Source organism: Jatropha curcas, chromosome 7, assembly GCF_041381405.1.
Source record: "Jatropha curcas cultivar XTBG-Jc1 chromosome 7, XTBG_Jcur_1.0, whole genome shotgun sequence".
Lineage (NCBI taxonomy): Eukaryota > Viridiplantae > Streptophyta > Magnoliopsida > Malpighiales > Euphorbiaceae > Jatropha > Jatropha curcas.
In genome coordinates, this window is record NC_143157.1 from 23,797,144 (window position 1) to 23,917,437 (window position 120,294).

At 32.5% G+C, this 120,294-nt stretch overlaps 17 protein-coding genes, 1 long non-coding RNA gene, 2 other non-coding genes and 1 pseudogene across 30 annotated transcripts; 12 read left to right on the top strand and 9 right to left on the bottom strand.

The window, feature by feature from the left end:
• Positions 1-722: 722 nt before the first annotated feature.
• Positions 723-2,038, top strand: RAT5 (Histone superfamily protein). Its single transcript, XM_012215326.4, has 2 exons — positions 723-1,015; positions 1,561-2,038. Exons 1-2 carry the CDS (start codon positions 827-829, stop codon positions 1,777-1,779), a joined length of 408 nt encoding a protein of 135 aa, XP_012070716.1. The 5' UTR covers positions 723-826; the 3' UTR covers positions 1,780-2,038.
• A 2,032-nt stretch (positions 2,039-4,070) lies between these two features.
• Positions 4,071-5,155, top strand: LOC119369806 (F-box/kelch-repeat protein At3g23880-like; annotated as a pseudogene).
• A 406-nt stretch (positions 5,156-5,561) lies between these two features.
• On the bottom strand, positions 5,562-12,739 carry FH5 (formin homology5). Its single transcript, XM_037636572.2, has 7 exons — positions 12,000-12,739; positions 11,352-11,586; positions 9,241-10,018; positions 8,422-9,157; positions 8,129-8,328; positions 7,492-7,727; positions 5,562-6,704 (listed from the first exon to the last, which is right to left on the bottom strand). The coding sequence occupies exons 2-7, from the start codon at positions 11,535-11,537 to the stop codon at positions 5,862-5,864; spliced, it is 2,979 nt and encodes a 992-aa protein (XP_037492500.1). The 5' UTR covers positions 11,538-11,586; positions 12,000-12,739; the 3' UTR covers positions 5,562-5,861.
• A 4,750-nt stretch (positions 12,740-17,489) lies between these two features.
• On the top strand, positions 17,490-18,362 carry LOC105632869 (HSP20-like chaperones superfamily protein). 2 transcript variants are annotated; one of them, XM_012215328.4, is made up of 2 exons: positions 17,490-17,885; positions 17,959-18,362. In XM_012215328.4, the coding sequence occupies exons 1-2, from the start codon at positions 17,579-17,581 to the stop codon at positions 18,243-18,245; spliced, it is 594 nt and encodes a 197-aa protein (XP_012070718.1). In that variant the 5' UTR covers positions 17,490-17,578; the 3' UTR covers positions 18,246-18,362. The 2 variants fall into 2 exon arrangements, with proteins under 2 accessions (XP_012070718.1, XP_012070719.1); XM_012215329.4 differs by having other exon boundaries at positions 17,515-17,885; positions 17,962-18,362.
• A 647-nt stretch (positions 18,363-19,009) lies between these two features.
• Positions 19,010-19,082, top strand: TRNAA-AGC (transfer RNA alanine (anticodon AGC)). Its single transcript has one exon. It is a non-coding gene; the product is annotated as a tRNA-Ala (tRNA).
• Positions 19,083-26,234: 7,152 nt separating this feature from the next.
• ATK3 (kinesin 3) lies at positions 26,235-33,051 on the top strand. 2 transcript variants are annotated; one of them, XM_012215331.4, is made up of 17 exons: positions 26,235-26,392; positions 26,887-27,138; positions 27,232-27,376; positions 27,455-27,564; positions 27,665-27,784; positions 27,902-28,105; positions 29,641-29,817; positions 29,899-29,973; positions 30,057-30,203; positions 30,277-30,415; positions 30,498-30,607; positions 30,953-31,114; positions 31,200-31,414; positions 31,798-31,879; positions 31,967-32,071; positions 32,185-32,289; positions 32,622-33,051. In XM_012215331.4, exons 1-17 carry the CDS (start codon positions 26,324-26,326, stop codon positions 32,799-32,801), a joined length of 2,397 nt encoding a protein of 798 aa, XP_012070721.1. In that variant the 5' UTR covers positions 26,235-26,323; the 3' UTR covers positions 32,802-33,051. The 2 variants fall into 2 exon arrangements, with proteins under 2 accessions (XP_012070721.1, XP_012070722.1); XM_012215332.4 differs by having other exon boundaries at positions 26,259-26,392; positions 26,890-27,138.
• Positions 33,052-33,275: 224 nt separating this feature from the next.
• On the bottom strand, positions 33,276-34,458 carry PNSL3 (PsbQ-like 1). The gene is made up of 3 exons (XM_012215330.4): positions 34,093-34,458; positions 33,665-33,951; positions 33,276-33,558 (listed from the first exon to the last, which is right to left on the bottom strand). The coding sequence occupies exons 1-3, from the start codon at positions 34,373-34,375 to the stop codon at positions 33,451-33,453; spliced, it is 678 nt and encodes a 225-aa protein (XP_012070720.3). The 5' UTR covers positions 34,376-34,458; the 3' UTR covers positions 33,276-33,450.
• A 1,081-nt stretch (positions 34,459-35,539) lies between these two features.
• Positions 35,540-37,149, top strand: LOC105632873 (thioredoxin-like protein CXXS1). The gene is made up of 3 exons (XM_012215333.4): positions 35,540-35,713; positions 36,258-36,380; positions 36,841-37,149. Exons 1-3 carry the CDS (start codon positions 35,612-35,614, stop codon positions 36,976-36,978), a joined length of 363 nt encoding a protein of 120 aa, XP_012070723.1. The 5' UTR covers positions 35,540-35,611; the 3' UTR covers positions 36,979-37,149.
• A 2,731-nt stretch (positions 37,150-39,880) lies between these two features.
• On the top strand, positions 39,881-43,243 carry ILR3 (basic helix-loop-helix (bHLH) DNA-binding superfamily protein). The gene is made up of 5 exons (XM_012215334.4): positions 39,881-40,258; positions 41,410-41,472; positions 42,250-42,327; positions 42,407-42,569; positions 42,750-43,243. The coding sequence occupies exons 1-5, from the start codon at positions 40,119-40,121 to the stop codon at positions 43,014-43,016; spliced, it is 711 nt and encodes a 236-aa protein (XP_012070724.1). The 5' UTR covers positions 39,881-40,118; the 3' UTR covers positions 43,017-43,243.
• A 370-nt stretch (positions 43,244-43,613) lies between these two features.
• On the top strand, positions 43,614-44,746 carry LOC105632875 (plant/protein (DUF1995)). Its single transcript, XM_012215335.4, has one exon. The coding sequence runs from the start codon at positions 43,695-43,697 to the stop codon at positions 44,673-44,675; it is 981 nt and encodes a 326-aa protein (XP_012070725.1). The 5' UTR covers positions 43,614-43,694; the 3' UTR covers positions 44,676-44,746.
• A 173-nt stretch (positions 44,747-44,919) lies between these two features.
• GAUT12 (galacturonosyltransferase 12) lies at positions 44,920-48,918 on the bottom strand. The gene is made up of 6 exons (XM_012215337.4): positions 48,490-48,918; positions 47,012-47,064; positions 46,731-46,886; positions 45,917-46,507; positions 45,513-45,815; positions 44,920-45,428 (listed from the first exon to the last, which is right to left on the bottom strand). Exons 1-6 carry the CDS (start codon positions 48,698-48,700, stop codon positions 45,144-45,146), a joined length of 1,599 nt encoding a protein of 532 aa, XP_012070727.1. The 5' UTR covers positions 48,701-48,918; the 3' UTR covers positions 44,920-45,143.
• Positions 48,919-50,209: 1,291 nt separating this feature from the next.
• On the bottom strand, positions 50,210-57,276 carry G18F (autophagy 18 F-like protein). Its single transcript, XM_012215338.4, has 8 exons — positions 56,220-57,276; positions 53,996-54,460; positions 53,483-53,914; positions 52,828-53,064; positions 51,890-52,726; positions 51,636-51,787; positions 50,605-50,970; positions 50,210-50,496 (listed from the first exon to the last, which is right to left on the bottom strand). Exons 1-7 carry the CDS (start codon positions 56,496-56,498, stop codon positions 50,607-50,609), a joined length of 2,766 nt encoding a protein of 921 aa, XP_012070728.1. The 5' UTR covers positions 56,499-57,276; the 3' UTR covers positions 50,210-50,496; positions 50,605-50,606.
• Positions 57,277-58,239: 963 nt separating this feature from the next.
• Positions 58,240-58,311, top strand: TRNAM-CAU (transfer RNA methionine (anticodon CAU)). The gene has a single exon. It is a non-coding gene; the product is annotated as a tRNA-Met (tRNA).
• Positions 58,312-66,679: 8,368 nt separating this feature from the next.
• On the top strand, positions 66,680-77,328 carry LOC105632878 (amino-terminal region of chorein). Of its 3 annotated transcripts, none has more exons than XM_037636616.2 (21): positions 66,680-67,010; positions 67,193-67,281; positions 67,694-67,803; positions 67,886-67,940; positions 68,539-68,627; positions 69,539-69,605; positions 69,688-69,750; positions 69,927-70,097; positions 70,233-70,326; positions 70,420-70,499; positions 70,624-70,699; positions 71,040-71,083; positions 71,644-71,711; positions 72,786-72,871; positions 73,418-73,575; positions 73,659-74,994; positions 75,098-75,384; positions 75,774-75,803; positions 76,015-76,209; positions 76,290-76,446; positions 76,835-77,328. In XM_037636616.2, exons 1-21 carry the CDS (start codon positions 66,899-66,901, stop codon positions 77,125-77,127), a joined length of 3,660 nt encoding a protein of 1,219 aa, XP_037492544.1. In that variant the 5' UTR covers positions 66,680-66,898; the 3' UTR covers positions 77,128-77,328. The 3 variants fall into 3 exon arrangements, with proteins under 3 accessions (XP_037492544.1, XP_037492545.1, XP_012070729.1); XM_037636617.2 differs by having other exon boundaries at positions 66,681-66,991; XM_012215339.4 differs by lacking the exon at positions 75,774-75,803 and having other exon boundaries at positions 66,688-67,010.
• Positions 77,329-77,457: 129 nt separating this feature from the next.
• On the bottom strand, positions 77,458-81,225 carry FIE (Transducin/WD40 repeat-like superfamily protein). Its single transcript, XM_012215340.4, has 13 exons — positions 80,860-81,225; positions 80,419-80,484; positions 80,153-80,275; positions 79,776-79,856; positions 79,612-79,704; positions 79,464-79,539; positions 79,085-79,164; positions 78,928-78,999; positions 78,364-78,423; positions 78,160-78,256; positions 77,960-78,023; positions 77,802-77,861; positions 77,458-77,694 (listed from the first exon to the last, which is right to left on the bottom strand). Exons 1-13 carry the CDS (start codon positions 81,034-81,036, stop codon positions 77,625-77,627), a joined length of 1,119 nt encoding a protein of 372 aa, XP_012070730.1. The 5' UTR covers positions 81,037-81,225; the 3' UTR covers positions 77,458-77,624.
• Positions 81,226-81,642: 417 nt separating this feature from the next.
• CRR41 (potassium/sodium hyperpolarization-activated cyclic nucleotide-gated channel protein) lies at positions 81,643-82,580 on the top strand. The gene has a single exon (XM_012215341.4). It carries the CDS (start codon positions 81,754-81,756, stop codon positions 82,474-82,476), a length of 723 nt encoding a protein of 240 aa, XP_012070731.1. The 5' UTR covers positions 81,643-81,753; the 3' UTR covers positions 82,477-82,580.
• A 406-nt stretch (positions 82,581-82,986) lies between these two features.
• Positions 82,987-92,799, bottom strand: LOC105632881 (pentatricopeptide repeat-containing protein At4g04790, mitochondrial). Of its 2 annotated transcripts, XM_012215342.4 has the most exons (16): positions 92,311-92,799; positions 92,166-92,213; positions 90,700-91,377; positions 90,424-90,603; positions 89,888-89,952; positions 88,713-88,820; positions 88,419-88,532; positions 87,490-87,585; positions 87,231-87,329; positions 85,878-85,997; positions 85,584-85,691; positions 84,905-85,069; positions 84,705-84,832; positions 84,390-84,468; positions 83,811-84,028; positions 82,987-83,727 (listed from the first exon to the last, which is right to left on the bottom strand). In XM_012215342.4, the coding sequence occupies exons 1-16, from the start codon at positions 92,600-92,602 to the stop codon at positions 83,565-83,567; spliced, it is 2,661 nt and encodes an 886-aa protein (XP_012070732.1). In that variant the 5' UTR covers positions 92,603-92,799; the 3' UTR covers positions 82,987-83,564. The 2 variants fall into 2 exon arrangements, with proteins under 2 accessions (XP_012070732.1, XP_089580403.1); XM_089724277.1 differs by lacking the exons at positions 92,166-92,213; positions 92,311-92,799 and having other exon boundaries at positions 90,700-91,204; positions 91,285-91,361.
• A 3,662-nt stretch (positions 92,800-96,461) lies between these two features.
• On the top strand, positions 96,462-101,725 carry LOC105632882 (ABC transporter B family member 15). The gene is made up of 7 exons (XM_012215343.3): positions 96,462-96,798; positions 96,901-96,955; positions 97,068-97,255; positions 97,773-98,230; positions 98,318-98,858; positions 99,039-100,996; positions 101,190-101,725. The coding sequence occupies exons 1-7, from the start codon at positions 96,616-96,618 to the stop codon at positions 101,563-101,565; spliced, it is 3,759 nt and encodes a 1,252-aa protein (XP_012070733.1). The 5' UTR covers positions 96,462-96,615; the 3' UTR covers positions 101,566-101,725.
• A 1,113-nt stretch (positions 101,726-102,838) lies between these two features.
• LOC105632884 (gamma-secretase subunit) lies at positions 102,839-104,874 on the bottom strand. The gene is made up of 2 exons (XM_012215349.4): positions 104,528-104,874; positions 102,839-103,163 (listed from the first exon to the last, which is right to left on the bottom strand). The coding sequence occupies exons 1-2, from the start codon at positions 104,793-104,795 to the stop codon at positions 103,003-103,005; spliced, it is 429 nt and encodes a 142-aa protein (XP_012070739.1). The 5' UTR covers positions 104,796-104,874; the 3' UTR covers positions 102,839-103,002.
• Positions 104,875-106,257: 1,383 nt separating this feature from the next.
• On the bottom strand, positions 106,258-113,696 carry GONST1 (golgi nucleotide sugar transporter 1). Of its 6 annotated transcripts, none has more exons than XM_012215345.4 (11): positions 113,538-113,696; positions 113,113-113,223; positions 111,483-111,603; positions 110,675-110,906; positions 110,377-110,516; positions 110,112-110,241; positions 108,812-108,910; positions 108,029-108,183; positions 107,353-107,469; positions 107,175-107,272; positions 106,258-106,739 (listed from the first exon to the last, which is right to left on the bottom strand). In XM_012215345.4, the coding sequence occupies exons 3-11, from the start codon at positions 111,593-111,595 to the stop codon at positions 106,687-106,689; spliced, it is 1,137 nt and encodes a 378-aa protein (XP_012070735.1). In that variant the 5' UTR covers positions 111,596-111,603; positions 113,113-113,223; positions 113,538-113,696; the 3' UTR covers positions 106,258-106,686. The 6 variants fall into 6 exon arrangements, with proteins under 6 accessions (XP_012070735.1, XP_012070736.1, XP_020534524.1 ...); XM_012215346.4 differs by having other exon boundaries at positions 111,483-111,641; XM_020678865.3 differs by lacking the exon at positions 113,538-113,696 and adding an exon at positions 113,332-113,531.
• A 1,971-nt stretch (positions 113,697-115,667) lies between these two features.
• LOC110009343 (uncharacterized) lies at positions 115,668-118,427 on the bottom strand. The gene is made up of 2 exons (XR_002284251.3): positions 117,820-118,427; positions 115,668-116,419 (listed from the first exon to the last, which is right to left on the bottom strand). It is a non-coding gene; the product is annotated as an uncharacterized LOC110009343 (long non-coding RNA).
• Positions 118,428-120,294: the final 1,867 nt, after the last annotated feature.

Sequence of the window (120,294 nt, forward strand, 5' to 3'; positions counted from 1 at the left end):
ATAATGAGTATGAGACTCGCTTAGCTAGCTCGAGACTCACTCATTAGGCGGTGCCAAAAATTTTCATATAATCATGTAAGGAGACAATTCGATTGTTGTTGCTCATGCTCTAGATAAATATTCTATTCACATTTCAATGTATGAATGTGTTTGGATGGACTATGGAGGAGCTTCCCCTTCTATCAATCCTTTAATGAAAATAATAAGATAAATTTTGATATTATAGGCAATAATTATTATATTAAATAAAAATTAATTAATATTCTATAATTTTAATAAAACGAACAAAACGATCTTGAAATTTGATAAAAATGATGGATATGGCAAATAATTATGGGTGGTTTAGTAGAGTTCATACATGTCAAGCGATAAACTAACTCCGTTAAAATTTTAACTGTGGACCTCAATTTATGTTTGGCCTGCAGAAATTTGTTTCAGAGTTGAGTTGTTGTCGTTGTGACGTGTAGTTCGACGACTGGACCCATACTTCCTTAAAAAAACAAAAACAACCGCGTCAAATTTTAAAATTCCTAAAAACTCCGCTACCTAAAGCTTTCTCAGGCCTCCCAGTCCCAGGTAGCTTGATCCAAACTAAACCATTCGGCGAGCGTATCCTCACCGTTTATCTAACTTTAATCTAACGGCTTATACTTTCGATCCGAGTACATCGTTTCTATTGGTCTAATCGCGAATCTTCCTCCCCTATATAACCCCACTCTCTCTTATTTGTTTCATAAATTCTATTAACGGCTTCTCTGTCTCTCTATACGCCAAAGCTTTATTGCTCTTTGGATTCCGTCCCTCTCATCTTATAGTATTTGCTTAAATGGCGGGTAGAGGCAAAACCCTAGGATCTGGCGCCGCGAAGAAGGCCACATCGAGGAGTAGCAAGGCCGGTTTGCAGTTCCCGGTCGGTCGTATCGCTAGGTTCTTGAAGGCCGGCAAGTATGCCGAACGTGTTGGTGCCGGCGCCCCTGTCTATCTTGCGGCCGTTCTCGAGTATCTTGCCGCTGAGGTATTTTAATTTTTCGATCCCTGAAAATTTTTCTTTCTTTTGTTATTTGTGTCCATATATCAATTTAGGGTTGTTAATTTCTTCTCAATTTTATTTGTTTATACGGGATTTCTACCACCGTTTAAAAAGCTGTATTTTTTTGATATGTTTAATTTGGTTTCTGGCGTATGTTAGGGGATTTTTTCTTTTGGATTTGATTATTGTCAATTGTTGGATTTAAAAGTTATTTCATAATTATAATTTCAATTTCGAATCTTTGAATTAGGGTTTCGGATCTTTTTATTAATTGCCTATGGTTTTGTATTTTATGAACTTTTCTTTCATTATTGGCGATGTTAAAATTTTTGAAAATACTTATTGGTCTTTTCAATTGTACAATTTTTTTTGAATCCTTAAGTTGGAATCTTAATTATGTTTTATCAATTCATCAATTGCAAAAATTTATGCCCTTCCATTCATGCAATTGGATGTGTTATCTATCTTCCGAGTTGTAAAATCTATGTTTCTGGATCTGTTTTTTGATGTCTTTTATTTTGTCATCTCAGGTACTTGAATTAGCTGGAAATGCAGCCCGTGACAACAAGAAGACTCGAATTGTTCCACGACACATCCAATTAGCAGTGAGGAATGACGAGGAACTAAGCAAGCTTCTTGGTGATGTTACTATTGCTAATGGAGGTGTGATGCCAAATATCCACAACCTTCTTCTGCCAAAGAAGACTGGTACCTCAGGCTCGAAGGCCTCTGCTGATGATGATTCTTAAATTCAACAAGAAAGGGTTCAAAAGGAAATATTCTTAGAAAGTCTTTGCGTTAATGTGATACCACTATGTTTGTTCAGTAGATTTTTATGTTAGGAGTTTGGTTCTTTTTATGCTTGTGAAGTAGTTTCTGTTAGAGAGTTAGGTTTTTAAGTTAGGCGATTGTGAATATAATCGATTATCTTGTAGTTGCTTAAATAGGAATGATTTGTGGAAAGATTTTTTTTTCCATAATGATAATGGATGCAAGATTTGAGTATCACTTAATACTCTATTGATTGTTTTGCTTTGGCTTGTGTTTTCTTGGATTATTTTTCAGATTGCGCACTCTAAATTGGGAAGGGAACTTTTAACAGGAAAAGGGCTGTGCTATGACAAATGGTGCATGAAATATAGATTTTTTTTACTTGCTTTGCATGATTAATAAAGGCATAATAATTGTCTTGGAAGCTTATATATGATCAGAGATTTGATAAATGAATGAAAAAACGTTTATGGAGAGTGTGTTTTGAATCTTGAAAAGATGTTTGGCGAATTAAACTGATGATACCAGTTTTCTACTTATATTGATGATTGCTAGAATGTAAGATAATGTTTGTTGATGATTAGTAGGTTATTTTTTTACTCGTTGGAAATTGGGTTAATTTCATTGCAGAAAGTTATAAAAGCTTTGCAATTGGACGTTTATACATAAGGTTGATGATTACTGCAAATGTGCATGTGATTTGGAAGGGAAACCAAAAATCGTTGGCTCTTCCTTTCTTGCACTTCTCATCATGCTTTGTTGTCAATGATCTCAGTCACAGGAAGGTCTCTTTTAAATATTTGAGTTTTTTATTTTACTAAATAAATATCATATAGTACTATAATTTCAATTTTATAATAAAGACAGTTTCCAAATATATAGAATGCAGTATATGTGGATAAACAATTGAGTTTCTATTTATATTTCTTTACTTTTTTTTAAGTATTTAAAATCTATGCACGATGATAATAAATGCTACTAATATATTTTCTTTTTGCTTTATTTTTGACACGTCATTTGTAAAGGTTATTTGGAATAAGTTTTTTTTTTTTTAATTGCCAACATATTATCACAACCTATATTTTGTAGCCATAGTGGAGCATTATACAATAACATAAATAAACATTATTAATATTAATTCTAAATGTCGGTTAATTACAAACTGGTATACTCTCCATTTTGTTGATTAAAAATTGATTCTTTAACGCTATTATTAATAATATAAATTATTGGGACTCAATTCTGAAATTAAAGGTGTTTAACAAGGGTTCTAATCAAGCAGCTGATAGTTAATGGAACTCATAATATTTTTCTAACATATCTCTTAATATTTTTTTTTTTTTTGAAAAGTTATTCCTTATTATTTTGTTTGCGGATTTGTTTGCCTATTGAGAACAAAAGAAGAATAAAAAAATTCTGCTTACAGAGAACGAAGCAGATCATATAAGCTTTCTCCAATTAGAAGGTATATTTTTTTCTACGTTTCTGTTTTATTTTTGTTGGTTGTTGTTTCTATTTATTGATATGAGTTAACTCTGTTAGGTTGTCTTTTTTTGTTTTTTCCTTTCTACTTTTGTTTTTATCGATCATTAGAAGAATTTATCTATCATCCAAAGAGCTTCTTTTATTTTACGTACCTTTCAAACTTGAATTTAATGATTCATTTCTCCATCAACCACTTAACAATCTCCCTGACCTTTAACAGATATAAAATTCCTGATATCAACACATGATTCCTGATAAATTTACATATTTTAATCTTTAATATCATATATAGCACCATTGCTTACCACAAGATCAAGATGATATTCACCATTGGTTTGGAGTAGTATTTTAGAGAAATTGAAATTGAAGAAATTCATAATTTTACTCCATCTTATCAAATAATTGATATCTGAGTAAAGTTATTTTGATCACTTGCTTTCAATTCTGAAATTCTAATTTTCTAGCTTGATTTTGGGTATGTCTTTCAGTCTTTTTTTTTTTTTTTCTTTTTGCTTTCTCACTTGATTTTGTTGGTCAATTTTTTGCTTCTATTATTTCTGTTTTATTATATAGTCTTCTGGGTGTTTTGAATTTGCAGTTTAAGGGTGTTTCTTCAGTTTTCTCCTTTATAAAGCTGATTTTTTTTTTCATTCTCTTGTTTATTTCTGTTGCTAGCTGTTGTTCTCTGTTCTCTATTGTTCATTCTGTCCTGTAGATGATGATGATTTTCATTTCCATTCAACAAAATAATCTACGTGTATTTCAATTTTTTTCAGGAAGTTGAAGAAGAAGAAAAGAGAATGAAGAACATATCTGTTGTTTTTTACCTGGTGAACTGATGATTGAAATATTCCACAAAATGTCAATTAACACTCTCGTTCGTTGTACTACTGTATGCAAGTACTGGAACTCTCTCATTAAAGATCCTACCTTTATTTCCACCCACCTTAAGCTTACCACCACGGCTTCTTCCTTTGCCGTCTCCACTACAGTGACCGCCGCTACGAATGTGAGCAGGGTACTAAAGCATGCTACTATATCTATCATGACAACCAAGAGTTCACTGTCCACAAGGTTATTGATTTACCTTTCAAGGGTCACGAGAAATCCTTTCGTGTTGCTGACTCTATCAATGGCATAGTTTGCCTTATCGGCGACCACGATTATGTACCCTACTATTATCTGCTCTGGAACCCATCCATTCAAAAATCTATTACCGTTCCTAGGCCTAACCTCACTTCCATGGGCCATGCCTTTGTTGGGTTTGGCTATGATTCCCGCAATGATGACTACAAGTTAGTGAGAATGGTTCCTCCTAATGACCCAAAGGGTTTAAACTCCGGAGCTCAACTGGAGATTTTCTCACTCAAGTCTAGTTCATGGAAGACTCTGTCTGGTCCAATATGTCATAAATATATGACTATTGCTTCTAGTTCACAAGCTTTTGTTAATGGAGTTGTTCATTGGATTGCTCGTAGAGATGGGGATTCTTTGTTAAACTATGTTTTGTTAGGGTTGGATATGAGTAATGAAGTGCTTCATGAGACTATATTGCCGGAAGAATTTAGGATTCAACTATTGGTTTGTCCAGCTCAAACTTTTTCCATTTGGTTCGTCCAGTGGTATATAAAGATTCAACTATTGGTTTGTATTACAGAAATCCTTCCATTGTTAACCCTTGTCTATGGATAATGAAAGAGTATGGTGTGGGAAATTAATGGACCAAGATTTTTGTAACCGGTAACGATTTAAAGTCCCTGCACACAGCAAGGCCATTGTGGATTAGCAAGAAAGGTGAAGAGTTGATAGCAGAGAGTCTTGATGGGGATCTTATAGCAGTTGATCTCCAGAATCGGCACGTTAAATGCCGACAGGTTTTGGGAACACCGGAATATACTTTTATTGGGCCCTATGTGGAAAGTTTAGTGTTGCTTAATACCATTGATGGCTATTTCGTCAAAATACTTGAATAGAATAATTTTTTTTTTTGTTCAACCTCAGGCATAGGTATTTCTAATCACCTGTTTCATATTTATAAGATCTATTATGTTTTAGTATTTTGCTTAATAATAAAAAAAAATGTTGTTATTAGTTTCCAGGTTTCTTTTAATAATAGAATGAAATTTCGATACTATGCAAAATTCAGGATATATAGCTTATTAGACTTTTTTAATAAAATAAAAATATTCATTAACAGATTGTTTCAATCTTAGTTCTTTTTTATCTTATATGTTGTACATGTTTCTCGTCGAAAAAGAGAAGAAAATGAGAACAATGCAGACAAACTTTTAATGGCTATTTTATCATTTTAAAATATAAATAAATTATACAAAAAAATTCTTAAGGAAAAAAATATGTTAAATAGAACTTGAGAGATGACTAACTAAATTAACTGTTCCAATTTAAAACAAAGAATTTCAAAAACAATGATGAGCAGTACACTATCTAACTACTAACTAATGGAAGTGTTTCTGTCCTCTGCTGAGATATCTGCTCGGCCACTAAGACCTTCAACCAAATCCCTGGTGAGAAGTATATAATGGCTGATGAATAGTATAACCTTGACACATGAAAATTATTCACTGTCATCATCTGAACTAGAATTTACCATTTTCCGTTCTTGAATTGCTGGAAATAACTGTGTACGAAAATCAGGCGAAAGTTGTTGGCGCGAGGAGGAGCCTTTTTTTGGTGTCTTCTCCGTTATCTTTTGTGCTTCTGCTACCTGTTTGCACACCTTATCTAAAATTATCAAGAAGTCGCGCACTATGACAAACAGACGCAACCCTTCATCCTTCCCTGCCTTACCATGAAAGTAATCACCGGTGCTCTTCACTAGAGCCATAATTCTCTCCTCTTCTGACAATAATGACATGACATCAACCTCCGCGTTTTGCACAAAATTTTTCAATACTTGATAGAACTTACTCTCTCCTTCTAAATTCTTCAAGTCCTTGGTCAGTAAATCTTGGGCTCTTAACAATGAATTGCCAAGTTTAGCAACAGTTCCTGTTATGCTATCAGCATCTACAGCTGCTGCTTTCTTGACATTTTCTAGTTCGCTGCTCAAACGTGAAACTACCTGAAGACCAAGGCTGCGATAGTCATCTTCTGTATCAAGGGGAATGTCCTCAAACACATTTTCATTTGTGTCACTGATATTGGAGTTTTTATGTCCCTCTCTTGCCGTGCGAGCAGCTTTCACTCCTTCTGAACGGCTTATCTCCTGAACAACAAAGTGCAAAAGTGTGGTCTTACCGTCTACTCCCTTCACATCAGATAGTTTCAATAGTGTGTCAAGCTTGAATGCTTGTGCACCACCACGAAATGTTCCATCATTCATACGATTGCCAGTTTTAAGAACAGCTTCTAAAAGCTTGAGGAACAACCGACTGCTTTTTAATTCCTTACAAGCAACCTGTCCCATGAGGAGAGAGCATTAGCATTTTCTTTACAAATTAATAAAGCACAAAAGTCCAACAAATTGACTAGAAACTACTATCAGATTACATGGGATGCATAAATGAAAGACAATTATGTTAAATCTGAAACAAGGAACATGAGAATCTTTGTGCTTCAGCAAAAGTTCAGTTCTTCAATTTATGAATATTTTTATGTAAAACGCGCAAGGTTACATGCAGACAGAAGCATATGCATGAGCATCATTCCCAGGTTTCACCAATTTCAAAAACTTAACCTCAAGAACAAGAATCATTAGAGCTTGCAGTCCTGCACCTTTTTTTTATTATTGGTCCAAAGACCAAAGATATGGAGAATGGGGTTCACCACAACCAGATAAACATCCTTGTTCATTTGTGCATGCATTTCATAATCCAAGTAGCAAGGGAGACGAACATCACACAGTTATCGAAAACGACTATCAATTTTTTTTTTTTTTTTTTTTTTTTGGGGGGGGGGGGGGGGGGGGTTGAACATATTATATTTTGGTTCACAAAAATTCATGTATTTTTATAATTAGTGCCAAAAATCTAGGGTATCTGCTTCATCACTATAGATTGTAGGCAAAAGTTCAAGTTTCTGTTCAGTGCAGGACCATAGATGTGAGTGTTTCCAGTATGCAGTCAAATAGTCATTTGTACCTTTTAAAAGTTGTAAAATGTCAATATCAAATGCTGACACAAAATGAGCAGCAACCATAAGAAAAAAATCATATGAGCGATGCACAAAACATTCCAATCCCTTACCTCTAAAGTTTCAAAGCACTCCTTAGTAGTGTTAACATCTTCCTGTAGAGTACACATGAAAAGCAGTGCTTCTAGTCGTTTATACGCAAATGGAATATCAACTAATACTTTCAGGAACCGTTCAGCGGGTCCAAGTTGAGAAATTTCACCGTTGAACAACCTAAGCTTCAGTTCTTCACCTGCTGTAGGTGGCATCTTCAACAAAATCTCAAGGAGCTCTACCGGAAGCTCATTTCCTGATTTTTAACTAAGAGAGGTTAGACTACCTCAATGAATCAAAAGTTTAAAACCACAACAACTCCTTATTGCAAATTCTCTAACTAAGGAGATGTATTTACACCCCCAGAACTATATAACACCCATGCCTATCAAAAAATAATGACGGTCCTTAAAAGATATATGTGTGCGTGTATATATATATATATATATATATATATATATATGACATAAAATTTGTTTCCCAGATGCAGCGTCAAAAATAAAAAGTTGCCATTACAGAAACTCTTTAAAGGGAGCTGCATTCTTAGAAGCAATTTTCATAAAGCCATTTCCTTTCAGCAGACTTGTGTTTTTGTGTTGTTCAAATCAAATATCTTGCAAGAATGAAAAAACTGTAAAAGGGTGCAAAGGAAATTACCTTCATGAAGTGCATCAGAGATTTCTTCTATTGTTACATTTAAAGCTCGCAAAAGAATTGCTAAATTTTGTGCCTTTTTGGTATCAAGGATTTGAATATTCTGGGATGAAGGATCTTCAGAAGATGAATCTTTTCTTCGATCAGCTTTTCTGTCAGCAGGTGCATACCCGAACAATGTTTCTATCATCTCCTCATTGAACCTGTACAATTAATTTAAGCAGCTTAGAATTTTTAGAAATTTATAAATAACTCAACAAAAATTACCAAAAAAAAAAAAAAATTATGTGACGTACTGAAATGATCCTGTTTTAAGCTGATGCCAAACCATTGAATGATCGGGATTGGCCATGACTTTATCCCAAAAAAAGGGCTTCAATTTAGCTTTAGTAGTACTGGAATTACCCTCCATACCATCTCCTTCACCTGATGTTGAATTAGATGGAAGCTTTGAACCAAAAGGTGGATGAGGAACCTTCGAACCTCCAGGCAATGGTGGTGGTGGTCGGGGAGCCATACTAGTCTTTGGGGGTGGGGGTGGTGGAGATGGACCAAGTTTGGCATCATGAGCTACAGGTCGTGGAGGAGGTGGTCCAGGAGGAGGTGGCACAGGAGGGCGAAGATCTGCACTACCAGAAGCTTTTGCAGGAGGAGTTGGTGCACGAGGTGGGAGAGGGGGAGGGGGAGTGGAACCAGCCTTGATGGGGGGAAGAGGTCTAAGAGCAGCAGGTGGTTCAGGAGGAAGAGGGGTTGCCCTTCTGGGAGGAGGCTTCAAAGGAGGCATGATATTTGCCCTTCCAGGAGGAAGAGGTAAAAGTCCAATACTATTGCTAGATTTGTCAATCGATTCAGAAGAGACTCCAGTAGCACCAACACCTCCAAAGGATGTATTTTCTTCTGCTGGGGTACTAAGAACATCAGACTTGATACTATGCAAAGATGGATTATCATAGTTTGAGTTCATATTGAATGACTGGTGGCCCACCTTCTCTCCTTCAGCAGAATTTACTAAACCGAAGAACTTATAAGAACCTGAAAGACCGAATTTTGAAAGAATATCAAAACTGCATGAAACATAAGTTAGTTGCAATAAGAACACTAGAAGGAATATGTACCAGTAGAGTAATCACTTAAGCTCAGGTTAAGAAGACGACTTTCATCATTACGTCCAAGGCCAGAACCTTTTCTAAAAATCTTAGGACAACAAAAACAGATCAACCCTGCAATGGCAGATGTCAATATAGCAGTGACCACTACTGCAACAATAATTACTTTATGGTTACTTTTACTACTATTTGCCTCAACATTTGGACCAGAAGTAGGATCTGCAGATGCATCTTTTATAGCTGGAGGTGGTGATCCATCTCCAATAGGAAAAAAAGGTGTTTGTGGAGATGGAAGAGAATTTTTAGGAGTAGAAACTGGAGGACTTGCAGGAGCAGAAACAGGAGGACTTAAAGGAGAAGGTATTGGAGGATCTGAGGCAGTAGGTACTGGAGAAGGTGCCGAATCAGGAGATGGCGCTGGGCTCGGAAAAGGTGATCCAACAACAGGGGCTGGTGAATCTGCATTTGTCTGGAGCAAATTCCTTCTCTTAACAGCAACCTTAGGGAAAAAGGAATCAAGATACCTGGTATGTTGAATATTAGAGTCACCTTTTCCAACATGTAACAGATTATTATTCCTTTTCATGCAATCTAGAAGTGTTTGCTTTAATTTGGGATGTTGGACTTTAATTATTTTCCAAGTGTTTTTTTTCACCAGTGACCTACGCGCTGAATTACATTCACCAGCCATACCAAAAGTCTCCTCTGGAAAACAGAAGTCAAGATCTTTATCAGCTTTCTTCAAGCAAAGCAAATCTAGCCTGCAACTGATCCATAATAGCTCTGCCTGTCATCCAATAATGTCAATAAATCTCAAGTCAACTTTTAGACTTTAAATAACTATAGATTAAACAAGAATTTAGTTGGGCCTCAAAACAGAGGATAGATAAATTAACAGCAAAGAAGCATTAAGGTGTATACACACACACACGTGCACAATGGAGGGAGAGAGGGAGAGAGAGAGAGAGAAGCATAATAAACAGACAGGTAAAGATGAGAAATTCAGTTTCCACAATTGACTTAATTTATAAGCATATAAACAAGTATTCATCATGAACATATTCATCTGTGACTGTGAGCATGACAATTCCAGTTTTGATATAATGGTCCTAAAACCACATGATTCTTACAATCAAATTATTGCCTAACGACTGAACAACTAGTCAAAATAAATACCACTGTGCTTTAATGTCTGAACTAGCTTTCAACAATTTCTAAATTTCAACTCCTGGTGCTAGAAGCAACTATTTTACAGGTAAGAATAAGATCCTGGAAGCAAATCGCAACCCAGTTCTCAACCTATTGCCACCCTCCACCCAAAAAAAAAAAAAAAAAAAAGGAGGAGGAATAAATCTAAAAAGTATCTAACTCAATAAAAAAAAAAAGAATAAACAAACATAATATTAAGCAAGGTTTGCTCTAATTCTGACAAATGCAACATGCTAAGATCATAATGACAAAGCCATATATTTTGATAAATAAAAATCACATAATACCAGAAATTTGAGTTGCCAACAAGCCAAACCTCATTTCTAAGACCTCTACATGTATCGCGCATCTTTCAGAGCAAATTCTCAAAGCATTTGGAAGCTCACTGGCATTTTCCACAGCCAAGTAGAAGATACAGTTAATAACTCACATTTACATGTCCAATTTTAGGATTATTATCATTTCAGTGAATTTAATAACAGATAATGGCCTGAATAGACCAAACTTAATCATATAAATCAAAGCATGTCCAAGAGAAACGAGTTATTAACTAAATAATTCTTGATATCACAGGAATGTCCTCCAAACTAATAGGAACAAATAATTCAATGCATGAATACCATCTAGCCGGAGTATAATCCTGCTGTTTGTTAACACCTATTCTTCAGAAATTGACAAAGAAACTAAGAAGCCAGATTTCCGCAGCACATTGATATATAAAATTAAAAATTAGCAAAATTAGGATATTAAAGCAGCCATTCTATATGCCTAATATGTGCCTAGAAATAAATCAGTATGCAGTCTAACTAACATGCAAACAGGAATTTCAACCGCTAAAAATCAAATAACCTCATTTGATCTAAAAATTTAATAAGTTTAACAACAGTAAAGAGTATTGTTCAGTATCTTACCACGCCCTCATCAACCTCCCCAGTCACTAGATTGACTAGCTGGCTCAAATATACTTCCCCTGTGATCTGTCTGTCTTCCAGACTTCCCACCATAGATGAACAAAGCATAATCACCAAAAACATGAAGCAATTTGACTTTATGTGGATCATTTTATCTTTAATCGGCATAGCTAATGTCACACCCATCTCTCTTGCGAGGGATGAGCATGAACTCAGTAGAATGGTAGAAATAATCCTGTAAAAATCACATTCTTGTTAGTTCAAAACTTGTGGACATATATATTTCAACAAAATACTTGCTAATGTACAAGAAAAGGTTAGAGGTTTTTAAGTTTCACCCGCATTTGGTCTCAAAAATTATCAAGATTTTATAACAGTTCATCGCTCCATTAGAAAACTACAAACTTAGCCTATTACTTACATATTTACAGGCATAGTATATGGCTTTTCTTCTTATTACATTCCTTTTTAGATACTCTCTGTAACAATGGAAATTATAATCAATACCTTAAACTATATTCCTCCCGTTTATACATTAGAAGCTTATATGCTACACCGATGAGCTAACATGTCCAAATTTTCATACGAATAACCTAGCGTATAGAAGTTTAGCATTTTAAGTGGAATTCCGATGAAAGTTCAACTTACCCCAAAATGATTTCAGACACAAACACTGAATGTATTAGATAGGTATGCACTGTTCACTCGCCCCCACGAGCTACTATCAACTGCGGGTCTCACACTCCGGAATCGGAAGGAGCAGCTAAATGTGAAGGTAGAGATTTCCAACCTCCCTTCCTTGGCCAAATCGGCGGAGGAAACGACGCCGGAGGAGAGGCAGGAGCCACAATCCTATTTTCACTTTTTTTTACCAACAAAATCTTGCCAACTTACCTCACCTGTCCATAGCATAGCTTCACCATAGCTACCAACCAAGCTCTAAACTTTAAAAACTTCGATTTGAGTTCGATATACAACTTGTACCCAAAAAGCAAAACTTGGAATCACAACTCAATCAACCAAACAAAACCCAGAATTTATTTTCCCAAAAGAATCAAAATATCGAATCAAGTGACAAAAAGAGCAAAATCTACAAACAACTCGGTATAAATGAGCTCAAAAAAAAAAACTTAAAAAGGACCAATTCATGAACAGAGACAGAAAATCCTGAAGCGTGAGTACTCAAAGTGGTATTTGATTATGACCAGATCCAATAAAAAAGAATGAGAGCTCAAAAAGGCATCAGCTGTTTATGCAGGAAACGGTGTTGAGTCTGTTGACCAGTAAAAATTAGTGAAATTGACAGACTTTTCTTATGGAATAAGAGTTTGTCGAAAAGCTGACGCAGAATTTACAATAAGATACGTTTTCTTTTTTCTTTTGTTTTTAATTTAAAAAAATTGAATTTGAAGGACTCTTTTGAAAGACGCGGAAAGGAAACCAAAAAGTCTTGCTGTTATACGAGGAAGGGAGAAGGAAAGGGAGAATCACTTCATGTAAAGAAAATTAAAAAAGAAAAAAAAAAGATAAAGAAATGATAAATTAGGTATATTAAAATTAATGATTAATGACTGTTTATTAGAACTAAATTAATAGCAGTATGCAAATTAAATTCCTTATAATCTTAAATAAAATGTTTTTTTAAGGAAGATGTCGCTGTTTATTACTAGTATCAAATAAAAAATGTTGTTTACGGCGAAGATTTATTTGCTATTTTTTAAAAAAAAAAAGTGAAAAAAATACTTTATTTTTGGGGAGATTTTTTTTTAATGCACTTCATTTATGATTATTTCATTTGAGAAACATTGAAGGGTAAAATTCATTTGCATATCATGCAAATTGTAATTTAATGTAATACGACAACGTTCTTATAAGACATATCTCCTTTTCTATTTTATTTAAAAATTTTTATAGAATTAATAGAATTTCAATTATTTACAATTCATAGATTTAACAAATTCTTTTATTTGGTTTAAAAAAAAAGACCATAATTCCATGGTACGGAAGAGAGAAATCTCACTTTAATTCCATGATTTTTTTTAATAATTTTACTTAAACTATTTATATTTTAAAAATATATTTTAAATTTATAAATTATACTTTTCAACCAAATAATAAAATATAAAATCCGTTGATTTTATAAATCATGAATTCTACACATATCAGGGTCTCAAAATCTATAAATTACAATAATAATAATAATAATAAAGTTTGGTAGAGGATAATTAATTATGTGCTTGGGTGGATAATTATGTCTATAATATCAATAAAAGGAATATTTATTTTTCTGAAAAAAAAAGGTGTCAACTGTCAAATGATAATAAAAATAAAACCAATCCATTTGTATGTAATATTTCTTATTTTCATCATTGAAATTTGAAAGTAATTTGAATTAAATGATACATTTTTATATAAAAAAGTTTGCCCTCTAAAATTATTCAAATTTTCCCTGCATTAAAATTTCCTCTCTTCACCTACGAATTGTAACTCAATTGGCAATATAGATTAAGTACGTGGGAAGAGTTTTCGTAATTGATATCCTACTAAATACACCTGTAAAAGTGAGGAACCTTAACTGTGACTAAGCCTTGAGCTACTGGATTAGGTGTTCTCTGATAATAAAATATTTGTGGTTTAAAAAAAAAATTCCTTTCTTCTAGATGAAACTTAAAAGAAAATTTTCCAGAATTTTTGTGGCGATGGAGTCGATAATGAGGTTCGTAAACCTTGGCATGGCAGCTATTATTATTTGTCAACTCTCCAAATTTGAAATCAATTCTATTGGATCCTGATTGTTTGTTTTGACTTTCATTGTGCTTTTTATTCAAAATCTTTATCCAAACAGACATATTTAACTATTCAGATAAAATTTTAATATATTTAAATAATATTCAAATAAAACTTATCCAACGATCACGATAATGCATCCTTCTTTTGTTTGCTTTTAATTCATTTCATATTTTCCATTTTCATTTTTTATAAGAAATTCTAAGTTTTTATGATGTTTTTCATATATTTAAATGGTTCATAATACATAATATTATATTATAGTTTATTTATTTATACAGTTCTTTTAATCGTAGACTATGAGAAAAAAAATTTAAATATTCATCTAAATTTTATAAATATTTATCATCAAAATAAATTTGTAAATATTTATTTTCTTGTGTTATTCTGTAAAATCACTGGACATAAACATACTTGTTGGTAACTCTTAATTACTCCTTATGTCCTATAAAAATTGGCTCCCTTTTCTTTTAATAATTTTATTTCTTTTCTAGAAAAAGGGTAATATTTACAATTTCATATCAACAAATATAATACTATATTATTAATAGTCAAATATTGAAACAAACAAGTTATTAAAATATGAATCTTCTATATTCTTATATTATAAAAAAAGGGATAAATATGGAAAAATTAAATAAAATTAACTGTATTTATTATAATTTTTCTTTTCTTTTTTTTTTTTTTTGAAGAGATTTTTTTTTTTTTTTGACATGTTTAAACTAAAGTCAAATTAAAAATATTTTTATGTTATCAATTGTCAATTTCTAGATTCTGCTGGCCCTTGAGTTTAGGGTCATGGATGCCCAATTTCTATTTTGTCAATATTAACTTTTAAGTTTCAACTGTAGTCTTTATTGCTTGTGTTGTATATTTTATTTTAATTATTTAAATGAAATAAATCAAATGTGTTATTATTATTATTATTATTATTATTATTATTATTATTATAAAGGAGGGCTTGAAACCCAGATTACACAGTAACTGCTCTTTTTTTAAAAAAAAAAAAAAACCTCCAACTTGATCTGCATCAATCCATCTGCTAGCTTCCAATCCCCTTACAATATCCTTTCAATATTCAACTATCACATCCATAAAAGACAAATAACGGAAAGCTCGCTAACTAATTAACTAGTATTAACCTTTTAGCATCGATTAATTCAAAAGTGTCCTAAAACTCATATTATTTAACTTTATGTTCTCATGTTCTAACTTCTTGACTACTCATGCAAAGGAAAATATTTCGGACTCTCGTGTAGTGCAAGATCAAAACTCCAGGACTTGTTAATGGTTGCCGCCTTCTGGAGGCTCTCTGAAATGCAATATCGATGCTGCGGTTCTTGAAGGCAGCAATAATTCTGGGTTCGGAGCTATTATTATGAACCATCAAGGTTGTTTCATGGCGGGTTTTACAAGGCAGTTTGGTGCCAACTGCCAAGTATACTCCTAGTCCTTGGATGACTGACTGAAGTTCTAGGCTTGAGGGAGATATTTTCTTGGCTGAAAGATAATAAATTGTGTCGAGTAGAAGTTGAAATGGATGCACAAAAAGTGGTTGGAGTTATCTTAAAAACAAGATCAGTAGAAGAATTAGACCGGTGATGATTGATGATCGCAAGAAATTGCTTCTTGAAACATCCGAGTTTCTTTTTATTTTGGGTGACAAGACAAGCGAATAAAGTTACTCATTCTTTAACAATAATAATTTATTATTACGCGCTTTAAAATATAAAATATTTTTCAAAATCATATTCTTTGTATTATCACTATTGAATTTCCTACTGATTAATAAAATTATTGTTTTCCCTAAAAAAATTTAGTTATACTATTTTAACTCATTATCCAAATTACTTTTTGTTAAAGAATGTCAAATATTATATTAATGTTAAATACCAAAATATTATTACGGTAAAAATGAATTTTTTGACATAATTAACACTAACAATTCAAGAATATGTCACTATGCATATACTAATATTATGTGTGTTCAGCACAACTTATCATCTTAATAAGTGAAAAAGCTAAAAGCTATTTTTTTATAGTGTCCGGTAATATAACGTTTAAACTAGTCTTAAATATTAAGGTGATGTTTTATAAAAAGTTAACTCGTGTAGTGTTTAACTTTTAGCATTTTATAAGAAATTACTAAATACTACTAAAATAGTTAATAAATATCAAAACAATAAATTTTGCCGAATAAACGCTAAAATTACTTGTGTAAAAGGTAGTATTATAAAAAAAGTAGTTGGACATATGCCACGACAGGATGCAATCCAATCCAGTGCACAAAACTTTAACTTAAGTAGTCAAAAACTAATTGCCACTTGAAAAGCAAAGAAGGAAATAAAGATTAAAGGTATCAAAAATACATTTATAAAGAAGGAGAATGTGATGTGAACCATAGCAAATAGGCATCCATTACATTCACAAATATTCCTTTCACACAACTTTGCGTATATAAAATTATTCGAGTCATTCCCCTTCACAAAATTTAATAATTACAACATTGAGAGAAAAATCTCAAGTTTAATCGATATAATAATAGTTAGGGCTAAGTATTAATTGATTCGATTTGATTCAGATATAAAATAGTCAAAATTAAATCAACGAAAATTGTTATAAAGAAAATTGAATCCACACTTAATTAATTAAGAAATCAAATTGAACGGATTTAATTCGATTAATTTCAATTTAAAAATTATTTTTGATTGAAATAGAACCAAACCAAATTTCTAAATAAATTGAATCGAATTTTCAAATTAAGCATTAAACTCAATTTTTCAATCAAAACTAAGTAATGGTGACCTCTAATAATACTTCATAACTTAAGAATGATATAGGTGGGATTTTAGTTTTAATTTTAATTTTTAAAATATAAAAAGGAAGTATTAATTTTACCATTGAATAATGTTTGTTTTAATAATTTTGTGAGTAAATCATAATTTAACTTACTTTTTTTTTTTAGCTTAAATTCACAAAAGTCAATCACACTATTATTTGCAAGTTCCTGTTGCCAAATTAATTAGCTCTTGTATTTTTTTTTTTTTTGAAAAATAATTAATTATTTTTATTGAATCAACCCTATTTATAAAATTTGTTTTTATTCTATTTAATTATTACATCAAGAATGTAACAATTATATAAATTGGAGACAACAAATTATGTGATGAAGTGTAAAGCCTTTTGAAAATTGTATGGACAGCAAAAGGCAAAAATAGTGTTCAAGATTCTTATTTTAAAAGTGAAAATAAATTTCCTCCATTCTTGAAAATCTGCCTATCCCAATCCCTTCTTACTTTACTTTACATCCTTCCAAATATTCTCAAAGAATTTATTCTTTGCTTTTATTAATTAAAGAACATCTTTTCACACTATAAATTAAACCCTAAAAGCCTTCAACTTACCTTCAGGAAATAAAAGCCAAACCTAATAATCCTGCAATGACAAGTTGCAAAGTTCTTGAAGTTCATACAAAAGATCAAACTCCACATAAATGGAGTGTTTCATTAACTGAAGAAGTGTATAAAAGATTTTGCTCACAAGGAAATCAAATTGTGCAGAAGATATTCCGCGACGGATCACTCTTTAGTCCATTGTTGTTTGGCAAGTTTTTCGATCCTTCAGATGCATTTCCATTGTGGGAATTCGAGTCTGATGTCTTATTATCTAGTCTTCGAAGCTCCGGCAAGACTAATGTTGATTGGTTCCAAACAGATGAAGCTTATGTATTAAAAGCAGACCTACCAGGTATTGAATTAGAAATGAATTTCATAAGTTTCTTTTTCACTAGACCTACTCTAAATCTACTGATTTTATAAAGCAGGAGTTGGGATAAACACAGTGCAAGTGTATGCAGAAAATGGGAAGATTGTGGAAATTAGTGGGCAATGGAACCAACAAAGGGAGACAAAAGCAAAAGATTGGAGAAGTGGGAATTGGTGGGAGCATGGTTATGTCAGAAGGCTTGAGCTGCCAGAAGATGCAGATTGGAGAAAAATAGAGGCATATTTGAACAATGATATATTTCTAGAAATAAGAATCCCCAAGAACTCTGTGGATTGTGAAGCTAATGACAGTACTGTAGCCAAAAATTCTGATTCAGTGTAAATTTGATATTAGAATAAAAGACATGTAAAAAAAAACAAAGCATGTTAGTTCTAACATTATGAAATCTTGTACATCATTTTAATTAGTATGGACCTTGTAAGAACATATTTTAGTTCACACTTGCCCCAGAAAGGGAAATGGTCATTCATCCAAGATTTAGCCATAATTAAAGAATTATGCTTCAGTGACTGATAAGCTTCAAATACAAGAACCTATGGCTTTCAACTTTGATGGAACCATAATAACATATTCAAAATCATGACTCCCCTAGCATGTTCTATCTTAGATCACACTCTTCCCCTCCATATGCAAACCATGCTATTGGGCTATGGTGTCCCATATTGTATTGTCCATAAACTTATAACAACCTGAAATATAATTGAATAGAATCTAAAGAAACATTTTCTTTTAGAAAATATTTGTGCATGGGAATATTTATATATATATCATCTAGTAATCCATCAAACTTGATGCTTACAATTATGTCAGTATAGCATATGGTTTTTGTTTCTACTTTCTTGACAAGCTATTTCTTAGTGCCTGTCACAACATAGTCAACCTCATTTACTATGTGAAGAAAAATATTGAAGCATAATTATAAACTCTTCATTGATGATCTCTTCAATCTTAAATTGATATTCCATCCTAAATTCCTAATAATGTTGCAGCAGCAGCAGAGCTTCATAATCTATCCACAAGCCACAACAAATCTCCTTTTCTTTTTGCTACGTTATAAGTTTCTGAAAAAATTTATAAACATGAAAGGGGATGTAGCTCAGATGGTAGAGCGCTCGCTTAGCATGCGAGAGGTACGGGGATCGATACCCCGCATCTCCAGTTAAGATAACATTAATTTTTATTTTTTTTTTTCTTTTAGGAAATCATTTAATTAGGAACATAGGGTTGTATTGTAGCTGTTTTAGGCCCAGAACAAAGAAGAAAATAGACATACATTGAATCATCCTTGTCCAATTGGTAAAGTGACAAGACTTTCTTCTTTAATCAATTAGAATTTAATTCAAATAACATTCTAGAGAATTAATAATATTCTTGAATAGAAAATTCTGTTAGGATCAACCAGAAAATTGAAAAGGTGAAAAAAATATTAATGAATGTATATATTTATGCATTTTTTAGTCAAAATAAATCAATTTAAGTACATAATCATTTGAAATGAACCGGATTTGAATTTGAACCACAAGTGCAAACTTATAAAAAAAAATTAACATGATAGGTAATTCAAACACTTAAATTATTTTTAATGACTATCCATCTAAAAGAAATTCGTACTCTTTCTTCATCTGTTTCCAAATCTACCAAATTCTCTCTTTAAAGAATAAACTAAAACAAAATTCTCCTGGTTGTTACAATTGTATCTTTGACAGACATTCTTACATTTTCTGGCAGGCCAAACAATTCCTTCTACCCCAAATCTAGGGGAACTTGTCTAGAAACTTGAGGAATGGTCAATTGCATATCAATTTTATAATCAGATTCTTAATAGCAGAAGGCATTAAGAATCTGCCAATTGTTTGGCACAGGTTTTGCAGACAAAATAATGCCCATGGCAACAGACAAAGTCAGAATACCACATTTTATATACACATTAAAAGCTTACAGAGTAACCAAAGATTTGAAAGTGACCATTTTAATTTCTGCACCTAATATATGCTTTAATGTTGCCCTACGCATCCAAAAAGACGCCATTAAAAGGGTTTTTAGCTTGAAGATGAAAGCTTTTATTATTTTTACGTTGCTTGAGAATAAGGCAATATAATACCAGATGTAGAAAATGGCTGCCAAATCATTTTTAGTAACATGTAAACAATCTTACAATCTTTTGCTCATTTTAGCAAGCTTTGCATGTCACATGTTTGAAAAAAATACGTAAATGGAACTCAGAAAATAGATGGTGTTTGATTGATGTGTCACTTCTAACTAGTGATTAATGAAATTAAATCTATGTCTTAATTATCTCGATCGAGAAAAAAAGGCAAGCCATGAACATCAATAGTAGCTTTTGGAGAGAGATGCCTCGCCATTTTTTTCATTATTAGGTCAAGAAACAAGCTGGAAAGTCATGAAGAATATCAAATTTTTTTCCTTTTAAATGATTAATGATCGCAACAATTAATAAAATGGACAAAACGTTACTCAAATCAGTGCAAATAGAGGTACCATTTGGTCAAAGAGTCATTTAATTATGTAATTAATGCCCAAGATTCTAACTCAATATTTAAGATTGGGATTATTTTTGGTATTTATTCTTTCGGTTAGAATAGGAAAGTTACTATAAATATTTATATCTCATCTCAACATAGGACATTACTTCCAATAGCAATTTTTGAATCTCGATCTTTTACTTCAATCAATTAACATGGGCCAAATTTATACTAATATTAATTTATGCATGTAACATCCCTTCCCGGTCCACCCGTAAACCCGAATAAACGGAGTCGAGACGTTACAAACTGGTTGACTTTATGTCTTGTCATGCTGATATCATAATGTATATTGAATATAATAGCATGCTGATGTTGTATACAAAAATAATGTAATTTATATTTACAAGACATGATACTAGTTTACAAAATGAAATGGGCCCAACTGTGTGCCTTGTACATGCCATGAAAAGACTAGACAAAAATACACATCCAAATGAGTAGCTACCCTAAAGACTGAGTCTTCTACAGATGAACTGCAGCAGTTGTAAGCTGACTCTCTACTGTCCAATCTCAAAACCTGCGAGTTAAACAGGTAACTCGCTGAGCAAATAAAGCTCAGTGGATATCTCAACATATAAAGAAACAATTAAGCACATCCATAGATAGAAATAAGCATATAAATGCATATGGATAATTAAACATATAAGCACATATAACATGATCCTTCATTATACCTTGATTATCTTTCGTACTGTTTATAATACTGTATGATTCATGAAATGTTATGTCAAGATATCTGTATGGCTCCATAAGGTTATAGTAAAACCGAAGTGATAAAAAAAACTGTATGAAACTGGATGAATACTGTATGCTTGGCTGCTATGGTCCATATATAATCATATCCACTCAACGGCCTGTAGCCGGAGTATCAAACTGTATGAGGTGCAGATCTGCTATCCTATGTCGCGACATAGCCTTATCTACATGGTTTCTACCTAACCTCAATGGTGCATAATGTTGGTATGTCAATAATATAACACAACATCATATTCATAGTTCATAACTCATAATGTTTATTTGATTTCACATCATTTGCATGCTTGCATGTTGTTTTAATACATGATTTAATGTTGTATTTTGGTGTTAAAATGATTGGAGGCATATAAGTGAAGCAAAAGAATACAATTGCATTGAAAAAGGAGTCCAAAAGTGCATGAAAACACAAGTCGCGTGCGCGCCTTGCAAGGTCGCGAGCGCGTAAAGCACTAAATGAGAGACAGTGAGTTATCGGGCACAAGTCGCGAGCGCGTACTTGAAAGTCGCGAGCGCGTAGAGTGCAAAATGAGAGACAGTGAGTTCCCAGGCCAAATTCGCGAGCGCGCGATGAAGGTCGCCAGCGCTTACAGGCCAAGGGCCAAGTACGCGAGCGCGCACTTGAAAGTCGCGAGCGCGAGAAGTGCCAAATGAGAGACAGAGAGTTTGCGAGCACAAGTCGCGAGCGCGCACTTGAAAGTCGCGAGCGCGAGATGTGCCAAATAAGAGTCAGAGAGTTTCAGGTGAAAGTCGCGAGCGCGCATTTGAAAGTCGCGAGCGCGAGAAGGCAACGCGAGCTCGTCATGCGATTCGCGTTTTCCAGCCTGCACAATCTGTACTCTTTTGGTCATATCTCTCAATATACAACTCCGATTTGAATGATTCAAAAACCCATGTAAAGCTAACACATAGAGGAACAAATAACTCTTATGACACTTCCTAATTCCCTCATTAAATGGGGTCAAAATCAAGATGAAGTTACTGGTAAAATTTCCAGCAAAACCTGTTTCAACATAAACTCACTATTTACTTCATTTATTCAATACTTCCCCTGTTCTCCCCTGTTTCTCACCATTACCAGTCCTCCCACTCAACATGAAGCAATATTGTCTCATTAGCAACACACCACACAATTCTCATACAAAGAAAATGGTAAAGGAAAAGAGATATCAAACCTTTACTCCAAAAAGCTTGAGCTCTTCTTTAGCTTCTTTTTTCTACACTCTTTGAACTCACTTCACCTATAAATAAGAATTCTTATGAATTCTAAAATAATAGCACCAATTGATTCAATTATGAACTTCAAGAAGGTTTACTTACTTGGATAGAAGAAAAATTGAAGTTAAGGCTTAACTACCATTAAAATTGAAAGGAAGGTGGAAGAGGAAAGGAAGAAAATGAAGAAGATGAAGATAAACATGAAAATGGGAAAGTGAAATGGGTATGCACGGGTAGGCTCTAAAATATCCATGACTTTGTGTGTAAAAGTTCTAAATGGTACCTCAATTGTAAACAGGCTACAACTTAATACACAAGCTTGATCTTTTAATGCAAATAAATCCTCACCCATATGCTTTGATCTTTTTCTCTCACTCAAGTAACTCCACTTATAAACCCATTCTACCCCAACCGGGTTTGGTTCAACTCGACTCAACTCGACTACTCAACTCTATGCTAAGACTCGACTCGGTAGGATGTCACAATGCACACTATACCAATTAAATTGGTTTTGGTTCAATTAATAATAGATTCTTTAATAATTAGGTATAATCTGATTGATTTTCTTACATTCGATATTGAGGGTGAGAGGTTCCAGGTTCATATCTTCTTCGTTATAATAGATAATTTTTTTTTTTTTTTGGTAAATTACTGGTATCTGGATCTATTATCAGGAACCGTCTAATTTGGATCGGAGTTTAGTCACAGTTAAGATTTTCCGCCCCTCCCTGCAAATATATTTAATGAGGCTCGTAATTATAATTAACAATTAACTAGCTAATTTCTTTTATTTTTTTTATATGTATATATTCACTTAATTACTTCAAGTGGATGGGTTAGTGCAACACGTTTAGGATAAAATTCTAATTAAGCCTTTTGGCAATAAAGAATAGAGAGAGAGTGAAAATAGTAAGGAAAGCAACGGCTAAAGAAGAAGCCTCCAAAAAGGATTAATTTTATAGCTAAAAAGAACCACATGAATGGAACTAGGCACCAAAGAATAAATGGATAGAGCACCTGCTTCTGCTTGCCCCATGTGAGATCTCTACTTTTTCTTATTTACTTCTTACCTAATAAATCTTGGAATGAGTGATGGAAAAGTTTTTCCCGGAAAGTAAAAGTGAAATTTTCTTGCCACCCATTTGCAGAATAAAGTATTGCTACATATATTTAATCCATTTTCATCATACCAGTGAGAAATCCTACAATAGCACTGCACATGTTTGGTGTCTAGTTTGTGGTGAAGAAAGATATCCTTCTATATATATATATATATATATGGAAAAAAAATTTATTTTCATTTATTTATCATTATTTATATTGAAATTTTAATCCACAATTAAAAAAAATTTGAATTTCTGGAATTACAAAAAGAAAATAATTGAAAAATTTAGGAAAATAATCAAAAATAGCTCAACAGTGTGGAGAAGTGTAATTATTGTTCAAGTTTGTCCCGTTCATATGCTACACAAGAAGATAGATGCTCTTGGGGAAACAAATCATCTCGATTCTCATACCTCTATTGTCTGTATATATTTCGAAGATTTTAGTAATATATTTATTTTATTTTATTTATTAATCAGTACGTACCCGATATTTGTTTTTAATATTTAAATTACAGAAAAGAAAACTATATTAATTATTATTTACTTGTATCATTCAAAGTCAAAATAAAATTGCAAATTACATTATAACACCAGCCTTAAAAATTAGTTAGTTAGTTAGTTTAGTTATGTTTGTTAAATGTTTGGTATTTTGGTTGATACAGGTCATCCAAAATTCGTGCTCTCCACTTTTTTTATGTATAATATATTCACATACACTAGAAAATTTGATTCTTCTAAGTCAAATTTTACCAAGTCAATTCAATAGTCAGGGCATTTTTATTTTATATTATTTTTTAAAATAGTATTATATGCTGTCAGGGTTTTTGTTTTTCTTCCCGTTTCCATTTTAATTATATTATAAAAAAATATTAAATAAATGGTTTATTTAATTTAATATGGTTTGTGAAAATTTACTCGTAATATTATTTTATCTACTATTCAATTAAAAAATGTTAATGGAAGTAAAAAATATTTGAAAGAACGATCAAAATTTTATGTAATTATTTCAAAGGTAAATTTGAACTATAATTTTTATATTTAAATAATTATTTTTATTTTTATTGTATTTGCAGGAAAATTAAACATATTTCTGAAATGGAAAATCTTAATATATTTTTTTATTAAGATATTTTTAAATATATCATATTGGATGACCCATTAATATTTATTGATCCACTATTTAAAAGATAAATAAAACTCATGTCACATATCCCCTTATAAGATTAATTATTACAAATAGGAAATTAATTCATTTGATTATGTATAATCATTGTATGCAGTGACAGATGCAGGAATTTTTAATTAGAGATTCCAACTAAAAAATGTATAACAAAAAATAAAAAACACGTCACTTTTAAAAATAAGTCTTCCAAAATTTAAGATTAACTATTTTTTAATCATTCCACTTTTGATGGTAAAAAAAAAGATAAATTCATTAAAATAATATACACAAAACCCTTAAATTTTGTACAAAACTAATATTGAAGTCAAAGCTGATTAATCCAGATTTATATTGAGCAGACTCATAAAAGGAGGTAAAACGCTTCATCCCAAGTGTTCATACCTAAAGTTCGAACTCGAGACTTCTAGTCATCCGGTTGAAGGAGGAGAGATTCTTATATAGTAATGAAAATGAGGATATGTAATTATGCATAATACCAAATTATATATAGTCATGGCTTGTACATATTAGTGAGACAGATACATCAGACAACAACCCACGTGCTATAAGACATTCATCAAGCGCTTCTGCCAATACAATACTTCTGTTTCGTTTCGCTCTTACCACTCATATAATTATAAAAATTTTGAGATTCAAAGCCAAAGAACAAAAATATTTGTTTTTTCTGTTACAAATGATTATTAATTTAGCATTAATATATTAATTTAGCATATTTTTTTTATTGATAAGTCTATTTTTTAAAATCTGATTAAAAATAAACCCCTCATACTAGAATTAAAGAATTTGTATATGAAATGAGAATTAATTAATAACAAAGATTTTATAATAACTATTATGTTTAAAATAAGAGAATGACCAAGATTAAGAATAACCACTTAATAAGGATTATAATTTTAAATTTATAATTTTTCAATACTCGATAATTAATAATAATCGGATTATTCTAGATTAAATTATTTTGTTTATAATGCAATATATTTTTAATAAAACAATAGTTGATTTCTGTAAGATGTCGATTTTGCCCTTGAAAAGTGTATGTTTCTCTACAATAATTTTTATAAAAAAATAAACATAATAATAAAACACCAATACTTTAATCTTAAATTATATAATTATGTTTGATATGTTCTAAATTATATTACTATGCTTGCATTGCCACATGCAAAAAGAAAAAAAAAAAAAAATCCAAACATTTTGGAAAAGAAAAAGGTGAGGGCAATTTAGTCATAACGGCTGATAACTGACGCCTTCTCTGATGCCGCCCGAATCTATTTTAAAAAAGTTCGAAATCCAACGGTAAAATATTACTAAATTCGTATATTTACATTTTTGTTAATTTATTATTAACTTTAAGAATTGATTTAGGCATTAAGCGCCTCTCTCTCTATCTTCCTGCTCTTAAAAGCAACGGCGGTGATTGGCATCGGTAGCTTTAAACTCAATCCATGGCCCCACCACCAACTCTGGACCAAACTTACCGTCCTTAGCTCAGCTGAAAATAAAAAAAAAAAAAAAAAAAAAACCATTACAAGAAAAAAATAATAACAATTAAAAATACTTACCCTCTCTTTGTCTCTCTCTCACTGCTTGAAAATGGTCTCCAAGAACCAGAACAAGCCTCCACTTAACTCAGTAACGCCCATTATTACAAGCCCTTCACATGTAAGCTCTCTTTTTTTCCCTTTTTAAAATCTTGGACTTCATATTATTAAAAAATGGATCTCTAATGCTTTTGCTTATTGGGTTCAAGATTTTATCTTTGCTTCTTGGGTGCAAGATTATTCCTTTTTTTTTTTTTTTCTCTTTGTTCTTGGTTTTTAGAGGGTTGAAATGGGTTTCTTTTGTTTTTCTATTTCATGTTCAAGATTCTTTTCTATATTTTAAAGCAAGAGGATGTGGGTTTCTTTTGTTTATTAATTTGAGCTAATGGTTATCTCTTCCTTTCTTTAGGATAGTGAATCTTAGTGTTTTTTTTTTTTTTTTTTTTTTTTTAAATTTTTGCTTTTGGGTAATTATTGTGGGAAATTTAAAAGAAGGTTGAGGAGATGCTTCTAGTGTAGTGGTCTTTGCTCTAATGTTTTGTCTTCTAAGATCATTTGATCTCTGAAAAACTACTGTCTTTTTGGTTTTTTTTTTTTTTTTTCTGGGTTTCATAGAAGAAGTATGTTGGTGATGAGGTACTAGTAGATAACTGGCAACAGCTCGGAATTAACAAAATGGTAGGGACTGCAGCCAATGGCAGAGTGCGACAAGCATTCTCAATTGTAAATGGTGAACAAGAACTTGCCCCAAATAGTGCTCCCCCTAGTAATAATGGATCAGAGTATGGTGGATTTGAATTCACAAGAGAAGATGTCGATGCATTGTTAAATGAGAGAATGAAATATAAAAACAAATTCAATTATAAGGTAGCAATCTTTTTTCTTTTAATAATTTCTAGATGGTGTTATTATGATTCAAATTAGAGTTAGTTTCTGAATATGCTGTTTTGGGTTTTGTAGGAGAGATGTGATAATATGATGGATTACATAAAGAGGCTAAGGCTTTGTATCAAATGGTTTCAAGAGCTAGAAGGAAGTTACCTATATGAGCAAGAGAGGTTGCAAAATGCACTGGAATTTAATGAAAGTCAATGTGCTGAAATGGGTATGTTTATACTTTTATTGGATTTTTGGGATTCCTAGATACATGTTTCTTAGTGCAAAATTTTGTATGTGATTATAGAGTTGATGTTGAAAAATAAGGAAGAAGAATTGAATTTGATTATAGTGGAGTTGAGAAAGAGTCTTGCTTCTTTACAAGAGAAGGTTTCCAAAGAAGAATCAGAAAAGTTGGTACGTTAAATAAACTTTTAAATTCAGTGGCATGCCAAACTGATAATTTCTTTTGTTTATTGTTTTATATGAATGAAATTTGTTTGTACACACCAAACAGGCTGCAACAGATGCCCTTGCAAGAGAAAAAGAGGCTAGAATTAGTATAGAGAAGTCACAAGCCTCCCTCTCAGAGGAGCTTGGAAAGATTCAAGGAGAGCTTCAAAGTGCTAATCAAAGGGTAATATAATAAATGTAACTTGAATTCATTGAAACATCTTTCCCACTTTTTCTATCCTTCTTTTTTTACAGAAGTAACATAACTTGCGTCTTTTGTGGGTTCTTTTGAATTCTGCAGATAGCATCAGTAAATGATATGTACAAGCTATTACAGGAGTATAATTCAAGCTTACAGCTATACAATACTAAACTTCAAACAGATCTTGATACTGCTCATGAAACTGTTAAGCGTGGAGAGAAAGAAAAAGCTGCTGTTGTGGAGAATCTCAGCAACTTGAGGGGTCAACATAAGTCATTGCAAGATCAATATAATTCCTGCAAGGTGAGCTTCTCTTTTGCTTTTCTTTTGACCCACTTGGGGATCAACCTTTTGTTGCATAATTAGTTAATTGGATGGTGCAAGCAGTTACTTTTGATGTAGCATTGAGGAAGTTGATTTTATTGTTCTTGAGGCATTGTTATTTGACATAATAAGTTTTTATCTTCTTTGTAGATAGTTCTCTTCTATGGAAAACATACTCTATGGTTCATATCAAAAACTGTCAGTAAAATGCATTACCTTGAGGGCCTTTTCACTGATTTAGAAGACAGAGATGAGTTGTCATAGTTGGCCTTATTGTTAAAATATAGGAATATACTTATATGGTTTAATATCTTTGTTTGGTTATTAATTTTCTCAAGCATGCACAATTTGGCCGTTCATCTGGATTTAATATTTGGAATTTCTTTCACATTGTTTGCTTTATGGATGATGGTACGAAGGCAGAAATATTTTCAGCTACCATAAATTTTCCTTGGCTTAATACCATGAATGTAAAAAGAATATAACTTTTAGATTTGATGGTGTTCTGAAGGATATAAACATGTCCTTTTTTTTCCTTAAAATGAATCTTATTTGGGTTCTAAACCAGAGTGAGTTTTCTTTAGAGGGGAGAAAGAACATGAATATTTTATCCTTGTTCTTGTCCTCTTGTGGTTCTCTTATTCTCTATTCCCTGTATTTATCTTTTTTTCCTCTTTCACATTTATCAAAATTTCTGTCTCCATTTTTCTGAAGGTAGGGATGGAACACAAACAAAAAAGTGTTTTCATCCAGCACTAAAGCGAATAAAGGAATTTGGATGTGTTGTAATCAGCTAACACAAAGTTATAGGTTAAGTACCACTATGGTGTTGAAAATGAGGACTTAGTTCTGAAAGTCATGGTTCCTATATTTTTTTACCTTCTGACTTTCAACAGAAAAGGTAGGTATTTAAAAAGTTAGTACCTAAGTACCATAGAGAATTGTAGGAATCAATATCTGCGTGGTCGAGTGTTTAAATATACTTCCATTGGAAGAAGTTATTAAGCATTGTCGGTTTGTTCTGCTTGTCCAAATTCAGCTATCTAATATAGAATTCCCTGATTTATACACTGGTAATGAAGATCAGAGTGGGAAGTTGATGTCCGTTTGGTTATGGTCTTATTTAGATAAATAGAAAATGAGCCTTTCCAGCCAATAGCTTATGCTTTGAGGTTGATACCCAAACAGGGATGTGATACTTGCACTTTTTACAAGTATTTCACTTGTACTTTCCTAGTTTCTTGGGCGACCTTTTTAAAGTTCAAATATAAGCATAATATATAGAGCCAAATATGTTATTCCTTTGTCTTTGATGAATAAATATCATAAGATTCAATTGGAACAACCTTTTAGTTGAATGATACATAATTTGAACATAAGTTATTTTTGGAATTACATTTTGTCCTGGAATAAGCATATGAGATGTCTTAGGACAATCATCATTATCTTTGATATACAAATACAAATTGATATGGCATTTTTTTGGAAATTTAATTGATGGATAACTCTATTAGGCATCTCTAGATGAAGTTACAAAGCAGAAGGATGCTCTGGTGAATGAACTTGCATCCCTTAAGGGAGAGTTGCAGCAGGCGAAAAATGATCGTGAACAATACATGTCAGAAGTGCAAGAACTAAGAACTAGAGTGGTTAATTGTGAAGAGCTAGCAGTAAAATCAACTGAATTAGAGGTTAGCTTTTACTTTTAATCCCTAATTTGATCTTATACGTTTACAAGATATGATTTTCTAATGTTGCTAATTTCTTTACAGGAAAGATGCCTATCACAGGGTAAGCAGTTAAGAACACTGCAGGAGCAGCTAGAGGATGCGCAGAATAAACTAAGGGTATTTTGGAAACTGTTTCTCATTTGGTTCATTTACTTCTAAGTTTGTTTTGGTTGACTTTCATAAGTTTATGTCCCTCCCAGGTATCTGATCTTTCTGCTTTTGAGACAAGAACTGAGTTTGAAGAACAAAAAAGGCTTATAACTGAGTTACAAACTCGCCTGGAAGATGCAGAGTTTAAACTCACTGAAGGAGAGAAGCTCCGTAAAAAGTTACACAACACAATCTTGGTAATACTCAGTGCCATAGTTTTTCAATTTGACTAATACTATATATTTAGCTTAAAAATATCTTACGCTACAGGAACTGAAAGGGAACATCCGCGTATTTTGTCGAGTGCGGCCTCTTTTGCCTGATGATAGTCCTTGTGCTGAAGGCAAGATCGTATCATATCCCACAACAACAGAAGCGCTTGGGCGAGGCATTGATTTGCAGCAAAATGGTAAGTGTGCAACACGATTCTTTTTATCTCATTCAAACTGGCTTTTGAAAATTAAAAACTTATAGGTTTATGTCCTCTTCAGGGCAAAAATATCCTTTCACTTTTGACAGAGTTTTTACGCCAGATGCATCACAAGAGGATGTTTTTGTTGAAATTTCACAGCTTGTTCAAAGTGCTCTTGATGGTTATAAGGTAATTTATTGAGGTCCAACTTCTTGATAATAATTACTCCTTCAGAAACAAATGTGTGACTGACGGTAACTAGTTATTGCATTGTGCATTATGAGCTTTATGCTTACTAAGTTTCTGTCTGAAGTTGTTTGCGGCAGTTGTAACAACCTTCTAGTTCGATTGTTTTTGCAACCTGATTTCACATCTTAGTTTTGTTGAGTTGGATTCTTGATACATAACCATGCATTTGTAGCTAGTACACAAAATCCATTATTAAAATGGAATATACCAACTGTACAATTGTATTTTGTAAGTCATTTACCCGTGCCACATGTTTGAATGGACGACTATTCTTTCTTTTTCCAGGTTTGCATTTTTGCCTATGGCCAAACAGGTTCAGGTAAAACTTACACTATGATGGGCAAACCGGGGAACCCAGAGCAGAAGGGGTTGATTCCCCGGTCACTAGAACAAATATTCCAAACCAGGCAATCACTTCTGTCACAAGGCTGGAAATATGAAATGCAGGTGAACTATATAATATCGTTAAATGATACAGCATACACACAATTTTTGTTATCACTAAATATTCTATTTCTACAATCAATTATAGGTGTCAATGTTAGAAATATACAATGAAACAATTCGTGACCTGTTATCAACAAATCGGGAACCATCACGACCAGAAAATGGTATGAGTGCTGGTGGAAAGCAATATGCAATTAAACACGATGCCAATGGAAACACACATGTCTCTGATCTTACTGTTGTGGATGTTCGTAGTACTAGGGAGGTCTCATTTCTGTTAGAACAAGCTGCTAACAGTAGGTAAGCAAATTCTTCTCTAGCCCTCTTTGCACATATATGATTTGTGTATTCTTTGGTCAAAGTATGATACATGTATTCTGAGAAATGTGATTATGCTCAAAAACTGGATGGCTGTTTAATCACCTCTACATTAGTGCATTATGCATGCTCAGGAAACTCTTATATTTGTTTTTGTTGCATTTTTGCTTGAAGTTTTGATGCTTTTTATTAGAATTAAAAGCTTGACAATGAGAAAAGCAGGGATAATTCTGATTATACAAAACCAAGAAAAAGAAAATTGTTTGAGACACAAATTAATAGACTATAGTGTGAGTTTATTTCAATTTGGTTTCCTTGAGTTGAAACGTCTGTAAACAATAACGTTGGTTTTTGTTTCTCTGCAGATCTGTTGGCAAGACCCAGATGAATGAACAGTCATCTAGAAGTCACTTTGTTTTCACCCTACGAATATCTGGAACTAATGAGGTAATGACATTCTTTTCTTGAGTAAGTTGTTTTCTATTTGTTCTAAAAGCTTTTCCCCCTTTAAATTGAATGTTTATATTTCATCAGAGCACTGACCAACAAGTGCAAGGTGTCTTGAATCTTATTGATCTTGCTGGGAGCGAGCGTCTTTCTAAGAGCGGCTCAACTGGGGATAGATTAAAAGAAACTCAAGTAATTTGACTCGATTTTATGATTTTATTCTATTTCTTGTTGTTTTCCTTCCATTAAATGCTTTTGGTAATCAATTAATGTCTTTTTCTTCCTCTTTATTTTAAACTTTTCAGGCCATCAACAAAAGTTTATCATCTTTAAGTGATGTTATCTTTGCCTTGGCAAAGAAGGAGGACTATGTACCATTTAGAAACTCAAAGCTTACTTATCTTCTTCAGGTAATAGTTTAAGATTAGCCTTGTGAAGGTATTTAACTTAACATATTAGCTTCCTATATCTCTATATAAAAGTGGAATGTCATGTTAGCCCTTTCAATTCCAAGAGGAATCCATATAGAAGTATTTAAAATGATTCCCTCAACATTTTGAACTAACTTCATAAGATTTTCATGCTAACTGCCCCTATAATTTTTGCATGCAAAGTTTCTACTAGTTTAATCATTAAAGACTTCTGCCTTACACTTGAATCATAATATTAATTCGGTACTTTTTGTGCTTTGGATCATTAAAACATTGTCATCCCTTATATCACCATTTCCATATTCATTCAGCCTTGTTTGGGTGGAGACTCGAAGACACTGATGTTTGTGAACATCTCTCCTGATCCCTCTTCATTGGGCGAGTCACTATGCTCGCTCCGGTTTGCAGCCAGGGTAAATGCTTGTGAGATAGGAATTCCTCGACGCCATACCATCATGCGATCCTCAGATTCTCGCTTGAGCTTCGGCTGATTCTTATCAGAACAAAATATCATTTGTATTTCAGAATATTACCTCTATCACGAGTATTGATAAATTGAGAAAGTGGGGAGTGATACTAACATGAGCTGATTATAACTTGTATAGTGAAAAAAGACATTATTGCATATGAAAAGCCTGTCCATGACTTCTTGGAGAATTACATTTGTAAGGGCTGTACTCTTATCAAATTTGTATTATATTATCATATTCTTGAGAATGAGTTTCAAACTGACTTGTTGCATACACCATTTATGCTGATGGGAATATTAATTTCTCTCTTTACTTGAAATTAAAACCAAAAGTAGGGTAAAAAAAATAGTTTAGTGATCACCATTTGCTCTTAAAACACCATTCTGAAAATAATAAAATGAAAGGCAGAAATACATTTTAAGAGCAAATGTATGGACCAATGAGATTGATAGATGATACATCATTTTAAAGTAGATCTGGCATTCTGTCCATGACTTCTTGGAGAATAATCTCTTTACTTGAAATTAAAACCAAAAGTAGGGTAAAAAAAATAGTTTAGTGATCACCATTTGCTCTTAAAACACCATTCTGAAAATAATAAAATGAAAGGCAGAAATACATTTTAAGAGCAAATGTATGGACCAATGAGATTGATAGATGATACATCATTTTAAAGTAGATCTGGCATTCTGTCCATGACTTCTTGGAGAATAACTTTTGTCCCTTGATAAGATGATTCTGTCTGAGGCAGGTTTTTCCTTCTTGAAGCATCTTCGAGCTATAAATATTATCAGCAACGTAACCAATCAATTCAAGAAAAAAGCTCATAAAGTTAGTTTTATATATCAAGATTCAAGAATGAGCTGTACAGCAATCATATTTACCTCCTCAAAGTTGTCGAACAATCTGTTTGCCAAATCAGTAAGAGGTTGCTTATCATTTACTGGAGCTGCAGAGATAACTTTGTCGAAATCATAGTACATGAAGGTGGATTTGAGTCTCAAATACTTCCTAACATAGTTCAAAGTGTCTGGTCCTATCAAATCCTCCAATGCCAAGAGATCAAAAGCATACTTCCTTATCCTATACATGCTCCCTGCAACCCCAATATTTGCCATATAGACTCCTTTCTTGATGAATGAACGAGTGCCTGTTTTCTCATTTGCAATCTCTATATTACAGAAACGAGCTTGTAAGAACTAATCCGGTTTCTACTCGAAACATTTAGGAATGGCAACTGGTCAGGAGTTTATAGAAAGCTTAATTATAGAAATAACCATTATTGTAACATGAAAGATTATAGAAAGCTTACTATTATCAACAGTAGGCGAAGGCAAAGGGAAATCAAGCAGCCAGAAGCCATTATCCTCAGCAAGAGAGATCCCATTACCGAAGTTTCCAGTAAGAGCTATAGAAGCAAGGCCTAATGCCAGTCTTCTTGTGGTATGAAATGATTGTTCTTGATCGAAGTTGACTTGTTTCTTGCCTAGAAATCCAATAATCTTTGTTCTTTTTTGGGTTTTTTGCTTGTTTGTAAGTTTTGGTGTGGCCGGTAATGTTTCAGTTATACCATTTAGATTTGATAAGTAAGCCATAGCAGAAAAGCTTAGTTAGCGAGTGAGAGTGGAAGTGATGAAGCTAGGATTTTCAGTTATATCCATTCAAGAAAAGTATAGTATTGGTTACTACTGACCACCAAAAGGATATCCATAATAGAGGGCATTTTTGACCTTTTGTTAAAAGAGATTTTGAATTTAAACATTTTGATGGTATCTTTTTGGTTTTTTCACTTCGAGTGGGAGATTAAAATCTTTTTTCAATCATGCCCAAGTGGAGATACAGCAGAAGGGTTGGTGAAGATAAGAATAAAAAGTGAAACTATCATCATTACATTACAAGTATTATTTATATATATAGTTGTTTTCATAAATCAATAATTTCATTCAGATGTATCAATTGAACTAACTCTAGCTGACATGAAATAATAGATATCAGAAATTCTAACCAAACTCGATACGGAAAAAGATCCTAATTGGGCCAAAGAATTCAATCCCAAATCGAAAAGGGAAGAATCGGTTCTGGTTTCAACTTTTTAAGATGTTGTTCGATAAAATTAACTATTTTAATAACTATTGTATGTCTTAATAGTAATGTTTAAAATAACAATAAGCGTTTTGTTTAGAGTAACGTTTCATAATCCGTTAAACATTTAGAGTAACATCAAATGTTTAGAGTAACAAATTATTTTAGAAGCGTTTGGAGTAAACTTTCGTAATCCCATCTTTCAAACTCTAAACACTAATGTTAACAGTTATTTCATCCAACACTATAAATAAAAAATTAATATTAAATCTCTTAATTTTTTTGTAAATTTTGTTGAGACTAAATTTTTGTATTTATTCAATTTAATTTCATCCATAAAATTATAGACAACAAAAGAATCAATTAAAAGGGTTTAATACCATCTTTAGAGAAAAAAAAAAAAAATTGTTTGTGTTTTATGTTTTGGTTAGGTTAGGTCAAATTATAAAGATATATGTAAACAAAACTTCATGATTATGGTGACATGGAAATGGATAAACCAAAACTCTTTGTAGATATATGTTGGAATAAGCACTAAGTAGAATCCAAAACTGGGTCCTACATTAATCAATTCACTGCAATCTTTTCTAGGATAAATACAACCTTAAACCTAAATAAACTAGTTAATGAAAAATTAAAATTAAAAAGTTATCAAACATTATATTTGGTCAAGGCCTCTATAAATTAGACCATTCTTTCATAAAAAGAGAAGGAGAAGGAGAGGAAGAAGAAAGAAAGAAGGAGAGGAAATGGCTCAACATAAACAGGTGAAGAAGTCAAGAGTTGTCAAAGTAGACTCAGAAGAATCATGGAATTTCTTCACTACTCAAGCTGCCAATAAAGGCTGCCCCGTAAGTACTTGTCATTTGGAACCTCAAATTTTTTTTTTCTCATTCTGTTGTGATTAAGGCATTTAAATAAAGTATATACAAGATATCTTATCGAGTGGTTGGTATGCACTAAATTCTATATTTAGTTGTAAGATCGAGTCATAGAATCAATATTCTGGAAACGCTTCTAAATCTGAAATGAATTAGTATTTCATCTGATAGTTCAATGGTAATGAAAAGATACTTTTAGAATTTTGACAAGTGAATTTATTCTTTATCTTATTAATTAAGATTCGAATCTTAGAGTCCGACTATAAATAAAAATTTATTCTCATTTATAAATCTTTAATTTTAGTACAGATGATTGGTCCTTAACTAAATCTAAAAATAATTCTATTGTCCATTATAAAATTATCTTATCATAAGAATATTGTTTATTTTAGTAACTTTTCAAATTGAAATCAATAGAGTGAGAGCTTACAAGAAAGATAGGGTTTGACTTGTTTTTTTTAGAAATGAGAAGAAATATAAACTTTGATAGGGTTTATCTTTTGTGGAATTGTAGGTTATGGTGCACTTTACAGCCTCTTGGTGCATGCCATCGGTAGCCATGAATCCTTTCTTTGAGCAACTAGCCATCACCTATCAAGATTTTCTGTTTCTCACAGTGGATGTGGATGAGCTTAAGGTAAATGTTTGCTTAATAGATGCACTAGAAATTCTTTTTAACCAAAAAATAAATTTGAAAATCATAAGAAACATTTTTTTTTACCAAAATTAATTAAATCACAATAAATAGGTGTCTTTCATCCATTGTTTACATTGAATCATGGTAAAATAAAAAAATATATGTGAAATAGGAGAATTACCCTTGTTTCATCTTTTATTTTTGTTGAAAAAAGCATTATATTATTACAAGAAATGTCATATATTATATTTTGTTTCTTTAGACTAATTATCTTTTTATGGTTGTGTTAATTGTAAGTTAATTAATATATTTGAAAATTTTAAAAATAAAAAGATAAATAGAAATTTAAATAATATTGGGCCTAATTGATAGCATCTGTGCTGAAATGGGCCGAAAGCAGCTACTGGGCCATAAATTTGTGGCTAATCTATAATTAATTAATAATTAATTTGATGATTAGGGTGTGGCTACAAAGATGGAGGTGAAGGCCATGCCAACATTTGTGTTGATGAGTAAAGGAGCAAAGGTTCATAAACTTGTGGGTGCTAACCCACATGAGATCAAGAAAAGGGTCCATGCCTTTATTCTCTCTACTTAATTATAATTATTTAATTAATTATGTGGCTTCACATTTTATTTTAAACATCTTTTTTTAAGTTAAGGTCTTTAAGGGTTGTAATTTTTCTTTTTATTAGAATTCCTGTTAGTAAAAAACAAGTCATCTATCAAATTTATATATATCCATGGTGAATATTTGCATTGCTTGAAAGCCACAGTTAAAATTTCTTTTATTAATATTTCCAAGGCTTTCTCATGTAAAAATAATAATTATGTGAACAATCAAAATTACAAATTTCATATTTCAACTAATTCATGTTATATTTACCCTAATCAATTTTATATTTTCAAAGACATTAGCTTATAAGTTACATGTTATTAAATATACTTTGAGATTTTGGAGTAAATTAATTATTCTATCTAAAAATCCCTTTATAGAAATTAAAATATATATATATCAAGAAACTAAAACACAAAATAAAGAACAATTTTTCATTTTTTTTTCAATTTAATAGAAACACAAAATTTCAATAAAATAAGAAATTCACAAGAGTTTATATATACATTGGTAATCAATTCCGAAGAAAAGCAAGATAAGTATAACTAAATGCATAAAACTTCACTTTATATGAGATGCAAAATGCACTATCTAGCTTTTAAAGACTGAGGTTTAATTCTTAGGTAAGTCTTAACCCTTTTTCAGTAGACTAATTAAAACTATTATTGGGATTAAATCTAAATGCCATTTTCCTTTTTTTTTTTTTTTTTTTATAGAGAGGAAAAAAGAAGAAAAAGAAAACTGTTGGAGAATTAGAGAAAACAAGAAAACCAGAGAGAACAAAGAAAAGTAGACAAAAATAACTAGAGATAACAAAGAAGGGTAAGGTTGTCTCTTTATACACGATATTTTTATCTCTCTTAGTTTCTCTCTCCACGTAGTTACAAGTTGATTGAGGTCAAACGGTTACTTCCTTTCCCAACCTTGCAAATTTATCAAGTGCACAGTTATGAATATGAAATGACCAATTGGTCTTTGCCATAAGTTATCATTATTTTTTTTAACCATTAACAGCAAGTAATATTGTATTTGATTTTATTATATATTGAGAATTAAAACCATGTTTAGTTTCGGAAAACATATATATACATTGGATATTATTAATTAGACATAATTAAAATTAATGTTGTTGAGATTTTAGTTGAATGGTATTTAATGTTAGATATGTAACATTTTAATTTGATTTTCCAAAAATGCTAAAATTTATTGAGAAGGTTTATTTTGAGTTGTTTTTGTTATGAAATAATAAAAAAATTAAAACAAAAGTTAATTTCAAGGAATATTTTTATTTATTTATTGGTAGGCTTGATGTACCGAAATAACACTTATGGTTGAGAGAATTCGAATTCGACATCTCTCACTTCTCACATAAATAAGAAGACCGATCAAACTATATTTAATTGACAATGAAGACTTAATTTTTTCTTTACCAACAAAATCTGAAAGTTCTTCCTCGTTTAAACTTTTTTTTTAAATAAAACTCACAAGAAAGATAAGAAATTCTAGAAATAAACTTCGATTTCAGTGGAAGGTCATAATGTTTTTTGAAGAAAAATTCTCCTTATTTCTCTAAATCACAAAATGTATGTCACTATGCTTTAGTTCTCATCTAGCATAATTTCGCTACCCTGTAAAAGAAGAAATGAGCTGCAAATGTAATGATTTCGTCGGGATATCAACCCGCTATGATTATCATATAATACGCTGGTTGTTTTTATTTATTAAGAGGCTCGATGGATCGAAATAAATCAGCATATCACATAATAGGGATAGCTTTAGAGCATCTCCAATACAACTGTTGATTATGTTAATTTATTTGTTACGTATAAAAAATTGGAAGTTAAAAATAAAAATTTTCTCCGATACTATTGTCTATTCAGTGTGTGAGTTTGATATGTCAAAAAAAAACAAGAGACATTATCTATCTCACACTCTCTATTGTTAAACAACGTGCTTAACTTTTTGTTCTTTTTTTTCCTATTTATTCATTTTTTCTTATTTTTTATACCTTCTTCTAATTGCACTCAAACTTTTTCTTACGCTGATATTAATTTCTTCTTCGCGTATTGAAAAACCATTTTTAAAATCTAACATTTACAAATACACATTCAGCCACATCAGTATCCACAATTTTTATTTATCAAAACACATCAGCCACAATCCATGATTGCATTGGAGATGCTCTCACTACTCACATAAGTGAGAAGACCAACCACACCATACTTGATTGACATCGGCTATTGTTATGTCCTTAATTAAATATAAGACATTTAACGCTTTTGCACAGAAATTAAGAAAATAATTAATTCTCCAAAATTATAATAAAATCAAGAGTAACTTATTAAAATAGTTATTGTATCTAATGTAAATAAGAAATATATATATTATTTATTACTCTTTAAAATACTCTAAATTCGAACAAACTCTGCGAATCAACTCGAAAATTTGGTGAATCGATCTTAAAATTGAATTGGCTTTATTTTTGAACCATTTAAAAAAGAGAATCAAATTGAAATAATCAATCTGCTGTTGAATGGATCTATTCGCACACACCCAATTGGCAGGATCGAATTTTTTATATTTTATTATATTATAATCTTTTTAAATTATATAATTAGTTAATATATATTATTGATATTTTTATAACTCACTAATTCAATCAGTAACTCGTTCGTTAAACCAATGAGTCATCCACTCAACTTTTAATCCAACCGAGTTTAACGACACCGCTAAAAACTAGTTTTACCAAAAGGTTTGAATAATGAATATATATTAATCCATACATGAATTTAATACAGAAATTGGGCTTGAAAGTCCAATAAGAGCCCATTAAGATGAGTGCACGATGACGACATGAAACTTCAGTACTTCACCAATGCGTGCACCAAACACGCCCGCCTCTATCTGTCTCTGTATCTCAGCGTCCCAAAGTGTCATGTCTCTTTTTCTTCCCAATACATAAACGACAAGAACACTTCCAATTTTACTTGTTTTCTCTCCCCCCAAACACACCCTAAACCACCTTTACTACCAATTCTTCCATTTGTTTTGCGGGAAAATTCGCAGAGCCGGAAAACCTGCACGATTTTCCGGCGAATTTCGGAATTCACAATCATTGCAAAATGGTGTCCCCAGAAAATATGAATTGGCTTGCAGACTACGGCCTGATCGATGAAACCCCGGTTCTCGACGCGAATTTCTCTGTCCCAGTTTCGGGTTTCTCATGGCCCGTGCAAACCCTAAACGGTTCATCTGATGCCGGGTAACTAAATTTTTCTGTCAATTAGGGTTTTGTTGACTTGATTGAATTTGTGGTTCTGATTAGCTTGAAGAACTTCGGATTGATGATTTAAGCTGATTTGTTACATTCCAGTTGTTTACTTACTGGAAAATTTTATTTTATTTTTGTTTTTTACCTTTTGACGCTTGTAATTGTAGAGAATAATTAGAGAAAGTTGTTTGTTTGTTTTTTTTTCCGGTAATTTTGCTGTCTTTAGGTATTTTAGATATCAAATTTCTGAAATGAGCTTAATTATTAGAGAAAACGGTTGGATTTGGCTTATATTGTTCAATTAAATTTTGCAATTTTTATTAGCAGTTGTAGGCAAGTGATTATCGAGATGTTTTTCTTTTTATTTCTTTGCTATTGCATAATCTGGTTTAGGTTTTATGTGTTTATGGGGTAACTTTTGTTTTTGAGGTGGAAATTAGTTTAGGCACTGGTGGGATTTGGTTTTTGTGCATTCAGCAATTTCATCTATAGGTTTCTCTTCTATGGTGAATACTAAATAGAAGATGGTTTGGTAAGTAAAAATAATTAATTCTTTGCCTGCATTTTGAGGGGTAGGATGATGCAGCCTGAATTGCATAATGACAACAGACTGTATGATTCAAAAGGCTGCATAGAAAATAGAATGAACTGCGCATATGTCTTTTTATATTTTTTTTTTTTCTGTTATCTGTTGGTTTGCAAATTCCGCTGGCAACTCTGGTTCTTTGTTATTGGAGTTTTAAGGCTTGTTTATTTTAGTCATATAAAGGGGGAGATCGTGAAGTGAATTTAGATTCATTAGAAGTTACATTGTAAAAAAAATTTAGAGGCAAATATGCACTTTTGCATATTTTTATTATAATTTCCAAAACTTTTTTTTTCTGTGCTTGATAAATCGTTTTTCTGGAAATCTCACTCGTTTCTTGTAACACATGTTGTTATCCTTTCATTAAATTGTCTTATTATTTGTTATTTGATTTGTGAGTCCTTTTTTCCATGTGATGCATAGTCTGTTCATTGTATGGAAGTTTTATGTATGCACTCATCTAATATGGATCTAATAATATCTCCATTTTTTCTTACTCGTCTTTATGTGGTATTCTTTCATTCTAACATCTGTACTTTTGAAACTATCTTCCTAGTGTGGAAATTGATGGACCTTTTGGGAATTCTGAAGCTCAGAAGGAGTCCAGCTCCAAGAAGAGGTTTGTTAATGTCAATTATATCATTTTACTGTGCTGTATGTAGTGTGAAAAGGTTTTCTTTTCCCTTTTGTTTTTTGATGTGAGAATAGATTGGGAGGTAATGTGATTGATAGTCATTCTAAAGCTGCACAACTTTATTCCCTTTATGTATTCTTTATTTGCAAAGTATTGGCAACTAGAACTGAGAATCTGACCCACTTCTTGATTCCTCTTTATTTTGAGTTGACATCACTAATCTGGTGTCACCGATTAGATGCTTAAGTGGCTTCAGAAGTCAGCGTTGCATCAACTTAATCAGGAATTCTCTTTTATTGTCAGCAATTTAATCACATGCTTGTCAGTTTTGGTCAACTACTTTTAAAGTCACAAACAGTAAGCCACTACATGTGGAACTGAATTATGCAACTTACATGTATGTGGCAAAGAGTTTGTGCATGTTGATACTTGATTCAATTTGGCTATGAGATACTGTATAATATTGATCAACTGTATAGCGGGGATAAAATTGGTCTATGTCAAAGGTGTCACTACTAGTGTCATCAAGGTTTTCTTGCAATTAATAATTGCCTGGACTGTTGAGAAGTTACTGTGTAACTCTAGCTTTTGTCAATCCCTTTATCTTCTCCTCTCCACACACTTCCCGACCCCCTTCCTCTCTCTCTCTCTCTCTCTCTCTCTCTGATTTATTATTCTTGGATTGAAGTGTTATAAAAATGTAATATTTTAGCTCGTGGAGCTATGTTTTCAAGTACCTGTCTTTTTCTCATATTTGTACAGGGGTAGATCTGAATCATGTGGTGCTTCTAGCTCCAAAGCATGTAGGGAGAAGTTGCGGAGGGATAGGCTAAATGACAAGTAATTATTATTCTTCCTTCTTTGTTTATTTTTCTGTCTCCATGAGGCACCCACATTCTGTATTTGGTGCAACTGCTAGGTTTTTGGAATTGGGCTCTATCTTAGAGCCTGGAAGACCTCCTAAAACAGACAAGGCTGCTATTTTGGTTGATGCCATCCGGAGGGTGACTCAGTTACGAGGTGAAGCCCAAACACTGAAGGACTCAAATTCAAGTCTTCAAGAGAAGATCAAAGAGTTGAAGGTGAAGTTTTGTATTCATCTGTTTTCTTTTTCTAGTTTTTATGCCAAGAATGGAATGCTAGAATTTAGGTAATAAAAATTTTCTTTGTTAGTCGCTTAACAGCATGCCGCCTATAAGACCTGAAAAAAAGGATTAGGAATACTATTGTCTGTTTTATTAAATTACCATTGTCTCCTGTAGGCCGAAAAGAATGAGCTTAGGGATGAGAAGCAGAGGCTGAAGGCAGAGAAGGAGAAATTGGAGCAACAGCTGAAAGCTGCAAATTCACAAACTAGCTTCTTGCCTCCTCCTCCTGCAATCCCTGCTGCATTTGCTGCCCAAGGCCAAGCATCTGGAAACAAGTTAGTGCCTTTCATCGGTTACCCAGGAGTTGCTATGTGGCAGTTTATGCCACCTGCTGCAGTGGATACTTCTCAAGATCATGTGCTCCGTCCACCCGTTGCTTAAGTTAGCAACCTACTGTGCAAATCTGCTTGCATTTGCACCTCCAACAAGAAAAAAATGTATTCATTTTGTCATTGTCTTGTCTGTACTAGTTGTTACTGAAATCTTCTAACTGGATTTGGTGGGTAACTTGTAGTATGTTGCAATACGGATTTTCTATGAATTGTTGATGGTACTGATATGTATATTTTAATAAATTTATCTAGTAAATCTATGTTTCAATCGGATAATTCAGACAAGTTAGGGATGTTAATTGGATTTAGAGTTCATTTGGCATTAAAATTAAAGTTATTTTTATGAAAAAATAAAGTTTTAATATTAGAAAAATCAATTTGAGAGTGTTGTTTAATTGTTTTAAAGTTTTTATGTTTAGAATATATGAAAATTATCTTAAAAATTAAATTATAATGACTTCTAATTAGTAAACCATTTCATTGCTTAGAATTGCAATTAATTAAATTCTCAAATGGTTTTTTTATTTATTAAATTTTATATTTAGAGGGACCATGGGTAAGAAAGATGAGTGAAAAACAAGCAGTAAAGAGTAATGGGTGGGCCAGCCAAAAGTCAATATTATGGGGCTGTCTGTAACTCTGCAACTGATATCTTATCTGCGTTAAAGCTTCTGTTGCCATCTTCTTCTTAGTTATATCCTCCTCTTATCCTGTTAAAACCATTTTCATGGCTTCCAATCTTCTCAAATTTCATATTCATTCTTTTAAAAATACAAATCTTTCAACTTCATTTGTGCAACACAAAAATCTGACCTTCTTCCCCTCAAATAATCACCGTAACAGGCCCAAAGTTTCTTCTGTGTCCATCTTGCTTTCTTCTTTATCTTCCTCCACTATCGCTCCACCTTCGTCCAAAGAAGAAGCAATTCTACAAGCCAAGACCTGTCTCTCAAAAACCCTACAGAAGCCCCTAAATAACCCTAAACTAGCTGGCAAACTGAAGAAACTGAAACAGCCAAGATTCCAAGTTGAAATCCCTGTCATTGATGACTCGCCAAATTCCCTATCCCAACTTGCCCTTGATGTTTTTAGGGACTTACCCATCAAAAGAAAAGGTTCTATTGTCAAGATTTTAATTCTTTGGCCAAATCCTACATTGAAAAACATTGCAACTGAAATATTTCAATCAAATTCATCAAATAATGTTGAAAATGTTGAAATATCTTCAGTTATAAATGGTGATAGTAGACTTTTGGGTTCTATTGAGATAGCAGTGTTTTTAGCACCAGAGACTTCACAATTAGCAGCTATCGAAACCATTACTGATAATTTATACCCAAAGCCAGTAGTCATACTCAACCCCAAATGGGGTTTTGAAGAGGAGAATGATCTTGGTGAGTTGAGTGGATTTGTTGAGTCTTTTGATGTTATATATTCATTTTTGGGATTGGAGGTTAGGGGAATTTTGAGCAAAAGGAAAGGAGTGGTTTTTAAGTGTGTGAGAGATGGAGTAGTGAGTGGTGAAAGATGGATAGTTCTTGTTGAAGAAGAAAATGGAGAAATGAAAGTAGTTTCAAGGTTCAAGACAAGGCCTTCAATTGGTGAAGTTGAAAATGTGTTGTATAACTTGATGGCTATCAATTCTCCTATTACAAAATCTGCTAAGTTTTTGAAAGATTTGGTTTCAAATGTAACTGGAAAAAAGTAAATTGGGATATTAATCTTGATTCATGTACATGTTTGTTTGTCTTTGTATATGAATTAAGAGTGTTTTGAGAATCTTGTCTTTTGATTAATTGCCTAGTTGAATAATGTAGTTGCTCTATACCAGTTAATGCTGAAAAATGCATATGAATACAGCTAATGTTGGAAAAACTCATTCTTATCATCATTTAGAAAGAAAGAAAACACAGTGTGTAAAGAAGGCTGGTCTTTCAACCATAGAAGAAGAGTTCCAAAAGAATAAAAAAGAACCCAAAACAAAAAAATGCTTGAGGCTGTGTTATATTTATACATTATGTAAAGAAAGCCTTTGAATTATGAAGAACTCTCTTCTCCTCTCTTTCTTTTTCTTTTTTTCCTTTACTTTCACCTCATATACAAACATATAAAGATTTCTTTCTTTTTTTATCATTAATAGCCTGAGGCTCCAACATTTTTCATCTCAAAATTCATGTTAAGATGCCCTAATATGACAACTGTTAATGAACTTATCAGAGAAATTGATGTACTTAGTCCACAATGGCCTTAGTTGGGGGAATGCAATATCTAGCCAAGGCTTTGCTCTGCCATTAAAATGAATGACACCAGCACTTTCTGCATCTGCCAAACTTGTATTTTCTTGGTATCCCAGGCCTAGCATATGCCAGAATGGATCAATAACATGTACATGACCATGGAATGCAATTAGCCCTGGTGGTAATGTTCCTAGCTGCCACAAGCTGAGGTCTGATTTCAAGTTCTGCAACCAAAAAATCAAAAACAAAATTAAGATCATCAGTAATTATTCTCAAATTGCATTCATGAAATGGCGATTAGCGATTACCTGTTCAAGCCAAGAGTGGTATGTGAGGCTTATATTGGTCTTCCTCCAAGCCTCTAAATCAAAAATGTTCATACCATATGCCCATGCACACTCATTGGGATTGAAACTCTCAGCTATTAAAGGATGAGAGAAGTTCAAATAACTCTTAAATTTCTTTGACATAACAAACTTATCTTCTCCTCTGCAAGTTTCTACTGCTCCATTAACCTTTCCATTCATGTCAATGTCCCAAAGAGGCGAAAGATCAGTCTGCACCACTATGTCATCATCTAGAAATACCACCTTGTTTAAACTTGGAAACAACTGCAAATTATAAAAAAACAACACCCAGAAACGAAAACTTTAAGTTACCTGTCAAGTCCAAATGCAAGTAATTACAGATTTATTCATTTGATTAATCTCACCTCAGGAAGGTGGATTCGAATGTGGTTCATCACTGAATTGTACTTGGGGCTAAGTGCTTGTAGCTTGGCAGCAATAACATGAGGTTTTTCAGTATTATTTGCCACAATTGCAGATGAGCCTCCTCTAAATTGTGATCTCACCCTCTGATCTTTCTCCATTGCTTCTAAAACAGGGACTTTACCTTTAGTAAACCAGTCAAAATGATGCAATGCCTTCACTTCAATTATTGCAGGTGATAAAGGGTGTAGTGAGAACCAAGCTTGCATAGGCGAGTAAGTTTTTCTATCCGTTACTATGTGTAGTACAAATTTTTGGGGCCGTAATGCATTTTTAACAAGTGATTTGGCAACAACGGAGGCAGCAAGCACATTATCCGAGGCAAGGACAAAGTGGAAATAGGAGTTATCGACGAGGGCTGGAACGAGCTCCGGCGTCGGAAGCTGGAGCCGGGCAGCTGCATTGGTGGAGTGCTCATTTGCTAGCCTTAGAGCAAGGCAGTGTAGCTGTTTTGGTATGCTACTTGATGCTACATGCCTATATAAATATTCTTGAATTTTGGCTGTTCTAGTCCTTTGTTCAAGTAATGTCACCTGAAAAATATACTTCCGATTGACCAAACTCTCTTTTCCGATTGACCAAATTTTCTAATACCATTAAGTTTGATATTACTCTATCATAATTCATTTGTTCTAGTTATAGACCTTTACTTCTAAAGTGGGTATCTGATATTTGATAGAATAAAGAAACCGAATTATATAAAATTTGATTAAAAAAAAAAAAAAAAAAGCAACAGAAGAAAAAAAAAATTGATACCATTTCCCTGAGCTTGAGAGCAAATGATTTTGCATCTAGTTTGGTTTCTTTCACTTCTTCCATAAATTCCTCCAATGTTTGAGGAATATCATTTCTTCCTTTTAAATCATCTTGGCCAAGGGGTTCTTGTAATACTTGATACATTACATCAGGGACCTTTAATTGCACACCATAAACTATTAATTAATCAAATTAATTAACCGTAAAGCAAAATTCATTAGAATAATAATAATAATAAATATCTTAATTAATTAAACATTCAGAGGTTTAGAGATAATTACAGAGTCAATCCTTCTTCCTAATATCCTTGGCCCTAGTCTTTTACCCAAGCACCCTATATCATTAAATTAAAAGATAAATCAATTTCTTTAATAATCAAATAAACAACAAAACATTAATTAATTAATAACTTAAATTTATATATAATTTCATTATTGGGTAAAATATAAATAAATAAATAAAAATTGCAGTTGTAATGGTTTTATCAACGTTAGTTGGGAGGCTGAGGCTCCCAAGAATGGTCATGCACCGACCACAAGCGAATGAAATGGTTTAATTAACCGTTAATTTCTTAATTTTTCACATGTTAATTAGTTTTTTTTTTTTTTTTTTTTTTTTGTACCAAACGTCTGCACAACAAATCTGTAGGTGGGTGAGATATGTCAGTCCAACTTGTACTATTGCAAACTAACTAAGCAATCTAATCATTAGGACCGGTTAATTATAGGTAATTTCCATTCAACCAATTCGATTCGATTAATTCAATTTAGTTTGATTTTTTTTTTTTAAAAAAAAATCAAATTGGTTCTTAAATTTTTTCCGAACTCATAGGAAACTAAAAAGTAAATTTATCCGATTTGCAATAATTCAATTTGGTTAAACTAGTTGAATGTTCTACCTTTATTCTATAATACTTGTTACATTTGAAAAAATAGTTTATTATAAAATATTTATCACATTCATGTTTTTAAAAAGTAATAAATATTATTTTCCATGTTTACTCTTTGTAATGATCAATAATTATTATTTTAATTTAATGGTTTTTTTAGAAAATTAGTATATTAAATTAAAGGTAATATAATGAATTTATTCAATAATTTATTGCAATTTAGACAAATTTAATAATTTTCATAAATGACGTGAAATTTCAAATGTGACATGTATTATGTAATAGAGTTAAGTTTCAATTTAGTTAATTATTAGAAATAAGGTGTCAAACAGCCATTGAATAATCATCTAACTGTATATAATATGCTAAGGAGGCAAACAGTCTTTTCGAGGTAGAACGGAAATAATAATTAATTACTTAATTAATTAAACTTAATGAGATGTTTTAACTCTTGTGATTAACCTTATTATGCACTTACTTAGTATGTTTACAGCTTTGTTTTCGTTCACTTAAACACTAATATTTGCTATTTGAACTCTGAAACTAGAAGATTAAAATACAAATAATCCTGAAACAAAAAATCTAAGCAACAACACATTAATTTTGGTAATCCTTAATCATAATTAATGTACTAATAATAAATAATTAAGACAACAAATATTTATCAATTTAAAAACTTAAACAGTCGAGTTTAATTTCACCTTATACAGAAATTTCATAAATTTTAATAATTTTTGCGGCGTCTTCTTGATTATTATATTTGAATTCTATTATTAATTCATTAATTAAAAACACTGGTAAAATGTGGAGAAATTAAAGAGAACTAAAACAAAACAAAAAAGAAGAAATGTAAGAATATATTATACGTACCAAGAGAAGAGCACTTGCTTTCACCATCAATGGTGTCAACAGTAGACAAGACAAAAACAAACCGGAGAAGGAACGTGAAGAAAAGAAGAGAATAGAAAAGCATCCGATACGAAACTCTTTTACCTCCAACTTTCACTTTGATAAATTCTCTAACACCTTTACCAGGCAAAACTGTGACATGCCTCAAGCTAGGCGATATATGAAGTTGCATTTTTATTTTTATGCAGAAAGAAACCAAGAACCAACCAGAGCTAAAACAAGAAACCAAGAACTACTTGCTGCTAGCTATAGCTTCCCTAGCTATAGAGAAATTATTGAGTTGTTCTTGTTTATTTTCTTGGTGGGTACTGTTTGGTTCTTGGTTTTTGATTATTTTATTAGGGAATCGCTCAAAGAAGAAGGTGAGTAGAATTGCAAGAACCCATATGGAGATATGCTGTAAAAGGAAGGATATGATTGGAGTTTAAGGTAGCTATCAGTTACCTAAACTTGCTTAGTAATTGGGCTAGATTCAGACGTTTTGTATATATATATATATATATATATATATTCAAGAAGAAAAAATCAACTCATGGTGTTTAATTTATTAGAGAGAAATATAAAAAGGAACAAAACAGGGTTGTTAAAGAGAAAGTGACACAGGACTAAGAAGAGAGAAAGGTGTAGTTATGTTTTGTTTTTATGGTTGTTTCTTTTAGGGATTTTGGCTTGGTAAAGAAGGAGGGAAGTTGAGAAGAGAGTTCTATAAAATTAAAAAATATTTTACATATTTGAAATTTGGAGAAGTATACGTAGTTTGGTGTTACTTAGCTTTGCCTACACATGAAGTTTAATATTTATATGAGGCATACAAGGATTTTTGGAGACTGATTGTACAGGGCTTCTAAATGGAAAATGACTCTTCTTCTTCTTCTTGTCATTCTCAATAGGGTTGGTTCAGGACTTTTGGTCTTTTGAGTGCAAAGACAGGAAGGTAAAATTTGCAGTGAGAAAAGTATTTGTCATGCGTAACAGTAATGACTTGTTGACAGAAATTGAAGGACTAGATTTTGTCTTTTAGACTTTTACTATATTTTTGTCCCCAGAAATAAAAGCATTATACTTGTAGGGCAGGCATTATTCAATCAATCTAATCTGATTAGTATCTGTGTACCCTTTTTAAAGGGTGTGAAGAGCTAGGGTATTTAAATTTGGATTTTCATGTATTCTTACTCAAAATTGTTAGAATTCACACTTCTAAAACTTATTTGATATAAAAATTTTTAGCATATGAAAAAATTTATGTTTCAATTTTATTGAATTTTATATTAAAAATGGATGCAACCTTGTCAATTTTGGTGTATTATCCTCTGAAAATGCTGATGATAGGCTTCATAGACATTGCTTAAAATTATTTTCTTCAATAATTAGGCATAAAGAATATATTGTACTTCAAGTTGCTGTCTACCTAAATTAACATATTCTACAAATACTAATTATCATTTGAATCATTAAATAAAATCTACCAACATAAAACCTAACGAGCTTGCTTGTCGACCTTATTAATCACGCTCAATAGAACTCAGCTTGGCTTGTTTACAGCTCACCTACATTTATATACACGACAGATATAGATTATGACTGAAGCTGAGAACTGAAAGATCAGCAGACCCTGAAACATGAATAACCAATCCATCCTTCCATCATATCATATTGGGAAATTGTTTTAACTTGCCAAGAATTGTAACATATCATATTTAGAATAAATAGAATAAGAAAAAGGTGACAAAGAGTTATTTAAGTTAATGCTATATGGTGTATATATTTACATATTACAACTGATTATTTGCCATTATACGACTATTATTTACATCGTCAACAGAAGACCGGAACCCAGCATACTTACTTAGTATCCACATTTCCGCTTCGCAGTTGAGCCTCTGTGCCTCTCATTCAGTCTACAATTCCATCCACAAATATTAACATGGTTAATGAACCCTCCACCAGAATAAAAGAATAACTGCACACCTGAATGAAAGAAATTATCGATCATTTTAGTGTCCGACCTTGCAAATTCACACATACCCTGCCCGAGCTATTCAGTTCCAGGCACCTTAGTAATAAACTAAAAATTACCTCTAATCAAACTCATCGCCCTCATCTTCAAAATGATTCTCGGCTTTTGGGCCTCCATTGTTACTATTTACAAACTTGAGTTGAGCTCCTGTTCTTAAGCTCTCTGTGTTATTTACATTCTCAAGCCATGTGTTTGTTTTGGGGCTGTCCCTACTATTTACAAAGCCCATAGCTTCTACCGGCTTCCTATGACCATACCACCCAGTTTCTTCAACCACATTCTGAAGTTCAGCAGTTACAGCACCAGAGTCGGTCATGGAATCAAGAGAGCCAGAGCTACTCCTACGTGAATGCTTGCCATTTTCAGTCAACACAGACCTTTGATGCTGTAGATGCCCATTGATATTACCATCTAAGGCAGGAACCCTGTGTACATACAGATAAATTCAGGATTATCAACATAATTTTCATATTTGCTCACATCGCTCAGAATTCTTAAATCTAAAAAATCCTCGTAATCAAAACAATTACCCCAAATACCGGTAAACCAAGATGATATTTGATAACCTATATTTAGCACTTAAATTTAAAAAAAAAAAAAAAAAATCTGCACTTAGCCTTTTCTGTTAGTTTGGTAAAGTGGTACTTGATAATGTCATTCAACAGTTCAAATTAAAATTTCAATGCTTTTTTTTTTTTTTTTTTGTTCAATAAGCTCATATACTAAAGCTCCAGTTGAGTTAAAATTTGAACCGAATATGCTAAATTTGTGGACTTCAAAACAACTCAGCAGTATAGAAATTTCAGCATTTACATTATTCAGAACTAAAAGTTTAGCTCTTAAATTCTCGATACATAATTTTCAATTTTATCAAAGACCAATTTAAGATTCTTTCAAGGCATTGGATTTGTTCGACCACAAAACGGACAATAGAAATATAAATTTGGCATCTAAGGTTATTTTGTTATTGTTATGAGCATGTCTTCCAAAATGTGAATTGCAACATTTTAAATATTTCAGTAAGACATCAGTTAAGACTTAAATTCAAGTAATCAGAAAGGCAAAATGTACTCAGAAAACTTCAGCACACCTTGCATGTCGAAGATAGTCAAAAACTGGAACTAAATCCTTTGACCTTGCTTCAATCGTACGAGCTGGAATCCTTTCTACCTCAATTTCCCCTAGCACTGTATTTTCTTCATCCATTTTTATCCCCTCTGTCACCATCAATTGAAAATATATCTGGAAGGCAATTGACAATAACAAAAAAAGTAAGTCACGCAAACAAGTAAACAAGCATGATTTTTTATTAGCACTTTGATATCCTGCATAAGACAAAAATACCTCAGGCTTTGCCCATAATGGGATATGAGCTTGATGCATTTGTAGCTCAGCTTCAGAAATGTACAAGTGATGCTTTTCCTCAAGACTGATTTTCGCTTTTGTAGCATTACCTGTACCTTCAGGATGAACACTATTTCCCTTTTTTTTGCCTTCAGTATATCTCTTATTGTTATCTAAATTACCATTTTCTCCATATATGTCAACATTATCCTCTCGGTCTCTTCGGTTTTGTTTCTGACAAATATTCCACTTCTGAATTGCCTCCACTACTAACCTTCCATCATTTTCTGGAACTGGTTCATAAGCAGTGCCTATACCTAATCCAGGCACAGCAGTTGTCAAATCTACGCCAGCTGATATTCGTAATACATACTGTATCATTGAACCGGAGGGTGAGAAAACAAGAAGGTGGTACTTTGTCTTCAAAGTGGTGCCATCCACATATAATTCATTGTTGCCTTTGCAGCTGTGAAAAGACGAAGCAATAGCTCCTGAAAGGGAACCCAGTCTGCCTGCTGCAGACGCTGCAGCACTAACCGTACCTCTCCAACCATTGTGCCCATTCCTTATTCTGCCGACAACAGACAGTGTAACTGGAGGACCAGAAGCACAAAAGTTCTGTTGATTATGCATTTGTAGACCTAAACTAGGAGGCCAACAAACAGCTGACTTGCTCATTACACCTAATCCACTATTTCTACTGGTGTAACTAGCATCTGAAGACTGAAAGTTCACTGATCCTCCAAATGGATTAATAGCAAATAAATGGCTTGTCCCCCGAGAGGAACTTATCATAATCCAATTGCTGTCATCACTGAAACTGATGTCCTGTATAACCTGAAAATATAAGTCCAGAAAGCACAAAAAAATGGCATTAAACACTAATGATGGTATGTACTCCTGCAGAACAAAAAATTCAAAAACAATGCTGCTCTTACTGCATTGGTAAATCCACGCTGCAGCCTGTAAAGATGTACATAGGATGCACCAGCATCACCTGCTGAAGAACTTCCCTGGAGTCCAGGCATTATTCTGAAAACATTTATGTTATGACCATGAACTGAGGCAGTAACTAGAAGGGTCCCACTAGGATCAAAGCACAATGCTGAAATAGGACTCTTGTGCGCTCTAAATTGGGCAATAACAAGTTTACCAACAATATCCCTGACAACAACCTGATCAAGAAAAAAAAATACAAAAAGTAAGCACAAAAGGAAAAAAAAGGACCATTTAAGAAAGGAAGAACACAGAACTGACACAGTGGATGACAGCATGATTTATGCATAATTACTTCCTAAAACCCAAGGCAAAAATTCACACCTTGCAGCTACTGATTATCATCCATGTAAAGAGTTGAACAAAATAAATTTTCACCAGATTATAATGGTGAGGCTAGATATAATAATTTTTCATTAGATAACCACAATCGTCTACACCCACTCATCAACTGATATAAGTCCATCAAAGCTAACTAAAATTGATGGCCTTTAGCAACATCAGTAAAAAAGAAACTTTGCCTTCTGGCCTTCCCTAAAACAAAGTTAGAAGACAGAAAAAGAAATACATAAATAAACAAAAGGAGAAGCCATGTACCATTCCCACGTTATCTGCATCTGGCAAATGGCCATTAGTAGTACCATTGCCTTTCCAGCCAGGACCCCCAAATTGAAGGGAACCGTGGTTATCAGGTAGAAGCTCTGAGCAATACCTGGACAACTTCTTATATCCCATGTCCCCTAGAGTCACAATTCCAGCAGCAAGTTGCTTGCTTGATTCTTTTGCATAATGCGCAACCAAACTCCCATTTGAATTGAAACCAGAAAAACTTGCAGAAGATGTTAGATGTTGCGGGCTAACACGTCCAGTACTGGAGGCTACAACCGGACTTCCACTATAAGCTAGCCACCTGGGACCAACTGCAAGAGGTCCATAACCTATGCCTCCAGAACCGGGATGACCCATGCCTATAGGATTTGTAAGAATAGTATATTCCCTCTCCAATGTTGTGGCATCAAAACAGTGTATCTGCAGCAGCAAACCAAATTATTGCACATTATAACACAAAATTATAACATATCAGAAAAAAAATTAGAATCAGCCAACAACCTGAGCTGCTTGAGAAATAGCTACAATTCGAGAGCTGCACCTCACAGAATAAACAACTGATCTGAACTTCAGCATGTGTACATAGGATTGAGACTTCAGGGAATAAAACCGAACAACAGTTGGCACAAAACTACCATTACCAAAATCATGGTGTTCAGGTATGTTCCCATTGTAAGGAGTAGCTAATCCATCTTGAACACTAGTACCTCCAGAAAGGGTCCCATCAGTAAAAACTACCAGAATAGGTCGGCTGTCTGCAAATTTGTCGACTGATTGCATTGATGTTATTGGTTTTGGCAGCATTTGCATGAAGGAAACAGGGCCATCATGTCTAGAAACAAGGTCACGAACATTATCTGCTTCCTCGACATCCCAAACCTGGAAACCAGACGGATAACCCAATAGGAGAACCCTCCGAATTACACCATCCTCATCTTCTAACTCGTCAAACCCAGCCCATTGGACCTGCAAAAAGAAGAAATGGAGCATGATTAAGAACCATTTGCACTCACAGATGTTAATAAAGTAAACTCCAGACAGAATATAAATCAATCATGTATCAGTTAATCATCAACTGGAGAAAGTGGAAGACTCCACTTTTTGCAAGCATGGAAGGGATCTAGCAGAGAATAAAAGGTGCAATGTAATCAGGATTCATCCTCCAAACCTTATTTAGGAGTTTATTTTAAAAGGAAATAGGGAGGGCATTATAGCTAGGGCCATAGCAATTAAATTCACTTTATTATGCATAGACTACATTACCCTTATCGCTCAATAACCTCCTAAAGATTAGAGAATCAGAACTAGACAGCGAGACTGAGAAATGAAGACAAATCAAAACCCATAACTCTCATTGCCAGCAGTAATTCTATGAAGTTTTTGTTGTGAAGGAGGCTTCAAATTAGTCACAGACTCCACAAACCGCAAATAATTTCTCAACCACGAATTAGACTTAAAAACAAAGAACATATAAGATTATGTTTCATTATCAGATGTTTCCAGAAACCATAAACACCATAACCCTCTTTATTTGTCACTCCTTACTATAACTAATGCCTGTTTTTGTCAACCCAAAAACTCCTATAGAAGTATAAATGTGATCGAAGCCACCTATGAAGAAAAAAAGGGGAAAAAGGAAACAATAAAGACACAGAGATGCAGATGCAAGATAAATTAATTGTCAACACATATACAACACACAAAACCCTCTTGAGTATCTTCAACCAATTATCAACATATGAAAATAAGGCAAAACTATAATTGTCATATTTTGCTTAGCATTTGCACCGAAATGACTCTCTACTTCAGACTTGAAGCTAAACCAACTTTTCTTCATTTCTTTAATAATCTCAAGCAAAATGACTGTTCCTGGTAATAGCAAGAAACATCTTACAATAGGATGGATGCCTACAAAAATTCCAGTTTGTAAGACATAAAATTACAGTTTTAATTTTTGTAAAGTTGATTGGAACCAAATCAGATGAACCAAAGAAACCAATCATGCCTTTTACACACTAAAATAAAAGTGAACAATGATACACTAATGATCAATATAAACAAAATCTTAAACTGAAATATTGTCAACCCCAATAAACAGATCCGTATCACAATTGACATCTAAGCCCCTCATGTATTATAATCTCTAAGTAAAATTATTCATATGTGGAAAACACGCAAAACCAACATCATAGAATGGATAGAAAGTTTTAGAAAAAGAAACAAGAAAATTCCTGATAAATTGGCATTCACACTCAAAACAAAACCGCTCGATAGAATTTTCCCCTAATTAACAAGGATGAAACAATTTCCAGCTAAAACACCCGTTTACCATAGAAAAACCAGAAATGCTGAAATAGACATTCGAAACTTTGAAAAAACCTCAGACTTCTATTCAAGCTTAATTGCTAATCCCACAGTTTATACAACAAAATTTAGGGTAGCAGCCTAAAATTTACATTATATCATATAAGCACCAAAAAATTTTAAAAAAAATTTAAAAAAAAAAAAAGAAGAAAGAAAAATAGACAACCAGCCATAAGGCTCTACACTTTTCAACTAAATCAACATTAACACTCACTCACTCAGACACATATATGCATACCAGAAATAAACTGAAATACACATGTGAACTATCCAAGACACCAATTTATACATCCCAAAATAGAAATTTTTAGTCTCTTCCGAAGAAAAATGAAATTCCAAACATAAAATTTCGCTACTTTACCTTATCATTGTTGCCATCATCATCTCTATCCACAATAGATTGAGCAACAGAGGCAGCAGACCTAGCCACCGTGGATGCCCCAGACGAAACAATCCTCAAGTAGCTTGAGATCGTCCGAAACGAGCTTGGTAAAAACCCATTGTTAGCTCGCCCTTGCGTATTCTTCAGCTGCTGCCCATCACTACTCTTCCTCATAATAGTCCCAAGAACCCAAAAGACAAAGGCTACAAAAACCCAAATCGCTATAATCTGTGGTTCTCCAATTTCTCCTTTAAGCATAACACCAGGCTGTTTCCTCTAAAAAATTAAACCCCAACAAAAATACCCTAATTGAAAAAGCAACAGCCTGAGACTTGGTTGCAAAAATTTTAGGTTACAAGATTGTCCATTCCTGTCGATGTTGCTTCAACAGTTTTTTATAAATTACTTAAAAAAAATAAAAATAGAACACAAAACAAAATCCTAATTCAATTAAAACAAAACCACTGGACTATAATCTCGAAACCCCTTGTATCAATTTCATGGGTTTTGCAAAAAGAAAAACAGTTGAAATTGAAATTAGTTTCTAATAAAAAATCTAAACAAAAACTCAGCTAAGCTTTAGGCTTTTCCAAAAACAAAACCATATAAAAAAATTTTTTAAAAAATCAAGATTTTCCTTTATGACAAAAGATTACAAATTTCTTTTAAAAAAAATTACAAATTGAATTGGATTTATAAGAAAAGAAAAACAAACTTTTATATGAAAAAATAAAATCAAATGATATGGTACAAGAAAGATTGGGAATTTAAAGTGAAAATTAGTAGAGGATCTATGGAGAGAGAGAGAAAAAGGAATGGATAATGAAGAAGAGGGAACGTCTGTAGTTTTGGAGGGTTTTCGGGGAGATGGAAAAGACTTCGGTTTACGTCTCTCTCTATCTGTGTTTCAAAGCTGTTGTTGGGTAAGAGTTTTTTTCATTGTTATTTCTTTTTTTTTTTCTTTTTGTTATCTAATTATGCTTTCTTGTGTTTGGAAATGGAGGATTTTTGGTTTCTTGAGTTGTTTTTTATCAAAATCAAAAATTAAAAACAATTTCTTCTTTGAAAATAAAAACAAATTCATTAGGTCAAACAGTTCTCACCTGTTTTTCACCCTTTAATGGCTAAGACAAGAACAACAATGACAACTACTCCCAACAACAGTAACAAACTAATAACTGAACATGACTTGAGATTTGCTCTTTACTTTTTACAAACCCTAGTATTTTTTTATTGTTGGTTTTTTTTCAATAACATTAATTCTAACTTAGTTTTTAAATTTTAGGAAATTCATTGTATGCAAATCTTAAAGAAAAAAATCCTTAAAGATGCAGTAGAAAATAATTCTATTATTATTAAACCCATAGTATTTATTTGCCCGAAAATTAAATTTAATCTCAATGTGTGTAAATTAGTTTTAGAATACTTTTGACAATAAATGTTAGATTATTAAAAAAAATGAACGATTCAAAGGTTTTTCCTTCATGTTTTGTAACTTTACATATTAATATTAGACTATAAAGATATATGAATTTAAAAGTATAATATAAAAATATACATTTTTAATCTTAGGTCAAATGACATTGAGACTCCAAAAGAATTAGTCACGTTTATAAATAATAATTAAAAAAAGTACAAGGCCTTGAATTTATATTAGTAATACTAATTCTTTATATTTTAAAGTACATCAGTTTTTTGGAAGCTTGTGTTGTTGCATGTTATTTTAATTCATTGATTTTTACATGTTTCAATGAAATATAATTTAGTTTATATATATATATATATATTAATTTTTTATTATAATTTATAATATTATAAACAATTTATATTGTTAAAAATCTAAGAATATTACAAAAAAGAAAAAATATATTTTAAAAAATAATAAATAAATTTTCTTAAAACGATGATTTAATTAATTTTTACATATTATGTTTTTGTATTTATATTATAGATAAATATTTTTTAATTATTAATGTATTAACAATTGTTTAAAATAGATATCAGAGTGGCGCAGCGGAAGCGTGGTGGGCCCATAACCCACAGGTCCCAGGATCGAAACCTGGCTCTGATAAGATATTCTTTATTTTCTTCGAAAAAAATTATTTTAGAAAATTATTTATAATTTTGGTATGTTTCGTTTTTTTTTTTTTTTTTTTTACTTTTTGCTAAATTTATGAACATATAATTAATTCATGATTATTTAAAAAAAATCTTTTAACATGTTATATGGTTTACTAATATATCGTGTTATATCATAATTATATATAAATATAATGAGTTATATTTTCTATTTTATTAAATAATAAATTATATTATATAATGAGTTATAGAATAAATATGATATAACATTGCAGTTCCCTCTTGCAGGATCATAGTATTGCAGTCCTCAACCCATGATAGTAAGATATTATGCTCTTACAGATAAAAACTAATGACAGCAAGATGCTATAACATAACCGATAAAAATAAAAATATTTTTATTTTTTTAACCAATAAAATTAAAATTTTTAAAGATATTATGTTCTTACAATATTTAATATATACCTCATTTAGTGTATAATATAATTTATCAATTTATCTAATATAATTTAAATTCAAATAAAAATTAATATAACCAATCAAAAATTAACTTATGTTTAATTTTTCAACTAATAAAATCAAAATCCTAAAACCCTTAAAAGATATTATATTCTTACCATATTTGATACTCTCTCCATCCCATTTTGTTTATTTATTATTTCTTTTTTGGATGTCCTAAAATATTTACAAGGTTTCTAAAATTTAAATGTGTAAACAATTATTTTTTCCATAATAACTTTTATGATTGTTTATTAAACGAAAAACTTTTATTAATATCTTAATGAGTTAAGGGTAAAAAATGACAAAATAATTTTTATTGACTAAATTCTTAATATGCTTGTTTTGTCAAACCAAAACAAAACGGGACAATGGAAATATATACCTTATATAGCATATAATATAATTTATTATTTTATCCAATAAATTTAGACTAAATAGAAAATTAATATGACTAATCAAAATGAAATTATTCTTATTTTTTAACCAAAAAAAATTAAAATCTTTAATAATATTTTATAAATACATAAACTTAGTAGGAAAAATTTTGACACTCCCAATATTCTCCTATTCATAGATACATAGATAAATAGATATATTCATTATGTTTAAGACTTAATAAACATGCATGAATTACTACTATTAGAAGAAATAACATCTATAGTAAAAGTAAATAACTAGTAAAATTAAGAGATAAAATTTAGCATTTTTGAACTAATTTTTTTTATACCGGATAAGAGAGATTCAAACCTAGAGCTATTATGAACTTAGAATTATATTATACATATATATACTATAATACTATTTTTAGAAACTTCAATAAGATAAACACGAATTAAAATATGAACAATAAATATAAAAATAAAATAAATGCATATACACTTTCAATACCTCTGTTACAGAAAAAGGAATTATATACCCAAGAATTTTGTTCCTTTTTCTTGCACGATTAAACTAAAAGAGTTTCTGCCAACGAAGTTTTAGCTTAATTGCTAAGGTTAGTTGTTTGTGATAGCTAATTAATAGTTGGCAGTGGTTACTACTAATAGATAATTGGTGTTTGAAGGTCTGTTCGGCAAATTTTGGTAGCTGTTAGTTGTTTAATAATATTTAGTTGTTAGTTGTTTGAATAATTTTTCATGACACGTTTAAGCTAAACGTTATAAGAGTTAACTTTTCTTAAAAAAACTACTATAGCCTCAAAAAAATTGGTTCAAACGCTATATTATCGAACAATTTTTTAACTTTTTAAGTAACTAGTCAAAAAGTTACTTAACAAACTGTTGTCAAACACGGCCTAACAACGATTAGCTCATAAATGATGAATTGTTTAGTGAAATTTTAGTAGTAACTTTGGAATTGTAAAATGACTTTTAATAATATAATTATTTTTATAAATTATTTAATATATATAATGTAAATATATCGTTTTCTACTTTAATATATTATATGAAATCCAGAATAAGCTAATAGAATCAATCGTGTGTGTGTGTGTGATTAGTCTTTTCATTTAGGTGGATAATAAAAAATTTCGATTCGAGTCCTCTCGAGTTTTCACTATTTTAGTGGGTAAAAGGAGAACTATCATGTTAAGTAATTAGTTTGAATTGATTCTTAAAATGGATTTAAATAAAAAATCGAAGCAGTGTAGTTTGATTTTATTATATTAACTGAAAAACTTAAAAATCAAACTAATTTCATTTAAAAATTAAAATAAAACTGAAGAATTTTTAAAAATTGAACATTTGGATTTAGTTTGGTTCTCTAACTAGTTCGATTTAATTAAACTTTTTATGTGTGGGTTTTATAATTTTTTTTAGTGGAAATAAGTATTTATTTTCGCATAATAAATGTAATTTAATTTGTACTTGCCTATAGGAGTTTCGTGCGGTATTGTATCGCTATGCAGGTTGACTTTGTTGAAGGAATATCATCCAATGGCTGTGATGTTAGGAGCATTGCACTCCGATGTGCCGTGAAGCATCATAAAAACTTGGAATTAGGTTACCATAAACAGGGGATTTCTTTTCTTCACTTTGATTGCTTTCTTGGTTGTCAAGCATACAACATTCATTCTCTCAAAATTTTAGAAAAATAAATATTCTTCAACTTTCGACTTTGAACAAGTAATAAATCCATGACATGACCAATTTAAATATTCTTAATCAAAACTACCTGTAATTGCATTTAGAATCTTACCATCCCTATATGTGTATATTCTTAATCAAAAATTTTACTATTTGTATATATTCTAAACTCGTTTAAAATACCCTTTAAACAATAAGATTTTTATAAATTTAAATTATCTAAACCCGAATTTATTTAAAATACATCTTTTACTAATAATGGTAAAATATTGCGAATACATAACATAATGTACAAAAGATACCTAGATTTATGTTTTCTCTCACATGCTATTATAATGTATATATATCGAGCGTGGTTGATGATATTGTATTAGATTTACTCTAAGGAAAGAATTTAATTACAATCAATGCATAAATTGGCAAAATATTTCTAATTTGTCAATCCGGTGTGATCTGATTGGTCTTTTTAATTATGTGAAGAGTGTGAGATATTTTCATCAATTTAGTAAGCTAATGGGGAGAACTATGCATGTTGTACAGTCCGCAATATTATTTCACCACGTTAAACCTCCCATTAAATAAAAAAGGCAAAATACTTTTAACTTAGATTTTAAAAAAATAATAAAATTTTATTTTCGAAAAATTAAGTTTCGGATTATTAGTTAAGTTCATTATTTACAATGAAGAGAAAAATTAATAAATGCTTTTCTTCCCCATTATTAGTGATATTACAAGACATTAATCCACCTTTATTTTTCTGGTTAATAGCAAAAGTAATCGATCAGACTGAAAGCCTAAAAGTTTGCAAAAGACAGAGAAAACAAAATTTATGGAGAATAAGATCTTAATTTCAAAATAAAAAGGAAATACAAAGAAATTAATAGATGCTACGGACTTAATTGGATTGAGTCTTTGTATGAAAACTTAATATGAAATCAATATTTTTGAAACATTCAAGTATTGAAGTCTATCTTAAATAAGATATTTCTCATTGTCTATCGATAGCCTCCGAGATATTGAATACTACTTTTTTTAGAACGATCAAATGTGTTTTAGGGTTTTATTGCTAAGATATTGAATATCCCTTTTGAGATTATGTACGTATACAAGTTTTTCTTAGACTATAAGTAATGCTGTTATAATTGAATATTAGGTGAAGCAGAAGGTAATTTTATTAAATTGAAGAATATTGACTATAATTTAAGTGTTTTAATTACTTTCTTAACTATTATGTAAAAACCTTAAATAACGGATAAAGTAGACTATACAGTATATATTATTATTACTGCTGAAGTTTCTGTTTTTTTGTTATTATTTTTATATTTATATTTCTGAATTAATTTACACGTATAGAGATTAAATTTTCTTTTTAACGAGTTAAAACAATAAATAATTTTAATAATGGCAATGAGAGGAATTTGATTTCAATTTCTAATTAGGAATAATGTTCAACTGAACTTGAGTACAAAATACAATTTGCTTAAAAATTAACTTTTTATACAATTTGCTCCTTGAATTTACATCAAAGAACAAAAAATTGGGTATTCTATACTTTTACTGCAAACTCAAGCGGTAAATTATATAAAAAATAAAATTTTGGGCAAATTGTATATTGTGTCAAGTTAAAAAACGCAAATTGAGTCTTATTCCTTCTAATTATATTTAGGTATTATTAGACGACTAACTAAATAACTAGCTCTACGTACTTTTTACATGTAACCGGAGTGGAACATATATTCATTAAGGACAATAATGACATTTCACAAACAATTAACAGAAAAATTCAACAGTGTAACGAAATAAAATTTGTGGAATTATATAATTAAATTTTAAAATTAAGATTTTCTGAATGATGTATTTAAATATATTGCCATCACTCTATATAAAATTTGGTGAAAAAAGCAAGGAAATTAATGGTGACTAGTTGGCTTCCCTCCCATAAATATCACAGTGATGAAAACTTGCAAGCCATGAAATTGTGGTGCAAATACTAAAGCGAACAACCTCCTCAAACTTCAACAAGTAATGTCACTTTCAAGTTTCAACAATTTCATTTTCATTTTGGCCTTTTGGTCATTTCCACATGTGGATCATATTTGTACTTATAGCATACACTTCAATTCAATGACCATCAATTTCATTTGAATTGCCAAATATCAAACAAGAAATTGCATCTTGGTTATGTGCATTGATTGGACCAAAAATCACCTAAAGCACAATTTGCTTTCTGGCTATGGTATTCTTTTTTCTGCCAATCTCTTTTAGGGCATGTGGCTATTTTTATTTTCTTAGACCAAAGTTGTATTGCAACCCCTCAATGCATAAAATGTGTTTTTGAAATTTTAGGTATGTGCATTTTTTTAAAGTTTTCAAAATATCATTTCACTTTTTTTTTTTTTTTTTGACAACTGGTTAATTTCTTTTGAATCATAAAGCAAGCAGTTAAAGATAATCGTCAAGATACGGACTCTTCAATTTAATCTTATGACTAAATGCGAGATTTAATATGCACTAGTCACTGGACTAAATTGTTTATATATCATATTTCTAGGTACATGTATATCAAACTTTGTGTTAAGAAGAATTTAAAGAAAATTTATTAATAAATATATTACTTTTCTCTTATTTGAATATATTCATGGTATAAAATATAATATAAGGCTCGTGTTAAAAAGAAGAACGCTCTCTTTTGACCTAATTTGTTTTGAATCTTACTTTTTTTATTTATTTAATATGATTATATTTTCTTTTTCTTTTTTTCTAAAAAAATAAAATAGTAGTGTACATTTTGATACCTCTATCTTCTGTTGAGAGTAGGGGTCCTAAATTTGAGTCCCCCACTAATTATTAATTAAAATTATTTGTTAATTATATTTTCAGGTGAATATTTATAATTATTTGCAAGATTAAAAATTCAAAATCTAGAACCATCGTGTTAAAAAGATTTGACTTGAATCCACTATTAATTTAAGCGTGAAAATACATGTAATAATAATAATAAGATGAATGGATGTACATACAAGAAGAAAGAGAGAGAATTTTGCTACTGCCCTTTCTTCAAAGGAAGTGAAAAAGTATTTTCATTGATGAGCTTAGAATTCAAGGGACAAAGCTAAGTACTAGATCCCTTCCCTTCCCTTCCCATGTTCATCCTGGAAACTTCCCTTTCTAATTTATTATTGGAAATCCCCTTTTCACCCTCAATGTCTATTTGAGCTATTCTCATGGCCATTTAGCTAATAAATAATTAAAGGTAAGAACAGGGAAAAGGTATTCTAAGATTAACATCTTAGTGTCTCAGTGGGCCAACACAAATTGAAAGGATACTTTTTTTTTTTTTTTTTTTTATGAGTTAGTGCACAATTTTTTTAATAATTTTTTATTAGTATTATTGAGAGCTTAATTTGCCATTTGTTAAACATCCAAATAATGAAAAATAATTATATTGAGATCTTTTTAATACACTCTTATGCTTTGTTTAGAGAGGAGAGGAAGGAAAATAATATATCTCAAGAAAAAAAAGATGATGAAAAAATAATTGAAAAAAATAATGAGAATTATCCATTTTTTCTATAATTATTTTTTACCTTTGTATTTAAATATAATAAAAAAATAAAAAAAAAATTATCTTTTCTTATTCAGAAGCAACAAAATGGAAAAAAATATTATTGTTGAAAAGTTCACAATTATGCCTTTATTTATTTTCAGACTCAAGTTGGGTCGAAAGACTCAAAACTGCGGTTCGTGGCATTTTTAAATCTCTAAGGAACGAAGGAGAGCCGGCTTGAGAAGCCGAGCCACGCTAGCTGAATATAGCCGAGCGCCGCGATATACTATGGTCGCAGGTGCGCCGCAAAGTCAACAAAAGTAAGAAGAAAGAGATTAGATTTGGTTTCGTCAGCAGATCAGAGGACAAAAACATAGCCACAGAGTACATACAACACAACGCAACACAAGACAAGTTGTCCTAGTTGGCTTCAGTTTAAGTCACGTGTCTAGCACGTGTACTGATGTGCTTGAAGCAAGCGATTGCCAGGCCAGGCCAGCCCAGTGATAAGACAAACGGCATTTATAATCCTGTTAAGTTTATGTGATTTGGACTTATTACTTGTTTTGATATTTGTGCATGGCCCAATAACAAGTTATATGGGCTAGGCCTTCTTCGCCCAATATAATTCGACCTTTTGCCATTTTAGCTAAAACCTCCTAAATTGTAAAGCTTTCACATCTAATTTGGTTAACATTCATAAAATTTAGCATAAACAAGTGTATATATAATTTGAATTTTTTTTATTTTCTCTCTTTTGATAATACTTAATAAAAAGAAAAAAAGTTTAGCTTTGAATTTTTAAAAACATGTAACGAAAAAATAATATTAATAAACATATAATTATTAATAACATTTCTGAATACATCGAGTCTGTGTGAGAGAATACATCATTTAAATGATCTAAACTCTAAAAACCAAATTTAGTTTAGAAAATTTGATTAAAAAAAAGAAAAAAGAAAGAGAGAAGATAATGTATGCATTAACGCTTGCATTTAAATCAACCATCTTTTTTATTTTCTAAGGAAGAGGGAGTATGATTATTTTGAATAAGAATAATATTTTAAAAACTAAAAGGGGTATTTTGTGGGGGTTGCAAAGTTCAACTTTTGGCCTTAAGATAAAAACCATCACTTTGATAAACATGAAGATAGTGGATACGCATAATGATAAGAAATTAATAATTAATAAAATAGTAATATTAAATTTTTTTTTTTTATACCTGCACGAGGTATCTAGGTCTATATTCGTTTAACGGTTTATAAAACTGACTAATTTCTGCTCGGCAAAAGAGCTGATTCGAGGAGTTTGCATTGCGAAAGATTGAACCCATAATCTAAGCTACAGTGATTAACTCCACAAATTCTCCTTGCCACTGAATTATCCTATTCGGATTAGTAATATTTAATTATTAGATCTAAATACATTTAAAAAGAATATTAATCCTCATCTTGCATCATCATTATTTTAATGATATGCCATATAATGTATATCATACAAAAGTTTATAGAATAACTAAAACCTACCCATTTGCCCTACCGTAAAGTATGTGTTGTATTATCATTCTTAAATGATAGTGATACATTCTTAATTATTAAATTTGTGAAGCAAGACATTTGCATTACATAGATTTCAATTATTATATTTTCTATTATTTTTATGAATAATCAATTTATTGTGAACAACATTGGGTTTATTCAATTCTCAAATCCAATTAATTCGATATTGAAGATCAAAATTTTTTTATGTAAACCGAATCAAAATCAATAGCATATAGAATTAAATTGAATTAATTCACTTTAATTTAATTGATTTTATTAGTTTTTAGCATGTTTAGATTTATTTTTGTGTCTAATTTAAAGAGAGTTGGAGATATATAAATTAAAATTAAATTCAACCAAATTGATTCCATTAAAATTGATAGTTGGGTTTTTCTGAAATATTCAATTTTATTGAAATCAATTTATTTATACTAAAATAAAAAAAATTAAAATGTCTGCACTAAATTATTAAAAAGGATTTTCGATTAGTATCAAAGAGAAATTATTACTAATATTTTCAAAATTTCAAACATTAGGGACATTGGCATGTCAGTCACCTTTCTCTTTCCCAAGCAAAAAGTGCGAACCGACAAATCCACCTCCTACCCTGACACGCATCCGAGATCCAATGCGCTTCCCGCTACAGCCTCCCTCTTCACACGCGCCAATCCATCCCACACGTGCTAACCCATACAGACGCACGTGCCACACTCCTTCCCTGTTCTCAGATTCCTAAACTGTAAAGCAAAAAAACCCCACTGGCTGAAACTTCCATTTCCCAAATTCTCATTTCACATTTCTCGATTTGAAACGAAATCGGTTCATGTGATTTGATTTTCGATTACTTGAAGTTCCGAATTTTGGGAAATTGTAGAAGTTTCGTTTCTGTAGTTGATATCGTCGGCAATGGAGGCGATTCTAGCTCGGGCCTTGGAGTATACGCTGAAGTACTGGCTCAAATCCTTCTCTAGAGATCAGTTAAAGCTTCAAGGGCGTACGGTACAGCTCTCTAATTTAGGCAAGTTTCTTTCTTTCATTGCTTAATCATGGAATTTTGAAGTTTTTCCTGACGTTAAGTCCAGTTTGGTTAATTATCATGCTTTTGTAGTTCATTGCATTTTTTTTGAATTAGGAAAAATTACTTCAGAGAGAAATGTTGAATTTTGTTTTATGTGTTTTTTTTTCCTTTTCTGGATATAGATATTAATGGAGATGCCTTACATGCGAGTATGGGATTGCCACCGGCGTTGAATGTAACAAAGGCAAAAGTGGGAAAATTCGAGATAATAGTTAGTATTCCCTTTTTTGATATGTTATGGTTATTTTGATTTCTTCAGTTATAGTGAATATACGAAATTGATGTGGAATTTCTTAATGCTTAAGAATGCTGGAGACATTGATAGGAAAAGAGTTGAAAATTGACTTCTATGAACTTAATTAGCTTAGCTTATTGATTGGAGGTGATATTTTTTTTTGGTCCTTTTCTGATTACATTTTTTATGGGCCTCAACAATCTAAGTAAGAGTGTTGTAACTGCCATTCGGCTATGGCTTGTATTGAATTGAAACACTTTAATCTATTTAATGTTAAAATTCTCTGGGTTTATCCCATTTATATGTTTTATTTTCTCTAATTGTAAGTTCTTGTTTTCTAATTTAGTTCAATTGCCTTGTTTCTTGGCTCTTATTTGTTTCCCTTCAGCTTCCCTATGTGAGCAATGTACAAGTAGAACCAATAGTTATACAAATTGATAGGCTTGATTTGGTTCTGGAGGAGAATGATGATGTGGATGCATTTAGCAGCTCCAACAGGTATTTCGAGTTCATTTTCAATTAGTTGTAGAGTGACGCCTATATTTTATTCAAAACTACTGAATGTTTTTCATCATTGCAGTACCCAGTTGTCTACTGGCTCCAGTAAGGCTAGTGGCTATGGATTTGCCGATAAGGTTAGGTGCTCTCTTGGGTGCAGTTGCATTTAGCCTTTGGCATTTAGAATTCAATGACTGTAGTCAACTTCTTGGAAATGCGATTCTTCTCTTAGATTCCATTTCCTCAACCATCCCAAAAAGAGGCTTTTTATTTGCTTGGATTCTGTTAAATTAACTAAGGATGTGCAGAAGTTTCATTTTTCTTACATATAACGTCTATTTTAAATCTTGAAATTTTTGCTGGACAATTCAACTGTTAAGACAGCCTAATAAGACAGCTAACAAGCAAAATATTCTGAGTACATCCCTCAACATTGATTTGCCAAGAATTAGTTGGATAACTCAGCTAGCATCAGCTATATATATATATATATATATATATATATAACTTCAAAAGCATCAGCTTCCTCTTTTCTGATAAGTTGTATGCACTTAGGTGATCCTTGTTAGAAGAAAAAATATTTCAGTTGTTAGTCTGATAAGCACTTGAATATTCATGCAGCAACACAATTTGTCTTTACTGGTCTTGTGGTTCATTACATGCTATGACTGCAAATAATGGTATAAAAATTTCTTTTTTTTATTTTTTTTATTTTTTTTTATTTTTTTATTCCAGATTGCAGATGGAATGACAATTCAGGTTAGCACTGTCAACCTTCTACTTGAAACATGTGGAGGTGCTCGACGTGGGGGTGGTGCTGCCTGGTAAGTTCCCTTTTGTTTTAAGTGACTTTATATTAAGATCTAGTTATTAATTATCTGTTATTATCAGTTGCAAGATTCATATTTGAGTGCATAAATTGGCTGTATACTACATTTGTTCATGTATTTGATTCCCTCTTCTTCACTAAGCGATGGTATTGCTTTCATTAGGTTTGATTTACACAAGGCTGCAATTCAGTCAGTATCATGATGCTCAAGTGTGATTTGTTTCTCTTCATTTCGAGATTGAGCCTAAATTTAGCTTAATCCCTAGCTTGAATTTTTGATCAAGCTTTGTTTATTAATTTCTTGAACAATCTCTAGCCTGTTGAGGAGTTTAACCAGTTAACAGAAATTAAATAAGCTAGGTATTCATTTTATTAACAATTGTATTTATCTAAATAATGTGCATTAATATCAATTTATAAGTTCAAAATTTAATTCCTACTTTATATGGGTGTATTTGATAATCATTTTATGAAGTATCAAATAATTTTTTTTTTTTTGATTAACATTGTTATAAACAGAGCATAATGGAGATATGGCTGAACTAATTTGGGATCAAGACTTAGTTGTTGTTGTTGTTGAACAATTTTGTAAAAATAATCATGTTAAGTAATTAGGAGTGGCCAAGCTGAGCTTAGAAGTGTTTAAGATTGTTCATTTAAGCGAATCAAGCAGACAATTGCAATTATGTTTGGTTTCTTGGGTTAAAAAATGAGTATGAGCGATTAGTTTAATGAACCGAACTCGAGCCAAGCTTGAGTAGCTTGAATTGTTTACATTCAGAATATGTCAAATGGCCTTAGAAAAATTTTTGGAAATTTTATTTGAGTATGCCTTAAAATTTAAGACAATAAAGTCTTTATTTGACTTTTTGTGGATGTTATATCATCACCTGGTTCTGTCTCTAGGGTATCACCTCTGGCATCTATCACTATACGCAACCTTTTATTGTATACCACAAATGAAAATTGGCAGGTAATGTTGCTATATACTCAATCTGGATTGTCCCTTTAATTCAAAATTCAAATACTTATATGGGTAGTTTTTAATGTTTCAGGTTGTAAATCTTAAGGAAGCAAGAGACTTCTCCAATAACAAAGGGTTTATATATGTGTTCAAGGTAACATACAAGGCCTTAATAACATAGACAGTAGACACCTTTGATGTGTCACAATCACATGTGTGTTCGGCAAGATTTTATTCAACATTTATTTCTTTTTCCAGAGAGAGGATATTTCCATATATTTTAGTTATTTTTACGAGATACATAATGATCCAAATTTATTTTCTTTGCAGAAACTTGAATGGGAATTTTTATCTATTGATCTCTTGCCTCATCCTGATATGTTTGCCGATGCCAGTTTAGCACGCTCTCAAGTGGGTTCAACTCAGAGAGATGATGATGGTGCAAAGCGAGTTTTCTTTGGTGGAGAACGTTTTTTGGAAGGAATATCAGGAGAGGCTCATGTAATGCGAATATTAAATTTTAATTAAATTCTTAAGGTTTTATGCTTTATTCCGGACCATGGAGAAATGTTCTTGTTTATTTTTTTTATTGGGTAAGCAGTCCTATGTATGTGCTAACTTCATAATTTTTATCAGATCACAGTTCAGAGGACTGAACTAAACAGTCCTCTTGGGCTTGAGGTTCAGTTACACATTACGGAAGCTGTCTGTCCGGCATTAAGTGAACCAGGTACACTGAAGTGTTTCCAGCAACCAGATTTTCTGTTCAGATTTTATGATATATGCCAAATATAGCATACATTTACCTGATGTTGATCACTAGGACTCCGTGCTCTTCTCCGCTTCATGACGGGATTATATGTGTGCCTTAATAGAGGAGATGTGGATCTAAAGGCTCAGCAGGTTTCAAGTTGCCCATATCATTATTATAAATATCAGCTGTATTCTTGCTAAACTGTCATGAACGAATCTCAACTAAATACTCCCTTTTCTGTCTCTATTTATCAATATCTATGGTTCCTGGCAGCGATCTACAGAAGCAGCAGGACGTTCACTAGTCTCTATTCTTGTGGATCACATATTTTTCTGTATTAGAGATGCTGGTTAGTTTCTTTCCCATTTCTCTTTACAAACACTTATTAATACAATAGTTTTTAGTGTTCCCGATGTATAAAATAATTCACAGAAATCTTTGATTTGTTGATGTTTCTTTTGAAAGATATCTGAACTGTATTAAATTTATCTTCATTGTTGTTGTTTGTGCACTTTATAAAAGAGAATGAATTATCCTGATATTTATCAACTATTATTGCACTCAGAGTGCACATTCCACATGACTGAGAGTCCGACGCCACACTTTTATTGTACAAGCCAAGATAATTCTCCTAATAGATTGCACTTTTGTGGATTGTACATTTTCTCATATTTTCAATTTATTTGCAGAGTTCCAGCTTGAGCTTTTGATGCAGTCACTTTTCTTTTCTCGGGTATTGGCCTCTAACTTAAATTTGAAACTCTGAACGATATAGAACGTTACTTCACTAGTCTAGTTTTGTTTTTAAGGGTCAATAATGTCGTGCTAGTAACTAGATATTCAATTCTATAACAGCATTATACCTCTTAATCTGAATTTTGTTAGAAGAAGCTATGGCATCTCAGGTGACCTAAGAGTGAGTAATATTTGTTTTGTTGCTTGAAATATCTTATTTGTTAACCTTCAAACCAGCCAATATCATAACTTACATTAGTCATTCAGCTTTATGAGAGAACAGTGAAGTTTAATTACTCATTTTCATGTGATTTCATTCTCTGAAACATTTTATGGTTGATTCAGAGCCTTCAATTTTAGATATAGAAATGTCAACATGGACTATAGAACTCCCATTTTGTTGAGTTCATGGATATTGTCTGATTTGGTTTGATGCATTTAGGAGCTATGAGATCCTTTAGATGTTTTGAATAGTGGTCCAATGCTTTTCTGTCAAGGATGTTTTCTTGATGTGATTTTCAGTAGTACAATATCTTATGCTGGGATGTTTTCTTCTAGGCAACAGTTTCTGATGGAGAAATTGCTAATAACTTGACGAAGGTTATGATTGGTGGACTGTTCTTAAGGTAAATTGCTTGCTATTCTTTTATAGATTGATGGTACAAATATTTTTCTATTGGTTCATTTAACCATTCTGTTTAGTAAAGCTTCATTTCTAGGGGCGAGCATTTGGTTGCTGAACCGAACCAGTACTGTTAATCTCTAAGAATTTTAGGTGTAGTAATTTTCCTAGGTCCCCTCTTTGGAGTAATTTTGAGGTATATGTACTGGATTCCTGATAAATCATGTTAGGATAAGGATTAAGAATCCTATATTATTTGTTAGTTGGAGTTCATTTAGGAGTCTAATATTATAATTTAATACATATTTTATCATCGTATGTTAACAAGTACAAACCAAATAAACAGAAATTTTTTAAAATGAAAACTGAACCAACCCAGTTTGGCTCAGTCAGTTTGGTACGGTTTTAGCTATTTTGGCTGGTTTTGGCTTATTTTGTAAGCTTAGGAAAAATGGACTGAACCAAAAAGAAATCTCAGTTTTTTCTATTAAAATCGAAACTAACCCGAATATGTTAAAAACTGAACGAACCAAAAAGTGAACTGGTTCAGTTGGTTTTAGCAAACTATTCTCTGCCTTATTCATTTCTACTGCTTTAAATTTGTTGTTAAGTAGTGTAGAAGGATTAGCATTTATGCACATGGCTCTCCTTTGATCCAGTGCTGTTTAGTACATTACTTTATCAATTTAATGGCATCTCCTTTTTCTCTTCTTTATTCATCTTCTGTTTTTTCTTCGTTTTAGAATTTGAGGATGTTGATGTGAGATTGGATCTATATTTACATTTGAATTTGTACGGAATGACAAAAATGAGTTGAGATTATTGCACCATACCCTTAAATGTCGGTCGTCTTCTAGCAAACAAAATTTTTATTAGTGAAGAGAAAGTTGAGCATGAGAATAATGATTGCCAGAAGTTCTAGCATTTTGGTTAGATACACTCAATGAGGTTTAAATCGGCTGCTACATAACACATTTGGCAACTGTATGTTAGTTTTTGGAGGGTATCACAACATGAGAAATTGATTTATGTTATAATATAATTTGATTGTAACTATCATGTGAATTACTGAATGCAGGGACACCTTTTCACGCCCTCCGGGTACTCTAGTGCAACCATCCATGGAGGCTGTCACAGAAAGAGTTGTGCAGATTCCTAACTTTGGTATTATTTAAACCTGTCAATTTTGGAGTTCCACTTCAATGAATGTGGGTGAATTTCACCGATGATCATTTAAATTGTCACTGTATCACTTTATGCTCATCAAATTTCAATTGGTGCCAGCAAAATAATTTAAGTCTATTAGGGCATCAATCAGGTCACCTTAAACTGGAATCTTGGCATGCCATGACTGGAGATCTGATGAAAGAGAGGAAATATTGGGGGAGATGTGAGTGATGGATGGAGGAGAGAAATTTTTAGAGAAATTTTTTTGGGCCTACTATACTCTCTTAATAGGATAAAAAATGCTGGTTAGAATGCCTCATCATATTATTGGCCAGATTTTGGTTTAAGTGGCCTAATTGATTCCAGTAATAGTGAAGTTATTTTACTGTAGCTAATTAAAATTTGATGATCATGAAATGAAAATATTTAGTGATAACTTCTGGGACCATTAATGAAATTAACCCGAAGAATATAAATATAAACATACTCATGGGATTGGATAGGTATGTTAAAGTTCATGTAATTGCTCAATTGTCTTGGCAGCTAAGAATTTTTGCCCTCCAATATATCCTCTGGGAGACCAGCCGTGGCAATTAAATATAGGCGTTCCTTTGATATGCCTCCATTCACTTCAGATCAAGCCTTCTCCAGTCCCACCATCTTTTGCTTCAGAAACAGTTGTTGTTTGCCAGCCTCTTATGGTATGAATTAATAATCTCAATGTATGATTATTTATCATCCGTTTCTACTTGGTTCTAATCATCATTTTTTCCTACTTGCTTAGATTCACCTCCAGGAAGAATCCTGTTTGAGAATATCTTCCTTCTTAGCTGATGGCATTGTTGTCAGTCCTGGAGATGTTTTACCTGATTCTTCAGTAAATTCCCTCAGGTTCATCCTCAAGGAATTAGATGTCAATGTTCCTCTGGACATGAGTAAATTAGATAGTCCACTTGACAGCAGGAACAATACTTGTCAGAATTCTTTCACTGGAGCAAGACTTCACATTGAAAACTTGTGCTTCTCAGAATCGCCCTCCCTAAAACTGAGGCTGCTAAACCTGGAGAAGGATCCTGCATGCTTCTTGCTGTGGCAGGGTCAACCTATTGATGCAAGCCAGAAGAAATGGACTGCTGGTGCATCGCACCTTGGTTTGTCCTTGGAAACATCTGCTAGTTCTACACAGCTGCCAAGTTCTCATGGGTTGGCTTCAGGCTTGTGGAGATGTGTTGAGCTAAAAGATGCTTCTATCGAGGTAGCAATGGTAACTGCTGATGGAAGTCCATTAACAAATGTTCCTCCTCCTGGAGGTATTGTCAGAATAGGTGTTGCTTGCCAACAATATTTGTCAAACACTTCTGTTGAGCAGTTGTTCTTTGTACTGGATCTTTATGCTTACTTTGGCATAGTTGGTGAAAAGATTGCCTCAGTTGGCAAAAATAGGAGGTCAAAGGGAAGCGAGAATGAATCTTCAGGTGGTAGGCTGATGGATAAGGTTCCCTGTGATACTGCAGTAAGCTTAGCAGTGAAGGGACTTCAACTGAGATTTCTAGAATCTTCGGCAATAGATATTGAGGGAATGCCTCTGGTTCAGTTTATAGGAGAAGACCTTTTCATTAAAGTTGCTCATAGAACCCTTGGTGGTGCCATTGCTGTTTCATCTACTTTACATTGGCAGAGTGTTGAGGTGGACTGCGTAGAGACTGAGGGAATCTTGGCACATGAAAATGGTACAATTCTAACTTCTATTGAGAATAGTTGTGTAGTGCCCACAAATGGCCATCCTAAATTACGAGCTGTCTTTTGGGTAAATAGTCAGAGGAAACATCAACAAAATGGTATTGTTTGTGCAATTCCATTTCTGGATATTAACATAGTACATGTGATTCCATTTAGTGAACTTGATAAAGAGTGCCATAGTTTAAGTGTATCAGCCTGTATTTCTGGCATTCGCCTTGGTGGTGGAATGAACTATGCTGAAACCCTGTTGCATCGATTTGGAATACTTGGACCTGATGGTGGTCCTGGTGAAGGGCTCTCTAAGGGATTAGAGAATTTATCAACAGGACCTCTGTCAAAACTTTTCAAACCATCACATCTCTCACTTGATTTAGCAGAAGGTATGGAACAAAGTATTTTTCTACATTGTTTTTAATTATCTAGTCATGTGGAAAGGTGTCTACATCAGATGTGGTGTTCTTAAGTTCTTTGACTCTTATACAGCTAGAAGTTCAGAAAATGGGAAAGATGGAGGATTTCTAAACTTGGAAATGCCAGATGATGTGGATGTATGTATAGAATTGAAAGATTGGTTATTTGCACTTGAAGGTGCACAAGAGATGGCAGAAAGGTGGTGGTTTTATAACCATGAAGATGTGGGCAGAGAAGAGTGGTGCTGGCACACAACATTTCAAAGTTTGGTAGTAAAAGCAAAAAATATTCCCAGGCATGAGCTGAATGGCAAAGGAAAGTCACGTGGAAGACAAACATATCCTGTGGAACTGGTCACAGTAAGGATCTTTTTTCTCTGAAATTTCTCTCCCTTAATATTTTAAATAATTTATAAATAATATACCTGTTAACAGGTTTTTTTCTCCAAAATTTCTAAAATTCCCTTCACAAACACTTTACTTGAAAAGGCAATAGACTTTTGGCATTATACCTATATTATAGCCTTGCGGCATTAATATCTTAAGTAATTATTGTGTTGACGCTAGATTGCTATTTGCTAGGATGCATACATGTTTGGAAGTAGCTTAGTTTAGGTACCTTTTGTTGGAGGATATTAGTGCCAATTGGTCATTAATTATAGTTAATTGTTGATTCGTTGCCTTTAACCTGTTTTTGGTCCTTTTTTTTTTTTTCTCTCTCTGACTTTGTTGCTCCTGTGATGGCTAAGAAAGCACGTACGTTGATGGTTAGGACTCAGGTAAAGAAGCCTTTGCTATCAAGTCTTAAACTCTGTAGCTTGCATGACTTTCTTCTAGTGTTGATCCAACAATGTCGCTTTCTTGTAAATGGTTATTTTTTGTTTGCATCGTTCTTATTGAGATCAAGAGAGTTTCATGTATTCCTGGATTTGTGTTTATATTCTTCTTATTTGTCGGCTTGCTATTGCTGATTGTATGAGGTGCTTGTAGGTTGGTGTTGAAGGCCTGCAAGTCTTGAAGCCACAGCGACAAAAGAGCATTCCTCTGCCTGAGAATGGGATGAAACAATTTGCTGAGACATCCGGAGGTATAAATCTTGAAGCTTGCATGGTGATGTCAGAGGAAAATGTTGATGAAATGGCCTCATGGCTAGTGGAAAACTTGAAATTCTCTGTTAACCAACCGGTAATGAGATTAGGGCTTCCTATTATTAGCGCCACTTACTGGTTAGTAGCATTCTGCATTACGATGATTTCATGTTGTAGATTGAGGCTGTTGTGACCAAAGAGGAGCTTGAGCACCTTGCTTTGTTATGCAAATCCGAAGCTGATGCAATGGGTCGAATAGTTGCTGGGATCCTGAAGCTACTCAAACTGGAGCATTCCATTGGCCAGGCAACCCTGGACCAGCTCAGCAATATAGGTATGTTTCATTATCTAATTCCTCATCATTATTTGACCATTTTGTTAGATTGGATCCTAAAAGCTATGGGTAGGACATTTATCATGGTGTAATGAATGACCAATTGATTCAAGTAATATGTCAGTGTTAGGAGTCTGAAATGCTGAACTAGGATTGTAGAGTGAACTAGATATGTATGCATATAGCAAACCAAATATGACCATTAGCAAGATAATGGCAAATTGACTCAATATACATCAGCAGCAAGAAAAATGATAAAATCACCAATTGTAAACCAGTGGAATTGATAAATACTTTCATTGTTACTGCACCCCATCACCCATAGCGGGGTAGCTTCAAAGGTTCTTTGCAATTCTCAATGTTTGAAATTTCAATTTATGACTTGCAGGAAGTGAGAGCTTTGACAAAATCTTCTCTCCACAAAAGTTTAGCTCAAGTAGTACTCATACTGTTGGTTTCTCTCCGCCACGTCTGGTCAATGAGAGTCCACGGACTACAGTGGAATCAACAGTTGCTTCACTTGAGGAAGCAGTTTTGGATTCACAAGCTACATGTTCTGCCCTTCTTACTGATTTATCTACTTCAGAATCTTCTTTACAGCATCTTGCGGATATCAAACAACTGAGCAGGAAGCTTGAAAGTATGCAGAATTTAGTGAGGCAACTACGGAATCAAATATAATTCACCTTTGCTGTTCTTGTGCAATTTTGGTTCATATGGTATACTCAGATTCTTTTCTTTGTACATAGATATAGAAGTTATAGATGCAGGTTGATCGTTGTGGTTAAGAGCAGAAATGGACGCTGCTCATTTTGTTGTAGCAATACAAATCTTGCAACATGTAGATCATAACTTAATGCGAATTATGGCTCATATTTTAAATTTCTTGTGCATAACCCTTTATTTTATTTGGGTGGAAATGTTACGAGGCAAGTTTGTTCTAAATCTTTGAATAAAGATTCTCTTTTGTTGTTTCCTTATTTATTTTTGACCTCATTTTCAACACAATACTTCGCAAAAGTTTTGATAACTTGGGTTTCCATATTAATCTTGTTTATACATATAATTGCACTTGTTTAACTAAATGGAAAAAAAAGGAAAAAGAAATACATATATCAAAACTACAGTGCCAAAAATAAGCTATGATAGCAAATTTCTGATGTATCAATCGGGTAGACCTAGACTTGGGGAGATGATAGTGCATCCCAGCGCCATATCGTTCCATCCTCGCAGCAGCTAAGGATAGTGCTGTAACATAAGGAAAAGAAATGATTTTTTCAATATCTAACAAATTTATGGATTAGCCATTTTTATGAACGGATACAGAAGCGACAAATGATCAATGTGGCAATTACCTCCCATCGAAGGACATTGCAGTCTGTCGAATAGCAGATTTGGATTGATTATGAGAGAGCCTGAGAGAGAATTACAGCAAGGAATTAGCAGACGAACATAAGAATCTCATATATACGATGACAAATAATGGATTATAACAAGTATACAATAACAAAACCTTGCAACAAGAACAGGTGGACTACTTTGCAATTCCCAAACATAGATCTTCCCTTCTCTATTTCCTGTTAGATGGAATTTAGAAAGGTTAGCATGAGAAATTACATAATTTATGCAGATATAAATTTCAAAAAGGGAATGAATATATTAGCAACAGTATAATAGATAAAAGGTGAAAGAGGAACCATTTGGTTGCATTACCTATGGCAGCTGCATTATAGTGGAAATCACAGGAAAACTTGATGAACCAAATATCGCATTCAGGAACAGGGTATTTTTGAAGGATGTCAACAGTACCCTGCAAGATAATCATTTTCCAATAGATTCAAATGGCAAAGTTGATGATAAATCTAAAATAAATGATGTCCCAAAAAGAGAAAAAAAAATCAATCAGGTATCACTAACCTCCCCAGGAGACTGTTCCTTCATTTTTGGTTCCCAAAGCACAATTTCATTGTCCACACTCTGCAATTGTACAATACAAATAACTGACAAGCATAACATGGATAATAGAAAATCTCAGCTAGGGAAAACATCTATATCAAGAAATACTGGAATCTCTGTATATATTTCTCAGAATTATGATTTCTTCTTGGGCTACGGATCATGTTCTAGCCAGTGATACAAAACAATCATTTTTCTTGCTGTCAGGTTTTGAAAAAAAAAGTAGATGACGGCCATTAAAGAAATTTAAGGTGTGCCAACAGTTAAACTGTTTTCAGCTTAGTCTTTGCACAAGCCAAATTAAATTGATCACCTTAAAATTGATGCCAAGCAAAAAACTAGATAATAAAGCCCCAAGTACACCACCAATAAAGTGTAATTTATGAAACTTGAAAAATGCTTATTCCCAAGGCAAGACGACTTATCAGAAAGATCATGCAACTATATGTTAAGCCAATATTCATCAACATTTTATTTTCAGACCAAAAGATGCACTATTCATCAAGCAAGTGCTGAGAAATTTACCTTTGACAGAATAAAATCACCGAGCCACCGATTGCAGTCAACATAGTTTGAATGCACTGAAGCTATGAATACCTACAAAGAAAAAAGAAACCCCATATATTATGTCAAAGACATGTTACATTCGTATGCTAAAAACAGAGAGAAAAAAGCTACTCACAGGAAATTGTACATATTTTGTTGGGAATTTTGAAGGAAGATCAGTCCATGTAAATGACTTCTCTACATATGTCCAAAACTCTGCAAAGGTTCAAACACATGACAAAGGAATATAAAAAATAAATGAATAAATGACGATTAGTCGATTAGGGATACATCATATCGTCATATTTTTCCAGCCTCCCTGAACATTTAACAAAACAGTTTCATTTTGTATTCTGGAAATTTCAATAATTTATCTCATGATTATACAGTAGATGCTGTGTCCTATCTGTCAAGTTGGATTGGACTAGACTATCATTCATAGAACAGTCCAATATCTCATTTGTATCTAATAAAACTTGTTTGCTGACAAAACATGTGAATGATGAGCATCTCACCTTTCATTGACCAAATCTTGACAGTGTTGTCCATACCACAACTTGCGATCCGGTATATGTCTGATGGATGGAAGTCCTGAAGCAACCACCACAACTGTAAGTTATTTATGAATTAACCTACATAATGTGACAAGAGAATTAAGCTTACCACACTCAAAACTTCATTGCGGTGACCCCCAGCTCCAGCAAATACCAAAATGCAAATTCCAGTGTGAACATTCCACAGCCGAACAGATTCATCCTGGTTCACTCATCAAGATATTGTTATGCAAGATAAAATAAACACACGAAAAAGGAAATGCAGTCACTCACTTTACTTGCAGACACCACAAGTGAGGGTTTTAGGGGTTGAGTCCTGATTTCATTTATTGAGTCCCCATGGCCAACAAAACTCTGCATATGCATAAGATGTTGAGATGAGAGAAAAAAAAAATTATTCTTTCATGTCTTATATATGTAATATGTTTTAAACAAACTCATAATTTGATGTACAATAGATAGAAAACCATCAAGTAATAAACAGAATATAGTTGTTTTATAGTCTCATTTACGTTACTAAAAAAAGAAGAATGGACAGAACAAAGCAAAAAGATCCCTTTCTGATCTTGCCTTCTATGATCATTCATGCTAAGTTTCTCTATTGTGAAAACACTGGTTATTTACACAGCCCAAGACCTAAGATAAGATACCTTGTGTATCTTCTCATTGCTGGCATCAATAACCCGGATAATACCATTAATTCCTCCAGCTACAACAAATGGAGTCCCGTCAATGTTGCACGCCCAACTCACTGTGTAAAAAGATTCATCCTTCTGATCTACAAAGCACATGGAAATTCCAAATGCATTTTTGAGGACCTTAGAACATATTTACAATAGGAAAACTATCTCGAAACACAGTTAATACAACAAAAAATAAGGGAAAACAGAAACAGAACAACTGGTGTATTTCTTACATCTTCATCAACATATGACTGCAAAACCGCTATGACACCTCCTTCAAGGCATTGATAAACAGTCACCTGAAAATATTAAAAAAAAAAACACCGACTTCTATTATCACAATAAACTAAAATAAAAACATGGAAAGGGAAATGAGCAGGCATTGCCACTTTCATTTACAGGAGGAAATATAATAACATTATACATTTTCAACAGCCAAAAATTCTTAGTATTGGAAGTTTAATTTACATTATAGAACTACAAAAAGCTTCAAAATCAAGCTAAAAATTGGGGAAAAAGCACTTTCTACAAAGTTGATTGGAATTATAACACAAAAATATCGCCAGAAAACTTCAATTAATATCAAAGTAAAATAAAATAGAGAGAAGTGTATGTTTGGTTGGCAAGAAAACGACTTGATAGAATAGAAAGAAAGAGAAAGAGGTAGAACAGACCCGGTTGCCGCCTACGGTGGCGAAGACGTTAAAGTAACGACAGTCAATGAAGTTGAAGACGACGGCGTAAAGGGGACGCTTGCCTTCTTGGAGCCTGTTGGTGACCCTGTATTCTTTCTTCTTTGATGGGGTGAGTGAACCCACCACTGGCTCGCACCCTAATGCGATTTTAGCCATCGAAACACCAAATCCAGAAAATTGAAGTTGCAAAACACCAAAGCTGGTTAAGTTTAAGTTGTTCCGTTCGATAAAATTAAAGATTAGTAGATTATGTTAAAACCGAAACTTTTTTGGTCTGAAAGCACTTTTCCGAACGCAGGAACGAAAATTTCCACTAGAATAGATTAGTAAAAGTCATGTTTTTTCCTTTTTCATTTGTTATTATTAATGTTAGAATGAATTTACTGTTTTATTATTGTATTTTTTTAAAAAAATAAATTTAATAATATTAACTTCTAAAAATTATAAATATATCCCATTTCTGCTCCATTACTGATAACTCGTTGCTTAAACTTGAGCACGTTTACTTAATATAAATTTTTCAAAAATAAAGAACTCTAATTTACTAAATGATAAAAAGATCAACTTATAACCAAAAATAATAAAGTAATTCCTTTTAATATTTTTATTACTGAATTTTTTTTATAAAATAATAATTTTTATACTTTAATTATGCATATAATTTTAATTTTCATAAGGAAAAATCATTTATTTATATCAATTTATGATATTTATCCAAAATTAAATTGAATAAAACACATAATATTCTCAGTAGATTTTTTGCTCCTTTAATTACGTTATCCAAAAACTATCGAAGGTTCAAAGGCAATATATAATATAAACCATCATCTTCTTCCCCTCACAGTTTCACTAAGCTGAGAAGGAAGAGCTCTAATGGCTTCCACTTTCTTCCAATATTGTCCCCCTAAACCAAATCCAGTTCTCTTAAACCATTCCTACCCAACTCAATTTTCCATACACCCATTGACCCTAATCATCCAGAAAAACCAAAATCCATATAAAAAACCCATCTTTTCATCAATCAAATGCACTAAATCAAATTCAGCCCTAAAACCAGAACCAGAACCAGAATCAGAACAAGAACCCACCATTAGTGGCGACAATAGCTTCCAATATCCAACCCCATATTCTACCACACTGAATAATGTAGAAACTTTCCCAATCGAAAAGAGAAGAAGATCTGAAATTCTTCGTGAAAAAAAGCTAAAACAAGACCTAGCAAAAGCTGAGCCGCCAAATTTTGAGATTGGATGGAAAAGAACAAAACAAATTCAATTAGAGAAGCCAAAGGGATATGTTATAATGGATTTTCTAGGGAAATTAGAGGAATTAATGGGGAAAGAGTTTGGTTCTACTGCTTTGTTGGCTAAGACAGGAGAAATAGTTGCAGAAAGAGCAAGAGAAGAAGCTGAGGTTTTGAAAGATGAAGGGAAGGTGGAGGAAAGATTGGTAACAGAATTATTTAGGGTTTTGAAGTTAATGGAAATGGATTTGGCTATGGTTAAAGCTGCAGTTAAAGAAGAGACTTTAAGTGAAAGGCTTGAACAGGCTAAAGCTAGATGCAGGCAAGCTATTCTGGTGGCTAATTCCTTTTGAAGATCAAATATTAATTGTTTTTTGACAATGAAAATTAATCATTAATTCTTAAAATAATTAATGTACTTTATAATTTTATTATTATATTCCATCTTTTCACTAAATATTAGATTCACTAAAATGTTATATTATGTAGAATAATATGATTTTTAATTTGGTTAAGTTTTAATCATATGAAAATTTCAGTATCCAATGAATGCTCAAAATTCATAATATCCAGATTGAGGGGTTTTAACAGGAAATTCAAACAACCATATTTTAATGTGGCAAATTTTGCCAATTGATGGGTAAAGGGAGCATAAAATTTTTGGATTTTTTGAAAAAACTTCTTTATTCCTTATTTAAAATCCATCATAAAATGTAAAATTTTACCAAATCTCTCATTTTAATTTATTTTTGATTCTAAAAATACTATTTACATTTATGAATATAAATAATAGGAAGCAGAACATAGTCTCTGAATATCACTGCTTGCTAATTTCGGCATGACAATCGAAACCATAATCCATATTACTTCTAATCCTGTATTTCATAAATTAACTTAGCATATCAAAATCGATTGCTGATTTTGTTCACAAAGTGATTCAGAAGAAGATCCATTTCTACAAAATGCATCAAAATTGGAATACATCAAGAAGATGCATTTGAATATTGGGGAGGGGAGTTCGAACCTGCATTTATTAACAGGTTGTATATTTACTCACCACTAGAAACAAGTTAAATATGATTAACATCTATGCTCCAACTCGTGCAGAAATATTAATCAATGTATGTACAAAAACAAGGAATCAATAGCTTGAATTTAGAAAATCAGTAGATTGTAGGAACCCTATTTTCTCGTTCAGTTAGATTTTACGCTCACCGGTTAGTTTGCTTCAATGATGACTTGTCTTTCACTTGATAGGGAACTCCATAATTTGCTAATTTGCATCATAACTGAGCGAACTTATAATCTCTGTCTTCTCCTCCTACGTTTCTATGTCTAACGCTATATGGCTTCTACTTCTACTGAAATTGATTTTTCTGTGTTAGGCAAAATTGTATGTCGGCCTCATTTATATCTGGACACTCAAATTTGGTCCACTTAACTATTCCTTTTTATTCTTTTTCTTCTTTACAGATGTCGACTTGATGTAAGTTTCTTGACAGGCTTGTATCATCATATGAACATGATCATCGTCTTTCGAAATCTTAGACAGCATTTTCTTTGCAGATTTATGGTCTCCTGAAGCCAAAAGGGCCTGATACATCCTGCAAAAATATCAAAGAACAAAATCCAACAAAAGTGAGACAAACTGATTAGTATTTACATATAAACAAGTAGTAGAGAGTACCTTAAATAACTCATAACATTGTAAGGGTAGCCAGCTGCTGGATACTCTTTCCAGATCATACGACAATTCTGCAAATCCCTGGCCTTAACACAAGCACTGAGGAGAAAATCAAGAGATTTTCGTGATGGGGAAAAACAAAGCTCATTCTTAATGACTTGAAACAAGTCCAAGCCAATCTGCAAATACGTGGACTCTGTCTCAGCAATTACTGAGAAAACCTACACGAGAATGATAAGAAAACCAGAGCAGGTTTCAGAATGTCAGCATGGTTAACATAATGAAAAAAACAAACTACATTTTTGAACAGAAGAACTAATAGTTTTTGTATAAATACGAGTTTGTAGTTCAGCAATGAAGAAACAACAATCTAAAGTCTTGCCAACCACAACTCATGTAACTTTGACACACTTGTAGAAGTATAGTTTAGTGTAGTCTTAGAAGTTATTCGAAGACCACAATTTAATGTACCATCTAAATAATGATCACCTCAAGGTATTGCTCCAAACGAAAATGAGACATCTGTATTTCAAGCAAGAATTTCATACATCAAATGGAGGTAATCGTGGAGCAAGTGCAAACCTCATCAAAAACAACTTGCATAATCAATTCATCATTGTTCAATCTATCCTTCAGTTGCTTGAGCAGACTGACCGCAGAGCTATAAAAATAATGCACATAAGCAACATCCAAATGTGAAAAAAGATGAAGATCGAAGAAAAAACTAGCAAATTCACAAATAAAATAGATTGTTCAAGAAATATTAAGTTGCCAACAGGGCCTAACTCATATGGTAAGGTGGAGGGAATAAGATTACGCTAGAGATCATAGATTGAGCCGTAATATTCTTCTATTGTGCAAAAAAGGAACCAAAAGAGAGAAAAAAAAGGGACATACCTGAGATGCTTGGTGCGTATACAAAACAAGATAACCCGGCAGCAACCATCCAACCAATAGTCAGGATCTTGCAATTCTTCTAGTAGCTTAAGCAATCTACTTACCTCACCTTCAGATTGAAGGTGCTCCTAAAAGCAGTTAAAAAGAATGTTATTATGCAACGAAAAGAGAGCATAACACAATTCTACAGAAAAACTTACGATAAGACAAATGACAGCTTTTGGCTCCAGATTGTTTCCATGTTTCTTGATTTCTTCATATACATTAAGGGCATCAGACATTTGTCCATGTGATGCAAGAGCTGAGACAAGTACACTTCTAATTTCATTAAGGTTCTTACTAGGAATCCGATTGTCTAAGAGTACCTAACACACAGAATGTCCTCTGTGAGACAAAATAGAGACAATATACACAAGCAAAATATAAGAAGTACATGATTTTAATATTGAAACTACAAAAATTAGTTGGTTAGAAGGATGAATATGCATTTGCAGCAGAATGTGCAAATTAATGACAAAAGATTGTGAAAGATGAAGGATATAGCAAACAAAACAGAGACAATGAGGCAACACAAAAATGCAAAAGTAGGACGGGGAAAAATCTACAGTGGAGATGCAAAATCATTTATTTGAATTTTACTGAAACATTGTATTGAAAGATGTGAGTACAATGGTGGCTCCCTACTGCATAAAAAGATAAACCCTATGTGAGTTCAAATTGGAAGTTTGACTGCTCCTGAAAGAATACCAATGGTTAAAAAGATAAACCCTATACTTATAATTGGAGATACAAAGCAAAACCATTTATTTGAATTTCCCTGAAACATAATATGAAAAGATGCGAGTCCAAGAGTAGCTCCCTACTGCATGAGTAAAATACCTGTTTTGCCTTCTCAAAGCATCCACAAGCTGCATATGCATTAATAAGTGCCATGAAGATTTGCTTTGCAAATTGAATTGTATTATCGTTCTCCATTTCTTCATAGTACTACAAAGAAAACCAAATGGAAATCAACATGTCAAGTCTTAACCTATTTTAGCAAAAGATGTCTTTACTTTTTTAGTATAAAAACCATACTTTGTGTTTTTACTATAGAAGAACATTGGTTATTTTGCTTGATTTACATACATGAAGTGAGAAATGGCACCTCAACTGAAACGCAAATTAAACTACCTTGATAATTTGATCTTCACTTTCACAGTTGGTTATTAGATAGCAGTAAGTTTGTGAATCAGGTTTTATGTCTGCCTCTTTCATCCTCTTGAGAACCGTCAATGCACCATTAATGTTTTTCTGCAAAGCATTAAGCAGACACACAAGTAAAAAGACAAAATGTTTAAGAAAGAAGAAAACATCATTAATTCTAGAGCTCAAACAGTTTTGTGTATGTCAATTATCACATCTATAGCAATATGCAATAAGAAAAGCTAGATTGTCATTGTGCAGAAAATTGAAAGCCCTGGAATATGATGCAAATGTATATAAATTAATAATATTTATATATTATGCTTCTAAGCAGATTATTGAATTTCATTTATGCTAGACTAGGAATATGTTCTTTGAGTTGAACAGAGAACTCCAGGATATAAGAACAAATTGCACATGAAAAATAGATGTAGATGAAGTTAAAAAGTCTCCATACTAAAGTGTCAGATTTATTATATCCATCCAAAAATTGCCACAACGTGTGAGAGCTGCATTTTGGTTCATATTTTCAGTCAACATGTATAATATCAACAATTTCATTTCTGACCGCTTAGATCACATTAACTTTTGGGATCGTCTTTTCTCCTCCTTGTTAACAAGTTCTCACTCCTTAAATGTACAAGGTTGGCTTTCATTGCCCATGATTGACTGTGCCATATTAACCTCAGTGACTTCAATATCTTATTGACAAACTAATTCTATGTTTGGTCGGGAAGAAAGAAAATTAGAAAGGAAGGGATTAAGAAAGAATTAATGATTGAATTTCCTTTGTATTTTGTTTGTTAAGTGTTAACAACTGAGGAAAGTGAAGGATGGAACCTGTGCTTTTAATGCATTGACAACTTAGCGAATTAAGGACAATTTATATTCCTAAATTATTAGGTGAGGCCTTCTTAATGTTCGATGTTCAAACTAAAATCAGTGAAAAAATATGTGAAGATAAACAAATCCTGATGAACAAATAACAAATTCTTTGTCCATTGTCTTCATCAAAAATTGTGTTTGATTTCCACCTTCCTTGAACCGGACCAAACAGAAAAAACAAGTTAACATGTGCATCAGAATGAACCATGAGATATGGACATTCCTATTCATGGGAATGTTCTGTATATGCCTGCTGTGTGCTACAAATTTAAGTTGCATGATGCATGCTGGCTAACAAATTTTAACCAATAAAATTTTCTCAAGCAGAGCCATTTAATTTACAAAATGCAGTGTCGAATGCAATGATGTAACAAGAAGTGTCATCAGTCAATGGCATGCTATCAGCCAAAAGCGAAAATATATACTTTATGTATCTTCTAATGCTGAGCATGTTACCTCTCGAAAATAACCTGCCAAGATAGCATTATACATGCTTGCCGTAGGCACCTTATTTAATTTCTTCCAGTGATCAAGCATATCATATGCACCAGCAAACTGGATTTAACAGTGGAGGAAAAGCATTATAGAAAAAAAAAAAAAAAAGGCATTACATGGGATTATTTGCAAATAATAGCAGAGAAAATGAAAATGAAGTACATGACATGCTTCGGATACACGAATTGCAGAAATAGACACAGAGACATGTATAACTTACATCTTTCATTTTCGCCATCAAACTTATCATTATCCTGATTGTCTCATCATTTGGTTCCAATTCATGGCGGCAAATCAATGAATAAATCCGGTGAACCTTAAGATTAAATAAGGTAATTAAATAAAGAAGGTAAAGAAAAACAAATTGATGGAAATCAACTAAGTAAAAGAAAGCTCTTATTCCCTGCTGGGTATAATTAAATTTCACAAAATTGTATGGAATACAATTGAATTCTGGTTTTGAGTGTTTGGTAATTCCACAAATTCAATTAATGAAATCGAGCATAAATGAAATTCCATCAAAATTTCACAAGATTCAATGAATTCCACAAAACTGACAACTAAAATTTTGGACGAAAATGCTCATCTTCTCCTTTTCTATTTCTTTCACTTTTTTTTCTCTATCCTCTTTCTATATCTTTTCACTCTCCTCTTTTTCTCACTTTCTCTCTCTTCTTTCTCCCTCCTCTATCTCTCTCATTTCTATTTTCCTTTTCATTTTATTTTTATTTCTCTATTTTTCCTTAAGGGTATTTTAGACAATTATCACATGAATGTTAATGATGTGGGATTCAACTGACTTCCATACTTTAAACTTATCACAACAAACATGAAAATTCATTTGCAAATAAAATGAATTCTAAAATTTAAAATAATTTATAGACATATGCATTGGAAGACATATATATATCCTCAAGGGTATATGCATTGGAAGACATATATGCTCAAGGGCATATGCATTGGAAGACATATATCTATGCTCAAGGGTGAACAAAGAACTCATTCCGAAATGAGAAAATAATCACTGCTACTCCAGACACATAACATGTTTGAATTGTAAAATCGACTTGAGGGACACCGGTTCACATTTGAAATGATCAAGATAATATGACATACTGCAGCAAAACATATAAGGAAAATTCAACATACCAAATTAAACTCAAAGCTTTTCTCGCTGGCACGCAATATGATATTTAGCATCTCAATAGATAAGGTTAAATTTCCTTCACATATTTGGTCGACAATATCCAGAGCTTCATTCACCTACATAGAGATAAATAAATAAAAATCAATATGATGTTCATCCATAAATTAATAGATAATCTACTAAAAGTTTGATGCAACTTCATTAAGGAATTAAATCCCTAAGTGGTTGGAAGCTCCCCATTTCTGACTTCCAAACATCATTGTTTCCCAAACAGGGATAAGACGATCAAGTCTTACCTTAAATAATTCACAACTATGTAGAATGAGCTTCTCACATGACTTTGAAGAAGGTTGTATCTCCAGTACTGAGTGCAGGTTGTTGAATTTTAAAATGACATCCTCAATCTTCAAAGCAAATATCACATTTAACACATAAGGGTCAAAGTTAATTTTCTCTTTGACAAATCCACTGAATAAAAACATGGAAGTGTGCATTACCCAATTTAATGATCCAAACAATATTTAAAGTTCAATCTCTTGCAAGGGGTAGATTGATAAGTTCTTAGGATCAAACAATTTTAACATCTTAGACTAGAAAAAATCCCGACAGTGGCAACAGATTATCATGATCAGGCAAGTGAAAGAAATCAAATTGCAGTCTCTAAGAAAAATCAGACTTCTTTTAGAATCCCTTCAACTTTCTAGCTCAAGAAGTCATAAATAAAGAGTTAAAGCAATGAAACAAGGAAGAAGCAATCACCCAAGATCTAATGACATGAATTTCACAAGCAAAAATATACAGAAACAATTGCTAGAACAGAAATCAAACCAGAAGACCTAATCTTGCAGTAGCAAACAGACCATATTGTACTGCTCAATTATTTCCTTATTTATGATCATTTTAGCTGCCATGTAGATAAGTTGAGCAAAGGTTAGCTGGAGGCCATCTTGGCACAACTAAAGAGTAGAATATGAGCTCAGCATACATCCTAAAATTTTCTTGTGATTATGAGCTCAACTTGGGTCATTTAATTGTAGAAGCTCAAACTTGATTATAAGCTCAACTTGGGTCATTTAATTGTAGAAGCTCAAACTTGAACCAGAGCTTATTGCATTTGAGTGTCTCTAAACATATAAGTAGAGGGAGACTGTCACAGAATAGGCCACCAAATGGAAAACAAGAAAAGTAATTATAACTCTTCACTAGTGCAGAATTAACCTATCAACCCAAATTTGAAAAAAATATGTAAACAGAATAACAGTATTAGGATACCATGGAGGTTGAAACTAAGGTTTAAACATTAGAAGCATGCTGCAACAATGCACCAAAAAAAGATGCACAGAAAATTCAATTTCCAATACAGATAGATCATAAAGTTATCAAAACGAAGCAAACAGCATGTGAAGCAAATGTGCCTCAAACAACTGTAGCTTCAAGGAATTACCAGCAGCATTCATAGGAAGTTCCTCACCGGTAAATTTGGGATGCTAGTAGCATAACTGAAGATGAGAGTTGAGATATTCTCTGTAGCATAATCTGCATTTCATCATGATAAACATAAGAATGCATGTAAGGCATAAGAAATGCATGCTTTGTTTCATGGGATCCATACAATTTCTATCTTTCCTGCTTGGAATTAATAACTACTTTAAAAGTGACCAAAAAATAAAAGAAAAGGGGGAAAAATACTAAAGTTCATTCAGTGGAAGGTGAATGGTTCATACTTTATGTATATACAATGAAGTCGCTGATAGTTAAAATAATGGATGATCTTTGAAATAATTGGAAATCATTCAATTCTGATAATTTATGAAACTAAGGCCATATTAGAAATTTAACATCCAAGATGAAGCACATTACAAAAGTTCAATGTACGGAAATTAATCGTTATTTTTATGCAGCAAATAAATATCAGTTTTCAGTTGCCACCTATAATTTTATACATTCAATTGATTTATCCAAGTAGGATTTTCCACATCAAGAAAGATAAATTAATAAAGAACATACCACATTCTTTGAATTCCAAAAGTATTTTCATTGCTTGGGACTCCAACGATAGTCTCCCAAAGAATTTAAAGATGCTGACCACGTTGTGCAAAGATGAAAATTTGGTTATATCTACAATCTTTAAGAGCTGCAGCAATTCATCCTTCCTGTCCATTTCACAAAGTGCTGACATATAATTTTCTGCAAAAGGGTAAGATCTTGTTGGTTTCACTAATGCCAAATACATATAGAAGTTATCTTTCCTGTAGAGTTCCCGAATTTGCTAAAGCTACATACCTTGTAAATTGATGGTTTCATTCAAACTCTTGTTAGAAATATGATTGCAGAGTTCCTCAATCTTTTCATTGTTATTGACCTTAATATACAGCAGCATCTCATAGTAACCGAATTTTGAGTGTGGACTTGGCTCGCCATCTTTGATAAGTTCAGAAAAAAAGTTGAATTCTTTTACCAGGCCCATATCAATGAAATACATAAGACATGGACCATAACTTCCCTCTTCCATCTGGAAACCCTGTTCCTTCATTAACTTAAGAAGTCGAAATGCCACTGAAATCTGCTGCAGTACAACATCCTCATCATCACTTTGCCTAGCTGTCTCAATGCAAATCTTAATCAAAGCATTGTATTCTTTCACACCGGTTTCACGTCCCAATTTTCCAAATACATCAACAGTAGCGTCTGTCCCAATCTTCTCCCCACACATTTTAACTAACTTGTCGAAACGATTGACCTGAGTAGATTTGAAAATCCATGTCCCTTTCCTAACACGGCATAATTCCTTCCGATATACAGATACATTCTTATGAGACAAATTTGAAATCCACGGTATGTCCAACTTATTTTCTGAAGTTTTCTTACCGTCAATTCCCTGTGAATCTATGTTCAAATTATTTTCTGAAGTTCTCTTACCATCACTTCCTTGTGAATCAGGTGAGATTAACGAAGCATCATCTGGCAAGTGAAATAAAGCATTAAATACAAACATGCAATACATGAAAATTTGGATCTCAGGAAAAATCCAAATATAGATTGTAGATACTTAAATATTTGGGAAGAAAGACTCAAACTTGGATTGTTGATATTTTACCTACATAGGAAGACAGTTAAACCAGTGCTTAAAAATTGCGAGTCAAACTTTCTCTTTTCAATTGAATGAAACACTTTGAGCAGTAAATTCGGAAATTTTCCCCTGCTTGTTTCTAAGTGTAAGTGCAAGGGACTTTCTCGTGCAACTCTAACTTAGTTAGAACTGTCTATATAGAGTTCATTTAATATATATATATATATATATATATATATATATATATATATATATATATATATATATATATATATATATATATATATATTATTTGTAAATTAATTTTCATGTTTGATCAACTATAGAATTCATTTTAATATGTAGATTTACTAGCCTGCACTTAGAATTTGTCAGCTTTTAGTAGCTAGGGTTCATTTGCAAATCCTATGAATGTTAGTGAATTTAGTCCAAGCATAACCAATTTCATAGAATTAAAAATGCGGAATTCCAAATGAATTTTAAATTATACCAAACATGAAAACTTGGATTTCTAAATGAATTCTCTTAAATTTTATGGAATTCATGGAGTGGTATGTCTACTATTACCCTTTCTTTTTCTTCTCTTCCACAAATCTTTCCATCAAATTTGGAAAATTTAGGGCAATTTTATATAATTTACATTAGCAGTTATATAGTAGGTCAATTCATAAATACATACCGCTTAATATAGTTGAAATGTCCTGCACAATCACATTGGGCGCCTCCCCTGCAATAAACAGAACAAAAAAAAACCCAAGTGCAAAATTTAAAAAAAAAAATAAAGAAAAATAAAACAACTCTCTTCTATCGAAGTAAGAAAGTACCGGAATCTGACATGGAGACTTCTAGGTTGAGGTCAGAAAGGATAGAAAGACTCGCCGGAGAAGAAGTATTTACGTGAACGGATGGTGGTTTGAGGAATTTAGCTAAGCGTTTAGAGCTGGAATGTAGAACGGATTGAGATGTGGTGTCGATGGCGGAGATATAATTTTTAAGACCTGTACCACGGCCACGGGTCCGTGAGGTTTTAGCGGAACGGGCGCCGGCAGTGGGCGATGGTCTAGTGGCTTTTACACTAGCAAGGACGAGAGACCTGAAGTTCTTGGCCTTTGGCATTTGGGAATTAAGGAGGGTTTACGGCGTCTGTTTCTCCTTTGTAAAGAGGTTTGTTTATTAACTTTTCTTAGTAGTATTATTTTCTTTTTGAAATTTCCCACGTTTTCTTTTTCTTAGAACCACCATTACATTTCATTAGAACGCTTTAGGTAAATTATAACAACCTGCTATTTAATTTACATATTACATAAATAAACAAAAATATTTTTAATAAATAATAAATTGCGAAGTTGTTAAATCAGATGTTACAGTTATATATATTGTCGAGTCAATTTAAGTAATTTATGATTATTTTTTTCTTTATAAATGAAAAAAGCAAGCTTGATTTTTATGATTAAATATTTAGATAATTAGGTTTAAAATTTTGATTTATAAAAACAAATAGAACCCGCTGCAAGTATTAGCACATGCAATGGCGGACGTTTGCTGATAAGAGAAGCAGATAGTAGTACATTATACACAGCAAACCAAAAAAGAGCTGTCAAAGTGCAAAATTAACAGAAGAAATCAGCAATTTCTCTTCTATTGAAGTGAAAAGACCTGCAACTGTACGGCTTCAGGGCGGTGCCATTGGTGGCGGTGGAACTGCTAGTGGTTCTTGCAGCAGAATGAAAGAGAGATCGCTTCTTGAACGGACATGTTAAAACGGCCATCTTTAAAAAAGCTACACTTGCAAACAGTAAACTTTTCAACCTCACCGGAAAAGGTTTCCGCCCGATGACGAAAAATTTTATTCCAAAACTTTTCCCCATCTTTGGAGCAATAAGAAAACGTTTGGCTCCACCATGAAAGGCAGAAAAGAAAAAGAAAATTACTGTGATCGCTTCATAGATCAATCTATTACCTAACAAGGTATTATCCTCTAATTACTTCTTAAGATTTCTTTCCAATAACTAGTTCTAATTGAAATTAAAGCATGATTATAATAATCCAGCCACTTAATAAGTCCAATTACTTGAAGAAAAGTGATTCATTGGATTTGCTTTTGTCCTGTAATAAGATATTAATACATATAAATATATAAGTAATGGTTCATTCTTTAATCTTTTTTTGCTTTTTCATTTTTGTAAATATTTTCTTGGATGGTTTGTGAGTACGAACAATTCTAATTGGAGGGCAGAGATGATATGATCACTTTGGATGGTGTAGGGACCTTACCATTTGTCATTTTGGAGAAAAGGAGGTTTGAGGAGGATCGAGGAACCTGAAATATGAGAGAATTGACATAATAAATCGGTATTAAGATTAAAATTATTTTATAGAAAAATCATATTTAAAAAATTATTGTTAGAAAACTATTTTAAGAGGGTGGCTCCGGTGTCCATTTGTGATCTATAAATCATTGGTTTGAGCCACGAAAATAGTTTCTAAAAAAAAATAAGAAAAGGGAAAAATATCTATTTTTTTCTTGGAAAAATATTTTATTTATGCTTAATAACTGTGAAATTCAACTTAAATATAAATGTTATCGACTAATAATTAACTAGTTGAACGCTTGCACTTTGCGTGACTTTATTATTATACATTGTATTTTATAAATTTATTTAGTATATTATGAAACATATTTTTCAGAAGATTACTCCATTAAATTTATTTAAATAATTATATATTTAATTAATCATGTCTAAAATTTAAGTTAAAATTTATAATTTAAATAATTCTGCCATATGAGATAAATTAAAATGAAAGTAAATTAAAAGAAAATAAATAAAAAATAAATTTCATCTTTTAAAAAAAATGAATTTCAAGATTAAAATTACAAATAGGCATTAAAAACAAATAAATTAAAATAAAAATATCAAAATTAATTTGCCCACAATCTCTTAGTATGCATAAAAATGATAACTACACGAATGGAAAAATACAAAAATGAATTAAATAAATATAATTTCACTAACGAAAAATTTAAGGGGAAAAAAAAAGAAAAATAGAAGAGTTTGAAAGAAATGATAAAAGAGCATAATAAAAAGTCAAATGAATCATGATAAATACGAAGAAATAGCAATTTATTCAATACCAATACCACTATTACTTTATCACATACACTTTCCACGTAACATAAATTGAACCAAACTGAGTAAAATTATTATACCCTAGCTCTGCAATGACGTTTTTCATATCTCAAAAAAAAAAAAAAAAATCCTAGATAATTAACTTTTTCTTCTTTTAGTAATAATGAAAGGCAATTAAGTAAATATAGCATGTATTCTAGATTTATAATATACATCACCGCACGTCAAAGCCACCAACAAATGCAGTTGCTGATACCTACATAATTAACTGAAAGTCAGATTTCAAATATAACTTGCTCTTACTGTTGATCTAATTTCAAGAGTATAATATATAACAGCATCCAAGCTTTAAATAGATCACAATGGAATGAATTGTTAAAAAATAAAATAGAATCATGCATCATTTATTCATTAACAGAGTAAATCAACATAAGAGAATAAAAAAACAACTAAGGAAAAACTCACAAACTTACGCCTTTGAGTCATGCTCGGGTTTGTAAATTCCTTTTAAACAAGTTTATAAAAGATAAATAGTTAAAGATAAATAAGAAGATTCAATTTAAAAGAATTTAAATATAAAGATATAAACAAACAGATTTGCTTAAATTTATCAAAAATATATAGAAAAATATTTAATTTAATTTGTTAAATTTAATTTTCAAATAGAATCTATATATCAATTTAATTCTTTAAAAATATTTTTGTAGGCAATCAAATTAAAATAAAAAAGAAAAAAGCTCAAAAATTTGTAAAAAAAAGAAAAAGGGAATTGGTGGAGAATAGAATGTCAACTCAACATTTCAAAAGTATTTTTGATTCAGGTTTATATATATATATATATATAGATATCTTCAATATAGTATTAAACTACCTTTGCTCTTGATAAAAAAAAATATAGGGTGACAGCATTTATTCTTTGTAATATCGAGGAACAAGATAAGCAATGACTTTTGGCCGTATTTATTGCATGATAGAACAGATCTTCCAAAGTTTGATGCTCTGATTTAAAGCTAGGTGATTACTATGTTTCTTTGTCGAGTAAAAAATAGATTCTTCAAAAACTTCGACAGGCAGCTGTTTATAAGCTAACCGAATTAAAAAAAAAAAAAAAAAGAACCAGTTTGGTTAAATTTTATTAATTTTGAAGATATTTGATCTGATTTCAGTTTGAATAGAAAAAAAAAAATCTAAAATTATTTCAATTTAATTCGATTTTCATTATGTCAAATAAAAAACTAAAAATAAACCGAATTAAATTAAAAAAATGAATCCAATTCAATTCATATCATTGGGTTATGAGTCTTTAATCAAAGAAGATTAAACAAAAACTATATAACAGAGACCTTTTGTAAATAAATATATGCATTCTCAGTTTGACACATTCAATATTCCTCCTGACTATCTCCCTTGCTGTTATCTCCTGCCAAAGGATATAAAAAGAACTACAAAATGGAAGGCCTGATAGAAACCTACCCAAAGAAGAAAACAATGAGAAATTGCCAGTATACTACTAAGCAATAAGCAATGCAAGAACATAGAGATTCTACATAGACAAAGTGCCTCAGAATCATCAAATCAGTCATTTTCAACTATTGATGGTTTATTGGGTATAAATATCTAAGTATATCTTCATCTACAAAGACATGGAATAATTCTAAGCATGTGTTTAAACCTACATATGGACAGAACAAATAGTAAACAAAAGAACAACATGTAGGCTGGCTGCAGAACCGTCTAAATGTAGGATAATAGATTCCAATCTCCATTCCCTTCTATGCCGGCAAATTTTGTTAAATATTAATAAAATGCACTTGGCATTGAGATAAAAATGCATGAGATAAGGACAATGTAAGAGGGAGAAGAAAGGCCTGCAAGCAATTAAGCTGTAGCTACTATTACTTAACGATGCATGTATATATAATAAGTCTATTGAGTTCAAATTTGGAATTGATGAAGTTGATTAGAGCTTAGAAAACTTTATCCCTCCCCTTTGCATAAAAAATGAGGGGCAAGGATAGCATGTTTCGGTATGCTGATGGCACGGACAAGTTGTTGATGTTCTTCGGGGCCTTGGGCAGCATTGGTGATGGGATGCAGAATCCTCTCACCATGTATCTTCTTAGTCATGTGATCAATGAATATGCAGATCCTAATAGCTCTTTAACTAATGATACAGTAAACAAGGTAAGCCTAATAAGACCTGTTGGAAAACACTGTCACGACTTGACTGCATAGTTTCTCACTCTAGATATTTTGGTAACTAGTTCTGTTGATTCTTCTTGCCAGTATTCCCTCAAGCTGCTGTATGTTGCAATTGCTGTTGGACTTTCTGCTTTTGTTGGTAAGCTCATTTATAGTAACTTAACAAACTACATACAAAAATCATTTTAGCTCTTTGTAGTAATCAAGAGATAAAAAGGAAGCTAACTGTGATCTATGTTTGATTTTTGCAGAAGGAATATGTTGGACAAGAACTGCTGAGAGACAGACTTCTCGAATGAGAACAGAATATCTGAAATCTGTTCTTAGACAAGAAGTTGGTTTCTTTGACACCCAAGAAGCTGGTTCTTCCACAACTTATCAAGTTGTCTCAACCATCTCCAGTGATGCCAATACAATTCAAGTTGCAATATGTGAGAAGGTTCGGTTTCAGTAGTCTACTTTTGTTTTATTTAGTCGCGCCTAAATGTTACTGTGATGCCTTAATAAAAAGCAACTGCTACAGTGCAAAAAATCTCACACTGTGATGGTGCAGGCTATGAAACCTTAATCTGCAAAGCCTATGTAGAAGTTCAGTACCTTAACTCCAAACCAAATTTACATGGATTTGTGCTGCTTTTATTTTTAAACAGGGCTAGTGAGCTAAACCAATCTTTGGCTAGCTCAGGCTCAGCATGTTTATCAAACGAACTCTAAATCAAGGTTTAGGCTTGGCATCTATCTGGTTCTTTAGTATAGATGAAACTATATTGTACACTATACAAGAAAGATGGAAAATAACTAAATGATTGGTCAGGGAGTATCACAACCCTGAATCAAGAACAGATTCCCAGTAATTTAGTGGTTTATTAACATATAAATGCAACAAGGAATCTATACAAAACAATTTCGCTAATCTCTTTACTGTGATTAAAACTGGGATCTTTTCCCGATTGTAGATACCCGATTGCCTTACATATATGTCGACCTTCGCCTCCTGCCTCTTGTTCTCCTTCATTTTATCATGGAAGCTTGCATTGGCCGCTCTTCCTTTATCAATAATGTTCATTGTCCCGGGACTTGTGTTCGGGAAGCTCATGATAGATGTAACAATGAAGATGATTGAATCGTATGGGGTTGCTGGTGGAATAGCAGAACAAGCAATTTCTTCAATACGAACTGTATATTCATATGTGGCTGAGCGGCAAACACTAGAAATGTTCAGCCGCGCACTTCAGAAGACACTAGAACTGGGAGTAAAGCAAGGTTCTGCAAAGGGCTTGATGATGGGAAGCATGGGAATCATTTATGTAGGTTGGGCTTTTCAGGCTTGGGTTGGTACTCATTTGGTAACTGAAAAGGGGGAAAAAGGTGGTTCTATTTTTGTAGCTGGGATCAATGTCATCATGGGAGGACTGTGAGTTATCAATTACTTTCAACTATTATTACTATATTAAATCTGATTTCAACTTTAAAACTCATATTATCAATTCGGTATATGCAGGAGCGTTTTGAGTGCACTACCAAATCTAACTTCCATCACACAGGCAACAGTAGCTGCTACTCGTATTTTTGAAATGATAGATCGAAATCCTAGTATAGACTCGGAAGATAAGAAGGGAAAGGCTTTGTCATATGTAAGAGGAGAAATTGAATTCAAGGACATCTATTTTAGTTACCCATCAAGACCTGATACAACAATCTTACAAGGGTTGAATCTTACAATTCCAGCTAGTAAGACTGTTGGACTTGTAGGTGGCAGTGGTTCTGGAAAGTCCACGATTATTTCATTGCTTCAAAGATTTTATGACCCTATTGAAGGAGAAGTTCTCTTAGATGGATACAAAATAAGAAGACTTCAGTTGAAATGGTTGAGATCTCAGATGGGTCTAGTTAATCAGGAACCAGTCCTGTTTGCGACATCTATAAGGGAGAATATACTATTTGGTAAGGAAGGAGCTTCAATGGATGACGTGATAACAGCTGCTAAGGCTGCAAACGCTCATGACTTCATCGTCAAGTTACCAGATGGCTATGAAACACAAGTAAGCTAATCTATCACTCTATGCTTCCTTCGACATTGAAATTTTTTTTAAGTGAACTTTTTTATGTCAGAAATTTTGAACCATGCAAAAGCACAGCATATAAGCCAGAAGAAGCTTATGTTATGAGCAGTTTAAAACATAACCTTCATGGTTGACAACCTCTGCTTGGTTGGTTTCCAGGTTGGCCAATTTGGTTTCCAAATGTCTGGTGGCCAAAAACAGCGAATTGCAATAGCAAGGGCCGTCATCAGGAATCCCAAAATCCTTCTGCTTGATGAGGCAACTAGTGCACTTGATACACAATCAGAAAGACTAGTGCAATCAGCAATTGATCAGGCATCAAAAGGAAGGACAACAATCACCATTGCTCACCGCCTTTCCACAATCAGAACAGCGCACCTGATTGTGGTTCTCCAAGCAGGGAGAGTAATTGAATCGGGGTCTCATGAAGAGCTGATGCAGATAAATGACGGACAGAGCGGAGAATACTTCCGGATGGTGCAATTGCAGCAGATGGCTGCAGAAAATGAAGCTTCGAATGATTTTAGTCCTCGTATTGATGGGAGAAACTTCCACAAAATGGGTGTTGCTCCAAGCCCAATCAGTGTGAGGTCAAGTGCTCAGAACACTCCAGTGCTATATCCATTCAGCCCTGCATTCTCCCTTGGCACCCCATATTCCTATTCGGTCCCATACGATCCTGATGATGACTATACTGGAGATGACTTAAAGCGATTGAATCATCCTGCTCCTTCTCAGTGGCGACTGCTGAAAATGAATGCACCTGAAAGGGGCAGAGCCTTGGTTGGATGCTTGGCTGCAGTAGGCTCTGGGGCGGTTCAACCCATAAATGCTTACTGTGTGGGATCACTTATATCAAATTACTTCCGCACTGACAAATCTGCTATCAAGCACAAATCCAGAACCTTGTCCCTTGTCTTCCTAGGCGTTGCTGCTCTCAACTTCACCACCAGTATCCTTCAACACTACAATTTTGCAGTTATGGGCGAAAAACTGACAAAAAGAGTACGGGAGAAACTGCTAGCAAAGCTAATGACTTTTGAGATAGGATGGTTTGATGATGATGAGAACACAAGTGCAGCAATTTGTGCAAGGATAGCCACTGAAGCCAACATGGTTCGGTCCCTCGTTGGAGACCGAATGTCATTGCTGGTTCAAGCATTCTTTGGTTCTCTCTTTGCTTATGTACTAGCACTTGTCCTGACATGGAAGCTAGCCCTAGTGATGATTGCAGTACAACCATTAGTTGTTGGGAGCTACTACTCAAGGAGTGTCTTGACAAAAACCATGGCTGTAAAGGCACAAAAAGCGCAAAAAGAAGGAAGCCAACTAGCAAGCGAGGCTGTCACTAACCACAGAACAATAACTGCATTCTCTTCTCAGAAGAGAATACTAGGGCTATTCAAAGACACCTTGAGAGGTCCTAAAGAAGAGAGTATTAAACATGCATGGCTCTCTGGTTTTGGCCTCTTTAGTGCTCAATTCTTCAACACAGCTTCTACCGCATTAGCTTACTGGTATGGGGGAAGACTCCTCACAGAAGGGTCAATAACCCCGGAGCATCTTTTCCAAGCATTTCTGATACTGCTTTTCACTGCCTATGTTATTGCAGAAGCTGGAAGTATGACTAATGATTTATCTAAAGGAAGCAACGCTGTTAAATCAGTGTTTGCAATTCTAGACAGAAAAAGTGACATTGATCCAGATAGCTCTTGGGGCTTAGACATTAAGAAAAAGATAAAGGGTCGTGTGGAGCTCAAAAATGTGTTCTTTGCATATCCAACAAGACCTGATCAGATGATCTTTAAGGGTTTGAGCATTAAAATTGATGCAGGGAAGACAGTGGCACTAGTAGGGCCAAGTGGTTCAGGAAAATCTACTATCATTGGCCTTATCGAAAGATTCTATGATCCATCGAAGGGATTAGTTTCAATCGATGGACAGGATATAAAGAACTACAATATAAGGATGCTTAGATCCCATATTGCATTAGTTAGTCAGGAGCCAACCCTATTTGCTGGAACAATCAGGGAAAACATTGCTTATGGCAAAGAGAATGCGCAAGAATCTGAAATACACAAGGCTGCAGTTCTTGCAAATGCAGATGAGTTTATCAGGTAAGACAAATACAGTAGAGTTGATAATGGAAAAAAAGAAAAAGAGCTTTTTTTTTCCTTTATTTTGTATAGCAGACTCAAATTGTGATCTGAAAGCAAATAGGCTCAGCATGTTTAATGAGCTCAAAGGGAGCAAATACAGCTATTCAAGCAATTAAACTTCTTCCAATCATTTATCTATGCTCTTTTGCAGTGGAATGAAAGATGGATACGACACATACTGTGGAGAAAGGGGAGTTCAGCTCTCAGGAGGTCAAAAACAAAGGATTGCTCTCGCCCGTGCCATCATCAAGAACCCATCAATCCTTCTGTTGGATGAGGCAACCAGTGCACTTGACAGTGTCTCCGAAAGCCTAGTGCAAGCGGCACTGGAGAAGATGATGGTTGACAGAACATGCATAGTTGTTGCTCATAGGCTATCAACTATACAGAAATCCAACAGCATTGCAGTTATCAAGAATGGGAAGATTGTTGAAGAAGGGTCACATCACGAACTAATCTCATTAGGACACAATGGAGTATACTATTCTCTGATAAAAGGGCAAGGTAGCAGCTCCCCTTATCGCTGAACCATAATGATTGTTGTGAGTAATGCTACAAACTGTATCTAGCCTATCTCAGGAAGGAAAGTTAGGGTCCTAAATTTTGGCAATTTGATTGTCGTTTACCAGCAGAAAGATGAAACGATTGAGATTGAAATACTCATTTTTCATTGTAGTTTGCTTGAAAGTTATATGGACTATGTTCTTGAAAGCTCATATTGTGTTGTATTGTATATACTCCCAGACTTAGGGACACTAGAAAATACTGAAATTAGAAAATCGCAGTGGGTTTAAAGCACCATAAGGAAATAAATCAATGTTTTCTAACAAGGCCAAAAGGAATTCCTTAAGATCCTATTCTTTGCTCAATAAACTCCAAGCTGGTCCACATGTTCCCATCCTTCCTCTTCATCTTTTCTTTTTTTCAATCTAAGTTGTGCATTTCAGAATGCTCCCCAGTCATCTAAGTGGATGATACTCCTAAAATTGCAAGCTTCTACCATTTCCTAACAAAATTTTATTTTTAGCAATAATGACTAGATATCACTCCATTGGCATTTATCATATTCCTCAATACTGTCAAATAATAATGCAGCGAAAGCCATCCTAGCATGATATTTAAAGTTATCCAAACAAGCATTGATTTAATATTATGGATCATATATTAGATTTTCTAAATAACATCATGACCTTGAAATTTGACAAGCAAAGCTTAAAGCTTTCTTGCTTCATCATTTATATAGATAACAAAATCTTTCTTGTTTGTGCTTGGATTCTGTGGATCACACCTGCTATCTAACCCAATGAATTGAATTTGGACAAGTAAAAATTGAATTTCCAGTGACATCCATAGCTTTAAAGGAACTACAAAAAGAAATTTAATAAGGTTTCAAATTGCAACAGTTTGTTTAGTTCATAATAGATATCATAACAAACGTTCAAAATCTAATTTGAAGTTATTTATGCGGGTTAGAACACAGTGTATAATTTAGCCAATTAAATTGAACTATTAGGTGCATCAATCACTAGCATTCTAAATCAATTGGAGCAATCAAGAACTCGAAACTAGAAAGCATTGATAAGCAAACATTTTATCTAGAACTAAGGATTATCAAACCTACTATCTGTATCTGCATACTTACTACCATCACATTTTCTAGTATCTTACCCAAAGATAAGATAGTATTTTGCTATGTATTCCCAGTTGCAGATGGAAAATCAAAGGCACATGACATAATAAAATAACAAGGGCAAAATCAAAATAACTTCTCTAAATAAAAGTAAAATGCTAGTAGCCTCATCATAAAGTGTTCTGCTCATCTTGGGTTGATAGATAACTATTATATAGTTTTCAGTATCAGAATATACAAGATCATTTTTGTTCAAAACCGAACAATCAAAAAACAAAAGAAATCTAAGGAGAATGAATATTAACATGACCTTTAATTTCAAAATAGCACGTGACTATACCCAACCCGTCAAGCCCAATCTGTCTGCAACGTTGTACATAACAAGTTTATCCCAAACAGGGCCAAATAGTCCCTCCCCTCCAATGGCGAATGTCAAGGCCCATGAGCAAAGAAGAGCTGTAAACACAGTGAACCCCACAGCTGATCTAACAACATCTGCGAGATCATTTAAAAACATTTTTAGAAAAGCTAACTATCAATAGCTTGATGCCGTCAATAAAACAAGTTACAAGAATTGATCTATCATACAAAATGAAAACCACAATTCTTTTTCCTCATTTAGAAATAGATGTGTGATATGTGGAACTCACACAAACACACATTTATTCATCTATTTATAACTTGACATTTGAAACAAAACAGACTAGGACTACAGGGACTGCAGAATGCTCATTCACATATAGGTCAAATGAAAGGAAGCTGCTCCAGTGAACAATCACAAACTTTAGTTATTGCTGCACGGACGGGTCATAAAGACATTATAAAGCAGTTGCTACCTCACAGGAACCCTACTCATGGATTTCTCGATTTCTTCCAAATATCCTTCATGTCAAAAGTAAACAAGATTGATTCCCAATTTCAACCATATTAGTTAAGAAGTCATAATTTCTTTTACAAAAGAGGTAAGAAGGAAGGGTGCTTAGGAAAACGACTTTTGTCACTTATAACTCTCTTATCGTCCTAAATTTGCAAACAAGGCAACAGTTACACTTTAAAAGACTACTGACGAGTGAGAACAAGATGTAGTATTTCATTTTGCAGCATGATTTTCCAATAAAGACAGCAAAATTTTACCAAGCATAGAAGCATAGTGCTTTAACTAATTGAACTTTATATGCATGTGTAGTTCATATTTACGAAGATAGAGAGATTCAGTTGGGACTCAGGAATGAGGATATATTTTTCCAGAGCAAAAATCCAACAAAAGTTATTGACACGAATAAATTTGTTCGGAAGCTAGTCCTTTTGCTTGATACTGGACTAGAAAAAACGCAAGAAACTGAAAAACCCCATGCTGAACACAAGATAGTATAAAAGTATATTTACCATGCAGTGAAGACCAGAATGTGAATTACTAACTGCGATACTAACTAGAAAGTGCAGAACATGAAACAAATTTAACAGAAAATAAGTGAAAAATGGAGACTTCTTACTCATAAATAAGCATGAAGTTCCACACTAACCTTGATTATGGATGCTAAATGTAATGGGAATAACAATTTCTTTCCTATCAAGATTTAAGTCAACCTCAATTTGTTTGGTAAAAAATGATTCTTAAAATGGTCCATAATATCCCAAAATGCACCAATTCAAATTTTAAACAAGTGACAGAAGGAACTGATCTTTGCTGAACAAGTGAAACGAAGAAGCGATCTTTTCAATTTTCCAAAACTCTCCTCGAATTCTAAAAGCCAAAAGTCAAATAAACCGGAGAATGTGAAATCCAAACACTAACAGGTTAGATCCACAATAATGCGGAATCCAAATACTGGAGAGAGAGAGAGAGAGAGAGAGAGTACAGGAGCGTATGCGAGGGAAGGAGCGAGAGTGGCGGAGAACAGGCCAGAAGTAGAAGCAATTGACGGCCCAAAGCCATGGCAACAGCGCATATCCAAACTTGTAGAATTTGCGAGCATAGCTCAATGATTCCTCCTCGGAGAGACCCAGTGGGCCATCTATTGTGGGCCACACCTGTACAGATGATAATATCGGATCGTCGCTCGAATTAGGGCTGGCTGCAGTGGCCGGAGCGGTGGCAGTGGTGGAATTTGTCTGTAAGCCCTCCATCTAAATTCCTCGGACTTTACTTCTCGCTCTTCAGGCTCTCGATTCGAAGGCGACGAAAATGGCACCATCGTCTTCAACGTGTAAGAATTTTTAACAGCTAGCAAAACGACTGTCAAGTGTCATTATATTCGTCGTCTTTAGCGAGTGTCAAATGGTCATTAGCCGAACGACAAAATGTCTAAATTAGGTAAAGTCCTTTTTACGTGGTTATACAAAAACGACGACAATAATCTAAGTTGTGCCTTTGCCTTGGTACACAATTTGTTATGTCGTTTATATTTGGTTCAAAACTTTCCAGCACATTAACAATCCCAAAGATTGTTTTAGTATAGATTTTATTAAATAAAAGAGTTTTTTTTTAAATATAATTCATTAATAATAATATCAAGAATTACAAATAAGCTTATAAACCAGAAATAAAAATTTATTATGAACCTTACCATTAGTAGTTAATAGAATTCGCTGATCGTTGAAGGAAACAAAGGAATTCATATCATTTTGAATGAAACTAAAATTAAAAAAATATATATAATATTAGATCTTCCGCTTGGAGTTAATCTTGATAAAAAAATATAAATCTTTATAGCAACAACTAATTGATTTGAATATCAAAATAATAAATCATCTCGATCTTCTACAATTGGATTGTTTTTCAACATATGACAAATATAGATGAGTTTAACAGGCCAAGCTCCATTGATCGAAAATCTACACTTATAAATCAATATCTAAAGTCTCCAACTAAATAAAATCAAATATCATAATTTTGTTTAGTACTAAACCCTCACAAACAAGGGACTACCATCACAAGATTAAAAAAAAAAAAAAAAAAAAAAAAAAAAAAAAAAAAAAAAAAAAAAAACTGTAAGGAGACAACCAAATAGATCTATTACAGAAAAAATAGATATAAATTTATTAAAGTAAAAGAAATTGAAACGAAGAAAATATTAGAAAATACGAGATAAGAGCTATCGCCGATAAACAACAGCAACCCCAAACTAAAACTAAGATTTAGAAAACTGAAGAAAAAAAAGAGAGAGCTGATACATATGATACTATTAAGGATAGATATAGTAAATAAAAGAGTTGATGAATCAATTGTCACGAAACGAATAAAAACTGAGAAATTTTTGAATTTCAACTCATAAAACATCTCAAAACAACATTTGTGGCATCAAATAATGGTCTTTGCGGTTAAACCAATACTTACCTGAGAAATTGAAACTCAGCCTTTTTAAAAGAACCAAGATCAAAATAACGGTTGAGTATTGGAAGAGAATTCAAATTTAAATATACTGTCAGATCATATTTACATATATCACTGGGTTATACCTTGACGTAAGATATTGAAAATTTTCAGCCTTATAAATGGCACGTTGCGAGATATCATTTATTGGCTAATATCTGAATAATTGCTTTTTTACCAAATACGATAGAAAAAAAAATGATACATATATCAGAATTGAAAGTGAAACACCCAATAAAATACATATATCAGAATTGATTAATTAATAGTTTACAAAACATGGCCATAGCCCAATCACACATATCAGCCCTAAAACCAGAGTCTTTAAGACTAAAGCACCTGATACAAGAAGGGGAAAAATGATGAGCTGCCTGATGAAATATCAGATTACAAAAATGTGACAGCATCTTAAATACCAAAAAACTGGATTATCTAATACATCGGGGCAGAATCTCCATGGTCTCCCTTGCACCATTGGATTTCAATTCATAATGGATACCAGAGTGACAGAAAGAATCTCCAGATGTTTTTACGTGTCAACCGGAACGGCCTGACCGATTTCCCCATTGATATTAAGTATACAAGTGATCAGACAGTTCATCCAAGCATATCGTATGGTCATTAATAGAGTCAAGCTAGTCAATACTAAGATCTTTCCTTCATTTTGGCTCTAGCAAAAAATACCCCTGCCAGCAAACCTACATAATGCAATCAGTTTATTAATTCTAGAGAACGAAATTTAAACTTGCATTTTGTAAGGTGGGAAGAAAGCTAGCCTGCATTTATACAGGCATGTATGGTTCGTTCGCCTTGGAAACGGAACAGGAATATAAATTGTTGTTAAATCTGAAAAATCTTACTCCAAGTTTATTTCTTATATAACAAAATGGAATTTGTTGCTTTTATTAAAAATTATACTTAAAATAGATACATTATTTAATTATTGTTCAAATATGAACATAAAGAAAAAAGGATTCTTTGTAAACCATACCAAAAAAATGAAATTTTCTTCTAAGCAAACACCAATTTTAAGAGCGAACAAAATATGATCTATCAGTTTAATCAGTTCATGTGGTTCCATAAATATTTTAGATGTATAATTGTTGAAAGCAAATTAGATGAGGAGAACGTACCAAAGAAAATGCTGGCAGAGTTTTCTAAACTGGTAGGTACATGGAACAGAACAATGCCAGCAATCGACAGTGGAATCTTATTCAACGATCCTACAAGGCTGCAGATTGCAAATCAACGATGAGAATTCTAAAACAATTTTCTCGTTTCAATATTTAGCCATACACATTCTAATCATACCTGTAAGTGGTAGCCCCTGTTTGATGGAGAAACCACATGGAAGTGAAGCTGATTGCCAGACCCAAAAACCCACTTAACGTCATTACCAACCAGAAGACAGGTAATCTCAAGAGTGGCCTGCCAAGTTAATTTCACGTTACATGAGGTTCAATTAGAAAAACGCTATACAGGAAGACACAATAAATTCAACTCATTATAACTTGTAAAATCAATAGTGACACATAATTTTCTATGTGCCTTTCGTGTAAGTCGCTGACCTTTATGATCATTAAATAAGAGACCATGGATATATGGTATTGATAAATGTATTAAAGATGGTATGCTTGACCTTGGAATGCAAAAAGATTATATAGAGAATATAATAAAAAAACCAGAAGAAGAAGAGTGCAACAGTGAAAAAAGGGAAGAAAACAAAAACAATTAAATGCCATAGGAAAAAGAGTAAATAAACAAATGTTGAAAAGCATAGGTTCGGGAAATAAGTCACAAAGGATGATTCAATCAAAAGTAGCTATAGGTCTCAATAAGGTCATTTGAATTTCACAAGAATTAGAGTTTTAGATCATATGAGGACTAGATTTCCATACATCTTGTTGGTAAACCGAGCGCATTCCATACATTACAATCTAAGCAAAGGGGAGAGAGAGAGAGAGAGAGAGAGAGAGAGAGAGCTTACGTTTTGGAGAGATATTCCACCTCATTGAAGACAAAAATCAGAATAATTCCCAAAGGCAGTGATAGGGTGTTGTTTAGCAAAACCATTGAAAACTCATTCAAGTTTCCTGATCTGGTGACTTGCTTTGCTGTATCCATGACCCTGCGTAGGGTCAGCTGCAGCAACAAAATAAAAGAGAGAGACAATCCATCAGTTACTCTTAAAGAGTAAAAATGAAACAAGACAAACTAAATGAAATATCTAGACAAAAGATAAATCTCTTGAGTAGATTAACTTAGATAGACCTGTTAAATGGATTAACTAAACAAATTGTTAATAACCCATCTATTTCCCAAAGAAAAATGCAAATTATACAAGACTTCAATGTATATCTATAATCAACTTTTGAACTTGCAGCAACTCTTTACAAGTCCTGGAGCCTGAGACTTGAGTTTGGTTCAAAAGGAAGGCAATAACTATGGCAAGCAACCAGTTAATTCATAAAAATAAACAAGTACACAAAATTTCAACGACAACCTTGATCTCGTAAGCTACTGCCATATCAAGTCTAATACAAAAATTGTGTAACTAAAACAAGTCATTCCTATAAGTACCCACATAAAGACTCGAGCACTTATATTCATTAATTCCCAATGAATCACATCCGCCTCCTTAGTGCTGAAACACTAAACATCAGAGGGTAAAGTACATAATGATCTAACACTCTTAAACCATTAGAAGCCATAAGGTGCATTGGAGCCCAAATTGCAAAAGGTAACCAAAAACTTCAAATAATATACTTACAGAATAAGATGCAGTTAAAAAACAGTTGATAAACTGCCATGTATAGCCAATAGCATGAAAAGACAGATCAGTAATCCCTCCGGAAATTGCTGAAACAATCTGTGCAAGGCAACAGCAAAACTTTCTTCTCAAACTTAATTACAATGTGAGCAACAAATAGATCTCAAGCAATTCTTAATAATAATAACAGTAGCATTAGTAACATACAGCAACAAATACTGATAGTAAAGGGAGCAGAATTACCACAGGTGAAATGGCCATTCTACAATCTAAATGACACATTCACATTGACTAAATTGTCTCTAATTCTTATCAACAACCCAATAATCATTGCCGCCAACCATGGCTGGTCAAATTGCAATCCTATAAATGTCCTCTTGAACTTGATATTTTGCAATCACATGGGACTCTAATCACACTTTCATTTCACACATCTTGCTTTATTCATATCTTATTCATTCCACTATCCATTGTACAAATAGCACCCAAGTATCTAATAATGTGTTGTTTGGATTCGTAGTATGAAGAAAGTGACAAAATTCCTGTTGGATGTTACCTAACACAACTTCTCATTTACTTTAGCTTGCAAATAGCTATGCATTATCTAATCAGGGATATAATCATTCGCACAGTTTTCAGATAGTAAAAGAACATGCAATTGACTCTAGGATAAACAGGTTTAGGTTTGTTAAGCCTTTACAATTCCCTGCCCCATAACCCTCGATATATATTTGTTTCTATCCAGATATAAGAATGCCAAACAGCAGATATGCCAAAATATAATTTGCCCTGATGTAGAATGTCAACTGCTGAGTTAATAACTCCAATTTTCTATACTAAAAATCAATTCATGAAAAAAATATTCCTAGATATGTGATAACATACAAGTTAAATATGAGATAAAATGATCGATTTATTCAATGGGAAATTCAATGTCAACCCAAGTTATGAGAAAGTTCCTATAAAAGAAAGACTTTTTTCCTCTTAAAGGTGTGAACAACAATTTCTCATTCTTCCATCTATCTTTACAGTCCTCTCTCAAGCATAGTCTTTCCATCTTCACAGCTTTACAGGTCTCATTTTCTCATCTTACTATTCCTTATTTTAATGGAATTTAGTAGCAGTTTCTATGCCCATAGTTAGCATGTTCCCACTTGAACTGGGAAAAGAATGAGATACTGGGACATTTCTGGATGCAGCAATTTGCCAATGACTAAAATAGAACACCAATTTGATTCTGTTATTATAAATCCCATGATGGTGATGATGAAGAGGAAGATAAATCCAAAATTCAACGTACCATTAAGAACAGAGCAGTCCATACTCTGCTGTCATGGTGCTTACTGAATAGATACATTTCACCAAGGGCAGTAATCACATTAGTAACATTCTTCAGGACTGTGACCATGGCAACATTAATATATTTCAAGCTGCGGAAAACACCAACTAGATTTCAGTAAGATGGTGCAACAAGAAATTTTTATAATAGTATTAAACACCACAAGGATTGCATAAAAAGCACTCCAAGTCAACAAAGACCATTAAAAAGATAAGATCCTTCATACCTAAACATGCTTGTTACAAGCATCCCAACAAATATAACATTCACAGGCAACCAGACCTTAATCAATCGCCAAGTTAGTGGCTCAGTTGATATTATGCCCAGAAAACTCAATACTGATACAATAATCACCGAGATAAGGTTCTGCATTAAAAAAAAAAGTTATAATATATATAAGATCCACTTGACAGATATCAGAATCTTTTTCAAATTCTTTAAATTAAAAAGCATTAAGGAAAAATTAAATAAAAAAACATTATATCTTGTGTAACCTTAGACCACTTTTAACCACTGAAAATTACCTGGTACAGCATCAAAGATATCCCAGCATTAAAATCATAGCTGGAAAGCACAAACTTGTTCACCAGTATCATACTGCAGGAAGAAATGCAATATGCAAAGCCTGACAATAAGGCCTGGTTTTGTATTTTAATGACTCTACTACTACGTGTTGTTTTATCTCTGTCCTTTTCCAACTTGCCGCCTTCCAAGTCAATTTCATCATCTTCATGAGACTTCATTGAAAAAGATAACCTGGAGGAAAATAGAAAAAGATCACAGAGTTACTAGTTATACAGCTCATATTTATTATTGTCTGCTAGTTTATAGTAAATAAAATCTTTCATTTTGACTGTATTACTCCTCCACTTTGTAAATCTTTTACCGTATTTTGTAACACACTTTCTTCTCTTATTAAAAGCAATTATTATAACTATAATTTTTTGTGGTAAGCATTGTATTGAAACGGGCTTTTTTATTAAACAGTCATGCAGAAACAAACTCAAACTCTCTTGAAAATTAACAAACCAAGCCTGGACTATTTTAGAACTTATTGTCAAACTCAAGCTTGAATTGGATTTGAATAAATAAAATTCAAACAGCATGATACTCAACTTAGCCTGTTGCAATAACCCAAGGGCATCTGTTTTTTTATGGAAAAGCAAATTAAATTATTCACAGCCACTAAATCACATGAGGGGAAAAAGAACAAATAAAAGAAAGGGTAAACATTACTAGAATATGAGCTTAAGCCAAATACATCAAAAACAATTTGCACAATTCATCATGCAATTCTACAAATGTAGCATTAATTTTTGAGGCGAGAAATACCTGTTAACCAGTTCTTTTCTCAATGGACTAGAGGTCTGATCTACTACCCCATTTAACTCGTGAAGTTTGAGGCCTCTTTCCCCATTTTGGCTAACCTTACTCATGTCTTCCATGGTATTCCCTTTGCATAGAAAATCAAAAGAATCTAAGGACAAAGACCTTCAAGATAAAATATGGATAACAAGTATAAGTTTCATGTCCTAAAAGATGACTTGTAAAATGAATGGTGACAGAACATAGATGCTTTGAATTCCACCAGGCATAACTTTCTTAGCATCAAGAATCACTCTACACCCATGAACCAAATATCATCAAAACAAAATTATACAATTCATCCAGAACTTGTTAACTGTAGCATGAATATAATTTGAACAAAAATATTGATTAATTGAATCCCAAAAGTACCTGTTAACTACTTTCCTTAAGGAACCAAATGTCTGGTCTATTACCCCATTCATGAGACCTCCTTTCCCATTTAACTTAACCATACTCATGTCTTACATGATATCCTGTGTGTCAAGATATCAGAAGCTTTTTCCAGGCCAATTACATGAAAATGCAAACTAATAACAGATACTGGCAAGACAGGAAACAGGAGAGAGAGCTAATGCAGTATGACTAAGCCATGATATAGAAATTGCAATAATAGATAAAACCAAGGACATATTTGATGAGAAAACCATAAATCAAGTTTTTGAAATATTAGTAATAAGACACCAACAATGCATCTCAAAGAAAAAAAAATGAATCAATGAGCAAAGACTGTTTTAAGGAAGTACATTGATAGAGAAACCAGCCTAGAAGAAGGACCAGCATCCAACCCCTCACAAACAGTGATGCAACTGTTTTTCCCCTCTTGATCAGAAAAGCTTGCCAATTTTAATTTGGAGTAACTACCATGCCTATTTTGTATCAAAATCTCCTTTTCCTCATGTCAGCTCTTTGAAATATCTCTAATGTTCACTATCAAAATTTTTGTATTCCTACAGTTAAATATTAACATTCACTCTCCACATAACGTAGTGTTCTAATATTTTCCTGAATTAACCATGCGATGCAATACATTTAACACAGAGATAGAACTATGCTAATGGCCAAGATAATGAAAAGTCGGTATATGACAAAATCCACCGGGAGTCTATTCTTCTAGTCTCCTGATCTTTTTACAAAAGGCACCTCATGGAAGACACAAGGTTATCCATAGTGGGTAATGATGTCTCAAACGTTATGAGCTACAAAACAGTAGATCAGACCTCCAGTCCATCAAGAGAGAAACCTTTAACAGGTCGACCATGCATCAAACATTCAAATTTTATAACAACCTCTAGTCCGTTAAGAAGAGAAATAAGGAAAGAAGACACATGTATCAGAGAATCAACTTGCAAAAACACATCATATCCTTCCAAGGTAAAGTTCATAAGTTAAACTTTTGAAGACTGCAAATACCCAAAATTGCTTACAAAATAAAATCAAGGCTAACAGATACTTCAATAACCTTGCACTATATGTCTTTCCAACCAAAATCCCACCATAATATGACAAACATAAAAAGGCCCAGCAACTACCATCTCATTATTACATATTCCCACCGTTAAAATCAAGAACTTTAAAACAAAAGAGCATCTGTTACCTCAAAAATTTTCAAAATCTGTATATTAAGGCTTGATTTGACTTAAATATTCTTCAAACAGAACTAAATCATGACTCCTTTCCACTTCAATTGATCCATTTTACTGCATTTCTGCAAAAACCCATAAAATCACAATGTAAGTGGTAAAAGAAAATAACAACAATAAAGCACCATTGAACAAAACAAACAGATTCTCCCTTCTAAGTTCTTACAACCTACCGTTTCTTCAATTTTATCTTAATTTAGCTTTTAGTGTGTTGCTGGTTGAGAACAGAGAGAGAGAAGAAGATGGATTGAGAGAGAATCAGTTAGGTTGCTATAGACTTGCTATTATAGTACTTAGGTTGGCTTTGGCAGATATTTATGCAATGAAAAAAAAAAAAAAGAAGAAGAAGAAGAAGAAAAGAGTTGAACTTTGAAGACACCTTTTTTTGCGTAATTTAAAAAGTCAAACCCAGTCGAAGTGGAAGAAGAGTTCTTTAGGAACAATTTCAAAAGTTGAACATGGCGAAACCCCTAATTGTGAAATATGCAAAACTGAATTTGGAATTTTACAGTATTTTATGGTAGTCTGTATCACAATAAAACTGTTTCTTTGAGCCCCTTTTGGATGATTAGTTCGTCTAACAGATTACGGTTGACATTTAAATTATAAAAATTTTATATTTAATCTAATTAATGAAATGAAATGCAAAATATTAAATATAATATTTTATATTTTTATATTAATTTTATAATTCCTGGAATCCAATTTTAGAAGAAGTAATAAAAATTTCACATAAAATATTTAAATTATTGTTCTAACAATTATTCTTTATTTTTATATGATAACAATTTTAGCAGGAGAGAAGTAATGATAATATTAGAATTCAAGCCTTCATAAAATAGTTATGATGTGGTAATTTTGTTAAGTTATTATTAAGGGAATTAAAATTAATAATTATTAATTACAAAATTTTAAATTATGTAATAGTCGCCCTCTGTATATCTAGAATTTCATAGATCTGAACCAAACTAATGAAAGAAATAATTTTAAAAAAAATTGTTCCTATTTTTTCATTTTTTAAATATATATAGAAATACTTTCATTTCAATAAAAATTTATATTTTCATTTATTTAGTCTTTGATCTCTAAGGTAATGAGCTAGTTATGGTAGATTAAATCACTGCGCCAATAAATAGTAAAGTGTTCTTAATAAATATTTACTCCATCTATAAGTATCGAACTTCGACCTAACTTTTATTTAAAGGAGAAGAATGTCGAACCACTCTTTACAACACTCGTCAATTAAAGAGTATTACCATATTAACACATGTTATCCCATACATAGGTCAATTCTTTAAATTTAGGCAGAAGCATGAGACACCACTTAACCATGTGGAGAAAAGAGAAATTAATATCCACTAACAATAGTGGGAAGAAAAGAGAAATTGCAATATCATTTATAAAATGTGGCGGCAAACAACCTTTTTGTTAAGCTTTAACAAATTGTTAGAATTCAGACATTGACTATAGCTTGGAGTTAGATATATTTCCATTTAGTGTAGTGGAAGAGCCACTTTGGACCATTTCCAATTCTCTAGTCTATGTTTTGTCAGCTCATGTGTTAGCTGCTTGTCCTTAGTATTCCTTCTTTTTTTTTTTTTTTTTTTTCAATTTTAATTTATTAATGAATAAATCTATATAATTAATATAAGTTACCATTACTTTCTGTCAACTTTAGATGGGGAGGTAGGTGTTTTTTTTTTTTTTTTTTCCACATATATAAAGTTTATTATATAACGATTAAAAAACAATTAATTCTCTAAAACGATAATATAATATTCATTAATTTGATTAAATTTTTCTTTATCTCATCTCATTATTCTAGGGTCATCAATTTTACTATATATAAATAAAAAAATTGAAAAAATTATTAATTACTCCTTAATATTCTTAAAATAATATATATTTATAAACAAAAGAATTATTATAAGATGATTTATATTTATAAACAAAGATGAGAATTATCACGATTTGTAAATAAGAGAAAAAGCATAGAAAGAGTAAAATATAATTTGGTTAAAATCAAAATATTGAATCAATCTAACCTAATTTTATTCGATATAAGTAGTGCTATTTCGAGTTTATAGAGATTTTTTTTTTTTAATTCAATTTCTTGTTTAATCCAAAAATGGCTAAATTTGACAAAAAAATGTTAAAAAAATAAAATAAAAAATGCAACTAATTTAATTCTAAATACTCTAATTTAATGTTGGTTCATTTTGCATCTAAAATAAAAAAACGGTGACTGTGCTATTTAGTTTACATTGATTCAAAGTATGATTAAAACCAAATTTAATTGTATACTCATCCTTAAGCATAGGTCAATGAGTCAGATGAAATAATTACAGCTATTTGTCGGACCGGCATTAGGACCTGCACTAGGACTTGGGATGGCTTAAAGACCTCTAAAGCCCATAGTAAACCTTAACAGATTGGATTCACTGATCTATTTACATACCTAACACTTATGCCCATTCATCAAAACAACTCACAAGGGTTTTAGGCTCTATTTAATATTTGAATCAATTATTCATAAATCATAAAATATATACAATAATAATCTAGTCACTTATTAGTTACAACCCCACAAATTACAGTGTGGAACTCTAAGTAATTACATTCATTAATTTCTACATTTACAATACTTTTCTGAAGACCTCGCAGCTAACGAATAGGTTTCACCATTTCAATGCTCAACCAAGTTGCTTTCAAAAGGATTCCTCAACTTGCTTTAACTTGGAAATATTTTAAGGCAGAGGTGAGCGCCTAAACTCAGTGAGTAGGTTAAATAATCTTCTCACCTCATACAATCACACAAAGGCGTATATAAATCAATCTAGTCATTCGATTAGTTATATGATCATGCAATCAATCACACAAATGACATTGCATCAGCAATCATAAATATTACACATTCACATAACATATCAAGTGGAGATTAGTCAGTGCCGTCACCAAAACTCCTGATGAGCCGTGCTCACACATGGCCACCCTCTTATCACGTGTGCACCAGGGAACCGATCCCCTTACATGGCCGACCGGTCTCAATCTTACTTGACCAACTCTCTCATTTTTTTATACTCTCTTTTTTTTTCTATAACAGGAGGCCACTCTGTGGTTTTTCATATCATATTTCATCATATGCATACGGAGGCACTGATCTCCCTGTATATGGTTGACGGTATCATAGACCACCCTCACAAACCTAACAGGGACCCATTTCATCCCAATTTCATACAAACAAAGTATACATGGAGCACGCTGCAATTAATTAAATAATGTTCACTAGCAACAAATAGTGCAACACAAATAACAATTTACCAAGCAATGCATGTATAACATTTAGCAGTGTATGCATGAATGAAAAATGTAGATGGATGATGTGAATTATCTAATACTACTCACAGGTTTATTTTATTGCTAGATGCATTTCTCCTTTTTCCTACCTTCTTCTTGACTGATAAGTGACTTCTCGGAATCTATAAAATATCTAAAGAAAAGAACTTTTAATATGAATTTGAATCGAATTATTATCTTACATACTTCTCTAAATTACTTTACATTCATTTCATTTATTCAGTCATCTTGCTATATCATTCTAACTTCTTATGGTATCTCTAGAATTTATTTTATTTATTAACTTAATTTATTTTTAATTCTTTTATTTGTTATCCAAACTTAATTTCATTACTTCATATCCTAACCAATAATAATAATAACTATCACAATAACAATTCTTCTAGTGACTAATTTTTACAAGGGATGTAACTAATCTAGTTCCTTCTAAGTATCTGCCAAAAATCTGGCAGCATCTCTCCTATAATTGGACTTAATCACCTGTGTCTAAGATCACAAAAATTCAGCATACAAACTCAACACATCCATCAGGCAATCACCCAATAATTAAATCCCATCCTCCTCTAATTGCAACATTTTAAACTTAATCCAAAATCAATTTATTTTCATTACACATTTCTAATTTAAGTAGCAATCTCCATTTATCCATAATATTACATAGTCATATTACAGATATATAAATAAATATGCATATCAAGTGATAATCAATCTCTCTTTCATGCTTACCACCAATATATTGTTAGCTAAGATTTCCATTAAAGGGTTAAAGTTTTATCTTTCACGCTAAACCCAGACAACCTAACCAATCAAATTGCACATACATAAGAAAGATATCCTAATCAAGTTAATTAAAATCTATTAGAGTCATATTAAGCGCTTAAACACCAGTTTCTGCGAAATTTCGGCTATGGCATAAACATCAAAATCTCCTATTTTCACTTGGGCTTTAAATCTACAAAATCACCAAGCTAAAACTATTTTTATTTAATGTTCCTGACATGCTAAGTCATTTATTTCATTAAAAAAAAAAAAAATTTCAGCTCTTTATTTCCCACCATGGTCGAACCACATGTAGCCATGGGAGACTGATTTTGCTTTGCTTCCATAACATCATCCCTCTAATTTAATCTAGTTCCATTTATGATGCTATTACTCATTTTAAAACCAAGCTCATCATATTACAAAACTCCAAGAATCAAGCTCTACAAACCCTAACCTTAGTTCTTAGATTGAATTATGCAATCTAACCGTTTTATTTTAAGAATCTAACTAATGAAACATAAAAATGGTGTAGTCTCACTTACTTGAGTGAAATAAGAGCTGTCATAGTGTACCTATTGATGCCATTTCAATTGTAGAGTGAGAAAGCTTCAAAATATAACTCTAGAGTCATGAAAAACATCAAGGGAAGGAGGAGGAAGAGCAACTGTGCAGAGGGGCTGCTGTCCCTGTGATTTCAGGCCATTAACAGGTATCTTTGGTGGAGGAGAAGTGATGCGAAAAGGTCGGTTGGTGATGTGGCGTTGTGATAAGAGTTTACTATCCAACAACTTAATTGTTAAGTTGTTTTCAGTCCCATTTGGTTTGATTAAAAATTTATCACACGGTTCAATTGTTTTACTTGGTTTGATATGGTTTAAATAAAAGCTAAGTCAATAAGATTTTCAAATGTGACTACAAAATATTTTATTGAGTAAAATATAAGCATGTAGCTTTCTTATTTAATTTTAAATTCAATGGCTTTTGAAAATAAAAATTTGGGTCATGATTTCATTTGATTTCTTTGGGTTTTAGATTATTCTTTAATTTTTAATTAAACCGTAGTAATTAATTTTAATATTTAATATTTATCTTTGAATAATTTAAAAGGTTCTCGACTTTAAAGTTCCAAAAATATGATTATAGACGTAAGCCCAATTTGCGAGTTTGGATTTAAAATAAAATTATTCTAGCACTTGGAGCCCATCAAATAAAAAATTTAGATTTTAATGTAATAAAAATTTGAAATTTTTGAAAATAAAATTGTGGAACGTTTCAATTATTAATATTAGTAATTTTTTAATTGCTCTATAAGAAATACTTGTCTATACTCGATGTAGGGCACCTGCTGTAACCAAGTCTTATCCTTGATCTATATAAACACATATGTATTTTTTATATATATAATAAAGATACAATAAACAATCAATTTCTCGCTTAAGATTTGTTTCTCTCTTTTTATTTAATTATCTTCTATTCTCCCTTTGCTTCTCTTATTAAGGGCTGTAACCTTAGTATGGACTAAGGCTTGTTCTTCACTCATTATATATTGATATACTAAAAAATCCATTAAGGAGCATTTGGGCCTTATTTTATTAGTGCAGTATACAACTACAATAACTTTTCTTTTTTTTTTTTTTCCCTTTAAAGAAAACAAATAGTGATAAAAAAAAAAACTTGTCTAGATTAGTTGCATGATTCCACTTATGAACCAAACCAATGAAATTAAAGAGTTTTTAAAAAACATTATGACTTTATTCTTTATTTTCAAAGTGTATAGTTCGAAATATACTCATTTAATTTCGTTGATATGGTATATAAACATTTAGAAATCCTTGTTTAAATTGCAAGTATATAAAAAAAAAAAAAGCATGCTTCTAACCCCAATATGAGATAACCAATAAACTATGCAACAGAGGAAAAGAAAGCGGGGCGATTATGGAGGAGATAAAGATACTCACATCCCAGAAAGTTTGATTATGGAGAAAATACTCACAAAACTACCCGTCGAGTCCCTGTTGCGATTCAAGACCGTTTGCAAATCTTGGCAATCAGTGATCGACGGCTCAAGATTCACTAAAACATACTCTGGATCATCAAGATTGCTGATTATGGACTGTGAAGCACTGGATATGGACGATGAAACACTAGTAATAGAGAGTTCTAATTCGGATTTCAATTCGATTTATTTGGAAAGAAAAGGAGATTTTGATTTATGTGCGTCGTGTAAAGGTTTAATATTTTCAGGTCATGAAGACAACTGGTTTTATATATGTAATCCTGCAACGAGTGAATTTAGATTATTGCCTAAACCAAGTATTGATAGCAACCCAATTGGCTATGGCTTCAGCTATGATGAATCCATTGGCGATTACAAGGCGATAGTAATAGCAGGTTATGCCCGTACCGTGCATCCCTCAGGCTCAGGCTTGGACATTGACGTTAATATTTTGACTCTTAAAACAAATACTTGGAGAAGTTTTCAAATTCGAAACTCTAAATATAGAGGTTTTTCTAATAGTAATGGGGTAGTTGTGAATGGGAATCTCCATTGGTGCTCTTATTTTGGTTTTACTGTCACAGACTCCATTTTAATTTTATTTCTAAGCTTGCTTTTAATTTTATCATAGAGCTATTCCTTCACAAACAGAAAAACATCCTCACATGAATGAAGAGAATCTAATACAAGGTCCCATCTTAATCTGCCTTTAAAAAAGAGCAGCCATACAGAATAAATTTATGCTCTAAAAAGCTAGAAAAGAGCATGCACTAAGAATAATAATTTATCATAAATACCCAAAAAAAAAAAAATCTCACGAGAAGTCGTCTTAATAAATAAATTTATTAATAATTTTTAGAAAATCTGTTACATCTTAATATTACACATATGCATATATGTAAAATTACAAAATAATATGATTAATTTATTAAATTTATATTCTTTAACCCAAATTGACATCATTAGGGGATTCTTAATGCTCCATGACATATTATACTTTACACATATGCCAGTGCTTAAA

Excerpts from the sequence above, each read along its gene's own strand:
- LOC105632884 (XM_012215349.4), bottom strand. The coding sequence starts at position 104,795 with ATGGAGGGCTTACAGACAAATTCCACCACTGCCACCGCTCCGGCCACT. Across the intron at positions 103,164-104,527 it reads CTTCCCTCGCATACGCTCCT|ATGTTGTTAGATCAGCTGTG; the intron begins GTACTCTCTCTC and ends ATGATCTCGCAG.
- RAT5 (XM_012215326.4), top strand. The coding sequence starts at position 827 with ATGGCGGGTAGAGGCAAAACCCTAGGATCTGGCGCCGCGAAGAAGGCC. Across the intron at positions 1,016-1,560 it reads TCGAGTATCTTGCCGCTGAG|GTACTTGAATTAGCTGGAAA; the intron begins GTATTTTAATTT and ends TTGTCATCTCAG.
- LOC105632873 (XM_012215333.4), top strand. The coding sequence starts at position 35,612 with ATGGCTCAACATAAACAGGTGAAGAAGTCAAGAGTTGTCAAAGTAGAC. Across the intron at positions 35,714-36,257 it reads CTGCCAATAAAGGCTGCCCC|GTTATGGTGCACTTTACAGC; the intron begins GTAAGTACTTGT and ends GTGGAATTGTAG. Across the intron at positions 36,381-36,840 it reads TGGATGTGGATGAGCTTAAG|GGTGTGGCTACAAAGATGGA; the intron begins GTAAATGTTTGC and ends TTTGATGATTAG.
- G18F (XM_012215338.4), bottom strand. The coding sequence starts at position 56,498 with ATGCTTAAAGGAGAAATTGGAGAACCACAGATTATAGCGATTTGGGTT. Across the intron at positions 53,915-53,995 it reads CTATTTCTCAAGCAGCTCAG|ATACACTGTTTTGATGCCAC; the intron begins GTTGTTGGCTGA and ends TTGCTGCTGCAG. Across the intron at positions 53,065-53,482 it reads ATGCAGATAACGTGGGAATG|GTTGTTGTCAGGGATATTGT; the intron begins GTACATGGCTTC and ends TTTCTTGATCAG.
- ATK3 (XM_012215331.4), top strand. The coding sequence starts at position 26,324 with ATGGTCTCCAAGAACCAGAACAAGCCTCCACTTAACTCAGTAACGCCC. Across the intron at positions 27,139-27,231 it reads AAAACAAATTCAATTATAAG|GAGAGATGTGATAATATGAT; the intron begins GTAGCAATCTTT and ends TGGGTTTTGTAG. Across the intron at positions 27,785-27,901 it reads TTCAAAGTGCTAATCAAAGG|ATAGCATCAGTAAATGATAT; the intron begins GTAATATAATAA and ends TGAATTCTGCAG.
- GONST1 (XM_012215345.4), bottom strand. The coding sequence starts at position 111,595 with ATGGAAGACATGAGTAAGGTTAGCCAAAATGGGGAAAGAGGCCTCAAA. Across the intron at positions 107,273-107,352 it reads ACAGGGGCTACCACTTACAG|CCTTGTAGGATCGTTGAATA; the intron begins GTATGATTAGAA and ends TGCAATCTGCAG. Across the intron at positions 106,740-107,174 it reads CTCTGCCAGCATTTTCTTTG|GTTTGCTGGCAGGGGTATTT; the intron begins GTACGTTCTCCT and ends TGCATTATGTAG.
- LOC105632881 (XM_012215342.4), bottom strand. The coding sequence starts at position 92,602 with ATGCCAAAGGCCAAGAACTTCAGGTCTCTCGTCCTTGCTAGTGTAAAA. Across the intron at positions 85,692-85,877 it reads GTGAAGATCAAATTATCAAG|TACTATGAAGAAATGGAGAA; the intron begins GTAGTTTAATTT and ends TTTTCTTTGTAG. Across the intron at positions 84,833-84,904 it reads AAGCTGTCATTTGTCTTATC|GAGCACCTTCAATCTGAAGG; the intron begins GTAAGTTTTTCT and ends AACTGCTTTTAG.
- LOC105632875 (XM_012215335.4), top strand. The coding sequence starts at position 43,695 with ATGGCTTCCAATCTTCTCAAATTTCATATTCATTCTTTTAAAAATACA.
- LOC105632869 (XM_012215328.4), top strand. The coding sequence starts at position 17,579 with ATGACAAGTTGCAAAGTTCTTGAAGTTCATACAAAAGATCAAACTCCA. Across the intron at positions 17,886-17,958 it reads ATTAAAAGCAGACCTACCAG|CAGGAGTTGGGATAAACACA; the intron begins GTATTGAATTAG and ends GATTTTATAAAG.
- LOC105632882 (XM_012215343.3), top strand. The coding sequence starts at position 96,616 with ATGAGGGGCAAGGATAGCATGTTTCGGTATGCTGATGGCACGGACAAG. Across the intron at positions 98,231-98,317 it reads AATGTCATCATGGGAGGACT|GAGCGTTTTGAGTGCACTAC; the intron begins GTGAGTTATCAA and ends CGGTATATGCAG. Across the intron at positions 98,859-99,038 it reads CAGATGGCTATGAAACACAA|GTTGGCCAATTTGGTTTCCA; the intron begins GTAAGCTAATCT and ends GTTGGTTTCCAG.
- PNSL3 (XM_012215330.4), bottom strand. The coding sequence starts at position 34,375 with ATGGCTTACTTATCAAATCTAAATGGTATAACTGAAACATTACCGGCC. Across the intron at positions 33,952-34,092 it reads TTCGCCTACTGTTGATAATA|AGATTGCAAATGAGAAAACA; the intron begins GTAAGCTTTCTA and ends TCTGTAATATAG. Across the intron at positions 33,559-33,664 it reads TGTTCGACAACTTTGAGGAG|CTCGAAGATGCTTCAAGAAG; the intron begins GTAAATATGATT and ends TAATATTTATAG.
- GAUT12 (XM_012215337.4), bottom strand. The coding sequence starts at position 48,700 with ATGCAACTTCATATATCGCCTAGCTTGAGGCATGTCACAGTTTTGCCT. Across the intron at positions 47,065-48,489 it reads AAGCAAGTGCTCTTCTCTTG|GGTGCTTGGGTAAAAGACTA; the intron begins GTACGTATAATA and ends TTAATGATATAG. Across the intron at positions 45,816-45,916 it reads TTCGAATCCACCTTCCTGAG|TTGTTTCCAAGTTTAAACAA; the intron begins GTGAGATTAATC and ends TATAATTTGCAG.
- FH5 (XM_037636572.2), bottom strand. The coding sequence starts at position 11,537 with ATGGGTGTGACATTAGCTATGCCGATTAAAGATAAAATGATCCACATA. Across the intron at positions 8,329-8,421 it reads CTTAAAACAGGATCATTTCA|GTTCAATGAGGAGATGATAG; the intron begins GTACGTCACATA and ends TTAATTGTACAG. Across the intron at positions 7,728-8,128 it reads CTCTGATGCACTTCATGAAG|GAAATGAGCTTCCGGTAGAG; the intron begins GTAATTTCCTTT and ends GTTAAAAATCAG.
- FIE (XM_012215340.4), bottom strand. The coding sequence starts at position 81,036 with ATGGCTAAAATCGCATTAGGGTGCGAGCCAGTGGTGGGTTCACTCACC. Across the intron at positions 79,705-79,775 it reads TTGTGGTGTCTGCAAGTAAA|GATGAATCTGTTCGGCTGTG; the intron begins GTGAGTGACTGC and ends TGAGTGAACCAG. Across the intron at positions 78,257-78,363 it reads AGGAACAGTCTCCTGGGGAG|GGTACTGTTGACATCCTTCA; the intron begins GTTAGTGATACC and ends ATTATCTTGCAG.
- CRR41 (XM_012215341.4), top strand. The coding sequence starts at position 81,754 with ATGGCTTCCACTTTCTTCCAATATTGTCCCCCTAAACCAAATCCAGTT.
- ILR3 (XM_012215334.4), top strand. The coding sequence starts at position 40,119 with ATGGTGTCCCCAGAAAATATGAATTGGCTTGCAGACTACGGCCTGATC. Across the intron at positions 40,259-41,409 it reads AACGGTTCATCTGATGCCGG|TGTGGAAATTGATGGACCTT; the intron begins GTAACTAAATTT and ends CTATCTTCCTAG. Across the intron at positions 41,473-42,249 it reads GAGTCCAGCTCCAAGAAGAG|GGGTAGATCTGAATCATGTG; the intron begins GTTTGTTAATGT and ends ATATTTGTACAG.
- LOC105632878 (XM_037636616.2), top strand. The coding sequence starts at position 66,899 with ATGGAGGCGATTCTAGCTCGGGCCTTGGAGTATACGCTGAAGTACTGG. Across the intron at positions 70,700-71,039 it reads TTTCTGTATTAGAGATGCTG|AGTTCCAGCTTGAGCTTTTG; the intron begins GTTAGTTTCTTT and ends ATTTATTTGCAG. Across the intron at positions 75,804-76,014 it reads CGTTGATGGTTAGGACTCAG|GTTGGTGTTGAAGGCCTGCA; the intron begins GTAAAGAAGCCT and ends AGGTGCTTGTAG.